A 144,179-nucleotide genomic window follows, 5' to 3' on the forward strand; every position below is an offset into this window, starting at 1 on the left:
TTAAACAAACAAGTCAAGAATTGGTTAAAAGAAATAAAAGAAATTTAAGGATTCTTAAAAGGAATTAAAAGAAATTTTTTAAAATCCAATTCACCCCCCCCCCCCCGGTCTCTTGAGACTACACCTTGATTTTCAAGGGCTTTGAGGCAACCAGAGATCTCACTGGAATAGTGGATGAGTAGGTAGCAAAAAGGAGTAAAGGATGGTGGTTTATAGTTAAAGGGTTGTGAAGGCATATATTTTTTCTTATGTACCTTCTTGGCGGGTATCGATGGGGTCGAATAAGTCAACTTGGATCTTTAGAAGGAATAGTCTAGGTAGTAATGTAGTATTGGTGATAAGCTTGAGGGACATCCATTGGGTGAATGTTTCTCTCTTGATAATTCCTAATCTAATTTCTCTTCTATTGTTGGACATGTCATGTTGTCATCTTGCATAGAAGGTTACGTATGGAAGCCGTGAGGGATTTTCTTATGACACGCATCAGTTAGAGATTTATGTTTTGGTTTAGGACAGGGGCACTGATTCTGTTTCTCCCTAAAAAAAATGGTAGGAGAAAAACAAAGGAGATGTGGGGGTACAAAGTACAGGCCAATATTTCAGGAGGGAAGTAAGGGCAATGGCTTATTTCCAAGCATAAACTCAATTTTCAAGGCTCAAAGATAAAAGGAAGCTATCAACAAGTGGTAGAGTCATTACCAGGCTAATCGTGCATAAGTGCATAAAGGGAACACATGTTTGTGCTTTCATCATCAATCACCATCTACTTAACTCTTGTAGCATTTCAACTTATTTAAAATGTTGCTAGAATTGACACAGAGTTATCCAGAGCAACAAACGTGATTACTTAAGATAGAGCACCATGAAATTGACTAAAATGGGTCCAAGTATGACCCAGATTGAGTAAATGGGTGTGGTAGGCTTGTCAAGGCTTGGGTCCTTAACTACCAAAAATAATATTCATAAAACCTAACTATCCCAAGTTCAGTAGAAAATGGGTAAATCGGGTATCGATCCATGGAGACTTAAATCGCAGTTATCAAACCACTTCCAGATTAGTTTATTATAGCCTTGTTATGAAAAGGAAGTAAAAGGTGGTATTTTTCAATGGGTGAAATTTAACCAACTACTAGAAAGCAAGTAAATCTATATTAACTCTACTCCTACAAAATAGTGTTTAGACATGAGTATAGCTTAGGATGTTGTTCTGTTTACTCCAAGTTCAGTGATTTTACCATACTAAACTAACTGGAACCCGGCTAAACAATCTAAGGAGTTGTTCAAGGGTATAGAGCAGCAAGGGTGCACCAGCCGTCTAGAACACGATCAAGAAACAGAGTATACTCTAGCATAACGATCATGAGAACCTCTATAGGAGACTGTAGCCTAATACATGTACCTGACTGAAGCAATAGAGGTGCTAATCTTGTCACTAAACATCATCACAATCTAAACCATAAATGAAAATAGTAAAGGAAAGCTGTAAATGAAAGCATGTAAAAGGATCATCCCTTTGCATTCATCATGTCTGGCACTAACACTAGGAATTATAAAATAAGATCTTAATATACACGGTTGTTGTATGAACGCCGCCGATTGTCACGGGCCATTGGCCACTCCACACACGAACCGAAACTACTCTACTCCTGTTCTAACTTTGCTCTCAATGACTTCCTAGGTTTGTCACTAACCTAAGAGAGGCCAAAGAGGAACCCAGAACTTGTGTTCGTAGCGAATAGTTATAGGCTCTAGGGTCTTCAAGGTTTGTTTTACAAGTTAGGAAAGTTTGCAGCAAATCTCGCACAGCAGATTGTCGCTGTCAACCAACTCGCTCCTCTGGCATTCTTGTGCGCACCCTAGTCGAATCTCACGGGAAGTCAGGGATTTGAATCTTCAATGTCTTCAACTTTGTCGCACCTCAGGTACTTTATGGTTGAGTTGATGGTCGAGATTTTCAGTATCTCGATCCTATGGAAATCTCAGTATCTCGACATTGTCGCCCCGGAAGGTCACTTGGTCGAACACTTCATCGAGACTCTCGATGTTTCTGAATTTGAGTTCTATCTTAGTAACTTGATGTGGTCGCTCCAAGGTTTCACTTGGTCATGCACTTGGTCAAACCTTGCAACATTCTGATCTTAGTCTGAACCTTGGAGTTTACAATGGAAGATTAAGTCACCCCTATGGTTTGCTAGTCGCACCACATAGTTGAGCTTCATTTTCTTGTCTATTTATGATATGAAACTTCTGGAGCTTGGTTGAATGTATTAATTTGAGCTTTGAATCCTCTAAATCCTCCTTGGCTTCTTGTAATGCCTAACTCCATAGTTTTAACCTATTTTTCCTGAAAAGACAAACAAACCTTGCATAGTTCTGAACAATGATAACTCTAGGTAAATACATAATAAAATGAGGATAAACAAAGGTAAATAAGGATCTAGAATAATGTATTTTAGGGACTCATCACAAGCCCCAACTTACACTTTGCTAGTCCTCGAGCAAAGCAAAATCTAAGAAAACTACCAAATCCTACCTATATTGTCTTTCACGGGAAATACGATTGCATTTACCGTATGCAACAAGGCTTTAAACCCCTAGGTTGATCCTAGTGGACAAGTTCTAATCTCGTGAGGGTTTCCAAGGTGATACCCACAAACACCAGTGCAGTAAACAAAATATAAGAACATGTGCAACATAATCATACCATTTTACATATAGAGATGTAACCTTATTACATACAGATTCCTTCATACACAACTCCATTATACACACACTCTGCAACATTTCAATCATGCAAAACTCAACACAACACAGCTATCTCAAGACACCACTCACAAGGAATCAACCCATGATTATAATTCACAGTTAATATTAGCATGTAAATCCAAGTATAGATAGGCCACGTCACAGGGCATGTGTAAAGGATGTGATTTTTCTCACTCAGAATGCTCAAAAGCACAGACAGAACAGTCATCTTGACTCAGCCTCACTGGTTTATTCCCTCAAAATTCACTCCAGAGAATGGGTTCACTCTCATATATGAGGAAGAGTGTCATGATCAAACGTCCCACATATTTGAAGAACTAACGCTAGAAGTGTGGAGTGAACTAGTCTTATAAGAAAGGAATCCATCCCTTATTGAGGTGTCGGGTCATTCACCCTAGCATCTTCTCACTCACTCACCACATTTAATCAAGACCAACCTAGAGGAATTGATTCCCGGACTTGTGTGAATTCAGCAAATGCATTGCTCGGAAGATCCTTTATACATGCAGATTCATAGTATGTGTCCTCAACTTGACCTTTTTATCTTTTCTCAAAGCAGGTGTATATTTTTGTTTTCATTTTTCTCTACTCAGGTTTCTCTTTCTTTTTCATTTTCCTTCTTTGCATGGTCAGATGAAAAAATCATCACCTTTTATAATGTCTTCATGTTTCCAATAAGAACGTAGTTCGAACAGGAGTCCATGGAAAAAGTTAGTCTCTAGGGGGGCTTAACCTTTATGTCTTAAGTTACAAGACCTAGATTTATATCTCCCCACTTGATGTCACCTCTAGTCTAGCAAATACAAGAGCAAAGACTAGTTGTCAAAAGAAATCTAGCAAAAGAAGGAAAGTTGAGTTTTATAAACTCAGAGTTTGACGTCAAAAACTCGAGCAATAAATGAATGGCTCAATAGTACCTCACAAGGTGTCATAGTCGCCACAGTTATTCTCTCAATGCTCTCAATGAACCCTAAGTGTTACAAGTCATGTATAAGTGTGTTTTTAGCCCCGTGAAGTACCATGTAAATACTAGAGTTTACATTGCAGTATTAACCTGAACAAACCACTAGTCAATGACCTAGAGTAATATCAAGTTGTTGGCCACGTTTTGTGATCTTTACACAACTGATTTACTACATTGTTAATGACCATAATGAAATCATATAACTGAAAAGCATATGCATGTAACACTGGGTTATATAGGTGTATATAGAAGGTGTAAAATATGTTAGCATGGTTCACTGGAATTTATTTTCAAAAATTTTAAAATTGTGTCATTTTTGTGCATGAATATGCCATCCAGTGTGCCACCCCTACCCCCAACTTAGAACTTCAGTGTCCTCACTGAAGTGTAGAAAGAAAAATAGAACCCGAGCATGGGATAGGACAATGCATGGAGGTAGTAAAAACAAACAGTGTACCTACAAAAAATAATAACCAGAATAGCATGCATGCAAAAATACATTATAGCACAACAAACACGTAGTAGCCAAAAGCACCATGTATATTTCATTAATGCAAAAGGTAGTACAATCAGGTGACAACATTACAAACAGTTGGACTGCCAAACCCAAACATGGTGTTAGGAGGGAAAAGAAAAGGAAAGACAGGAAAAACAAGGCAAGGTGTGCCACAGAAGCACAAACAAGTAGTATGAACTGAAGCCTGGGTAGCCAGCCTTTGCCCTATATTAGTCCTCTCTGAAAAAGCTGCCAAAGTCATATTCAGAGTTGCCTCCTCCTAAATCACCAGATGTGTCAGATGGAGTACCATCCATTGATTGGTTGTCCTCGGATGCCTGTACACTCGAAGCAACCTCCTCCTCTACTGAAACATAAGTAGAGGAAACTTCGGCTAGCGATGACACTTGAATGGGTTCCTGAGAAGCAGGTTCAAGTGCCATTGGGGGAGTAGAGGAGGTTGATGGTGGAGAGACAATACTCAATCAGCTATAGCGCTATATGATGGGGGAGGTTGGATTTGTAGTGGAACTAGTAGCTGCGGTATGTCAACCGGTATGATGAGAGCAGAAGTCATAGTCAGGGCTGGTGGGGTGAGTGCTGATGGAAGTATAGGCAGAGAGGCAGGTGTTGTTCTACTAGTAGTTGCAAGAAGCTGAACGGGGGACTGAGCCACACCCGCTGTGGTAGCTAGTATAGAAGTCATCTTGTCCCTCTCGCCAGAGGATTCAATTTTGATCATGATTTCTGGGCTCACCAAGGTTTTGGCATTGTGAGCAGGAGATTGAAGAGTGGACGAGTGTCTAATCGGGGATGTTGCTAGAGATAGTGAACAAACTGAAGGAACAGAAGGAGCAAGAGGGCGGGCCGGAGTGACAGTCTAGTCTGCCACAGTAAAAAATGCAGGAAGGATAACAGATTCAACCACCTGCAGGGATATGAAACACAAGATCTCAAACAAAGCATGGAAACCCTGGTGCATCTCCCTCTGAGTATCTACCACCTCAAATCAAACAATACCTAGATCGTGACACAAACCGTCCAATTCCTTCCTAATTGTGGGCACATCATGGGATGGTTCTATTGGAGGGGTGCAGCTGTGGATGTGGAGCGTAGATCTATGACCCTCTTTTTCTTCTTAGGCGCTTGGAAAAGAGGGGGCACTGGTAATCGAGGGGGCTCATCTTTGATGTCATAAATGAATTGTAGAACCAATAGTTCTAACCATGGGGTGCCTTCAAAGGGGGCCCACTTATGCGCCTTTAAGCGTGTCATGGCTACCAAGCTCAAACTCTGGCCCCATGTCTTTTCCATAGTCACTTCGCCATGGTGAATATGTTTATCTGGATTTCCTAAATGGATTTTTTTTTCCTCATTAAAATAGCCATAATCAGCTGCATATAAGGAATGAGAGGTCACTTTCGTTTTTGCCTTGACTGGCTACGCCCATGTGGTGCTGCTAGCTTCTTTAGATGAGGGTTCTTCACATGATGCTCGTAGAAGAGAATCATTTCCTCAAAGATTACTTTGGGGATATTGATATTTATACCCCGATGCACAACATATAGGACTTATAAATGTACGTCATGTCACTCAGAATGATGACCAAAAGCGCAGATGTTGCACTGCAGAATGAGGTCAAGGAGTAGCAAATAGTCAGGCAGGCGGTTCCCTGTTGTACACATCCCTCACTAAGTAAAGGAACTATCATAATAGAGGCCATGAAACATATGGTGGATAATGTGGTGCACATCGAAGGAGTCAAGGGGTGCCTACGGGGTAGTGCCCAATTCATCATTGCCCCACTCTCGATCAATTAGGGTTGGTGTCAACTCGAATGAACTGCCTTGCACGGTGGTGAGCCATTCCCTCGTAGTAGGGTTATGTGCTATATTGGTATAAAATTCCCTCACCAATCAGGGATGACAAGTCATGGTAGGACGGGTCATATAATGGTCGAACCTTCTTGTCCGTACGGATTTTAACACAACATTTCTGGCGCTAGCAAGCACAAGTTTCCCCTAATTGGAATACGTACATGTTTTAGATCATAGTCATTGAGGGTCATCTTCTGGGTTCCTCGCCATCTCTTTTCTAGTGCCAACTGAGCCATATGGCCACTCACCATCGCTGAAGTGGGTGTCGTGTGATCGGATCCTGATGACAAAGGATCATCTCTTAGATGAAGGGGAGCACGACGTTGTGTGGCATGGGATGACTGAGTTTTTTTAGAGACATCCCTGGATACTAGGCAACGAGGCAATTTTTTTTTTTAATACCAAAGAATGAAGGGTAGAAAGTATGGCTCACCAAAAAACCCTAGAAGCGACGTAGAGCGGAAGGCTTCAAACAAGTATACACAACCAAGTTGAGAATCTCTTAAGTAGCCACCAAAATTCTGTCAGGGTCCAAGCCTGAGCGCCATGGGTCGAGTGGGTGCGATGCAAAACTGTTGTCAGAGTGGGAAGTTTAGGAGTGCATAATCGTGAGGGAATGAAAGGGCTTTTAACTATCATTGTCCTCGACCAAGTTACCCTAGAGTCCGCCTTAGTCGGTGTCCTAGTCTACCTTTTTAGCCCTTTTGACAACTTTAAGTTTTTTTTTAATTAAATTTACTATTATATGCACTGTAAGGAGTTCTTGTGAAAATAACTCACCCACAAGTCACCTCCTGGTAGCGTTATGTTTTCCATCTTCAACTAGACACATTGAGAATACCTACCGCCATTATCCTAACTCGATGACAAACATGTCATCTTCCACTTCTTCTTTGAATGATGTACCATTTACCCAAATGTTTCCTTTTAATCAGGAGATTGTATCATGAATTGATAAATCTATTCATATGGGTTATCCGTGTCAATTAGGTGATTGCTTTCAGGTTGAATTATATCCCCTAAAGGATTCCTTTATAAGATCAAGGGGGCAACATCCTCAACACATTCATCGATCATGTCCACGTCGATGTTGTGGATGTCTTCAGGTGGGTGTTAAGATGCATGGAATACATTCAGCTGGAGCTGCATGTTACCAAAGGAGACATCCATAATTCCTGTCCTACATTGAATAAATGCATTTTTGGTGGCCAAATAGGGTCTCCCTAACAGGACAGGTATCTAGTCTTTAGTTGGGTCCGAGGGTTCCATATCCAAAACTATGAAGTCAACAGGGTAGTATAACTCATCGATCTTAACTAAAAAATCCTCTATTACACCCTGGGGTTTTTTCACTGAACAATCAGCAAAGCTTAATGTTTTCAGGGTGGGCTTCAGTTCTCCTAGATTGAATTGCTTGAAAATTGAGTATGGTAGAAGGTTCACACTTGCTCCTAAATCCAAGAGGGCTCTGTCAATTATGTAATTACCAATTACACATGAGATGGTTGGGGCACTAAGGTCTTTTTAGCTTAGGAGGGAGGTGACCTAAAAGGATTGAGCTTGCATGCTCGATCATCTTAACTTGCTTGTTCATATGCACCCTTGATTTGCACTTTTGTGTGCATAGGTCCTTGATGAATTTGGCATATGCAGGGATTTGCTTAATGGCATCTAAGAGAGGGATGTTGACCTTAACTTACTTAAATGTGTCCATGACAGATTTAGTGGTGGTCTCCTTCTTAGATTTAAAGGGTGCATAGAGAGCTACAAGGTAAGGGGCTGCAGGAAGATAGTGGGGAAGTGTTTCATGTTGTAGCGAGGTAGATGCTTCAGTGTCTGTTTCTGACTCTTAAGAAAAAGGGGCGCTTACTTCTATAGGTTCAGCCCTCTTCTTTTCTTTACCTTTTTCTTGGTTTATTATCTCCCTATCCTTATTATTGATCTCCCTACCACTTCTAAGTGTGGTTATCGTCTAGACATGTACTTTATATGATGAAGGGTCTACTATAGTCTCACCTTCTATTATGTATTGACTTGGAGGCATTGTTTGAGGTTGGCTTGGTAACTCACCTTCATTTCTCCCACCAACTGATGTAGTGAGTTGGCCCATGGTGGCCTCCAACTTAGCTATGGATTTTGAGTGAGAACGGAGTAATTGCCGCTTCACGTGGTGATCTGCTTCAATGTTTTGTAAGGTTTTCAACACCATCTCTTAAAAGGAATCATGGTTGGTTTGTTGAAGAGATGGTCGTTGGAATAATGATGGCCCCTGCATTGCAATAGGAGGATTTTTAAAATTTGGATATGGTCAAGAGAGTGAAGCACTCGGGTTTTGTTGAGGTCTTTATGCTTGAACGCCTGGATCTTATGGCCTCCAGGGGAAGTTAGGGTGTTGGTTCCACCCGGAACCATAGGCATTCGAGTCAAAGTTTTTTTTTTCTGTTGGTTTTACCAATGGTGGGTGGCCCTTACTTCCTTATGCATAAGCTCAAGTTGGGAAGGCGCGTGTGGGCAATTATAGCATGTATGGGAAGGGTCAGAGCAGATTGCACATACCTCTGCACACGCCATTGTTCGCGGTTGTTATCGTAGAGAAAAAAAAATGATCAAGTTTCTAGGATATGGTGTGTAGAGTAGGGCTTAGGTCATGGCTTGTGGCCAGCTCATAAACTCCCTTAGGTTCAAAGCTTGATGGATTAGGTAGTCTACGGGTGGCAGCCATGTGCTGCTGAGAGTTTTTAGCTAGATTTTCAAAGAGAATCCAGGCCTTGTTCTCATGCTTAGTGAAGAAAGTACCTCCGCATGATGCATCAACCATAAACCTATCTCTCTTAGCTAACCCTTTGTAAAAATTTTGTACTAATTGCCATTTGGGGACCTGGTGATGTGGGCATTTACAGAGTAGGTCCCTAAAGTGCTCCCAAGTCTCGAAAAAGAGTTCCCCATCCATCTATTAGAAACTTGTGATGGCTCTTCGAAGCTGGTTAGTCTTCCTAATTGGGAAGTACTTTCTAAGAAATTCATGTTGCATGGTGCCTAGTTAGTCACTGCGTTCAATTCTAAGGACGTTAGCCAATATTTGGCCTTATCCTTTAGCGAGAATAGGAAAAACCTAAGATGGAGAGCATCATCAATGAAATTAGGGATGCGGACGGTGGAACAAATTTCCAAGAACTCATCTAGAAGCTGATAAGGATTTTCTATCCAGTTCCCATGAAAGTTGGGTAGCATCGCGATGATTGAAGTCTTTATCTCAAATTGTGCCACTTGAACATTCGAGAACTAGATGCAAGATGGAAATGTGTATACATTAGGTCCAAAATAGTCCCTAAGAGGTCGAAGGTGTTGCTCTCCCACAACAGGTAGGTGGGAAGCACAGGGTTCCAGGATTTGTTCAGCAGGAACTGAGGGGTTATCTTCGGCCATTGCTTTCAGTTCAGATGAATCAGCCTTCTCTGAATTAGAGATAGGTTTCCTAAAGGACCTATGGGATTTTTCAATCTCAAGATCTATGGGAATTATCTCGGGTTCCAAAGAACGCAAACCAAACATACACACATGAAAGCATATAGATTCAAACTTCAAAAATAGAAAAAAAAATAAAGAAAATAGAAATTAACAAAGAAAGTGAAAACAAAAGGAGAGCAAATCAAAATAACAAGGCAATAATACTCTAAAGAAAAAGTTGGCTTATAACCGTAGCCAAGTCCCCGACAATGGCGGCTAAATTTGGTAGACTCGCTAAGGTTTGGGTTCTTAACTACCAAAAATAATATTTATAAAACCTAACTATCCCAAGTTCAATAGAAAATGGGTAAGTTGGGTATCGATCCATGGAGACTTAAAGCGCAATTATCAAACCACTTCCATATTAGTTTATTATAGCCTTGTTATAAAAAAGAAGTAAAAGGTGGTATTTTTCAATGGGTGAAATCTAACCAACTACTAGAAAGCAATTAAATTAAATCAACTAAATCTATATTAACTCTACTCCTACAAAGCAACGTTTAGACATGAGTATAGTTTAGGATGTTGTTCTGCTTACTCCAAGTTTAGTGAGTTTATCATACTAAACTAACCAAAACCCGACTAAATAATTCAAGGAGCCGTTTGAGGGTATAGAGTAGCAAGGGTGCACCAGTCGTCTGGAGCACGATCGGGAATCGGAGTATACTCTAGCACAATGATCATGAGAACCTCTATAGGAGACTGCAGCTTAATACGTGTACTTGACTGAAGCAATAGAGGTGCTAATCTTGTCACTAAACATCATCACAATCTAAACCATAAATGAAAGCAATAGAGGAAAGCTGTAAATGAAAGCATGTAAAAAGATCATCCCTTTGCATTCATCGCATTTGTCACTAATGCTTGGAAGTACAAAAGAAGATCCTAATATATATGGTTATTGTATGAATGCCGCCAATTGTCACGGACCGTCAGACACTCCATACACGAACCGAAACTACTCTACTCCTATTCTAACTTGGCTCTTAATGACTTCCTAGGTGTGTCATTAACCTAAAGGAGGCCAAAGAGGAACCCAAAGCTTGTATTTGTAGCGAATACTTATAGGCTCTAGGGTTTACAAGGGTTGTTTAACAAGTTAGGAAAGTTTGCAACAAATATCGCCCAACAGATCATTGCTGTCAACCAACTCGCTCCTCTGGCATTCTTGTGCGTGCCCTAGTCGAATCTCGCGAGAAGTCAGGGATTTGAATCTTCAATGTCTTCGACTTCGTCACACCTTAGGGTCTTGATGGTCGAGTCTATGGTCGAGACTTGTAGTATCTCGATCCTCAGGAAATCTTAGTATCTCAACATAGTCACCCCGGAAGGTCTCTTGGTCGTATACTTCATAGAGACTCTCAGTATTTCTGAATTTTAGTTATGTCTCAGTATCTTGATGTGGTCGTTCCAAGGTGTCACTTGGTCGCACACTTGGTCGAACCTTGTAGCATTCTTATCTCAGTTTGAACCTTGGAGTTTGTAGTAAAAGGCTAAGTCGCCCTTGTGATTTGCTGGTCATGCCACATGCTCAAGTGTCATCTTCTTGTCTATCTATAATATGAAACTTCTAGAGCTTGGCTAAACGTCTGAATTCAAACTTTGAATCCTCCAAATCCTCCTTTGCATCTTGTAATGCCTAACTCCATGGTTTTAACCTATTTTTCCTAAAAAGACAAACAAACCTTACATAACTCTAAACAATGATAACTCTGGGTAAATACATAATAAAATGAGGATAAACCAAGGTAAATTAGGGTCTAAAATCATGTATTTTTGGGACTCATCACAGTATAACTGAATGAAGTGTTGAGTGTCGACTCAGTTTTAGGCTAAAACCAAACCAGTATATGAGCTCCTATATTCGTGGTAACCAGCTAGGTACTAGACTGGAGCTTTAGATGTGTTAGTAAATCATTCATTTCATACATTGCATGCATTAAACATCATATTTTACCTAGTATTTGATTACATGGTTGAGTCCCAATCCCTGGTATGTGTTAAGTCTGCCAGTGTTGGTCCTTCAAATTTTGTGTTAATCCCACCACCTTCTTGCCCTAGTATGTGTTTTTTGGCAGTGTTGGTCCTCTTAAATCAATGTGTTAATCCCACCATATTTTTATCCAATCCCTGGTATGTGTTAATTCTACCAACGTCAGTCCCCATAAATTGGTGTGTTTAAGTGTACGATCTTTCTATTTAATCCTTAGTATGTGTTGAGTTTGCCAATGTTGGTCCCCATAAATCGGTGAGTTAAATCCACCACCTTTCTATACAATCCCTTATATGTGTTGAGTTTGCTAGTGTTGGTCTTCCAAATTTGATGTGTTAATCCCACCACCTTCCTATCCAATCCCTAGTATGTGCTGAGTTTGGCGGTGTTGGTCCCCATAAATCGATATGTTAATCCCACCACCTTTCTCTTCAATCCCTGGTAAGTATTGAGTCTGCTAGTGTTGATCCTCCTAAATTGATGTGTGAAGTCTGCCACCTTTCTGTTCAATCCCTAGTACGTGTTAAGTCTAACAGTGCTGGCCCCCTTAAATCGATGTGTAAAGTCCACCACCTTTCTATCTGATCCCTGGTATGTGTTGAGTCTGCCAATGTTGGTCCACATAAACTAGTGTGCCAAGTCCCCCACCCTTATATCCAATATCTAGTATGTATTGAATCTACTAGCGTTGGTTTGCTCAAATCCTGTCACCTCACCTTTTTCCTTATTTTTTGGAATAATGACACACATTCACTTTTGCAAACTCATAAATTTTCTTTCTTACTAAAATTTTTCTATATAATGCCCAACTCAAAATTTTTGTCTCACCTCTTTATACATTTTTTACTATAGAATGCCAGAAGAAACTATCTTCCAATCAGCCTAACTAACAAACCTATAAAGAGGGACAACTGTAGACACCCTATTTGGCTTGATCATTAAATGGCAAAAGTCATGCTTCTTCTTTTTTTTTTTTAACTTTTTCAATTTCAATTTTAGCCATAACTAGGGTATATTTGTGATTTAAGTTTTGAAAAATGTAAGTGCCGCCTAAGGTATTTTCCTAGGCACAGTCTCCTATTTCACTCATCCTCACTATCGGGGCTCAAATATATAGACATCAAGCCATTTTTTTTTTTTTTCAATAATACATTTTTCATTAATACAATCAAAAATACAAAAAAAAAAAAAAAAAAGAAGATAAATACATGGAAAAAATAGATTAAAAAAAAAAAAGGAGGGGGCAGCCACAACATCCTTGGAGTTTCATTAGGCTAGCCTACCAAAGTCCTACACCTACATACACACAAAAGAAAGATCTAATTAGTTGTAACCCAATGGGAAGCCTAGTGTGGGCTTATTTTATTTTTTTGGGGACCCAAAATGGGCCTATGCTGAATTTAGGCACATGGCTTTCCTAGGCCAGCATCATGCCCATGCTGGGCTTGTTTTGAGAGTGGAGGCCCATGGTGGGCCTAGCCTAGTCTAAGGCCCAGCCTAGGGAGAAGTGTTTAAAAAAATAATAATACGTTAATTAATAATTTTTTTTTTTTTTGGATAGCCCACCGTAGCTTGACCCCATTCTCTCTCCTTTAAGCAATTTTTAATGGTTTTCCCACCAACTCCCCCTCTATAGTCGTAGAATGGAGTAGGCTCCCGAGAGCCTACTTCCTTTATTGGTCCTTATCCTTTCCCTCAATAATTGAAGAGCCAATCAAGGTCCATCCCTCCCTTCTCTTTCCTATAAATGGCAAGTCTCACAAAAGGGGAAGGGGACAAAAAATTGAATTTATATACGGAGTAGGAGAAACAAAGAGTGAAGATAGAGAAATTGAAAAAGGAGGTAGAACTCTACCAAGAAGAAAGGAAGGAGAAGCAAAGGCTTCCTAGAGCAAAAGAAGCGGCAAGGAGTTGCTGAGAAGGAGCAGAAGCTTTTAGGGTGAGGCTCTAGGGAGCTATTGGTGGAGAAAGAAAAAACAAAAATGGAAGGAGAAGTAGAAACAGAGAAGAAAGGAGGAGTTAGGGTCTAAAGGTAGGTGCCATATCCCTTGTTTCTGTCTTATTTTCTAGGCGTGCTTGAGTGAGTATTGGTTTAAATTTATTAGAGTATTTATTTTTTGCAAATTTTCTCAACATCCTACCCTGGTTTCTCTTTATAAGTTTGAGCCCAAAAACACTAAAATAAAGACCTTAACCCCCCTAAAATAAGAACCAAAATCCTAGGTTGGAGCTAAAAATTTTCAAAACAGAGCCTAAGGCCCTAAATAGAATAATCAAAAACCCTGCTAAATACCCCAAACGACCCGAATTTTAACCTGTAGACCTAAAAACCATGATCCAAAAACTTGGATCCAAATACCCATACACAAATACCCATACCTAAATATCTAGACCTGGTTCAACTTGACCCGGATCTGAGTCAACCGGCGAGTCCAATGACCCAAACCTAACCTGACAACCCCAACCAAGGTCAACCTTGACCTAGGTCAATTGACCACCTTAACCTATTTTGGACCCAGCCTTAAACCCACCTAAGACCCCTAGGCACAAATCCTAATTTATCTAAGCCTAACAACCCTCAACCCACCTACAACCTAAACCCAATACCACCCTAGAGCCAAAACACCCATGGGATTTTTGGTGTAATCCCAAGAGAGGCGGGTGAATTGGATATTTTAGAATTCCTAGGTCAAATTACGATAGCAATCAGTATTTCACATCCTAGGGTCTTTCTAATCAATTACAAATCTAGAAAATATATGAACGTCCAGATAATTTAAACAATTATAATAGTTCCAGTATTTCCCAAATACTCACAAATTAGTATTTATAAAACAAATTCAGTAATCTCAATAGATAAAGATAAGCAGGAAAATATAGAAAAATAAAGAGTATAGGGTAAGAGTGACACAGGGTCTTTCATTGAGATTCAGCCAATACTGCATTCATCCCCACCTCAAGCCAACCCACTTGAGGATTCACTAAATGCTCACTTAACCAGGTGGAGCGACGCCATTTACAACCTCTCCTTATAGGGCGAAGACTCCCTGGTTCACTTATCGGGTGGAACCAAACCTTGACACCTTACAAAATGGTGCCTTCCTAGCTCAATTACCCAAGTTGAGCTATACTGGTACACCTTACAGGACAGTGACCTCCTCCGATGAGACCACACACCGAGAATACAAACAATATGAAAGTTTTGTGTACAAATGTACTACTTCTACAATAAGCAAATGATGTACAAATTTAAACTTATATGCACTCTTGTATGATGGAAGTTTAAGCTCAATAGAGTTTATGTGATATCTCTCAAAAAATATATTTATGAAATAATGTGAGAGATGATGATAAATATGATTATTGATTCAAATATATAAAATTCACTATGTTTTTCAAAAATCTTAAGAACCCAAATAACGTCTCCAAAAGTATATTTCAAATATAAAGTGTAAGAGATATTAGAGATTAGCTTACCAAAAATATTTTTCAAATAAACATAGTGTAAGCCTTGGAATCTTGCAATGAATATGTAAAGACTCACAAGTTGTAAAAAAGTTCTCCCAAGAAATATTTATGAATCAAATAATATGGGAAGAACTCAACCTTACTCTCTAAAATATGATTTTCAAAGATGAACGAATGAGTGAGAGTGTAAGATTCGAAATGAATGTAAAATGCCCACAAGAAAGTGTCTTCAATCAATCTTCAAGTCGCAATAAATTTGCAAATGAAGAGAATGAATTTATGCTCTCTTTCTAGAATGATTTAGCAAAAAATATAAGAAAGAGAATCAAATAAGCTTGAATATGTGAGAGTGTATGAAATAATAGCACAACATATTTTCAGAGGATTTCTTAGCTAATCAAGGTGCTAACCAAGCTTTGGAATGGGCTATATATGGAGTTCCCGAAAATTATGACCGTTAGGGACACGATGAGAATTTTAGAAATGTTTAATTACGAAATTAGTGATGTTTAGCGCTGAGAAATTTGGCTAAGCCAAGAGGTTCAATCGACTGGTGAATGTGTTGATTGACTGACCCTCACAAAACCTCAATCTTCCTGAGAGGGTCGGTCAACTGGGTGAAGCATCGGTCGGCTGGACCTTACATATTTTTCAAATTTTTGTTAAGTTCAGTCAGTTGAGCAAGGAGTCGATTGGCTGAGCTAAAGGAGATTTCCAAACCTTCGTAGGTTTGGTCAGCTAGGGTGTTTTGGGAGAAAAATTGGCTGATCGACGGAGCCTATGTATTTTGGCCAAGAGGCTATGGTCGGATAACTGAGGTATTTATAATATATATGCATCGGTCGACTGAGTTTGAACAAAATTACAATTTTTTCCTCAAGGCATGGTCGGTCAATTGAACTAGTTAAAGCGTGAAGGGTTTGGTCGATCAAGGTCAGTGAAGACCTAAGGTTTTGCCCTAAAATTTACCTAAAAATTTTCAACCCTATGTGTATAAGTATGGCATTTTAGTTAAAGGGTTTTTTATGAAAAGTTTTGGGACCTAAGGTCAGTCTATGGTCTTTGTTGAGCTTTCAATCCCATCATGCATGATATGCATTATTACCAACCAAAATTAAATGCAATTACAATACAACATAAAAATGTCTTCATTCTTTTTGCTCTCCTGATTGCCATCTTGTAGTATGAGCTTTGAGATCCTCATGGCTTCCATTGTACCTCAACTCTACGTGCCTTCCAAGAGAATTATCTGATCAAGCACTAAATGCACAAGTAAGATACTTTGGATTTGTCATAATCAAAACAGGATAGGACTCATAAAGTCAACAATCTCCCCCTTTTTTATGATGACAAATACAAGAGCAAAATGGGTATAGCCCAAAAGGCTCCTCCTAAAAATATGCATAAATTAAAATTCTATAAGAGTTCAAGCATATCCACGAGAAAAGACATTTAAAACAATATGCATTTAAGTTTTTCATTGAAGCTCAGATACCAACAGTAAAGAGAAGATACACAGGAGAATATAGTATGAAGAGTTATGCTCAGTTAATTCTCCCTTGCAATCAGTTTTGCCCAAATTTACCCAATTTTGCTACAATATTTCTCCCCCTTTTGGCATTAGTAAAAAGGTTTAGTTAAAAGGATATATGCATTTAAACTAACCTTAATTAGAGAAACATAGCTATTTCAAAAAAGATTTTTCATTTTGAGCACAAAACAATGTACCAATTAGCATGCAATACCTTAGTCATTCATTAGCATGCATTCATCAATTCTGAAACAACCTTGTAGATGGCATTCCATACATGCATGCAAGCAATTCAGTATAATCCAGGTTAGTCCATGCTATAAGTAAATTATATCAAATGTCCATAAAAAGATATAAACATGTAATTCAATATGGATAACAATTGCATTCCTCGCATAAAGTTTATGAATATAAATACGTGTAAGAGTTCTAAATATTCAGAACCGTAGTATTATAAGTTAAGTTGCTCCCCCTCAATTTATGCACTCCATCATATCTCTAGGCAACTTCTCTACTATGCATTAGTCCTAATTCATGTCTGATTTGGATATACCTATCCTCCAGAAGTGGTTTTGTGAATATATCAGCCCATTTTTCAGTAGTGCACACGAATTCAAGCGCTACATCCCCCTTTTGCACATGTTCATGAATAAAATGATGTCTAATTTCTATGTGCTTAGTTCGTGAATGTGATATGGGGTTCTTTGAGATGTTGATTGCACTAGTATTATCACATTTTATGGGAACCATGTCATAGTGCAATCCATAGTCCATGAGTTGTTGTTTCATATAGAGTGTTTGAACACAACAACTCCCAGCTGCTATTTATTCAACCTCGGCTATGGATAGTACAACTGAGTTCTATTTCTTGGAGAACCAAGAAACCAAAGATTGTCCTAAGTAATGACAAGTCTCACTCGTGCTTTTTTGAATCTACTTAATACCAGCAAAGTCAGCATCATAATAACTGACAATCTCAAATGAGGTATGTTTTGGATACCATAATCCTAATTCAATGGTTCCAATAACGTATCTAAGTATCCTCTTGACTGCCAATAAATGAGACTCTTTAGGTGTAGCCTGAAATCTAGCACACATACAAACACTAAACATAATATCGGGTCTGCTCGCAATCAGGTATAACAGGCTACCAAATATGCCACGGTAAAGCTTGACATCTACTAGTATACCTTGCTCATCTTTGTCTAATTTTGTGGAAGATCTCATAGGTATTCCTAAAATTTCACCATCTTCCATGTTAAATTGCTTAAGCAGGCCTCTAACATATTTTGATTGGCATATATATGTTCCATGTTTGGCCTATTTTATCTGAAGTCCTAGGAAGAAATTAAGTTCATCAATCATGCTCATTTCAAACTCATTTTGCATTCATTTGGCAAACTCATTACACAACTCATCATTTGTAGCTCCAAATATGATGTCATCAACATATATCTGTACAAGGAGCATGTGATCATTTTTAACCTTTATAAAGAGTGTTGTGTCTATCTTTCCTCTAATAAACCCATTATCTAATAGAAAACCACTAAGACTCTCATACCAAGCTCTAGAAGCTTGCTTCAATCCATACAAGGCTTTTGTTAATCAATAAACATGGTCAGGGAATTGGTGTTTTTCAAATCTTGGAGTTTTTTTTATACATACCTGAAAGTTAAGGAGTCATCCCAAGAGGGGGGTGAATTGGGTTATTAAAATTTTCTTTTTATTTTTTTAATGAATTCTTAACTTCTTTTTTATTTAGCAATCACACAAAAACTTAGTTCTTTATTCAATCCACAACCATACAATTAACCAAAACTTAATTAACCAATCAATTTACCAAGCACAAGTTAAAGTATGAACTGCAGCACTATCAAGATTGATTCAATGGTAGATTTTGAATATGAATGCTTTGCGAAATTCAAAACTCAATGTGAAGATTGGGAATGTATGCTTGCTGATAAAAAGCCTTATACTAATGGATTTGATTCAAGCCCTGTAGATAATGAAATTGGTTTCTCAATTTGCTACACAATCAACACTCTTTCCAAAACTTAGACTTTAAATAAACCTTCAGTTAATAAGTTTTGGGTGTTGAATCAATCAACGTACTCCCTTACGGTTTCCGCAACTTGTATTGATCAACTAACATACTTCCTTTCGGTTTCCGCAAATTCCCAAAAACAAATTAAGCTTTAGTTTATTTAATATCTAATCCACGTAGTGTATATGATCAGAAATTAAAACACAACCACACAATTAATATATGCTGGAAATTAAAGAGAATAGGGAAAGAGAGTGATGCCACATTTTTTATGAGGTTCATCTTATCCCCGGCCTACGTCCTCGCCTTTGGCCAATACCTCCAAAGGATTCCACTATGTCGTTCCTTTGTGGGTGGAACAAACCTTACACACTTCTTCAATAGGGTAGAGCAACGCCTCTCGAAGTGATACCCCACACTCGATCACTCCTTCAATAGGCTAGAGCTACACCTCTCCAAGTGATACCACGCTCAATCACTCCTTCAATAGGCTAGAGCAGTGCCTCTCCAAGTGATACCCCACACTCGGTCAACGATCCAACAACCTGGAATCGTCAAGAAATAAAAGCTGCGTACAAGAACACTTTAACATAGAGCAAACTAGTACAAATTCAATCACTATGTACTTCAATAATTAAATATCAATATTAAATACAATTAAATATCAAGAGAAGAATTCACCAAGTTCCTTGAAGATAAGAATTAGCAACTCAGAACTTAGTAGTGTGATGACCAGCACTTCAAAAATTCAGTAATTTGATTGTGCAAAGAGTTGGTCAAGAGAGAGCAGTAAGATAGCAAGATGTGCTTTCAGCAATGCAACCGATTTTTTTCAATTCCTTTTTTCTTTCTATATTAATTTGATTTGCAAAACCATATATTTATAGGCTTAGAAAAGTGATTTCGTGTTTCCAAAGTTTACTTGGGGTATCTTCCAAGTTTTTAGAAAACTTGGGGCACAAGCAACCTTTATTTGAAATTTAAAACATTTAAAATTTCTAACCATTAACAGTGTTCAAACGACTAAACTATCGGATTCAGTCTTCTGATGTTCCTTAAAAAACTAAAAAATATAGTCTTGACACAGGGTCAGACGACTGAACTTCAGGTTCAGTCTTGTGAAGTCTCAGCTTAGACCACTGAACTGAGGGTTTAGTCTTCTGAGAATGTTCTGTCTGTTCTATGTTTCAACAAATAAATCTTCAGTTGACTGAACTAACTCTTTATTCTTCTGAAGAAATTCTTAAGATGTCTGAAGTAAAACTTCAATCGTCTGTGTTTGCATCTTTATATTTCTAAGGGTACACCTCAGTCGTCTGGGCAAACCAACTTCAAAATTTTCATTTTCGGTTTCAAAAATCCTTTTTGCTCTCTTGCTTTAATTTCTTATAAAACATTTTTCAGGTTTTGAAATAAGGTCTCTAAGTCCACAATTAACCCTAGAAGAGCTTTCAACATATTTCACAAAGATATTTAAATACGAAGTACTTATATAAAGACTTCTTATGACATTTTGACATTCTAAACACTTAAGTCTTCATACTTGTCTTTCTTTGAGCTCTCTTTCTTTGTCTTTCTTTAGCTTCATCTTGTCTTCAAGCTTTAATATACTTTAAGCTTTGAGCAAGTCCTCTTTTAACATCCATTCTTTGACTCTTAAAGCTTCATTTGTTCATCTTTCTTTTTCAAGTATAAGCTTTGAATGATCCTTATGAGCATTTGACTTTGTATTCACACACTTAAGTCCTGAAATATCATCACTTAACCAAATATGTTAAGTTCATCTTATTTTTTATCATCAAAACAAGATTTTAAACCTTGTAAGACCAATAATACCTCCTCATTGATGCAGCCATTCAGAAATACACTTTTAACATCCATTTGATATAACTTGAAGCTCTTAAAAGAAGCATACGCTAACAACATACAAATGGCTTCCATCCTAACTACAGGAACATATGTTTTCTCAAAATCTATACCTTCCTCCTGGTTATACCCTTGGGCTACTAGTCTGGCTTTGTTTCTTATTAAAATTCCTTTTTCATCCTTCTTGTTCCTATAGACCCATTTAGTTCCAATAATAGTATGATCGTCACGTCTAGGAACCAGGGTCCAAACTTTGTTCCTCTCAAATTGATTAAGCTCTTCCTGTATGAGCAATACCCATGATTCATCCTCAATGGCCTCATTGACATTCTTAGGCTCCTCCTGAGACAAGAATGAAAAGTGGCTACACAAGTTTCTAAGGTATGATCGGGTGGCTACACCTTGTGATGGTTTACCTATGATTTAATCTTTGGGGTGACTCTTTACAAATTTCCACTCTCTAGGTAGTTTATGTACCTCACTCTCTACCTGATTGTTCTCAGCATGCAATTCTTTAATTTCTGTGCTCTTTTCAACATAATTTTCAATGGATAAATTTTCTAGTCCCTTTCTTATTTCAATATCATCCTCATTAGACTTTTTAGAGAAGGGATTGGACTCATCAAACACTACATTGACGGACTCTATAACAGTTAATGTTCTCTTATTATAAACCCTGTGAGCTTTACTATCTAATGCATAAACTAGAAAGATTCCCTCATCAGATTTTGAATCAAATTTTCCTAGGTTCTCATTATCTCTTAGAACAAAACATTTACAGCCAAAAACGTGGAAGTAGGAAATATTAGGTCTATGGCCATTCCACAATTCGTGAGGGGTTTTGTTGAGAGTGGGTTTGATCAAAACTCTTTTCATTATGTAGCAAGCAGTGCTCACTACTTCGGCCCAAAAAAATTTGGTTAATTTATGTTCATTAAGCATTGTTTTTCCCATTTCATGTAAAAACCTATTCTTTCTCTCAACTACACCGTTCTGTTGTGGAGTCCTAAGTGCTGAGAACTTATGGGAAATACCATGATAATCACAAAATTCTTCCATGTCCCTATTTTTAAATTCCCCTCCTCTATCACTCCGAATATGTGAGATTTTATACCCTTTATCATTTTGAATTTTTCTACATAATCTAGCAAGATTTTCACATGCTTCATCTTTATATGCTAGGAATAATACCCATGTGAATCTAGAATAGTCAACAACAATTACAAAGGCATATGATTTTCCTCCTAAACTCTGAATCTGATTAGGAGCAAATAAATCTAAGTGCAACATTTGAAGTGGCCTTGTGGTGGAAATGACTTTCTTATTCTTAAAACTGGATTTAGTTTGTTTACCTAGTTGACATGCATCACATATCTTATCTCTCAAAAATTGTGTCTTAGGTAAACCTTTAACTGATTCATTTTTAACCAGTTTTGACAATAAACCCATGCTAGCATGCCATAGTCTTCTATACTAAAGCCAACTAGCCTCATTTATAGTAGAAAAACATTTCATATGTTAAGAGGCTAAGTTATCAAAGCTGGTAGTATAAACATTTTCATGACGTTTAGCAGAAAACAAAATTTTATTTTCAGAAAGGTTTTCTACTATGCATTTATCATGCTCAAAAGACACTCTGTATCCCTTATCACATAGCTGGCTTATGCTCAATAGATTATGCATTAAACCATGTACTAATAGAACATTATTAATGACTAGAGAAGGTTCCTTACCAACCTTACCTACCCCGATGATCTTGCCTTTTGCATTGTCCCTGAAGGTCACGAATCCTCCATCTTTTAGTGTGATGGACGCAAACTTGGCCTTATAGCCTATCATGTGTGTTAAGCAACTACTATCCATGTACCATTCATCTTTAGAGGAGGATGACATCAAGCACACCTCATGGTCACTGTGAGCCATCAAACACAAGTTTGAGACTTTAGTGTCATTGGACTCGGTATCTGAACCGCTGGTACTATGTCTATCCCAAGACGCACTGGCTTTCATTGCCCTTTTCTTCTTTTTTGAATCCTTTTTCAACAGTGGGCATTTTGGTCTAATATTGTCGCCTTTGTTATAATTGAAGCATATGGGAGGATCTGACGTTTCCTTTTTCCTGCTCAACTCTCCCATTTCAGATTTTGAGCTCCAAAACTTTTTGTATGATTTCCCGTTCTTCTTAAAGAACCTGCTAAATTTCTTGGTCAGCAATGCCATGTCCTCGTCTGGCTCCTCATCACTACCTTCACTGGAGCTATTGGTGGAAGCTCGTAGAGTTGTCACTTTCTTTGCTTTGTACTGCTCACCCATCCTCTCATTAATTGTCATTTTGTACGTGATGAGTGATCCAATAATCTTATCTAGTGTCATTGCCTTTAAATTTCTTCCTTTAGCTATAGTAGTAGCTTTTTCTTCCTAGACAGGTTGTAACGACCCAAAAATCTATACCATTTTTTTTCAATTAATTAAATTTTATTATATACTGAAACTTAATTTACTCTGATGCCCTTGGATTATCTACTATAACATCTCAGGACCCAAATGAGCACTAAGGAAACCATGTTCATTTTGCACACCTATGCAGCGGGAAAACATAAAACTGTACATCCATATTTCCAATACCAGAATTCAATAATTCCCCAAAATATACATACACAAAAACTCATCTCCCGGTAACATCCACCAAAAACCCTGGAGAACTCCCCAAAAACACATTTCCTTGAAAACACTTACCCCACAACAAGGGCAGTGCAACAATCCCTCTATCAGCGAGCCTGATCTGCTCATCTAGCTAGGTCACCTGAAAAATTTTAAATCACTAGGATGAGACAATGCTCAGTAAGAGGAAATATGATATTACTAGTGTATGGCGACTGAGTTCCATAAATAATATACTAATAAATATTTGAAACTGTAAAAGCTGGTAAAACAATATACTGTACAACTTGCATCTATTATAGTTTAAAATACAACTGTAATATTTGAGTTTTCTACTTTTCATACTTCTAGTATCATAATATATCTGCTGATATTCCGTAAATCTGTATACTTATACATAAGTGTGATATTTACCCTAGAAAACTGTACATCATGATTTAACCCCCCATGACAGAGTTGGGCGGCCCGTTGGCGAGACTTAACTCTGATTGGCCTACCAGGATAAGTCAACTATAACTCTACCAATCCTCAGCCCAGCCATTTGCAATCTCTCCAAGGCATGGTACTAGTATCTACCTCGCCAAGCCAGCCACCTCAACCCAGTCTTCTGGGGAGCCTGCAATCTCTCCAGGCACGATTAATAGAAATCTTCCATACACTATCTGAGATGTGTGGTTGCACTCTAATCTATAATAGCAACAGTATCATGCTCAGCTGATATTTGAACTAATTCATCAGGATCTGATACTGTATAATACTATTTTCTATATATACATCTTACTGTTTTCTCATGATTCCAAAATAACCATAAAATCGAAAACTGTTATGAAAATACATATATGAACTACAATAACTATAATATCTTATATGTAATATCTAAACTGTATAAACTGTATATCATAATGTTATGGCTTTAAAATTTTGGAAATCATGGTAATCTATAAATGCTATAAAATATTTGTCTATATATACACTGTAATTCATAATTCTGTACAATCTAATATAACATACTTCTAGATAAATATTGTAAATCATAGTAATATGAATTCTATAGGATCTCTGTACTGATCTAATAATGTCTCATGCCACACAACTAAATAAATAAATATTCCACTTTTTGAAATTATATCTTCTAATATACAAATAATTTGCATGCTGGATAATAATCTGAAAAACATATAATTTACTAATAAACATTCTAAAATTCCTAATATAGCATATTTCCCTTACCTATCCGACTGGGAGGCTTACCTCCAATTCAACCATCACACCCTCGACACACCAACCTCAAAATCCTATAATTACATATATACAAATTTCCCAGTAAAACACTGAATTTCCTATAAAATCATCATACTCTTATTTCCTGAATCTACCTATTCGTAAATTCCTAAACTATAATTTACCTTGGTTCTTGGAAAAATAACCGCTGAGGTCCTCAACCCATGCCTGCAGGGTCCCAAAAACACCCTAACCCTAAAATCATAACCCCCTAATTTTACTCCATAAAACACCAGCATATTCTCATACAATACAAAATCTGAACTCAGATAAACCTAGTAATACTGAAAATACCAAAATAATCTACTCACCCTGAAATTGAGATGGTACCCAAACTTCTCAAATCAACATTTTGCTCCGACTAGGTTGTAGAGAATATCCCCAGGATCATTATGGTAGCTTCTGATCATCAAACCGAGGAGAAACGGAGCTGGAAATCTAAAAAGAAGTGAAAGAAACCGAATTCTAGAGAGAAAGAGAGAGAGAGAAAGAGAGAGAGAGAGAGAGAGAGAGAGAGAGAGAGAAGTTGATTTTTCCTTCAAACATCTATTTTTTACGCTTATATAGATGGCTAACCACGTGGCTTCATCGGCGAGCCACGTCACCTCGTTGACGAGGCCTAAAAGGGAGTTCATCAATGAACTCATAATTTTCGTCGACGAACTTCAGGCCCTGAAATTGCCCCTCTCGGTATATTTTCATCGACGAACACTGAGACTTGTCCACGAATCCTACAGGGATTTCATCGACGAACTAGGGCATTCGTCAACGAACCCTATTTTATCCCTTTTAATTTTTCCTTCTCTCTATTATTATTATTTATTATAATTTCTGGGTCTTCACACAGGTGATAGACCCCTAAAAACTTTCTTGGTCATTTCATATGTGTGGCTAGTCTTACCAAGGGCATGAAATGAGTTAGCGAAATGTGTAAATTGAGTGTACATGCTTTGTATGGATTCACTGGAGGTCATCCAAAATGCCTCATATTCACTAGTTAACATGTCGATGCAACTATCTTTTACATCTCTAGTGCCCTCATATGTAACCTCTAGTTTTTCCCATATTTCCTTAGTTGTTTGACATGCCATGACTCTATTAAATTCATTTACGTCTAATACACAATATAAGGCTTTCATGGCAGTGGCATTAATCTGAACTCCTTTCATATCATCATCAGTAAATTCTTCTTCAGTCTTAGTTACTCTTTTTTCTTCTATAGTTTTCATAGGGATAAAATCTCCTTTAGAGACAACCCTCCACACCTTCCAGTCAAGATTTTGAAGAAAAATGTGCATCCTTTGTTTCCATAAGGTGTAATTAACACCAATGAAAATCGTAGGACGTGTGGACGATTGTCCCTCACCAAATGGGGTTACACCAACATGAGTCATTGTGATCTTTTGCAAAAACGATTGAGTCTAATGCAATGAGACTCTGATACCAAATGTGATTTTTGGTGTAATCCCAAGAGGGGGGTGAATTGGATATTTTAGAATTCTTAGGTCAAATTACAATAGCAATCAGTATTTCACGACCTAGGGTTTTTTAATCAATTACAAATCTAGCAGATATATGAACATCTAGATAATTTAAACAATTATAACAGTTCCAGTATTTTCCAAACAATCACAAATCAGTATTTATAAAACAAATGCAATAATCTTAACAAAAAAAGATAAGCAGCCAAACACGGAAAAATAAAGAGTATAGGCTAAGAGTGACATAGGGTGTTTATCGAGGTTCGGTAAATACTGTCTATGTCCCTACCTCAAGCCAACCCACTCGAAGATTCACTAAATGCTTACTTAACCAGGCAGAGCGACGCCTTTTACAACCTCTCCTTACAAGGTGGAGACTCCTTGGTTCACTTATTAGGCAGAACCAAACCTTGACACCTTACAAGACTGTGCCTTCCTAGTTCAATTACCCATGCTAAGCCAAACTGGTACACCTTACAGGATGGTGACCTCCTCTTCCGACAATACCACTCACCAGGAATACAAACAATATGAAAGTTTTGTGTACAAATGTAGTGCTTCTACAATAAGCAAATGATGTACCAATTTAATCTTATATGCACTCTTGTATGATGGAAGTTTAAGATCAATAGAATTTATGTGATATTTATCAAAAATGTATTTATGAAATAATGTGAGAGTTGATGATAAATATGATCTTTGATTCAAATATATAATATTCACTAAGTGTGTTTTTCAAAGATCTTAAAAACCCAAATAATATCTCCAAAAGTATTTTTCAAATATAAAGTGTAAGAGATATTGGAGATTAGCTTACGAAAAATATTTTTCCAATAAACACAATGTAAGCCTTGGAATCTTGCAATGAATATGCAAAGACTCACAAGCTGTAAAAGAGTTCTCCCAAGAAATATTTATGAATCAAATGATATGGGAAGAACTCAAACTTACTCTCTAAAAATTGATTTTTCAAAGATGAATGAGTGAGTGAGTGTGAGCTTCAAAATGAATGTAAAATGCCCACAAGAAAGTGTATTCAATCAATCTTCATGTTGCAATAAATTTGCAAATGAAGAAAATGAATTTATGCACTCTTTCTAGAATGATTTAGCAAAAAATATGAGAAAGAGAATCAAATAAGCTTGAATATGTGAGGATATGAAATAATAGCACAATATGTTTTCAAAGGATTTCTTAGCTAATCAAGGTGCTAATCAAGCTTTGGAATGGGCTATATATAAAGTTCCAAATATTAAGATTGTTACATGGTGGGAATTTTAGAAATGTTTAATTACAAAATTAGTGATGTTTAGCATTGAGAAATTTGGCCAACCCGAGAAGTTTGGCCGACTGGGAAATGCGTTGGTGAACTGACCTTCATAAAACCTCAATCTTCCTGAGAGGCTCAGTCGGCTGGGTGGAGCATCAATCGACTGGCCCTTGCATATTTTTTAAATTTTTGTTAAGTTCGGTTGGCTGAGCAAGGAGCTAGACGGCTGAGCTAAAGGCGATTTCCAAACCTTCGTAGGTTCGGTCGGCTAAGGCGTTTCGGGAGAGAAATTGGCCAATCAACTGATCATATGTATTTTGGCCAAGAGGCTATGGTCGGTCGACTGAGGTGTTTATAACGTCTATGGGTCAGTCAACTAACTTTGAACAAAATTACAATTTTTCCCTCAAGGCATGTTCGGTTGACTGAGCTAGTTAAAGCGTGAAGGGTTTGGTTGACCGAGGTCAGTGAAGACCTAAGAATTTGCCCTAAAATTTACCTTAATATTTTCAACCCTATGCGTATAAGTATGGCATTTTAGTTAAAGGGTTTTTCATGAAAAGTTTTAGGACCTAAGGTCAGTCCATGGTCTTTGTTAAGCGTTCAATCCCATGATGCATGATATGCATTATTACAGACCAAAATTAAATGCAATTATAATGCAACATAAAAATTTCTTCATTTTTTTTGCTCTCCTGATTGTCATCATGTAGTATGAGCTTTGATATCCTTATGGCTTCCATTATACCTCAACTCTACGTGTCTTTCTAAGAGAATTATCTGTTCAAGCACTAGATGCACAAGTGAGATACTTTGATTTTTCATAATCAAAACGGTACAGGACTCACAAAGTCAACAACCCATGGCCCAATTGGGCTTGACTCGTTAGGCCAACCCAATCCTAGACCTAAATCCCCATAAGGCCTAATTAGGCTTGACTTAGCCCAAAACCCCTTAACCAAACCTTGGCCCAGTCTCATCCAATTAACTAGGCCCAAATAAATTGACCATCCTAATTTAAAGACCTAAGCCCATAACCCTAGCCCAAGCCTAACCTAGCCTAACCAACTAGATCCAACTCCTAGCCTAAACAACCAAATGCAAACCCAATTGGGCCTCAAATTTGACCCAACCCAAACCTAACCTAAACCTAAGCCCAATCCAGGCCCTACCCTAACCCTGGCCCAACTTAACCTAACCCTAACCCTAACCCTAACTTAACCCGAGCCTAAATATAACCTAACTTAACTTGGGTTAATTCCCAAGTTAAATAGCCCCTAACCCCCCCCCCCCCCTCGGCCCCCAGTTTGGATCTTAAGAAAATATAAGCAGAAACAATAAAATCCCAAAAATCATAAAAGAAAATAAAATGAAAAGAGATAAGAGAGGAGAGTTGCCTAAGAGACAATCTGTGCTTAGACCCATGGTTAAGCTCTTTGTCTTCATTGTTTCTTGCCTAAACCTACGAAAAGAGAGGAGAAAGGAGATTAGAGAAAGATAAGGGATGAAATAGAAAGATCAGAGAGAGAGAGAGAGAGAGTAGAGAAATAGGAGATCAAAAAGGAGTGGGAGAGCTAACTTGAGGACTCGTAATGGTGAGAGAAGGCTGAGAGCTGAGAGAAAGAGAGACAAAGATATCTAAGAAGGCTAAGAGTTAAGATGTGTATGTGTGTGTGTGTGTGTGTGTGTGTGTGTGCGCGAGAGAGAGAGAGAGAGAGAGAGAGAGAGAGAGAGAGAGAGAGAGATTAGACCAAAGAAAGAAAGAAGGGAGGTAAGAGAGAAAGAGAGAGAAGAGATAAGGGCTAAGAGAGAGTGAGAAGAAGAGAGAGAGAGAGAAACTATATTAGAGATCGAGGGAGTAAGAAAGCTAAAAGAAATATCGAGATAGGTGAAAGAAAAAGAGAAAGAGAGAGAAACAGAAGGGGAGGATAGAGAGAGAGTCTAAAGAGTTTGGGATATAGGAGAAAGAAAAAAAAGGGAAAAAAGAAAGAAAAAGAAAAAAACAAAAATATATATTAAGTTTTCAACAACAAAAAAATTTGTAGTGGGACACATGTCACCAATGGGGTGCTAACACATGTCACAACCACGTTCGTGCATTCTAGGCAACATCACCTAAAGACATAAAGCAATCTCGGCCGTCCATTGTGTGTTTTCTCTGGATGGTCGAGTCGCTGCCACATTAGCAATCCTCACCCTATCCCCCAAGCCAGTGGTATCTTGCCACATGGTGGTTGACGTCACTCCACCACGTTTCATCCCAAAAATAATAATAATAATAATAATAATAATAATAATAATAATAATAATAATAATAAATTGAGCCATTTGCATGCTGCCACGTGTCACCACGGATGGAGACACGTGACAACCCCATCAATTTTCATGGCTCTTTTCCTCTCCCTAAACCAAGTCAACCTGAGCATGGCACATTGACCTAGTCAAACTAGTCGAATCGATTTCACCTGGTTCAACTTCCCCTTGAACCGCTTTTTTTTTTAAATAATAATAATAATAATTTAATAAAATCCTTCTTCAATTCATTTTAATTCAAAAAATCAAAACAAATTGTAGAAAAAAAAAACTCTTGAGTTATTTTTTACTCAAAAAGCCAAAAGATAAATATTTTTAAGAATCCCAAAAATAAATAAAATTGAGAAAAATCCTTAAAACATCTTGAAAATTTGCAGAAAAAATTTTTTAAAAATGAATAAAAAAAAAAACTTCAGAAAAATTCTTAGGCCCATTTTTGTTCAAATGTTGGTAATTTAATTGCTTACTTTGTGTCATTTGTTGCATATTTTTGCATGAATGTGTGCCTACCCTTTCCTTTGTGTGTGTGTGTGTGTATCCCTACATGTGCATGTATATCCCTATAAGGAGGAACATGATGAATTGAGGTTATGTAATATTCAATTATCACCTAATGGTGAGGAATCTAACAGAATCACTTCGAGTTTTAACAATAGTGATTCTATTAGACCCCTTAGTTATGCGCATTTTTTTGCATGCCTTTGTGATTTTCATGCTTTGAATAAATACCTACTCTATTGATTGCATGTGTTATTAAAATAAAATTTCATAATAAATCTTCCTTTAAACTTGGGGGTTATGTTTTCGCATGCCCTCAAGAAATCGGAGGTGTGGCGTTTTTGTCTCTCATAAGGCCTCTCAATATTTAAAGGTCTGGTAACTCAATAAGCAATTAATCCTCATTAGGATCATTGGGAGGTTGTGTCTTCGCACGCCTTTAGAGATCCCGAGATAAGAGTAGCTTTTGTTTTTCGCAGTGTTTCCCAATATATTTTGGATTGGAAATTGAAATAAAAATGAAGAATATGAATCTTGATGAGTTAATTTCAAGGGTAATTTAAAGCTAATCAAGTGCCATTCATCCAATGGGTGTAAAGGGGTGCTAATACCATCCCTTTACATAATAGTACTCCCGAACCCGACCTAATGACATGGACCATTAACTATCGATTTCCTTAGACATAGGAATAGCTTAGAGACAAATGAACTCGTAGTATCTTAAATAGGTGTTCTAACCTCACCTACAGTAAGAATAGATTAGTGGTGATTCTATTGGACTATATTGCGACCCATTTCTCACTGCATACATTCTCTTTTTTATATATATAATTTCAAGTTTGTCATTCGGTCGTGGCAATTCGGAGATTCAACCCCCATATTTCGAGAGTTGACCCTTCTGGGATGTCATGACACACACACATACACACAATGTTAGTTATTCAAATATCCTATCACAGAAAGACATACCATTAGTAATTTGAATTTTATAGATTTTTTAAAATTGTACAACACCTTACAAATGTATAACAACATCACATAATATAGTACTACCACATAGTGCGCCTTAAACATCATGCAAACTTTCTCCAAGTATCACCATTTATTTTCAATAATTTCAACGAAAATGAACAAACCACATCGACAATCAAATAATTGGACAACAATAATACAATTAATTATGTACATAAATATACACACACAAACATGCACACACAGCAAATATGCACACATAAACACACACACATATGTACATACATCATATGCATATTTACACTTTTTTAGGGTTGGGTCAACACTACCAACTATGCACCGGTACACCAATATCAAAACATATAAATGTTGACTAATATGGGTAATATTGAACTTGCTAAAATGAAATGGTTGAATAACTAATAAAAAAATGAAATTATTCAGGAATGTATATTGAATGCAGAGATTACACATTGAATTTCTGGTATTCGATCCTTTAAAAAAAGAGTCTGTGATTGTTCCAAAAGATATGAAATAAAAGATACAATAGAGTTAGATGCTCATTACAGTTCCGAATAATACATAAGTCAAACAAATCTCATCCCAAGAATCAATCATAATTATTTTAAGATTCAACCATACAAAACTACTTTTCACGCCACATTGAAATTTAGCCCACATTATTTAACTAAAACATAGTTTGAATTAATTAGTTTCAAGAAATCTATTTCCATAAAAATATTTTCATAAAAAATATCATAATTTTAGGAATATGATTTAAATACACAGGCACACACAAAGTTCCAAATGTCTAAGGTGAGAATTTAAGAAAAAACCCTACCTCAGGTTGTGACACTTGACTCAATAATTTTGGTTTGGAAAACTCTAAGGACCCAAAAGCAGATGGGAAAATGAAAACAAAATTTGAAATATATCCTTCTCTAGCATGGAAACAAATCTTACCCTTTCTGACTTTTCTTTTACAACTTTGACTCAATTTCACCCTAATAAGTTTTCATATTTACAGTCAGCCTTGAATCTTATTTCTACTATGCATATGTCTTTTACATGAAATTTTTTATGAATAGTAGAGGGGAAAATATACTTACATCCCTTAAACTATACTATTGACTACAAATACCTCCTTAAACTGTTACTCCTTACATTATTTTTATGGCTGTAAAAAATTGCTTTCATTAATAAAAAAATAATTAAATCTAATGGATTATTATAATGCATATGACACGTGAATGGTTAATAATTGTTTTAGACAAAATTACTTTTGTAAGCCTAAGGAATATTTATTATTAATAAGTTTTACTCAGTGCATGTGCAAAAAAATGCCCACAAGGAAAACAAAGACAAGAATTTATTTTGAGTTTACACAATAAAAAAAAAAGGAAAAAATATATATTAAAAACATAGAAAATAATTGAATTATAAAAATAAAAAAAAGGGATAAAAACTTGAGGAATTAAATAACTAACCGTATCAGATAAAAATTATTATATCTGCATAACATGGTAGTATAGTATACAATATAAAATAGCATATACTATATATTACAATTTTTATATATTGACGTAATATATCTTATGAAATTACATTGTACTATCTAAAAAAATCATAAAAGAAATATTTTTAAAAATTAATAAAATAAATATTTTTTTAATTTATTTGTATAATTTAATACATTTTATACATAGTGAATATAAATGCTATTTAAAACTTCATAACAATTATGGCAGTCCTATGGTACTATTGCTATCAAATTAGATGGAGTGGAATTAAAATAAGAGTATAAAAGTTTTTTTATTATTATTTCAGTTAACGGATTTTAATACCCTTATCTTTTGATAGTTTAGGAAGCGTAAATATTGTTTTTAAAAGTTTAAGAAGCATTTGTAATGAATTATATAGTTTAGGGGGTGTAGCATATTTTTCTCAATAATAAATAAGGCAGATCCATATATAGTGGGGAATATAATAAGAGTTTGTTTTTAAAATTAAATTAATTTTTTATCTACTTTCTTTTATAGGTTGGATGCGTCCAAAATAGAGTTTCGTAATTAATTTTCATAGAATAAGATAACATTTAAGATATCTCTATAGAATTTAAATTTTGCATAAAAACAATACCCATGCCTCTGTGTCATCAAATCTTTGAATAAGATGTTTAAATTTTATTTTTTGTTCTGTTTTGTTTTTTGCTTTTTTTTCTTTGTTTTTTATAATTTTACCTTCAACTCATTCAATCGAACGAAAAATTAAAAATTTTTTTACTTTTAGATTTGTTGTTTGAAATAATAGTTTCACAATCTCATATTTTTAGACTGACATTTGCTATATGTTTACCCTCTAATTTTTATGATTGATGAGTATGAGCTTTTTAATTTTGTAATTTCTTGATCCATATATGTGTATAATGGGCAGCAAAGCAATTTTAAAAACAAGGATGTTATCAAATATAATATTATACCTACAATATTGAGTAATAAGCCATTTTCTTATTATTGAGTTGTCAACCAGTACATACTGAACAGCAAATAAATTATTCAGCAATATTTTTTTCTTGCAATAATATAGAAAATTAAAAAATGTTAAATAATCATGTAACTAAAACATTTAACTATATCTTTTTAATTGTCATAAATCACTTTTCATTTGATTTATCATTTTTCAAAATTTATTCAGCTAATTGATTAAATATGTCAAACTCACAATGCAATCATTAGCTACTAAATTTAAAAAAAAAATTGGCAAAAGATACCTCGACTGATGTTTGACAAAAAAACGGGTACGAGATTTCAAAAATGTCACAGATCTTCCCTAAAGTTTCAAAAATGTCATAAACCTCCCCTGAATTTTGTCAAAAGGATAAAAATCTCTCCTAAAAAACTTAACTTTTTTTGTAAAAATATAAGAGAATGTTTGTATCTTTCTTACAAACCTCAAGCGAAGCCCTTGAAATTCTTAAACCTCAGGGAAGGTCTCTGAAATTTTTAAAACCACAAGGGAGGTCATTATTTTTTCACGAAACTTTAGGGGATGTCAATGTCTTTTATCTTTAAAAAATTAAATCATTTTAAAAAGTAAACACGACCATAAAAATGGTTTTAGCGATCATTTTGAACTTAAAACATCACACTTTCAAGTGCTCTTAATCATACCAAATTTCATCTAAATGCAACAAAAAGGCAAATCCCTTCTAGGCACCAGCAGGGCTTGGAAATCATTGAAATCTTGTAGGAGAATTCTCAGTTTTCCTTACAACACTCTCAATTGGCTATGAGCTACCAACTCCATAAATAACAAATTTTGAAATCACAATATTAATTCCCAATCTTAGTTTGGAGAAAGACCATAACTCATATCTAATTCATCTAAATGGAAGTTAATGACAATCCCTATTGGACAATCATTGGTAGACGCAACAAATAATCCCCCATATTTGTGCCGTAAATACTGCAATAATTTAAACAAAATGTTACTATTTGGTCAACAATTTATTTTGTGAGCTAGTAATTAGGACTGTGTTGGACTATATAATTTAATACTCATATCCACCCATCCCAAGAGTAAAAATATTCCAAATAATTTAGTATTCTCACAAGAAAAATGCAGAACCATTCTAGCATCTCAGAACTTGAAATCATTGAAATCTCTCATAAGAAATTCTCAATATTGACGACACTCTTACTTGACCATGAGTGACCAATTGCATCAATAACAAATTTTGAAAACACAAATATATTAATTTCCAATTCTAGTTTGGAGAAAGACCATAATTCATACCTAATTCATCTAAATAAAAGTTATTTCATTAATGACAACTATTCGACGATCATTCATAGGGGATATACCGTAAGTATTGCAACAATCTAGAAATAAAATTTTACCATTCTGTCAACAATTTATTTTGTGAGATAATAATTAAGATTGAGTTTGACTATGATTTAATATTCATCCCCCAATCCCAGAAGTAATATATTTTACTTAATTTAGTATTTTCACAACCGACATCTATGATAATGCAACCCTAAGAGAGAATTATATAATACGGGTTCAGACCTTCAAAGTAACAATGTCTCTTAAACCTAAAGAGCAAAGCTGCAATCGGGATCACAACTCGTAACTGTCGTAAAAAGTCTAAAGACGACATTATTTACCCTTAATAGTATGCGTGTGTATACATATTTCTCAATTGATTTCACTAGCTTGATTCCTTTTTGAAGAAAATATAAATATTGTAATATATATCCAAATTAAATTCAATGTATGAGATAGACTTCCCCCCCAACCAACACCACCTCCAACCTTCTAGGGTTGGGGAAATCAAATTAATACAAATATTTCTGTTATTTTCCCCCGTCATTGTCTGATGTGTTTAATTACAAAACTACTATTATTTAAACCCGACAACGATTAGCAAGAAAATCACATCCTTCATAGACTTCAAACCCTGACTGGTCTAGTTCTTCTTCTTTAAAGCAAGCACACCGTTTACTCACTTTCCCAGTCAAAGCAATATCGAGAGGTCTCTGAACTAACCTTGGGTAGCCAGTATCGCACCAAACCTGATTAGAACGAGGAAATATACAGTTCAATGAAATGAAATGGCGGCAGTTCTCATGCTTCTTTTTTTTTTTATACATCCTAACATGCATCCCTATGGATGCAAGTTTTTTAAAACAACTGGGAAAAAATGAAGAAGAAGAAGAAGCTTGAGAATACAACACTCGTGGAAATATAGAAAGCTAAAATAGCAAGTCTAGAATGAATTTAAAAGGAAACTGACTGATACAGGCAGAGGCAAAGGGTTAAGAATAGACTGTCAGTCTCTTAGTGTCAATAGAAGTCACGACTCAAAACATTGTTCACGAGTACGGAAAACGCATACCTCTCCCCCCTCTTCCTGACTCCACCTTGAACTGCAACTGGGTATTTTAGCTTCTTCTTCCTTCTGTTTCTCCAAAAGTTGTGTGCCTCTAGCAGCCTTTGCTTCAACTCCTTTCAAATATTTTGTCGGATTGCCTTCACTATCATAGTAATGACCCACCAGCTTACCAACAAATCTGACCATATGTGAGGACCAAGTAAATATCAAGCATTGTGCATGTTTCTTTAAAAATAGTATCAATAATAATTTTATATCAAAAGGACAGTATCTTGTGTTTTTTGTCTGCGACCGCTTGTCTTGTGTACATGGGATGGGTCACCATCATGTACATTATAGTAGAGCATAGGTTTGTGCATTGAGTGTGTTAATCAATACTTGAGTTTAATCACAATCCAATTCAGGATGCATTGAATTTCTTTTCTCCATAAAACAGAGCATTGCCTACCCATTACCTCAAAATTTCTCATGGGTTTTAGAAGCACTTGGCTGCAAATGGATTGAATCCAACTGCTTGTTCTTTCTTTGCTAGAAGCCTTGAACTATGTAAAAAGGCACTTGAACCAAATGGCTTGGTAACGTTCAAGGCACTGTAGTACTCTTTATGATACATTGGAACTACACTGTAGTAAAAGTAGCATTTCACTGTGCTGTAGAACAATATTATTTTAGGGTAATTTTTTTCTTTTCTATTGATCCTAGTTTAGGAAATATTTTGAGCCTTTATACTAAGTAACATCTGGGATTTTTGGGATTTTCTTTTGGAGTTTAGCAAGTCCTCGCATGTTTTGTACAGGCTTTTTTTTGCAATTTTAATGAAGCATTGTGATAATGCTGCTAAAAGTTATTTGCGTTTTACTGGTTGTGAACATGACCTGGAACAATTTCATCTACTCCCAGTATTCCCTCAAAAATCCTAATAAGTCAATTTCCACAGCTTTTGATATTTTTCATGCATTAGAGAGAGAGAGAGAGAGACAGAGAGAGAGAGAGAGAGATCACAGTTATATTCAACAGTATATCCCTCCAAAGAAAATTTTAAAATATTTTCTTTTCAGTTATTTCATCCATATAATTTTGTAAATTTGATGAAAGTAGAGAGGTTTGTCACTTGGTTCCTAAAGTGCACTATGCCCTAGGTTCAACAGAAGAGAGATTCAGTGGAATTGAGAATCACCTGAGCTAAATGTACAGACACACAGGGCATAGCACCTGCTAGCGCCCACTGCAGCTTTGCATTGGAAATGAAGGAGCTTGATTTGATCCCTTCTAAAAAAAAATGCTGGACAAAGAGACTAGACTCTCTGATGAGACTAAAGCAGCACACTGACTTTTCTAATACAGCTGTGGTGCATCTTAATTACAACTGAAACCCTATCTCTGAGGGAGCTTCATTAAGCAGCCTAACAAGTGATGAATGGAAATTAAAAATAACCACTAGTAGAGTTAAGTTTGGTTCAAAGAATGAAATAAGGTGGGAATGAAATAGTTGTATACAGATAATAATTAACAAGAAAGCCACTATGCAAAAGTTTCTCAAACCCTGTCAAACAAGGAATAGGATATGAACATTCCTATGGTGAAATTTGGAAATAATCATTCCTTGTCCATTTTCCATGTTATAGGTTAATAATATTTTTTTAAAAATAAGAAAAGAAAATTATATTAAAATAAGAGAATATACAATACAGAAGACAAGAAATCCACCCATATCTTACGAAATACAAAAGAAAAGCAATACAGTGAACAATTAATGCAGCAAAGACGTCCAATGACCGAATTAAGACCAAAGTAACTCCTAGAAAAGCACCAGCCAGAGATGCCCAAAGCAAAACAAAGCAGACCAATCTATCCCAAAGCAAATGAAGAGGGAGAGCCTTGTCCCAAACGAAAATCCTCAAGTTACTTCTCAGCCAAATGCACCATACTAGCAAGTAAATTTCAACACATTAAAATCCTACAATACTTCCTATGCATGAAATCTCAAAATGTCAAAATAAACAACTCCACCTCAGTACTAGGGCATACCCAGCGTTCCCCGTCAATATAAAAAGGAGAATCCACAACCACAAAACATAAAGACAATGCAGAAAAAGATGCACAATGGTCTCACTTTTCTACAGCCCATACACACATATCAGGTGACAAAGCCTTATTAGCCCTCCTTTTCTGCAAACAATCATTTGTGTGTGTACAATTCAAAATCACGCAAAACAGAAGACTGGACTTAAAAAGAAACCTTGGCCATGCAGCAAACACAAGCCTCGAGTTTCAAGGAAACACTGTCTTCCAAATAAATTTATTCAATAAGTGAGGACTATCATTCGGGTAGAACAAGATAGGAATAGAAGGATTTGTAGGAAAAAGGAGCCAGGACTATAAAAAGACCATAATCTTCTATCCAGGAAAGAGAGAAATCAACAAGAATCAAAGATGGAGCTTGTTAAACTTAATTTACATTGTTGGCCCACAATCTAACAGCTTGAGATAGGCAAGCTGGTAATCTAACATGGTATCAGAGCCAGTTACCATGAGGTCATGGGCTCTAGTCTTGCTGCCCGTGTTTATGTGTGATGTTTAAAATTTTATTATATTCCCTATAAGCATGGGAAACATTCCCACCCAACTCAACATCCCAACCATTCCTGAGGAGCTCATATTCACTTTTGATTACCTTATGCCAAATAGATTCAGTTTTTAAAGGAAAACACCATAATCATTATCCCCCTAAAGAAATACTCGTGTAGAATAAGCTCCCAAGCCTCAATCCTCCCATAGATGCAGGCTTCTTCACAACCTCCCAAGTCCCAACATACTAAATGATCTTTTCAACCCTCCCCCACTCTTGATCAAAGAGAATATTTAATGAACTTCTCTAACCTATCAGCCACTCTAATCAATTCTAAAGACTGCCAAAAAATAAATAAGAATACTGTATAGATGCCAAAACTAAAGCAGTATGACCACCTGAGAAAAATAACTAGGCTTCCACCCATCTAGCCTCTTGGCCACTTGCTCTACAACAGAATCCAAAAACAAGTAGCTCAAGGATAACCTCCAGAAGGAAGACCTAAGTATGTTGTAGGCTTTCTTGCACTCTACGGAAAGCTAGTGAAGCAAGATGTCCAGTGAACTCAAATTCAAGCCAACCAAACTAGAGTTGTACAAATTGCTCTTGAACCCAGAAACAACCTCAAAAATATGTAAAAATGTTAAAACATTCTTAAAACCCCTAACCCATCTTTCAAAAATAGAATAGTATACCCATCAAACTAAAAATGGGGATACCAACCTCCTTTCTACCCATACTAATCCATTTCAAAATCACCCAATAAGTCCCACACCCAGAGAACATCCTACTCAAGACGTCAACCACTAGTGTGAACAAGGGTACAAATGATCACCTTGACTCGCAAAACCCTCAAAGCTGAGAACCAAGCTCTGGGTTGAGCATTCACAATCACTAAAAACGGTAGAGGAAAAAAAACCCCTATTTCATTGCCTCTGCCTACCTCCAAATCCCTTCTTACTTTAGACCCTATGCAAAAGACCCCAACTTACTTCATCGTAAACCATCTCAACATCTAGCTTGAGAACTATCCCTGCCCAATCCTCACATCCTACTTCATTCCCCAGCAAGGCAGCATCTAAAATGGTCACACAATCATTGGGATGAAATTTTCATTAAAATCATTCTTATCACCAAACTAAGTGGCTTACAATTCCTAACCTGTAAAGACCGATCCTTTTAGGGCAAGAGGAATAAAGGTGGAATTAACACTCTTACATACAACCCCATTAAAATAAAACTCATTGACCACCATCAGAAAATCATCTTTCACATTATCCATGTAAATGAGAAAATGCCCCAATAAAATAATCTAGGCAAGCACTAAAGCCACTTCATAACACACTTCCTTCACCTCTTATTCGATAAGTCCTCTCTAAATAGGACTTTGGTCCTCAAAACTAGGGCTCTAATTGAGTTCATTAATCAAGTGTCAATCATTGGCCTTAACTCATTCTCTTTGGAAAACACTAGCCTATGAAAGTTATGACGAGTCAATCTCATACCTTCCATCAAAACATAGTAGGTTCCAACTTGATACAATTTGACTCTTAACACTATGAAAATGACCACGGAGTGCTCAAACAAGGACCTCTTGATTCAAGTTTGAACCCACTCAGTATTGAAAAAGAATCTATGGAGCTACTTGCCTACTTCCCAAAACAAATCAAAGTGAACTCGGCATTAGATAAGGATTACCTGCAAACCATAGTCTTGAATAAACTCCTCAAAACACCACAAGCTAACAAAGATTTTACAGCCCCCTAAATTCTCTTGAGAAGCCTTTGAGACATTGAATTCACACCCCCCCTCTTTCCCAAACACCACCACAAACCACAGAGCCCACAAACTCATCAAAACACCATTTTCTAGCACACTCTAAAGCCACCTAGTCTCTTGAGAAGTCCTTGAGAAATTAAAATCAACCCACACCCCCCCCCCCCTCCAAAAAAAAAAAACCACCACCACAAACCACACAAGCCATAAACTCATCAAAACTCACATGCTCGTGGATATTCTAGAGCCCCTAGCTCCACCTGAGACACCTTTGAAACATTTAAATCCCCCCCCCCCCCCCCCTTTTTTTCCCAACACCAGCATAAACCACGCAACTCAATCAAATCTCCAAGCTCATCCTAAAGAATGGCCTAAATCAAGGACAATTCAAACCATACAATGGAATAATGTTTTAAAAGGCAAAGGTGTCAACCGTGAGGTGAGGCGTTATGGCCCTTAAAAGGCAAGAAGTAAGCCTTAACCCATTGAGACACAAGCTATTTGAGAATTTTATTTTTGGCTAAAAATATGCAAATAAATTACATATACTTTTAATAACAAATAAAATTAATCAACTATGATTTGTAAATTACGTGTTGACATTCAAAAAAAACTAGCCTGAATTCATTAAGTAAATTATGCCAAAATATAGCTATACCATTAAAAAGTCTAAATTGATTTCAACATCTTAGATGCACCTCTCAATTATTCTGGAATGGTTGCGATTAGAGATTTAGAAATCAACTCATATTATGACATTCATTGCATATAAACATGTAGTTAAAATTTCTAGCCAAATCGAACTTGAGATTCACACACCCAAATGCACAAGCCTCAACAACAAAAGGCACAAAAGGCATGCTTTTGTACAAATGTGTAAGCCTTAACATGCAATGTGTTGGCCATTTTGGGATTTGGTATTGTAGACCGAACTTCAAGGTTCTTTAGGCATCCCTTGTGTTGAGGTGAACCACAATTGATCCTTTTAAAACATTGTATGGAAGTAAACTACCACTCCCCTCAGCCTCTAATGTCTAAAAAACTTACATAAAAAAAAAAAAAAAAAATTTAAAAAAAACCACCTCAAATGTGAACCATGCATACCAAACAATTAAAATACATCATGACAATCCAAGGACGACATCTAAGCCCAATTCTTGAACAAACGGCCCAAATACGCCTAATAAAACAACCATCCACCAACTCCAATTTCATTTCCTAAAGGAAGACAATATCTGGCTTACATCCTACTAAAATCTCCCACAAAGCCTTCTTCATAATTCTATCCTATAAGTCCCTCACATTGATCTCAAAATCCTCATAGGAAATCTAAAAGCCCCCTCTTCTCTATCTTTACCCCCATCATAGTCTATAGATGATTCAAGTGTTTTCAATTCCATATTTTTTCCTTCAATTTCTTCCTACTATCCCCTCTCAAGGACACTAACACCTTCAACTCCTTCCCAACCCATTGAAGACCCACATCTTTAAGAAAAGAATATACCTAGTGTTGTTCCCACCTAGAGGTTCAATGATAACATTCCCTTTATCAATAGAATCCCTATGGCAAATAGGGAAAACACTACCAACTATGACCTCCTTCGTTATGGATAAGATCCCTTAATTGTTATCATTCCCTAGACACAACCCAAAAATTATTCTCCAAATTATCAAGTACCTCAAACCTATAATTGAATCACTCTACCATCCAAATTCACCTAGACCAACCACAATTTGCTCCAAGAGCACCCTGTACCCTATTCACATAGTTACTAATATCAAGCTAGTTACTAATATCAAGCATCAATGAGCTCCCTCATCACTTTCTTTGCTTTTTTGAATGGTATCACCAGAAGCGCTTCTGCTTGCATAACCATTTGGTTCATGCTAGAACGCTTCCTTAGCGACTAAGCCATATGAATTGAGGCTTAAAACCTCCTTCATTTCTGCAAGAAAAGTCACAAGCAGGACAGGTAGATGATGTCAATAAGAAGCAGAGAAAGATGAGAGATATAGGGGAAGAAAGTAACTGAGAAGAAATAAGGGAAGGGGGAAAAGAAGAAGTCATCTGATGGAGGGAGAGACCTCCTCCTGAGAGAGTAAACGCAAGATTTTTTTTTTCTAATATAGAAAAAAGAAGAAATTTAATAAAATGTGAAAGAAGGTATAATAAGGAGCATAAGAAATCCTCTTTTGCAGAAAAAAGGAAAAAGAAAAAATTATTGCAATCAAAATAAAACTACTATAAATCTTGTCATAAATCAGAAAAACACACCCACCCAAAACCAATCAGCTGCAACAGCCCAATGTGATGTCAAATAATGAATCCAATCCCATAGCACAGAATAAGTCATCTTCTTCCTTGTAAGATATGAGCATTCTATTCCAACCAAATACCCCACAAGACGGCAAAAAACCCACACCTCCATTAGGCTCTTGGAAAGTTTCAAAATTTATCCAGTCAACTCTCCTTGATTATAGGAGAAATTTCTATAATTATGTAAATAATCTTAGGAGATATTCTAGGATATATTCTTAGGAGATATTCTAGGAGATTTGTTAGCAATTGTCATTCCTTCCTTTTTTCTATTCTTTCCTTTATTATTCTTTCCTTTTAGATCATCCTTGTAGTCTATAAGACATTCAGATTGTACCTAATTTTACAATAATAAGAAATACTATTTTCAATACTTCTCCACTTCTAGATGGTATCAGAGCCTGGTTTTCTTTTCCTTTCGGCAGTCATAGCCTCTAAAACCTAGGCCTCACTGCCTTAACTCTGTTCAGCCTCCATTATGTCTGAAATTTCCGAAACTTCCACCATGGCCAAACCTGAACCTGTGGTCAATACAAAAATTGAAACCAAGGTAGCCCATACCGAACCCCATTCAGTCCAAATCACAAATATCTGTATCAATGAAGCCAACTTCTTGATATGGTCTCAGTCCGTTCGAATGTATATCCGCGAAAGAGGTAAGATTGGGTAACTTGCTGGTGAAACCAAGGCCCCTGACAAAGCATACCCATCATATGCTATATGGGATGCTGAAAATTCCATGATTATGGCTTGGCTTGTGAATGCAATGGATGAAGATAGTAGTGCTAATTACATGTGTTATCCTACTGCAAAAGAACTCGAGGATAATGTTAGTCAGATGTATTCTGACCTTGGAAATTATTCCCAGATTTATGAATTGCAGCAAAAAATTGGCAAGACCAAACAAGGGGAAGATAGTGTGACTAACAAGGGGAAGATAGTGTGACTAAGTATTTCAATGTCCTTAAGGGACTGTGGCAGGACTTGGATCTATTCAATGATTATGAATGGAAGAGCCCTGACGATTGTAACTACAACAAGAAGATGGTGGAAAATGCAAGAATTTTTAAATTCTTGGCTGGACTCAATGATGAGTTTGATGAGGTCAGGGGGAGGATTCTTAGTAGACAGCCTCTGCCTCCAATCGAAGAGGTATTTTCTCAAGTGAGACGTGAAGATTGTCGCCGGAATGTTATGCTAAATAAAAAAGGGGCTGATGGAACAGTTGAGAACTCGGCTTTGGTTGCTGCTAATCCTACTGTTTTGGTTGCTTCTAATGCCTCTGTACAGCGGTCATATCCCAATCAAAAATCTCAAGTATGGTGTGACTATTGTAATAAGTCTCGCCATACCCGAGAAACCTACTGGAAACAACATGGAAAACCAGCCAATTGGAAGAGCAAAAAACCTGAACCTGGAAACAACCAAGTGATTCCTAGAGCAAATGAAACCCAGACCAATGTTCTAAGTTCAGAGCAGATGGATCAGCTTCTTCAACTACTGAAATCCAATCTAATATCCGGTACTTCTATTGGTTCCTTGGCCAAAACAGGTAATATGTCGAGTGCCTATTCCAGCTCTTTGGCCTTTGCACCATGGATTATTGATTCAGGTGCATCCGACCATATGACTAGTATATCTCAATTGTTTCAATCTTATTATTCTAGTCCGGTTAATAAAAAGGTTAGGATTGCAGATGGGAGTCTTTCATCCATTACAGGAGCAGGTTCAATTAGAATTTACGGGAAAATAGAATTAAAATCTATCATTCATGTTCCTAAACTTACTTGCAATCTTCTATCTATTAGTAGATTATCCCATGATTCTAATAGTCGTATCATATTCTTTGATTCTCACTGTGAATTTCAAGACGAGAACTTGGGGGCGATGATTGGCAGTGCTAGGATGATCGATGGCCTTTATTATTTTGATGATACCCTATTCAGCAATAAACAAGCTCAGGGCTTGAGTGGTAGTACTAGTTCAATCCCTATGCGTGATCAAATAATGCTTTGGCATCTTAGATTAGGGCATCCTAGTTTTTCTTATTTAAAATATTTGTTGCCTAATCTGTTTAAAATTTTGAATTGTACTTCTCTTCATTGTGACGTGTGTCATTTATCAAAAAATCATCGAGTTCCTTATATTTCAAAAGGCTACCGTGCATCAAAACCTTTTTATTTGATTCATAGTGATGTTTGGGGTCCCTCTAAGGTTACTACCTTATCCGGAAAAAAATGGTTTGTGACTTTTATAGATGATCATACTCGGATTTGTTGGCTATGTTTGATGAATGGAAAATCTGAAGTTGAAATATTATTCAAGAATTTTTATACCATGATCGAAAACCAATTTAACACAAAAATAAGCATACTTCGCATGGATAATGGTACTAAATATTTCAACCAAGTTATGGAAAATTTTTTGAAAGAAAGAGGGATTCAACATCACTCCACTTGTCATGACACCCACAACAAAATGGCATCGCTGAAAGAAAAAATCGTCATTTACTTGAGGTTGCACGAGCTATAATGTTTTCAATGCATATTCCAAAATATTGGTGGGGGGGTGCTATTCTAATGGCTTGTTACCTTATTAATAGAATGCCTACCCATGTGCTGCAATATATCACTCCTTTGGCATTCCTAAAAAAATCCTTTCCTGATAATAGGATAATTTCTTATCTACCTCAAAGTATTTGGATGCACTATTTTTGTTCATATTCCAACTCGCCTTAGATCTAAACTTGATCCTAGGGCTGAAAAATGTGTGTTTCTTGGATATGCTCCCAATAAGAGAGGGTATAAATGTTTGAATCCAAAAACAAAAACAAAAAAAATTCACATCAGTATGGATGTCATTTTTTATGAAAATCAATCTTACTTTAACCAAACTTATCTTTAGGGGGAGAAAGAGAGTAGTGAAGATCATTTTTGTCAAACTTCTATACCAATGCCTAATGTTTTCCTTGACATTGACATCCCTATACAAAACATTCAAGGAACTGAAATTTAAATAGTGAAAAAAATAGAAATCCCAATCTGCCTGTACAAAGCATAAGATAATCACAAATAGGGGGAGAATTGCTACGGAATAATCCCTCCTTTGAGCTTCGTGTTTATAATAGAAGCAGGTATCGTTCTAATATTAAGGATCATCCCAGAATTTCAAAGCAGAATCAATCATCACCTCAAAAAACTGGTCATTTGGAAATCCCAGGTAATCCTTCTACTACACTTCCAGTTGATCAATCTACTGACCTTGATGTACCTATAGCCATTAGGAAAAGAGTTAGAACATGTACCACACACCCCATTGCCAAATATTTATCATACCATAGACTCTCTCATAATCATAAGGCCTTTACATCCAATATTTCTCACCTATTTGTTCCAAGGACCATTCGGGAAGCTATGGATCATCCGGATAGGAAGTTAGCAGTTCTTGAAGAGATGAATGCACTATGGAACAACAGTACTTGGGAAATTGTTGATTTTCCAAAGGTGAAGAAAATTGTAGGTTGCAAATGGGTGTTTACAGTTAAAAGCAAGGTTGACGACAATATAGAGAGATATAAGGCAAGACTCATTGCAAAATGGTTTACACAAACATACGAAATTGACTATCAAGACACTTTTGCTCCAGTGGCCAAGATAAACTCAATCCGAGTGTTACTCTCCTTAGCTGTACATTCTAACTGGCCCTTACATCAGTAAAAATGTAAAGAATGCCTTTTTAAATGGAGATCTAGAGGATGAAGTGTTGATGGAATTACCACTAGGTTTTGAAGGTAATCTTGGCAGAGATAAGGTGTGTAAATTGAAAAAAATCATTGTATGGGCTCAAGCAATCTGTGAGAGCTTGATTTGAACGCTTTGGGAAGGCTGTAAAGGGTCATGGTTATAGTAAAGGTCAAGCCTATCACACCATGTTCTATAAGCACTCAAGTGAAGGGAAGGTTGCTATTCTAATTGTCTATGTTGATGATATTATTTTGACAGGTAATGACAGCAAGGAACTTGAGAAATTAAAACAAATGCTTGCTAATGAATTTGAGATTAAAGACTTGGGTGACTTGAAGTATTTTCTCGGTATGGAATTTGCAAGGTCAAGAAAAGGTATTTTTGTTTCACAAAGAAAGTATGTGCTCAACTTGCTTGGAGAAACAGGTTTACTAGGGTGTAAAGCAGCTGAGACCTATAGAGCCTAATCTTAAACTACAACCCGCGAAGCCTGAGGAAGTAACCAATAGATACCAGTACCAAAGATTGGTTGGAAAGCTACTTTATCTATCACATACACGTCCTAGCATAGCTTTAGCTGTCAGTATGGTATGCCAATTCATGCACTCACTAGGGCCTGACCACTTTGATGCAGTTTATAGAATCCTGAGATATTTAAAGGGAACTCCAAGAAAAGTCTATTGTTTGAAGACCATAGACACACAAGTCGAGGTATACACTGATGCAGATTAGGCTTGGAGTATAACCGATCAAAGATCAACTTCTGGTTATTTTGCCTTTGTTGGTGGAAATTTGGTTACATGGTGAAGCAAAAAAACAAAATGTGGTAGCTAGGAGTAGTGCAGAGGCAGAATTTAGAGCAGTTGCTCATGGAGTTTGTGAAGTATTGTGGATTAAAAAATTATTGGAAGAATTGAAAGTCACTAATCTGCTACCTATGAGACTGTATTGCGATAACAAATTTGCCATAGCCATTGCTCACAATCCAGTGCTTCATGAGAGAACAAAACATGTTGAGGTCGACAAGCATTTTATAAAGGAGAAGTTGGACAGTGGACTGATTTGTTTACTCTATATCTCTACTACTGACCAAGTAGCAAATATACTTGCAAAAGGACAACCAAAGAAGCAATTTGTAAATTTCATCGGCAAGCTTGCTATGGAATACATCTTCAAACTAGCTTGAGGGGGAGTGTTGGAAAGTTTCGAAATTTATCCAGTCAACTCTCCTTGATTATAGGAGAAATTTCTGTAATTATCTAAATAAACATAGGAGATATTCTAGAATATACTCTTAGGAGATATTCTAGGAGATTTGTTAGAAATTGTCATTCCTTCCTTTTTTCTATTCTTTCCTTTTAGTTTATCCTTGTAGTCTACAAGACATTCAGATTGTACCTAATTTTACAATAATAAGAAATACTATTTTCAATTCTTCTCCACTTCTAGACAAAGGCATCTATACCTCTCCCAAATCTAGTAAAGGAAATTGCCAAACAAATCCTCCACCAATTCTAGACAAACCCAACTCATTGCAAACAAGCCAAACAAATTATTCCAAACCCCTCCAAGTGAATAAACAATGCAAAAAAAAAAAAAAACCTAAGATGTTGATTTTGAAATGTCAAATAATACGCATCCGGAGAAATGCCCATAGAAAGCCTCCTACTCTACACCAATTGTCAATGTTGACTTTGTTAAGAACCACCAATCAAATAAAAGTTTTAATCTTAAAGGGGAGTTTGGCATACTAAATACTACAATTAACTGGAAAAGACATGTTTTTGGAAATCAAACACTCAAAAATTGAACATTAACCCCAGAGTAATTTAAATATCAAAATAAATCCCCAAAATAACTTAAATATTCGAAACAATCCAACATTAGCTAAAATTACTAAGCTATCCAAATTTTCCAAGAAAAATACAAATATGTAATTACTAAATCTTCAAGTAGAATATGATCTCCTAGAATTATCCATAGGCAAAACTCCATAAAAACTTCCCGATTAGAGAAAACTCAAAGTCAAGTTACAAAATGCCATGGTAGCAACCACTCAATTTTGGAACAACTTCAACCAAGGAGAAAAATGAAGAACTAGAATGAACTTTATCACAACCTCAATTAACATAGAAAAGAAGCAGATAAGTCCTCCAACTAAAGATTCATCACTTAAAAGCTTCAAATCATCTATCTCATGGCTTAAATGAGACAAAACCAACAGCAACAATGTTAAGAACTCAAACCGGCAAAATGAAGTCACTAGCAATAGCAAGCATGAAGGCTCTAACCAAGGTCTTAAATTTCGATTTCAACTCAAATTTCGAAGCTCCAAAAGAACGGAAATTTCAATTTCGATGTCAATTTCAATTTTGATTTGAAAAAATAACGGAAACTAGTAGTTAAGCATGAAATTCTTTGTGAAACCTTAGAAATGGTTAACAAATATAATAATATAAGTTTTAAGACTAATATATTACAAATTAAATACATCTATGTTTTGTATAGGGTGGAAAAGTTGTAAAATAGTATGTGTATCAAACATGTTTATAAGATAATGTACATTAAATAGATTCAGTTAATGCAAATGAAATTCATAATTTATTTAAATATTATTTATTATACAAATATTGATAATTTAGACATGAATGGTTAAATAAAATATTACTATAAGTTTATTTTTTCATAAAATTTCAAAAGTACTTGTGGTAACCTTTTGTTTCAATAAAATAAATTAAAAGAGAAATTTCACTTCACTCTTGAATCTCTCGTTTGAATTTCAACGAAATTTCATTGTATAATTAAAATTTCGACAAATTTCGCTAAAATTTCGAGGTTTCGATAAATTTCGGATGATTTGTTGAGATATCGATGGAAATTATGCAAGATGGAAATCAACTGCCATTTCGATTTCAAAGGTGACGGAAATCGAAAATTTTGATAATTTCGTGGAAATTTAAGATCATGGCTCTAACATTCTTTGATGAAATAACAAATCCATTAAAGAAGAAATTATGCTAACATCCAAACTGAGAGGCAAATCAAGAAAATATGCATTTGGTCCAATTCATTTGGTTTAAGGACATGTGGAGGGAAGAAGTAGATGATGGATGCACATATTCAATGGATGGAGTCTCAAGGGGATTCTCAATAATAACCAAGGAATCTTCAATAAATTCTAGACCAACCAATTTTTGCGCATTCCTTGGACTAGAAGTGGCCATTGAAGTTCATAAATTGAGTCATTGACAAGCATATCAGTCTCTATAGTTGGCAATTCATCTTGAATTTCATTGCAAGTCTTAGAATCTAAGCCTAGGGACAAGTCAAATTTTGGCCTAGAGGTAACATCAACTATGTATAGGGTCAACATCAACTATGTATAGGGTCACTAAAGACAAAAAACTATATGTTGGAAGGACTATGGTTCACTTCTTGAAAAGAAGACTCCTAACTCATGTCTATTAAATGTTTGGAAACTTTGCACTAACAATATGCAAATCATTAATGTGACATTCAATTACATCATAATTCACATAAGGGCGTAATATAGTGGGGTACTCTCTTTGAACAGGTTAAGTCCCCTCATCAACATTTTGGACAAGATTATGGCTATCAGTTGTCGCTTGACCACTTAGAACTTGCTCTAGTCTAATGAAATTTCCCAACATGAGACTTAGCCTCCGTTTGGGAGTACTTAAAAAGAATTGCTTATAGCACTTATCGCTAAAAATAAGCACTTTTTACAAAAAAAGTGTGTTTGGCTTACACTGTAACAATTATTTTTACAAAGAGTGCTTTTCTAGAACCACTTTCTTAAGAACGTTTTAAGTGAATTTTGAGTAGCAATAGGAGATAACTTTTTGACCACTTATAAGTGGCATTTGGCTTTGTAAATATAATGAATTTTTAGATGCAAATTTGTGACTTAAAAATTATATTAGAAAATAGTCATATTAGAAAATAGTCTTATAATATTTTATTATGTATTACAACAACAACAACAAAACCAAGCCTTAGTCCCACTAAGTGGGGTCGGCTATATGAATCCTTTTGCGCCAATTTATGCGATTATGAACAATTTCTTTTGATAGATTCAAGGATATTAAATCCTTAGTCACTATCTCCTCTCAAGTTATTTTAGGTCTACCCCTACCTCTTCTACTGCCCCCCCCCCCCCAACAATAACTAAGTCACTCTTCCTCACACGTGCACTATCTGGCCTACATTGCAAGTGTCATACCATCTGAGTCATCCCTCCCTTATCTTATCTTCTATAGGAGCTACACTTAATTTACCACGAATATGTTCATTCCTTAATTTATCTTTCAATGTTATACCACTCATCCATCTAAGCTTTCTCATCTCGGCAACTTTTACTTTTTGGACATTATGTTTCTTCATCGCCCAAAATTCCAATCCATATAGCATAGCTGGTCTTATAGCTGTCCTATAAAACTTCCCTTTCAATTTTAATGGCATTCTACGATCACATAGCACACTTGAAGCACTTCTTCATTTTACCCAACCTACTTTAACTCTATACATTACATCATCTTCAATTTCTCCTTCAGCTTGCATAATAGATCCAAGGTATCGAAATCTACAAGTGCTATTTATTTCTTTATCATCAAATTTAACTTTTTCTCCAATATTCCTCCTATCATTACTAAAATTACATTTCATATATTTTGTTTTATTTCTACTTATCCTAAAGCCTCTAGATTCCAAAACTTCTCTCCATAATTCTAACTCAGCCTCTACTCCGTCCCTAGTTTCGTCAATTAATACAATATCATCTGCAAACAACATATACCATGGAACCTCCTTTTGAATACTCCTAGTCAATTGGTCCATCACTAAAGCAAAAAGATAAGGACTCAAAGCAGATCCTTGATGTACACCCATGGTAATTGAAAATTCTCTAGTTTCTCCATCTGTAGTCGTTACACTAGTCATTACTCCATCACACATATCCTTAATGACATCAGTATACCTACAACATTCACCCTTTTTTTCTAAAACCCACCATAGAACTTTCCTGGGTATCTTATCATATGCTTTCTCAAGGTCAATAAATATCATATATTCATATGCAAGTCCCTCTTCTTTTCCCTAAACTTTTCCATTAATCTTCTTAAAAGATAAATAGCTTCAGTGGTAGATTTCCCAGGCATAAAACCAAATTGATTTTCTGAGATCTTCGTTTCTAACCTTAATCTTTGTTCAACTACCCTTTCCCATAGTTTCATCGTATGACTCATAAGTTTAATTCCACGATAGTTATTACAATTTTGAATATCTTCTTTATTTTTGTATATAGGTATTAAAGTATTTTTCCTCCATTCATCTGGCATTTTCTTAATTTTTATAATTGTATTAAATAAATTAGTTAACCATATAATTCCGTTATCACCCAAGCATTTCCAAACTTCAATTGGAATGTTATCTGGTCCTATAGCTTTCCCATTTTTCATCTTCTTTAGTATAAACTTAACTTCGTTAACCCTAATTTTGTGAATAAATCTTATATTTTTAGTCTTTTCCTCATTTGACAATTCTAAGTTTAAGCCTTCTATTTGGTTTTCGTTAAACAACTTACTAAAGTAACTTCGCCATCTTTCTTTAGTATCTTCGTCCTTAACCAAGACAATATCATCCTCACTTTTTATACATTTTATTATGTATTATATATTAATTATTGATGAAACATAATTCGATTCTAGAGTGAAGAAGAAGAACCATCTATTAATTCAAATTAACATTAAATAATTTTAAAAAATGTTAATTTAATTAATAATATTATTTTAACATAAATTAATATGATAATCATATGTTATTTTACTTAATAAAAATACTTTAATTAAAATAATAATTAACATAATTATTAATTAAATTTTTATTTAGAAAATATTACTATTTTTAATTGAAACATATTAGAAATATAATAATATATTGTTTTATCATGTATTATAACATACTATATTAATGAAATATAATTCAATTCTATAATGAATATAACGAACCATCAATGAATTTAAATTAGCATTAAATAAGTTTAAAATATTAATTATATTATTAATACTATTTTTAACATAAATTAATATAATAAATGATAACCATATATTATAAATATACATTTAATGACAAGATTATTGTTAATTAAGATAATAGTACTATAAAATCTTACTTAATAGGAAACATTTAAATTTTAATTAAAAATAATTAAAATGGTCATTAATTAAATTGTTAATTAGAAAATATTTATATTTTTAATTTATAAAATCTATTTAAAATAATCATATATTATTTTATTTTATTATATATTAGAATATATTAACTATTGATGAAATATAACAACATAAATTCATGTAGCACCTATAAAAAAAGTGAGTATCCAAATACCACTTATTTTAAATACAACCAAACACCACTTATGACTTTCAACACTTTTTCAGCTCAACATTTTTTATCAACACCTATTAAATTTAGCACTTTTTTCTTAAAAACACTTCTCCATAAGCGGTTCCAAATGATTCCTAATTGCTTTTGTCATTGGATAAATGGAGGATTCTCTCAGCTTCTAAAGTAATGTCATAAACCTCAGGCAAAGAAATGGGAATTTTAGGGTTAGCAAGGAATTTGCTCCTAATTTTGTGGCTTAACCTTTTTAAGAACAGGGTGACAATTTTTGCATCCTCAACCATATCATACTAAACATAAGATTATTAAATTTAGCAAAATATTCAAACATACTAGAAGACAATTGTTCAATGTTATACAACTGATTTATTGTCTCCAATAACAAGCACAAACATATTTCTTTTTCAAGAAGTATTCCAGTTTAGAACAAGTGGAAATAGGTGGTGCTCCAAAATACTCTCTTCCAATCTTTTGTCAATATTCTGTAGCCAATGCACTTACAGTCAGAAAATCCATACCAATCAAAATAGTTCTCCTAGTCAAATAACCAACCTAAGAAATAGAGAAGTTCTGCACAAGAATCAAAACCAAATCCAAAAGGGTACCTAGGTTCATTCACATGTTGAGTATTGCCAGCTACTCTATAACCAAATGTGTTGAAGTGGTTCATTTCTTCCTTTTCTTTTCCCCTTGAATATATATGCAATGATAGGAAGGGAGAAAAAAGAAACAAAATCAAGATTTGATACAAAAGAGTAAGGCAATGATTTTTTATTTTTTATTTTGTGGAATTTTTTATTTATGATAACAAGGACGGGGAATACATTGGACTTTGTGCAAATTGACAAGCTCACCAAGTAGACAAAAAACATTAAATTAATTTTCAAGGGAGTACAAAGAATGCACACACACCAATGTCCACGTAACCTTACCAAGGGTTTACAAGCACACTTCAAACTCTAGGTGAGCTATTCTATAATTTCTAAGATGTTCACCCAATTTTGCACAGCAAACAGCCTTCTTGCAGAAAATTCCAAAAACATCACATTAGGAACCTGAAAAGATGATGGCAGGAACAAAATCTCTTATGAATTTTTAAAATATTGTAGTAAATAGTAAATCTCCCATAGGAAACTCCTAAATATCATGGGGAAACCTGAAATGATGCTGGTAGGACCAATTTATCTTCTGAGTTCTGAAAGTATCGCAGCAAACATTCAAATTTTCACCGAACAGATGCACTTCTTCAGCTTTCTTTGTAGTCTCACGCTAACAGTCTAAGCAAACGGTAGCTTGCTCGTAATATAAATGCAGTTTGGCTAAGTTTCTTCAAAATCTCACACTAACAGTCAAAATATAGCAGCAACAAACAGTTTCTTGCAGTACAAATGAAGCTTCAGTTTCTTCAAAACCTCATGGGAAAGCCTCAATTTTCTCACAATTCTGTTCTATTATCTTCAGTATTCCTTGTTACAGCCTAAAACCTCTCAAGGCACAGACAATACATCTTTTCTATGGTCATGGTAACCTGCTCACTGGAACTTACAACATGACTGGGATTGTGATGATGGGAAGAGATTGCAGTGGGAGGAGGCTTCGAGTGATGCTCGAATGGCTGCAACAATGCAGGCTTTGCGAAAGTGGAAAGGATTTAAGTGAGGCAAAGGGCTTCAAAGATGGTTGTTGGCAGATTCGATTGTGTTTCTGACAACATGGAGTTCCAGCAAAAGTTCAGAGTTCATACAAAAGACTCCTTTCTGGTGATGAAACTTCTTGTCAGGTGCAACTTTGAAGAAGGAACAACAGCAGTTCTCTTCTTCTTCTTTTTTTTCTTTTTGTTTTTTCAAAAATGTTCCTGGGATGCTGTCTGGAGTTGAGAACTGGCAGCGACAATTTTATTTTAGTTTGTTTCTCCTGTTGTCCTCTGTTTGCATTCTTTGCAGCTGCAGCAATTCATTTTCTTTTTTTCCTTTTTTTTTCATTGAATGGCTTAGCAGATTTTGGCTATTGGCTGATGGGGAAAAGGATTAGGGTTTTGATTTCTGAGGCGTGGCTGAAGGGCAGATGGTTGGATTGAAATGAGGAATGAACTGGTAGATGATGTGGCCTGGGATGAAAATGGGCAGGACAAAAATAGAGGCTAATGTAGTGGTGGTGATAGAGACATTCGTAACCGGAAGAGAGTATGCTCAGTTTGTTGGGATATTATTAGAGGGTATTTAATGAAGATATTCAAAGAATTATTTTTTAATGAGATTTTGGTAAAAGCATTAACTCAACATTTATCACTTTGGTGCCTCAGAAGAGTATGTCTATTAAAATTGAAGATTTTAAGCCTATCAGTTTTGTGACTAGTGCATATAAGATCATTGCTATGGTTTTAGCTGAGAGGCTGAGTTTTGTAATAGGTGATACCATTTCGGAGGCTCAAAGAGATTTGTGGGGAATAGGCAGATTTTGGATGCTATTTTTAGTAGCAAATGAGGTTGCTGAGGATGCTCATATAAGGAGAAATAAAGGGGTGGTTTTTATTGTAGACTTTTAAAAGGCTTATGATCGAGTAAGTTGGAGCTTCCTTGAGAATATTTTTTTTTTAGAAAGGGGTTTGGTTGAAGATGGCAATCTGGGATGAGGGAGTGTTTATCTAATGCTTCTTTTTCTGTTATGATTAATGAAGCCTGAATCTTGGTTCAAGACTTCAAGTGGGATTAGGCAAGGAGATCCTCTTCTCATTTTTTGTTTGTTCTTGTGATAGATGTTCTGAGTAGATTGGTTCAAAGAACTGTAGACAGAGATCCTGTGAGGGATTGGGGTGGGAAGTGAGGTGTGGTTTCTCATCTTCAGCTTGCTGATGATACTATTTTCTTTTTAAAAGATCATAGGGAGTCTCTCTTAAATGTGCTTAGTATTTTGCAATAGTTTGAGAGGGTTTCAAGTTTGAAAATTAATTTGGGAAAGAGTGGGTTAGCTTTTTAATTTGGATTATCTCTGGATCTTTGGGATTGTCCTCTTTAGTTAGGTGTGATATTCTGGATTGGTCTCTAATTTATTTAGGTGCTCCTCGAGGTGGTAGTCCTAGATTGATTAGGTTATGAGATCCTATGGTGGAGAAGGTGTCTAAGAGGTTGGATGGGTGGAAGGGTGCTTTGTTTTCTTTAGGTGGACCCATCACAATCATTCATGCTTGTATTGCTAGTATTCCTCTTTATTTCTTTTCTATCATTGGAACACCTATGAGGTAGCTAGTAGTATGATTGTTGAGAAGACTATGAGAGATTCTATTTGGTCCGGGGTGCGGGAGAATAAAAAACAATTGATTAGTTGGGAGGTTGTCTATAGGTCCAAAAAGGAGCGGGGTTTAGGTCTTGGTAAGTTGGTGTCTAAGAACAATGCTTTAATGGGTAGGTGGTGTTGGTGTTTCCCTTAAGAGTCGTCTTCCCTTTGGCACAAAGTTATTAAGAGTAAACTTAGTTTGCAGGATAATGAATGGGACGCAAACTTAGGGTTGAAATGTCCTTGTGGAAGTCCTTGGAAGGGTATTTCACAGTTATATCCTATTTTTATTCCTTTTACAAATTTTATTATTGGTAATGGGTGTTGTGTTTGTTTTTGGGAAGATGGGTGGGGTTCTTCACTTTACACATCTTTTACCCATTTGTTAGATTATCTGCACAATGAATATATTTATTCATTATTTATTTCTAATGGGGCTAGTTTCTATTGGGGTTTCCATTTTTGTAGGGATCTTAATGATAGGAGGTTTTGGGGGTTGCCTCCTTATTAAGTCTGTCGGATGGTAGGCTCCTTTTTGAAATTGCTCCTGGATTCTTGATTCTTCTGGGGAGTATTCTTGTAATTCTTTCTTTGAGCATTTAACCAAAAATAATTTGTCTTTACCAATCATAGATCCATTTGAAAGGCTAAATTCCCATATAAAGATTAAGGCTTTTATCTGATTGGTTCTTAATAGAGTTAACACTGACAATCTATTGCAGAGTAGGAAGCCTTTCAAGGCTCTATCTCCAGATGCATGTTCTCTTTGTTTTCAAAATTCAGAATCTGCTTCTCACCTATTCCCTCATTGTTCTTTTTCTTGGAGGGCGTGGAATAATCTTTTTGGGTTATTTGGAGAGAGTTGGGTGTGTCCGGAGACGATGGAGTGTTTGTTAGCTATCTATTTTACATGTATTGGAAGGGTTAAAGATGCCACAGTGCTTATGGAGGTGCGCAATTTTTGCAGTTTTGTGGGGGATTTGGTTGGAAAGGAGCAAGGTCTTAAATTTCGATTTCGACTCAAATTTCGAAGCTCCAAAAGTATGGAAATTTCGAAATTTTGATGGAAATTTCAATTTCGATGTCGATTTCGATTTTGATTTGAAAAAATAACGGAAACTAGTAGTAAAGCATGGAATTCTTTGTAAAACTTTAGAAATGGTTATCAAACATAAAAATATAAATTTTAAGACTAATATATTACAAATTAAATACATCTATGTTTTGTATGAGGTGGAAAAGTTGTAAAATAGTACGTGTATCAAACATGTTTGTAAGATAATGTACATTAAACATATTCAATTAATGCAAATAAAATTCATAAATCATTTAAATATTATTTATTATATAAATATTGATAATTTAGACATGAATGGTTAAATAAAATATCACTATAAGTTATTTTTTTCATATAATTTCAAACGCACTTGTGATAACCTTTTGTTTCAATAAAATAAATAAAATAAATTAAAAGAAAAACTTTACTTCACTCTCGAGGTTTCAATAAATTTCGACAAATTTCGCTAAACTTTCGAGGTTTCGATAAATTTCGGATGATTCATTGAGATTTCAAAGGAAATTATGCAAGACGGAAATCGACTGCCATTTCAATTTCAAGAATCGAGGGTGACGGAAATCGGAAATTTCAACAGTTTCGTGGAAATTTAAGACCATGGAAAGGAGTGGCCTAATCTTTACCGGGAAGAGGATGTCTTAGATTATGTTGGGATAGAATTAAGTACCTGGCTTCCTTGTGGTTTTTGCAGCTGGATGTTTCAAAGGAGTTTCATTTTTAGACCTACAGTGTGATTGGTTGCTTAGCTGTTTAGAAATTTGTTTTTTTCTCGTTTCTCTTAAGGAGGATTTCTTATGCTCCTTCTTCTACTACTTAATAGAATCTTCTTTTTCTATCAGAAAAAAAAAAAAAAAAAAAGGGAGGAGATAAAAGGAGGAAGAAAACAGAAGTCATGAGATGGAGAGAGAAAACAGCCATTCAGAGAGAGAGAGAGAGAGAGAGAATAAAAGTGATTTCATTTTTTAATCATTCATAATTAAATAATCCTTTACATCATTAGCCCATATTTATAGGGTAAGGCAACCAAGAAAGCCTAAAGACAAAAAGTCAAGAATTACAAAATAATCTCAAACTACTCAAAAATTACAAAAATAACCCGAAATAATTAAATATCAAAATAAAACCTCAAAAAAATTAAAAAATCCAAAACAACCCTAAATTAACCAAAATTCCTATGATATCCAATTTTTCCAAACAAAAACAAATCCCTATTTCCTAAATCTTCAAGTAGAATATGATGGCCTAGAATTACCCAATAGGCAATATTCTCCATCACCCAACCTTGCTCAAAAGCCAAACTGGCCTAAAGAGGTGAGAATAAGGCCCATTGCACCAAGCCCACTTGATCCAAGTCCATCTCCCTTAAATTTGAAATCAGGTCGGTCCTTATTCAAAGGCCGCGAATCATCCTCCATATAGGCCAACAATCTCAAGATTCCATTTTATGAAAACATCTGTAGCAGAAATGGCTGGCTTTTGGAATGGGACTCCAATAATTACAATGAAATTAAATTTATTGAGAATCTAGTTATGGATTTTGAGACTAGAGAAGAACAAAGAAGAGATACAAGGAGGCCAAGTTAAATGTAGCCTCAGGCTGGTAGTTAAGAAATTTCTTTCCATGATCTTATGTTCATTAATTAAGGATAGCTGATTATTATGTTTAACTTACGTGTAACTTCTGAAGTAGAACTCCCGCCATTCAACAATGCTCTTCACCTGAAAACACAAAATAATATAACAATACAACATGAAACTCTTAGCAGTTTACTCACTACCAACATAATGCATTCAATAAAAAATTCACAGCCATTGGGAATACTGTTGGTAAAGATTTCATTCGAGCAGTGAAAGAATTTTTTGATACTGGAAAATTATTGAAACAAATAAACCACACAGCCATTGCTTTGATTCCCAAATCTTCCCATGCATCATCTGTTGGGGATTATAGACCCATAGCCTGCTGCAATGTTGTATACAACGTAATAGCTAAGGTTATTGCTTCAAGAATCAAACCTTGCCTTGATGAGATTATATGCCCAGCTCAATCAGCATTTGTTCAACACAGAAGCATGGTTGAAAATATCTACCTGGTACAAGAGCTCGTTAGAAAATATGCAAGGAAGAGGATCTCCCAAAGATGTATGCTAAAGATTGATTTGAGAAAAGCCTATGACTCTCTGTCTTGGAGCTTTTTGAGACAGATGCTGGTAAATCTAAATTTTCCAGATCTAATGATCACGTGGATCATGGAATGCGTTTCTACGACCTCCTACTCCATCTCATTAAATGGAAGGTACCATGGATTCTTCAAAGGTAGAAAGGGACTTCGTCAGGGGGATCCTCTTTCCCCACTGCTTTTTGTGATATGCCTTGAATACTTATCAAGAATGTTGAGGATGCTTGAGTATAATTCAGATTTTAAATACCATCCCAAATGTGAAGCCCTGAAAATTTCTCACCAGGCCTTTGCAGATGATCTTATACTCTTCTCACGAGGGGACTGCAAATCAGTTCAAATCCTCATGGACTGTGTTAAAGAATTCTCGGCTTGCTCAGGGCTAGTAGCGAACCCCCTTAAGTCTAATTCATACCATGCCGGAGTTAAGGAGGATGTGCTAGAAGGGATTTTGCAGATTACTGGGTTCAGTATAGGGGACTTTCCTTTTCGATACTTGGGTATGCCACTTACAGCTTCCAGATTGAATTCCAGCCAATACTCCCCTTTGATCAACAAAATTGCAAACCTGTTTAAAAGCTGGCCTGGAAATACTTTATCTTATGGAGGTAAACTGGAGATTATTAATTTTGTAATCCAGGGAATAGAATGCTTCTGGCTTGTGATTTTCCCCATTCCAAATAATGTTCTGGAACACATCGTAAAGCTGTGCAGAGCTTTCCTTTGAGGTGGAAGAAAGAAGCCACTAGTGGCATGGAAGGAGGTATGCTTACCAAAAGATGAAGGGGGCCTAGGGGTCGTTGATCTAAAAGCTTGGAACATGACACTTCTTTCAAAAACTTTGTGGAATGTTCAAGCGAAAAAGGACTCCCCGTGGTCTAGATGGGTTCATCATGTGTACGTGAGAGGTGCTAATCTGTGGGAATCTTCTTCTAAGCATGATGATTCCCCACTGTTTAAGAAAATGATAATTATCAAGAACCAGATTTTGATGAAATGTGGCAATCAACCTGACACAGCGGAAAGACGGGTAGAAGGGTGAGAACTTGAGCACAAAAGCTCTGCACAGTGCTATAAATTCTGGAGACATAAACCAAATAAGGTGCCCTGGTACAACGTGGTATGGAAGAGTGGGAACACACCCAAACATGACTTCACCTTGTCGCTTGGTATTAAAGGTAAACTTCCCCACATGCGACAACCTAGCTGGGTTTGAGTGATCTAAAATGTGTATTCTGTAAGGAGAAGGACGAGAAAATTGATCATATATTTTTCAAATGCAAATACTCCTCTTGTGTATGGGATTAGATCAGGAGTTGGCTAGGAATATCAAGGAATATGACGTCCTTAAAAGCGGTTGTAAAATGGTTACACAAGGAAGCAAAAGGAAATGGAGTAAAGCCAGTTGGGAGTAAAATTGCGTTGGCTACAACTATTTACTTCCTTTGGTACTTTAGGAATAGAAAGAGGTTTGAAGAAAAATCCATTACTCCAGCAGAGCTGATTGGGGTAATACAGAGTCGCACCTTCAGAGTGGTTTTTGATAAACTTGGAATACATTCCATGTAAATCTCTATGTGATTAGACATTTTGGATTTGCAGTTTGTAGTGTAAAGCATTTGACTGTGGAGTTTTTTGCTAGGATATAATTTCATTTTTTATGTAATGCCATGCATTTGGGATGGGGTTAAATTGTCCCCTATGCCTGGGAATGCCCAGTGTACTTGTAAATATACACTTTGATCAATTCATTCACCTTTACGATCAAAAAAAAAAAAAAAATCGCAGCCAATCCTTAGAGTTGGAATAAAAGCTGGATCTTTGTCAGTAAAAAATAATTTGATAAGAAAAATGTAAAATGTACACTAAGTACATCAAAACAGGCAAGTCATGCTAAACAAAATCTTAAAAATAAGAAAAAGGAAACAGGGGAGCACAAGCTACACATCACACAGCAGCATGATCCATTGGCAGCACAATCAGAACAGTGCAATGTTGCCTTTCTTGCAAATAGTTCGATCCAATACATTAAGCACTTGTGGTAATTGCAATAAGTAGAATTTTGAAAGTAAAAAGGATCATAAGTGGGTTGTCTCATCTCAAGTGGTTGAGAGTACAACACTCAAGGTTAAGCAAAAATAGCAATGCTGACCTGAGTACTAGATAAACCACGCAATGAATCAGTCAGCCCATCTCCTGTACTACATACAAAACAAATCACACTATGTTTTAAAAAATGAATAAGATCAACTCAAATACAAATCAATATAATGAAAATCAATAAAACCTAAGCTCATAATGAAAAGAGTTTTTTCAATATGGTTTTTGGGCAAAACCAAATTTGCAAAACCAAATGGAATTTAGTTTCCAAATTTGTAAGCCAATCTTGAACCAAATAAAAGCATAACTTCAATTATATGATTCATTTCACTTATTTAGCCAGGTTATCAACTTTACAATTGGTGGGAGACGGACTCTTTACAATGGTAGCAAACCTACCTCCACTTGTCAAATGGAACTTGTTAGAAAATAATACGTTAATCCAGTAATTACTTTGTGTGAGTGGGGGTACTTTTGTTCTGCAGACTTTTTATTATGATTAATATAAGAGGCCAGATCCAGAACTGTACGTAAGGCTCCAGAAAAACTGCTGCCTCTTCTTCTTTTGCTTTCTTCTTTTCTTCACTTCTTCTCTTCTTCTCTGCTATATCTTAGCTTTAAAACAAGGTATCAGAACATTAATCTACTCTATATCTTATTTATCAGAGCTTTTTCTTTGGACACTCTGTTTTTAGTTTTTTATTGTTGGAAAGTTTCAAATCTGTTTAGTCAACTTTCCTATTTTTTCTAAGAGAATCTCGACTGTAAATGTGTGAATATCCTAAAATATTTAGTTTCCTTAGAAGTTAGCATCTTTGGTTCTTTCCTTCTTCATTCTTTCCTTCTATTCTTCTGCTGTACATCTATTTATACAGACCTGTACCTATGTTACGATTAATGAGAATTATTTCCACAAGAAGCTATCTCATTCTAGATGGTATCAGAGCTAGGTCCGACTCTTGACCTTGTGTAAACCCTAGTTTCCCTTGGCGGCTCCAATCTGACCCTAATCTCTATAGGGTTTTCTTCCTTGTTCAACTCTACCCTAATATGTTCTGTTGTTGTAGCCGTGGATGAAACTTCAAACAAAGCTAAATCCGAAACCAAACCTACCCATTCTGAACCTTACTCTGTCCAAATTACCAATATACGATTGAATGAGGCCAGCTTCCTGCGGCGGTCACAATCTGTCAGAATGTATATTCGTGGAAGAGGCTTAGGGTACTTGACTGGTGAAGTTAAGGAGCCCGAGAAGACAGACCCATCTTATGCTATATGGGATGCTGAAAATTCCATGGTCATGCCATGGCTCGTGAATGCTATGGATGAAGAGATTAGTGCTAATTACATGTGCTATTCTACTGCAAAAGAACTCTGGGACAATGTGAGTCAAATGTACTCTAACCTTGGGAATTACTCTCAGATTTATGAACTGCAGCACAAGATCAGCAACACTTATCAAGGAGACAGCAGTGTAACAAGGTATTTCAATGTTCTTAAGGGCCTATGGCTAGATATGGATTTATTCAATGATTATGAATGGAAAAAACCTGCTCATTGCAATCACAATAAGAATATGGTGGAGAATGCAAGAATTTTTTAATTCTTGGCTGGACTTAATGATGAGTTTGATGAAGGGGAAGAATCCTAGGGAGACAGCCTCTACCCCCACTCGGGGAAGTATTTTCTGAAGTACGACGAGAAGATTGTCGAAGGAGTGTGATGATGAAGAAAAAGGAGGATGAGACTGGAAAATTCTGCTCTACTTGCTGCCAATAATCCTGCTCCTCATGCTGCTGATAACACAGATTTGGCTACTGCTAATATTTTTGCACAACGGCCTTACTCTAATCAAAGGAGGTAGGAAGATAAGCCTCGAGTATGGTGTGACTATTGCAATAAGCCACGCTACACTCGAGAAAATTGCTGGAAACTCCATGGAAAGCCAGCAAACTGGAAGAGCAACAAATCTGGACCCTCTGGTAGCAATCATGCAGTCCCTAAAGCCAATGAAGCTAATTTCCTAAGTGCTGAGCAGGTGGATCATCTTCTTCAACTGCTGAAATCTACTTCTGCCTCTAGTCTTCCTACTGGTTCGTTGGCCCAAACAGGTGATAACTCTAGTGCCTACCCTTGTTGGTTAAATCTTGCACCATGGATTATTGATTCTGGCGCATCTGATCACATGACCAGTGCCTCAAAATTGTTTCAATCTTATTCTCATTGTTCTGGTAATAAAAAGATTAGAATTGCAGATGGAAGTTTTTCATCCATTGTTGGAACAGGTTTTGTCCAAATCTCTGAAAAAATAGAACTCAAATCTGTCCTCCACATCCCTAAACTTGCTTATAACCTGCTGTCCGTTAGTAAAACTCTCGCGGGATTCTAATTGTTGTGTCATTTTCTTTGATTCCCATTGTGAATTTTAGGACCAACTCTCAGGGAGGATGATTGGAAGTGCTAGGATGATTGATGGACTCTACTACTTTGATGAGACTTTATTCAACAATAAACAAGCTCAGGGTTTGAGTAGTAGTACTAGTTCTGTTTCTGTACGTGAACAAATAATGCTTTGGCATCTTAGACTAGGACATCCTAGTTTTCTCTATTTAAGACATTTGTTTCCTAGCTTATTTAAAAAACTGGATTGCAATTCTCTTCATTGTGATGTTTGCCATATGTCCAAAAGTCAGCAAAGCACCTATCAATCAAAAGCTTATCATTCTTCCAAACCTTTTTATTTAATTCATAGTGATGTTTGGGGTCCCTCAAAAATCACTACTACTTCCAGTAAGAAATGGTTTGTTACGTTTATTGATGATCATACACGTTTGTGTTGGGTGTACTTACTGAGTGACAAATCTGAGGTTGAAAAAATTTTCCAGGATTTTTATAATATGGTTGAAACCCAATTCCAAACGAAAATCAGTATCCTTAAAACTAATAATGGTACTGAATATTTTAAAAAATGTTTAGGAACGTTTCTTTCAACAAAGAGTATTCAACATCAATCTACTTGTCGTGACACCCCACAACAAAATGGCATTGCTGAGAGAAAAAAATGTCATTTGTTAGAGGTTGCACGGGCCCTAATGTTTTCAATGCAAGTTCCTAAATATCTATGGGGTGATGCTATTTTAACTGCATGTTATCTTATTAATAGGATGCCTACTCGAGTGCTAAAATACATCACTCCCTCAGATTGCCTAAAAAAATTGTTTCCTACATGTCGGATAACATCAAACCTGCCACTAAAAGTGATTGGATGCACTGTTTTTGTTCATATACATACCAATCTTCGATCCAAGCTTGATCCTAGGGCAGAAAAATGTGTTTTCCTTGGATATGCTCCTAATAAAAAAGAGTACAAATGTTTTAACCCTCTGACCAGAAAAAATTCATATTAGTATGGATGTTGTTTTTATTGAAAACTAGCCCTTTTTTTGCCATAACTATCTTCAAGGGGAGAAAAAGGAAACTGAAGATGAGTTCTAGAAAACCTCTAAGCCTCTTCCAAATGTTTTCCTTGACATTGACATCCACTCTTTAAAGGGTCAGGAAACCAATACTTTAACTGGCGAAAATAATGGAAATCCTAGTCTACCTATACAAGGCATACCTGATTCACAAACAAGGGGAGAAGTATTATCAAATATTCCCTCATCTGAGCTTCATGTTTATACCAGAAGAAGAAATCATCAGAATAATAGAGCTCTTTCTTCAAATCCAAAGCGAGGCCAATCATCATCACCTACACAAGTTGGTCCTCCTTCACATACTCTAGGTACTTTTTCTTCTTTAGATCCTTGTTTTGATAATTCTCCTGATCTTGACCTGCCCATTGCCCTTAGGAAAGGAGTTAGAACCTGTACCACACATCCTATTTCCAACCATCTATCCTATCATAGATTCTCCGATTCTCATAAGGCCTTTACTTCGAATGTTTCTCATCTGTTTATTCCAGAACCATTCAGGAAGCACCAGATCACCCAGAATGGAGATTGGCAATTCAAGAAGAGATGGATGCACTAATTGCTAACAGTACTTGGGAAATTGGTGACCTACCGAAGGGGAAGAAGACTGTTGGTTTATAGTAAAATTAAAGGCTAATGAGAGTTTAGAAAGGTACAAAGCAAGACTTGTGACAAAGGGGTTCACTCGAACATATGGAATTGACAACCAAGAAACATTTGCTCCTGTAGCCAAGATGAACTCAATCCATGTGTTGCTCTCTCTAGCAGCTCATTCTAACTGGCCCTTATATCAACTAGATGTGAAGAATGTCTTCTTAAATGGAGACTTAGAGAAAGTCTTTATGGATCTACCGGCCAGATTTGAAGGGAAAGGTGGCAAAGGCAAGGTGTCCAGATTGAGGAAATCATTGTACGGACTCAAACAATCTCCTAGAGCTTGGTTTGAACGCTTTGGGAAGGTAGTAAAGAGTCATGGCTACAACCAAGGTCAAGTCGATCATACTGTGTTCTATAGACACACGAGTGAAGGTAAATTGGCTATCCTTATTGTCTATGTAGATGATATAATTCTGACTAGGTGATGATAGCAATGAGCTAGAGAGGTTAAAGAAGATCCTTGCTCAGGAATTTGAGATCGAAGACTTAGGAAACTTGAAGTATTTTCTTGGTATGGAATTTGCAAGGTCAAAGAAAGGAATTTTTGTTTCCCAACGCAAGTATGTGCTTGATTTACTTGGAGAAATAGGTCTACTAGGGTGCAAAGTAGCAAAAACACCTATAGAGATGAACATAAAACTCCAACCAGCTAAGGTTGAAGAAGTGATCAACAGAGAGCAATACCAAAGATTGGTTGGGAAACTCCTTTATCTCTCTCATACACATCCTGACATAGCCTTTGCAACAAGCGTGGTAAGTCAATTTATGCACTCACCAGGACCCGAGCATTTTGATGTCGTGTACAGGATTCCAAGTTACCTGAAAAGGACTCCAGGTAAAGGTTTAGTATTTGGAGGACATGGGAATTTACAGGTTGAAGTATACACTGATGCAGATTGGGCTGGAAGTATCACTGATAGAAGATCAACTTCTGGCTATTGCACCTTTGTTGGAGGGAACCTAGTAACATGGCACAGCAAAAAACAAAATGTGGTGGCAAGGAGTAGGCAGAGGCAGAATTTAGGGCTGTTGCTCATGGAATTTGTGAAGCACTATGGATCCAAAGATTGCTGGAAGAATTAAAGATTACTAATTCACTAGCAATGAAACTGTATTGTGAAAATAAAGCTGCAATAGCTATCGCTCACAATCCAGTTCTTCATGATAGAACTAAACATGTGGAGGTAGACAAGCATCTTATCAAGGAGAAAATAGATGAGGGAATAATCTAGGCCATATATCTCAACAACTGAGCAAGTAGCAGACATACTGACAAAGGGACTGCCGAAGAAACAGTTTGAAAACTTCTTTAGCAATCTGGCCATGGAAGATATCTTCAAGCCAGCTTGAGGGGGAGTGTTGCAAAGTTTCAAATCTGTTTAGTCAACTTTCCTATTTTTTCTAAGAGAATCTCGGCTGTAAATGTGTGAATATCCTAGAATATTTAGCTTCCTTAGAAGTTAGCATCTTTGGTTCTTTCCTTCTTGGTTCTTTCCTTCTATTCTTCTGCTGCACATCTATTTATAAAGACCTGTGCCTATATTACGATTAACGAGAATTATTTCCACAAGAAGCTATCTCATTCTAGATTTACCTTTCCCTAAATCAGTTCTCTAATCTGATTTTCTAGTTGGTTTGAGAGTCATTTCGGGACCCTTTCTCATCATGGTTTGTCTGTTCAGCATCCTTGGTAGAATGCTGTGTATTTGTGGTGGTTTGCTGATGTGAAGCAGTTATGCTCTGTTCCAGGTATACTGCTGGTGTAGTTCTGCTGTTCTAGCTGGACTTAACACAATGAAGCTCTTTTAATTCTGCAAGTACGTGCTTGCTTGCTTGCTTGCAATCTTGTATTAGTTGACAGTGGTTTTGACTGGTGTCCAATGACTCTGCACATGCTTCTATCTGCTATCAGCAAGTTTCGGTTGGTGTTCAATGACTCTGCACTTGCCTCTAGTTGTTGCCTGCAATAATTCTTGCAGCCGCTGTGCTGTCATTTTGTTTATTAAGTGAGTGTGGTGCTTGTAGTGACCTGCCTTCTACTGTGTAGTTAAGTAATTCCTAATAGTGTAACTTCATTCTTGTGGCAAGAACTACCTCTTGGAGTTCTGAAGTGCTGGTTTGCACTTGTGTGTGCTGCCTGATTCTCTATAGTTGCTGTGTTATTCACTCCCGATTTTAGTGTGCACTTATTGTAGAAATAGGGGGTGGTTTTGATGGCCTCTACAGAGAAAGCTTCTGCTGATACTGTTAATGTACAGATCACAGCCATCAAAATTGATTGGATCTTCCAACCACCTGCTGTGGTCTCAGGCAGTACCTTTGTATATTAAAGCCAAAGGGACATCAAAGTATATGTTGCATTCTCCTCCATCTCCAGATTACAAGGATTATGAAGATTGGATGAAAGAGAATGACAGATTGCTTGTGTGGTTCTGGAATAGCATGTAGCCACGAATTGCTGCAAACTAAGGCTGTGTGGGATTATCTTCATCTTCTCTTAAGATAAAATTCAAACTCATTTTTTGACTTATATGAGAAGTTCTTCAAATATGACCCACAACCTAGGTCCATTAGTGAGTACTATAGCACTTAGAAGGGCATGTGGGAGAAACACAACATCTATCAACCAGTTAAATCCAACTTTGAGATGATTAAGAGACAAAGTTTTGGCTGCCAGGTTTCAGTCTGGGATGATTTTTGAGCTTCAACCTGTCCATGATCAGATTCTTGCCAATGAATTCATACCATCCATGAGTGAAGCACATGCTAGAATCCAACAGATCACCAAAGATGGCTCTCAATCTTATCCACAAGCTTCTTCACGTGATAGTTCAGCCATGTTTAGCACTGCTTCCAACCATGGCAAGGGAAGAATGAAGGCAGAAGCAGTGTCTCAGGATGCAGACCCCCTCATGCCAATTCTTGCATTTCCACACATTGTTGCAAGGAAAACCACATTATTGACCTTTTTAGAGAGCTCCACAGGAAATCAACTTGGGCCAACAAGTCTCTTGCTGAGGGTGATTCCACTGTTGAAAGTTCAAGTGCACCTATTCACTCCATTGGGGCGTTGACTACATTATCCACCATGTCCTGAAAGGTGTCTAACAATCTTGTGTGCATGGTTCAACAACTCCAAACTCATTCTTCTGCATGTAATGCTATTGTGGTCCGTTCACGTAGAACCGGGCTTCTTGCCTCTTCATCCTGGGTTATTGATTTTGGTGCCTCCTCCCATATGATATGGTAGTTCTCATTTTGAGTATACTGCGTGTTAGTTGGGAAACCATGCTAAGACATCTTTTCAGTCTAGAATCCAGTCTTGTAAATCATTATTTTCTCTTATTCATTCAAACATTTGGGGTTCGTATAGAGTCAAGAATTTGATAGGTCATCAATATTTAGCGTCCTTTGTGAATGATTTTTCACATATGACCGGGACTTTTGTTAAAAGATAGGTCTGAATTTTTTAATGTGTTTACTCAATTCTACCAATAAAAACTCAGGTTGGTCCTTGTTCGCCAAACATCTCACCCTTTTTCTCTCAAAGGATCAAAGTCTTGAAGCCTCTTCTTTGCACAACTCGCAATGATGCTTGAAACCAATCTCCCTCACCGACTACCCTTGCTGCTTCCCTTTGTTGTCTCTCTTCGCCATCAACAATGGAGGGTCTTTACTCGTGCTTCAGCCTGAACAAGAGATCCCTTTCGACCTTGACTTCCCGAACATACGACCTTGACTTCCCGAACATACGACCTTGACTTCTCGCTTGCTCAATATGGACCCTCCTCTCACTCGACCTCGACTCCTCTCTTGCTCGACCTCGCTTCCACTCTCGCTCGACTTGGATTTCCATCTCACTCTCTTCTCACTCAACCCCAACTTCTCTCTTGCTCGACCCAGACTCCCCTCTCACTTGAGCAGTCCTTTACTTTTCCTTTTGCCGCAAATCATCCTCGTTCAACCATGACTTCCCTCACACTCAAGCAGGCTTCTCCCTCCCACAAGCCCTAGTCGAGCAGTCCTCTGTTCATCTAGTCCTAAGCCCTCCTCTTCAACTTTTCTCTCTCTGTTCCTCAATCTTGCAAGCTCTCTCCTGGTTTGCTGGCTTCTTTGGCTTGGTTTCTATTTGTTGCCTATCTTGTCGTGATACCGAGGGACGGGAAGCGCACTGTGGTGATCGAAAGAAAGCCTTTCGACTGGTCTTAGAAGGGAGAAATTCCAATTTGCTTAGAATCACATAATACTGCAAGGGAAGAAGGATCTCCATCTTTCTAGAGTTGGTTGAATTCAAATGGTTTCTTAAATTTTGGGAAGAATTATGGGCTCTGAAAAAAATCTGTATCCCAAGTGAATTGTTGGTTTTGTCAACCAAGGAACAAGGATAGAACCTTCACTTTGAAGTTGAACTCAAGTAAGTATAGGAACTACCTAGCCCTTTTAGGGATCAACTGCGGTGGTTGGAGAACCCTTGCATTTCTAGAGGGGTTTGAATCCAAGGGATGGACGAAGATCTCCTCCTTGGCAAGTGAGTGGGGCTAGCATCTCCAGTCTTTCACCTGGAAGAAAAGAAGCCAAAGACCTCCCCTATGGATTTGAACCCATTTCTCAACACTATAGATCTCGTGTGCCCTTGCCCTCATTGTAGCAAGCCTTTGAGTTAAGTGGTTGCTTGACGAGTAAACGCTTGCAATCCTTTGTACGTGTTGTGGGGTAGAAGAGCAGTGTTGCAGGTGTCTCTTTAGATTTCTTCAAGCTTGATAAAGGCAGTCCCAAAACCTTTGTCTCGTTTGAGGATGTCAATGTGGGCCTTAACTCAGGCCTTGGAGCTACAGATAACGGGACTTTTTTCTAGCCTTGCAATCCAAATTGACTGCTCAAAGTCCAATTCCAACTCTTTTTCTCCCTTTAGGCTTCATGATGGTCCTTTGGAAGTTGCCAAAAAGCTAGTCCACTTTGGGAAATCTATCCCCCTACAAGATTTCCTTTCATAGAGAGCTACAACTTAGGAGGAGATGGTTTTGGAAAGGGAACCTCCTAATTCTTCAAATGACACTGGAAAACTAGTCCTTGTCCTATCCCTAGTACTGGCTATGACACTCTGGATGCCAATCCCAATTTCGAGGATTTGGTTGATAGGCCCAATTTTGAAACTTTGAATGACTTTGCCTTAGATAATGCTTAGAAACAAGCATCTGTTTGGGTCCTTTGGAAGCTGAAATGGGTAAGCAAAACCATAGTCGTGTCCTTCAAAGGGTTTGAGGATAGAGCTTTACTGTTGTTCAGCGATATTGAAAGAAGAGAAAAGAGGAATTGGAAAGCAATCACAAAAAACCTATGGGAAGTATCAAAATGTTGGAAACCAATAAGGAAGTAACGTGCAGGAAATGCACAGTGAATTATGGAAAAACAGGAAGATGCTTAAAAATGGACGAGGCAGGCAGCAGTCAAAGCCTTTTTGTTAAATCATGTTAGGAAAAATAATTTCCTAGAACGTGAGGGGTCTCAATGACAAAGTTAAGAGGAGCGTAATCAAGTCCTTTCTAAAGGATTGGAGAGGTGACGTGGTGTGCTTGCAAAAGACTAAGGTAGAGACGATGGAGCAACTCTTGATCAATGAACTTTGGGGCCAAGAAGCCTATGATTGGATATCCCTTGGAGTAGTACGTAGTTTAGAGGATCTTCTAATATTGTAGAAGCCTAGTGTTGTGGAACCATTGGACCACTTCATAAACTCCTTCTCAGTCTCTTGTTTGCTCAAAAGCACGAACAATAACTTTCAATGGATTTTCACAGGGGTGTATGGCCCAAGTGAAGGACCCCTAGGTCTCTTTTTTGGAATGAGCTCTTTGTGATATAAGGGGTAGAGGGATGCTCCTTGGATTATTGGAGGCGATGATTATATAACCGCATAAAAGAAGTGGGGGTAACCTTAAAACCAATATCATGAGAGAATCCCTTGACTTTATCAATGTCAACGCCCTTACTGATCTCCCTTTAATTGGTGGCAACTTCACTTTGTCCAACTCTAAGGAGCAGCCCTTCTTTTTAAGGATTGATAGGTTCCTAATTTCAATTGAATTGGAACTTCATTTTCCTCATGTGATCCATAGTATTCTTCCTGTGTCCTTCTCAGCCCATCTCCCCATCTCCCTTGACGCGAGGAGAGTTAAATGGGGGCCAACCCCCTTTCGCTTTCAGAACATGTTGTTAAAGCATGATTGTTTTGGGAAGTTAGTGAAAACTTGGTGGTCTTCTATTCTAGTCACGGCGAAGGCTAGTTCTGTGCTTGCCTCAAAGCTGAAAAGACTAAAAGAAAAGCTTAAAATTTGGAATAGAAACACCTTTGGGAATGTCCAAGTGAAGAAGATTTTTATCCTTAATGGCATCAAAGAGATTGATGAGCAAGAATTAATCCAAGGCCTTAATGATGATCAAAGAGCCAAAGAAGGAATTGTACAAGGTTACTAATCTTGAAGAGATATCTTGGAGGCAGAAATCCAGAGCTCTATGGCTCAAAGAGGGGGACCATAATACAAAATTCTTTCATTGGACAGCAAATGCTCACCATAGAAGTAACACCCTTCCCAGCATTGAAATTGGGGAAGTCACCTTAACCAGGAAAGACAACTTTAGAAAAGGTATTTGTAATTTTTATAAAGACCTCTACACCAAATCTAAGTCTTGGAGACCTACAGTGGATGGCATCAATTTCAAATCCCTTAGTTCCTCCATTGCAAAGTGGCTTGAGAGACCACTTGAAGAAGCAGAAGTACTCCAAGCTATTAAAAATTGCAATGGAGATCTGCCTGGGCCTGATGGTTTCTCGTTGGCTTTATTTCAAGCTAACTAAAACATCCTCAAACATGACTTGTTAAACATGTTCAAGGAGTTCCATATATCAGGAAAATCCATCGGTTGCATTAATAACACCTTTGTAACTCTTGTTCCAAAGAAAGCTAGGGCTGCTAGCATCAAAGATTTCTACTCCATTAGCTTGGTGGGAAGCATTTATAAAATCATTGCCAAAGCACTTGCTAAAAGGTTCAAAAAAGTAATACCGGAAGTCATTGGTCAGTATCAACATGCTTTTGTTAATGAAGTAGTGGCTGTCCATCTGAAGGAAGGAAAAATGGGAATAGTGTGCAAACTGGATATGGAGAAGAATTCAATCATATCAACTGGAATTTCCTTCTTTATCTCCTTAAGAAAATGGGCTTCGGTGAGCTTTGGTGTAGTTGGATTGCTTAATGTATCAAAACCCCAAGCTTGGATTGCTGGTATTACTGCATTAATGTTAGATGTTTCAAATTAATATATATATATATAATAAATGTTATATAACAATCGTCGGTTTTATTTTAATTAAGTATATGTTAAATTTAATATGTTAATTTGAATGCTTTTAAAATATTAACTACTTATGATGCTGAAAGTTATGCTTAATTTACCTATACAAACTGTGATCCAACTTCATTTCAAGATATGTTTTTCTTTTTCAAAACAACACTATCTTCTATTCTTTCTTGAGATTTAAATTATGTTGGATAACTAAATGGCACTATATCTCCCACAGTTTTGGTGTTTGTGAGTGCACACAAAACCAAGCCAGCTGAATAATCCTGAAGGTCATGTGCGTAGTGACGATATGAACCAAGAAATGTTCTCTGTGGGCGCGAAATCGGCTTTAAGGATAGTGGTCCTTCCACACCCCAACATCTGACAAGTATTCATATTTTTATTTAATATTAATTTTATTAGTATATATTTTTCATTCTATTATATTTCCAACATAGTGTAGAAGTAGACTAAGTCTATCTCAATGAAAATATATCTTTGCAAAGTGAGACTAGTTTGTTGGGAGTTAAACCATTTGATACTCCTGTGGATCCTAACATAAAGTTTTCTAGGGATTTCAAATTGAATTTTGAAGACAAATGTCGATATGGACAATTGGTTGCCAAGCTAATCTACTTGATCGTCACTAGACATATCTTTTGCAATGGGGGTGATGAGCACGGTCTTAAATAACAGTAAATGTCCGCATAACAATAATAATTGCAGTGTTATGTTCATGGCTGTCACAAGCTTTACATAACAGGTAATGGTCACGCATCCATGAAGTTATTTTTTGCATTAAAAACTTCTTGAAAACATATAGGTTCACATGTTTTGATCCCAAAATCCTTGTACCAATGCTTTAAATGGTTTCTGGTAAATTTTAATCTTTAAATATAACATATACTACAAGTATTAGATGTCATGTTGGTCCCTTAGTTGCTATTAGAGAGAAGAAGCATCAATTTGCTAATTTTCACAACTTTATTGATTATAAGTAAAATTCAAACTAAAAAATCATAAATATAAAGCAATATAAAATATAGAATGCTATCTTTTGTACTCTTTTAGTCTTTAATGGAAATTTTGTTCTCCAAAAAATAAAATATAGAATGTTCATATGTTAAACAATAACAAAAATGCATACAATAAAATATATTTTAGTCTCTAAACTAGGTGTAAGAAAAACAGGGAAAAAATTAAAATTGAAAGAACTTAGAATACAAACATATGTAATTTAATGAGAGAAAAATTTGGGTTTATTTTCATGTAGTTATTGAAAAAATGCATACTAAATGTCAAGGAAAATAAACCCAAAAACAATTTTCTTAAAAAAAAAAATTCACCACTTAGATAAACCAACATAAAATTGGATTTCTAAGCTTCAATAAAGGGAAAAGAAAGGGGCAAGTGCCAAGAAAAAAAACCTCGAAAACCAATTTTAGTCATTCATGGCCAGTCTCGAATGTAAAAGCCCGTAATGGCTTGTAATTGCCTATAACATTCTATAACGGATTGTGAATTAGAGAGCCTCTGAGATATCACCCTGTAGAAGCCACCAATACCACTACATAACATTTATAACGGCCCTTACGCACTGATATTAAAACTATGGTGGTGAGTCAGTTTATGGAAAATCCCAAACAACTACATTGGAATGTGTTGAATAATTGGGTAAAATGGAAGATCTAACCTCAATGATAGATCTCTCAACTCTCTCCCTCTATTTATAATATATGCCAGGTACAAAACCAATGACCAAATACCCTTACTAACTCACACTCACTAAGATAACTCTTAACAAATACAAATAATGCCAAATGACCAAATAACCATTAACACTCCCCCTCAAGTTGGAGCATATATATCATATGCTCCTAGCTTGTTACAAATGAATTTTACACGAGCGCCTAAGGCTTTAGTGAACAAATCGGCAAGCTGAAAATCAAACTTCACATGGATGGTCTTAATGATCTTCTGTACAAGTTTCTCCAAAACAAAGTGGCAATCAAATTCATTGTGCTTTATCCACTCTTGAAAGACCAGGTTGGAGGCAATATGAGTTAGCAGCTTGATTATCATACATCAACTCCATAGGCTCAGAATGAAGAAAACTTAGTTCTTTCAACATGTTCTTCAACCAAACAAGTTCACATATAGTGTGAGTCATAGCCCTATACTAACTTAGCACTCGATTTGGCCACCACAATTTGTTTCTTACTCTTCCAAGAAACCAAATAACCACCAACAAAGATACAGTACCTGGTTGTGGATCATCGGTTGGAAGGCAACCCGGCCTAACTTGCACTTGTATATCCCTGAATATGGTGTGACCCTGATCCTGGTATAAGAGACCTCTCCTTGGTGCGCCTTTGAGATATCTCAAAATGCGAATTATTGCATCCCAATGAATTTGTCTCAAAAAATTGAGAAACTAACTCACAACACTTATTGCAAAATATATCTGATCAAGTGACTATGAGATAATTCAACTTTCTAATAAGTCTTTGATACCGCCTGGGTTAGGCAACAAATCACTCATACCTGGTACTTATTGTGGGATCTATGAGTGCATCAACAGGTTTGGATCCCAACAACCCAATTTGATCTAAAAGATAAAGAACATACTTTCCCTTCGACAAAACCGTTCCCATACGAAATCTTAATATTTCAATACCCAAAAAGTACTTCATTGGTCCCAAATCCTTGGTCTAAAACTCACTCTGTAGGAAAATCTTGGGATCTTGGATGCCTTAATCATCATCTCCAAAGTCATAAGGTAGGGAGTATGACGATAAAATATTAAATGATCTACTGCACACCGTTGGAAGCCAAACTCAAGTATGACAAATCAACTAAAACATGCTCTCGAAGACTGTTTTAAACCATAAAATGATTTCTTGAGTTGACACACTAAGCTCGAATCCCTCCTGAGCAACAAACCCAAGCAGTTGCTCCATATAGACCTCCTCCTGAAGATCACTATGTAGGAAAGCATTATTCACATCTAACTAATGTAGAGGCCGCCAATGACAAGTAGTGGCTAAGGAGATGAACAAACATACTGAAGCAAGTTTAGGGATTGAAGAGAATGTGTTTAAATAATCCAAGCCATACACTTAAGTATACCCTTTAGCAACAAGGCGGGCCTTTAGTAAAACCATGGAACCATCTGAATTGACCTTCACAGTATACACCTAGCAACAACCAACCACAAACTTATCAAGAAGTAGAGGTACCAACTCTCAAGTATCACTATCCTGTAAGCTATGCATCTCTTCAATCATTGTATTCCTCCACCCATAATGGGGCAGGGATTCAACAATAGATTTGGGAAGAGAAAAAGAAGACAAAGTACTAACAAAACAGCAATATGAGGTTGACAAGAAATCATAACAAACAAAATTAGAGACTGGATGTTTGGTACAACTATGTTTACCTTTTCAAACAACAATGGAAGGATCAGCATCTTAGTAAAGGCGTAGAAGTAAAGCTAGAGGAGGCTTTCCTTTGAGTCGCCATGTGTAAACCTACAAATTGGGATGATCCAAGCGATGGGAAGGACTCAAACTGGATGAAGATGTTGGAGGATTGCCACAGATATTAGGTTAGGATCTGGAAGGCAAGGCAGAGGAAAGGACTCATTAAGATCAACAAAATTCAAGGAATCAGAGTAGCATAGTGTAGACCCAAAAAATGTGACATCAATAGAGACAAAGAATCAATGCAAAGTAGGGCTATAACATCAATATCCCTTATAAGTATAGGAATACCCCAGAAAAATACATTTGATAGCACAAGGATAGAGGATGGCATTTTATTAATGAGAGAACAAGTAGTGAGCATGGCATCACTCCAAAAAACTCTGGGGACATTCATTTGATACTATAGGGTACGAGTGACTTTGAGAATATATATGTCTTTCCGTTCTACAACTCCATTTTGTCGTGCACTGTGGGTACAAGATGATTGATGGATAATACCAGATCGAAACTTGGCTCCAATACCGTGTTGAATAATTTGGTCAAATGGAAGACCTAACCTCAATGATAGGCCTCTCCCTATATGCAAAATATATGTCAAGTATAATGCCAATGACCATAATACCCTTATTAACATAACTCTAACACATATTAATAATGCTAAATGACCAAATAACCATTAACATGATGCTATTTGAGGGATTTTGCAGTACCTCAAAGGCTCTCCCGACAAAGGTTTGATATATATAAATGCAATAAAAAACTAAGACGTAATGGGATACTTTGATGCAAATTGGGCCAGCTCTATTGATGATCGAAGGTCTACTACTATATAGTCACAGAGGTAATTACCTGGAGCAACAAGAAACAAACTACTATAGAAAGATCTAGTGTCGAGGACGAGTATCAAGCCATGGCTTATACTCTGAGTGAGCATTTGTGGCTAAAGTCTATTATGTAAGAGATGGGATTTTTCGTGATGAAACCAATGGATGTGCTTTGTTATAATCAAGCATCCATTTATATCACTAGCAATTCAATATTTCATTAAAGGACAAAGCACATTGAAGTTGGCTATCATTTTGTGAGAGATGTTGCATTGAAAAAGGTCATAAGGACTCCTTTCGTCAAATCTATGGATCAGTTAGGAGATGTTTTTACAAAGCCTTTATTTGAGCATGCCTTGTCTAATTGTTCTAACAAGCTGGGGTTGGGTGATATTTATACACCTCCAACTTCGGAGGGAGTGTTAGAGATGAGTATGCTATTTCAGTAATAGGTTGTGTGAGTGGGGATATTTTTATCCTCAAGACTTATTGTAGAATCATTAGATATCCGTCAGCCTTTATTAGAGATTGATCTTTAGGAGATTTACAGCTAACAAATCAATTGATTTGTTAGCTATTTTTGGTTCCATGATCCGAGGGGATTTGGGTAGCATGTTACCCGATTTTGTAGATAGTCTTTCCTATTTTACTGCTTTCCATTTTAAATGGGATATTCTATTTTCAGTAGGTTGTAAATATCCCTAGTAATTAGATGAGAATTATCATCTATTTAAAGGGAATGAAATCTTTTTCATAAGTTAGTGGAATATTCAGTTTTCTTTTCCACAATTCAACATAGTATTAGAGCATCCTCTCAACCCTAATCTTCCCATATGACCAAATACGGTATGGCCACCGAGAGACGCAAATCCACCTCTTCAGTCTCCGACGTCACCACCAATCAAGAAGCCATGGTCTCAGGCAGTAGCAGCCTCATGCCCATTACAGGAAACAAACTTAATGAAAATAACTATCTCCAATGGTCTCGGATGATTATCTCACAGGAGTTACAGCCCAACCAAGGAAGGATGATGCGAAGTTCAAAACATGGAAATCGGAAAATAACATGATCATGTCATGGCTCATTAATTCCATGACAAATGACATTGGAGAAAATTTTCTTCCCTAAGGAACAACAAAGGAGATTTGGGAAGCTACCAAGGAAACATTTTCTAACAATAGGAATACATCTAAATTATTCGAGGAGGAAAATGTTCTCCATGCCTTACGCCAAGAAGATTTGACAATGACCCAATACTTCAACACCCTCAACCGCTACTGGCAACAGCTGGACTTATTCGAAGAGCACTATTGAAGCTGTCCCGAAGATGGAATCAGGTACATACAAATTGTTGAAAAGAAAGGAATATACAAATTTTTTATTGGATTAAATAAAAATCTTGATGAAGTACGAGGAAGAATCCTAGGATCCAAACCACTGCCAAACATCCGAGAAGCGTTTTCAGAAGTTTGCCGAGAGGAGAGTTGAAAGAAGATAAAGATGGGCCTTCAAGATTCTGCAACAAACCTGGAGAGTTCAGCCCTTGCGGTTCAAGGAAATCCATTTAACAGCGGTGACTGTAGACCGAAGAAACGGAGGCCATGGTGTGACCATTGTCGACGTCCTAAGGACACTTGCTGGAAAATCCATGGTAAAGCCGCAGATTGGAAAGCTTCCTGCTTTGCCAACGACAGAGAAGGACGGGGAAATTTTGTCTTGGTAGATGAAAAACCAACACCACCCGAGCCCAGTCTCTTCAATAAGAAGCAACTAGAATTATTGCAGAAAATGTTCAACCAATCTTCACCAGCGCCTACCAACGTCTTAAATTTCAATTTCGGCTCAAATTTCAAAGCTCTAAAAGTACAGAAATTTTAACGAAAAAATTTGATTTCGATGTCAATTTCTATTTCGATTTGAAAAAATAATGGAAATAAGTAGTAAAGCATGGAATTCTTTTTTAAAGCTTTAGAAATGATTAATAGACATGATAATGTAAGTTTTTGGACTAATATATTATTAGTAAATACATCTATGTTGTGTTTGAGGTGGAGAAGTTGTAATATAATATGTGCATCAAACATATTTGTAAGATAATGTCCATTAAACATATTTAGTGAATCAATTAATACAAATAAAATTCATAAATCATTTAAATATTATTTATTATACAAATAATGATAATTTAGACATGAATGGTTAAATAAAATGTTGTTGTAAGTTTACTTTTTCATAAAATTTCAAAAGCACTTGTAATAATCTTTTTTTTAGATAAAAATAAATAAAATAAATCAAGGGAGAAATTTCACTTCACTCCTAAATCTCTCATTTGCATTCCGAGAAATTTCATTGCATGTTCAACTTTCGACAAGTTTCGCTAAAATTTTGAGATTTCGATAAATTTCAAATGATTTGTTGAGATTTCGACAGAAATTATGCAAGATGGTAATTGACTGCCATTTCGATTTCGTGGGTGACGGAAATCGGAAATTTCAACAATTTTGTGGTAATTTAAGACCACGGCCCCTACTACTGTGGTTGGTACCGTTTCTTTGGCACACAAAGGTAATTTTTTAAGTACTCTTAATGTTAAAAAGGAGAAGCTAGGTCCATGGAGTATAGACTTAGGAGTATCGAACCATGTGACTGGAGATGGAAAAAATTTTCTACTTATAGTCCCTATTATGAAAATTTAACAGTCAGGATAGCAGATGGTTCACTCTCAAAGGTGGCTGGTACAGGTTCAATTAAAATTTCAGAGAAGCTTACACTCAACTCAGTTCTATTAGTGCCAAATTTGGATTGCAATTTACTGTCTATTAGTAAACTCACTCGGGTTCTCAATTTTGTTACTAAATTTTTCCCAAATATGTGTGAATTTCAAGTCTTGGATTTGAGGAAGACAATTGGCAGTGCTAAAATGTGTTTGAGGCTCTATCTTCTCGAGGTTAATGATCCTCTTCAAGGAACAACTCACAAATCCGATTGTTTAGTGTCTAGAAGTCAAAAGTTATTTTTCTGTCATTCGTTCTAATAATGATAGTGCAATTATGTTGTGGCATTATAGGTTAGGACATCCAAATTTCTTGTATCGCAAGAAACTCTTTTCTTCATTATTCAATAATAAAAATCCAAATGATTTTCAGAATGAGATTTGTCAATTTTCAAAACATGTTTGCAACTCTCATCCCAATCGACCCTACAAAGCATCCCAACCCTTTTCAATGATTCATAGTGATGTGTGGAGGCCATCTAGATCACAAATATTACTGGATCTCGCTGGTTTATATCTTTAATAGATGATCACACTGGACTTACTTGGATATTCCTCATGAAAGAAAAGTCAAAGGCAGGTCAGATTTTCAAAAAATTTAACACCATGATCCAAACACAATTCCAAGCAAAAATACAGATTGTGAAAACTGATAATGCCAAATAATATTTCAAATCCATTCTTGATGATTATCTCTTGAGTCAAATACACCAAAGTTCCTGTGTTGACACTCCTCAGCAAAATGGAATTGCCGAAATAAAAAACCGGCACCTACTAGATGTTACCTACTCCCTCATGTTCTCTACACATGTACTAAAACACTTTTGGATTGAAGCCATTCTCACAGCAGCCTACCTCATAAACCAGATGCCCTCTCACGTTCTCAAATTCCAAAACTCCCTGTCAAACTCTACTTCAATCCTTTCCCAATACTCGACTCATCTCCACTATTCCCTTCAAAGTATTCAGGTGCCCAGCTTTTGTTCATGTTCATAGTCAACACCTGGGTAAACTTGATCCTAGAGCCCTTAAGTGCATTTTTCTCAGGTACTCTCCAAACCAAAAGGGTTATATATGCTATTCACCAACTACTAAAAGATATTATCACTCCATGGATGTCACCTTTTTTTTAACAACAACCATATTACCCCAAATCTGAAATTCAGGTGGAGATTACACAAGAATTCTAGCTTTGGGATGTTGAGATTTATCTCACCCTTCTTCTGATTCTGACCCTTCTCACCTATCACAAATTTCTGAATCTATTCCAACTACTGACCCAATTTCTCCTCCGCATTCCTTTTTAGAATCTCTCGTGAAACATCAGCATCTGGACATTATTCAACCAACAAAAAATGATGAGTTGATTACCTATTCACGGAGGAGAAGGAACCAAAAGGAGATAGAACAACAAGCATCCCTTGCGCAAATCCAAGAGCCTGATTTGAGCCCTAGATCAAGTGAAAATCCACCATGTAACTCTAATCCCAAGACTTCCCATAATGAGTTAACTAATGATGATAGTGATTGTCCTATTGCTATGAGAAAAGGTGTGAGATCATGCACAAAACATCCAATATACACCTTTGTGTCATATCAGGGGCTGTCATCGAATTTTAGATCTTTTGTTACCAACCTCAACAAAATCTAGGTTCCTAATAACATACAAGAGGCTCTTGGTACACCTGAATGGAAGTCTATTGTCTGGGAAGAAATCAGTGCACTAAAGAAGAATGGAACATGGGAGATCACAGAATTACCAACTGGAAAACGTCCAATAGGTTACAAATGGATATTCACTGTGAAATACAATGAAGATGGAAGTGTTAACCGATTCAAAGCTTGGCTGGTAGCAAAGGGATTCACTCAGTTATATGGAATCGACTACGAAGACACATTTGCCCCTGTAGCCAAGTTAAATACTGTGCGGGTCCTCTTATCTGTGGCAGCAAATTTAGATTGGCCTCTTCACCAACTAGATGTCAAGAATGCCTTCCTCAATGGAGACCTAGCTGAAGAAGTCTACATGGAAATTCCTCTTAGATTCGAGACACAAGCTACACACAATTAAGTCTGCAAACTCAGAAGATCTTTATATAGGCTCAAGCAATCCTCAAGAGCCTGGTTCGAGAGATTCACAAAGGTAGTCAGGAGGTATGGCTATTCTCAACGTCAATCAAATCATACACTATTTGTTAAATACTCTCCTGAAGAAAAAATTTCTATCCTCATTGTATATGTGGATGACATCATTCTAACTGGAGATTGTGAGGAGGAAATGAGTAGTCTCAAAAGTCTTTTAGCTAAAGAATTTGAAATCAAGGACCTTGGGAATCTCACATACTTCCTAGGCATGGAAGTGGCATGGTCAAGGAAGGGAATATTTGTCTCCCAAAGGAAATATGTTCTAGATCTTTTGAAAGAGACTGGGATGCTCGGATGCAAGCCAGCAGATACTCCTATGGATTCAACAACCAAACTAGGAGCCAACGAAGACAGTGCACCAGTGGATAAAGGCAAATATCAAAGACTAGTTGGAAAACTTATATATTTGTCTCACACCTGACCTAATATTGGCTTCTTTGTCAGTATGGTGAGTCAATTCATGAACAATCCCAATGAAAAACATATGGAGGCAGTTTATAGAATCCTACGATATCTGAAGCTAACACCAGGTAAAGGATTATTTTTTTAGAAGAATCAAAGAGGAGATATTTAAGTATTCAGTGATGCAGATTGGGTAGGATCAATACATGATCAAAGGTCAACTTCTAGGTACTGCACATATGTGTGGGGAAACCTAGTTACATGGCGAAGTAAGAACAATCAGTTGTGTCAAGAAGCAGTGCAGAAGCTGAATTCAAGGCAATTGCACACGACATCTGTGAAGGAATATGGCTAAGAAGGCTTCTAAAGGATTTAAAGATTTCGGGTGAAGAACCCATGAAGATGTTCTCTGACAATCAGTCTGCCATCAACATTGCAAAGAACCCAGTACATCATGATAGAACAAAACACGTGGAGATTGATCAACATTTCATAAAAGAAAAAATAGAGGAAGGAATAATCAAGATGTTGTATGTGCCTACATGTCTCCAAACAGCCGATATCCTTACCAAGGCTTTGCCAAGAAAGAATTTTGATGATTTGAGTTCCAAGCTGGGCCTAATCAATATTTACAGCCCAACTTGAGGGGGAGTGTGGAATTATTAGATATCTATCAGCCTTTATTAGAGGCTGATCTTTAGGAGATTTACAGCTAACAAATCAGTTCATTTGTTAGCTATTTTTGGTTCCACGATCCTAGGGTATTTGGGTAGCATGTTACCCAAGATAGTCTTTCCTATTTTACTGATTTCCATTCTAAATAGGATATTTTATTTTCAGTAGGTTGTAAATCTCCCTAGTAATTAGATGAGAATTATCATCTATTTAAAGGGAATGTAATCTTTTTCATAAGTTAAAGGAATATTCAGTTTTCTTTTCCACCTGTCAACACTAATTAACATTATTATTAATATATAAGAGGCCGGACCTGGAGTAATACGTAAGGTTCCAAGAAAACTGCCGCCTCTCCTTTTGATATATTCTTTTCTTTTCTTCTCTACTCTATCTCTAGCCTTACAACAGAACTGATGTAGAAAATCTCACAATTCCATGGGACTCTTTGAAAAGTCCCCATATTGGAAGCATTGAGAAGGAATGGGAGGCTTGCTCCATCATAAAAGGAACTTAAGGTTGAATCATCAACAAGAGAACGTAGAAAGCATAGATGCAAAAATTTAGAGTCAAAGAGATCAAGCAAAATGCCACTGGAAAACATGAAATTTTTGGCATTGCAAATGACTGATTTGAGTCATTTTTTATCGCTTGCTTAAATGAAATTGGATGAAACATATTAAATGAGCTAGTTCCAGTTCCAAAATCACTTCTAGACCAAAGAACTTGCTTCCAAAAGCTTGAAATTTTTGGCATAGCAAAAGACCATTTCTTTTGATCCAAGCATAAAGGGCGTCCCAAGGCCATAAGGCTCCCCACTTCGCAAGGGTAAGGGGAGGGTTGTCACAGCGTACGCAGCCTTACCCCTACTTTTTTGTTGAGAGAATGAGTCCATGCTAATAAAAAAAGACAGGACTATTTGGAGTTGCCTACTAGGAAGCAGACCTTGAACAAGCTAGGGTGAACAATATGAAGACAAAAGTGTACCAATCCAATTTATTTACAATAGCCTAATCAAATGCATGCAGAGTATGAATTTGCTACAAAATGGATATCAAATGACCTCCAATGTGATGTTAGGATGGGCAATCCTCACTATTTAACTTTTGGCACAAAAATAGCAAGGTTTTGCAGGTTGATGAATTAAATTTAGAAAAAAGTGATCTGAAATTTGAGGATCATAAAATGTTCCCAGCTAGAACTAACACATAATTTGTGCAAGTAAAAACACTTGGCTGACTTCAAGCCTCATCATAAATGCACATTGAAATCTAAGCTGTACCAAACCTTGAAATATGGACATTTTTATGCATAAAATACATATATAAAAATAATCAACTGCCTTAATTACCGTCGAATTGGTCAAAAAGATAAAGTTCACCCCTCCAGATAGTTGACTCTAGTCATCTGGGCCCAACCCAATTTTAAAGTTATGTGGGTTTTCCTAAATACAAGGGCCTAATTTAAAATAAGATTTTGTTAGGCTTATTAAATGATTAGGCCCAATGGAACTTTTAACTATTAAGCCCATGCCCAATATAGTGGAAACATGTATGTCCATGCCATATGAAGTCCTACGGCTTTACAAACCCTTTGCCCTATCCTCTATAAAGGACCCCTTGCTCTTATATGGAGAAAACTTAAAGAGACTGCACAAAATATTTGAGCAAAAAAGAAAGCTCTCAAGGTTTACTTTTTTTTCGAAGAGATATCAATACCAAAAGGCTTGAACATTCTGGGCAGCATTGTTCCACTTCAAATATAATCGGCGATGCTGCTCCATATGTCAATCAATGCCCATATTTGGCGTGGTCAATCAAGCCACCCACAAGGATCATTCCCACATCTCCTAAAAACTGTTGTTCAAGTGGCACTACAATTTATTCATTTGAGACCAAGCCATCTCAACACTCAAACTCTCAATCGAAGTTTTTCAATGAAATAGACTCAAAAGATTCATTCCTTTTGTTGAGAGTATCCACATAGCGATTTGTACACATATTTTTATTTTTTAAAAAAATTGAATTTTCAGTATACGATTTCTTTCACTTTGGATTTCAGGCTCGAAATTTTTGCGTAAATGAACATGGACAAAAACTTAAATCCAAAGTGATCCCTCTTCATTTCTTCATGTCATTATTTTAATCAAATCGGAATATATGGCGATTCTAAGTTTCAAGTGAAAACAAGAAATTAGAAATTCCAGGGTACAAGTTAATTAACTACATGGAACATACATTAAGCCACAACTTTCCCCAAAGTTTAGGTCATTATGGTGCATTTTTTTTCACACGCTGAGACAAGATAGGCCTTGCTAAGCTCTAGTAGACCATGTCTGGAAGAGATAAAATAAGCAAGGGGAATCCTTATTCCATGCACATAGGCAAGTGTTGGCTGTTCCAAACCCCCCCCCCCCCCCCACCCAAAAAACCCCCAAAACACAAGTGGAACCGAAACACCATTGAGCAAAGGCTAAATCATTTGGAAGGTATAAAAACCAAAATATACATTATATTATATATATATATATATATATTACATTTATGCCCTTATCCTGCCTCCTATAGATTACAGGGCCAAGCTTGAGAGAGGAGGATAAGTATCATAGCCAGTCTTAGTGGAATTCAGTTCTGTGAAACCCAATCCCACAAAAAATGCACCCTTAGCCAACAAGCCTACAATTTATATCAGGCAAAAACTCCCATCATGCAGCCTTATTGCATATACCAAGACATTTAAAAAGATAACACAGGTAACAAATAACTCATAGGCGTGTTTGGACCCAATAACAAAGTTCTGATGCAATAATAGAGCAACCACTTGGCCAGATCGCCAAGAATGTATACCAGTCAAGCAAACCTTAAGCTTTAAAAAAGGGTAAAACACAATGCATTTTACCTGTAAAGTTTCCAGAAACAAATGCACGAGAGGCATCCCTAAAATTATCAAAAATTTGAAAGGAAAAAGCAATTAGTCGATAATTAAAACTATAAAGTATAAAAGAAACATGTTGACACAAAGTATACATACCCTTCATTAAGAAAGAGGAAAGTACAAAGAGGAATGATAAATCCTCTCACACGAAGGAAATTGAAAATAGGAGCTAGCTAATACAAAACAATAATTAAAAAAAAAAAGAACTAAGCCCAAAGGCCAACCAATCACGCTGAACAACAGAAAAGGCCATACTACCAAAACACCCTGTAGGTAAGAGATCAAGAAAACAATCTTGTCCCAAATCAGATCTACAGATGAAGCATGATCACAGAAATCCAAGCACTCCTCTTCAGCCAGATTACTCATATAACCCCAAAACCTTTGCCCTCTTTTTCCTCCCAAAGATAACAAAATCAATCAACAAGCCTCCAAAGACTGAATACAAATACAACTCTCTCCAAAAAATGAAAAATGCTTACTCCATAAGCACCAAGCCACAGAGAAATTAAAGAAATAAATGAGCATGATAATCACAACTTGTCAACTAGCATAACACGTAACATGCGCACAAGGAAGAGGGTTCATGTTTGGTCAAAGCTGCAACAGATTGGTGGTGCTAAGTGCTAACTCTATTAAGAATGGCAATGCCTTTACCAATGAATGAATTTTAGCTCCACGAATGATTAGGAATAAATGGAGAGATTGGTTTAGATGAGAGGAAAATGATTTATATGAAAAAAAAAAAAAAGACATAATTATGAAAACATCAAACTCTAAAGTCCCCAGCATGAGAATTCTGCTAAATCCTCAGCATGGGAATTCTTAAAAGAATCCAACAAGCCTAGGACATAGAACAGCTCTTTGGTCTCCCTATTATTTAGGTTTCAATGAAATTTAAAATCCCAGGAAAATGCAGTGTCAAATAATGAGAAAAGAGGAAATAAATGTATCAGGACACAAAATTAGATGTAAGATAGAAGGAAAGCTAACTGAAAAATATAAATCTCTTAACCAGAGATCAGTCCAAAACTGAACCCTACAGCTATTTCCCACTTTATATTTGATATGAGGAAAAAAAGAAAGAAGATACTTGTGAAATGAATTTTTATGGGCTTTCATGAGTAAACTCTAGTTATCTAATATTAGCATCCCATTTGTTCTCCTGCAGAGCGAATTCAATTTTAGTAACCCTATAACATAGACAGTCTGTTTACAAAGGGAAAAGCCATAACCATTTACACACTGAAGATATGTACATAATTAGACACCAACTTACAAGACCAAGGCACACCCCCCCCCCCCTCCCGACCCTCTCCAATCTATAACCAACTCACAGGATGGTCCCTCCTATCTGTTAGAATACCACTTTACTTAAAAGCTTAAGCTATTAGGTTGTGGGCCAACAATGCATATCAAGCTTTAACACTCCCCCGCACGTGCAGCCCGACAGCACGTAGAGGGATAAACACTCAATAAATTTTTAAATATCACAAAATAAATGCAGGCGATGAGATTAGAACCTAGGACCTCCTAGTAACCAACTCTGATACCATATTAGAATACCACTTTACCTAAAAGCTTAAGCTGTTAGGTTGTGGACCAACAATGTATATCAAGCTTTAACACTATCACCACGCCTTAACTAAAGGAAATCTCACATAATCCTCTCTAGTGATTAGCAACCCCCACCAAAATCTTAAACAAGGATAAAAAAGAATCAAAGAGAGAAAGGTTTGGTTTAAAATAGTGCGGCTTCCCAAGGAGAAAAACATACCCTTCCATTCATCTACATTTAGAGATCTTCGTAATGACTAGATCTGAAAGCCGAAGGATTCCCACCTAAAGGAATTCCTAAATAAGTCAAAAGCCACTGCAAAATCACACAACCTACAAGAACAGCTGCCTAGAAGCCAACTCCGGAATGAGATTAGTAACAGCTAGGCCACACTTAACCAAATTAATCTGTTTTTCATAAACAAAGAAATGTATTGAAGGAAGAAAGGAGTACAATTGTGAATATGAAAAAAGAAAAAACCAGGGAGGGAAAGATGTCCTCCGATTACAAAAGGAAAGCAGCTAGACAAAAGAAAGTGAATACAAAAGACAAATCAATAAAGCAACAGCAGCCAATCCTGGTTCATGTATTCCAAAGAAACATGTCGAAAGAATCTATTTGCCTTGCACCAAAGAGGTTCCAAGAAGACCATCATGCTCCAAAGCATATTACTGAAGGTGGCAACAGCCTTAAAGATTCTACTATGAGTTGTAGTTACTGAAAAAACAAAAAAAAATTATGACCTGTACTCAAATGAACATGTCAAAGACCATTGGATTCCTTCTTTACACCCAAAAAAAAAGGGGGTTGGGTGGCAAATTCCTCGGTAACTAAAATCCCTCTCTCCACCTGTTCAATTCCATCCACCATTGTCGCGGCAGGAAAGCCCTCTCTCACCATCGCAGGCTTTGCAGCCCACTTCTCTCACCAACATAGGCAATGCAGTCCACCCTCTTCCCTCACCCATTGCAAGCTTCACGGCCCACTTTTCTCAGATCACATGTTTTGCAGAGCAGAAAGCTGTCTTCTCTCATTATTGCAAGCTTCACAACAGTTTGTGGCAGCAATTTAATTTTACCATCTCTCTGACGGTTCTATCATTCAATGTTCAAGCACAGCTCAAACTCAAATTTTGAAAAAATTTGGCAATCTTTCTTACTATTTGTTCCAAAATTTTTAAATTTTTCATAATTTTTAATTGAAAATAGTTAACAAATCTGGGTTGCCGATTTTAGCAATTTGGATCCCAACCCCCATCCATATAGCACACCATCAATCCTAAAATTGGCATATGCAATTCAGATTGCAGTTTAGCAGGGGCCAAGGGGAAAATGAGCAAAGTAAATATGCTTAGAATCAAGGTGCTCCCCACAAATTTTCTTCAGCAATTCTCCCTCTTGACCAAGGAGGTCCACTTCATGTGTTAGAAATAAGTTGCTCCTAGCTCCCCATAGATTTTCTCGGGCATTCTCTGTCTTGAATGACAAGCTTCACCTCAAGTGTGAGAACCAAGGTGCCCCCCTCGGTTTTTCTTGAGCATTCTCCCCCTTAACCAAGGAGGTCCACCTTGGGTATTAGAACAGGTGCTCCCCTTAGATTTTCTTGGGCATTCTCCCTTTTAACTAAGGAGGTTCACCTTAGATGAATTTAGGTGCTACCCTTGGTTTTCCATAGGCATTTCCCCTTTTCATCAATCAACCTTGGGTGTTTGAACAAAGACGTCTCCTTAGACTTTCTTTTGCTTTCTCTCTCTTGAGGAAGGAGGTCGACCCTGAGTTTTAGAATTGCAGTACTTCCCTTCAAGTTTTCTTCAGCACTCTCCCTTTTATCCGAGGAGGTCCACTCTCCCAAGGTTATCTCTCTCTCTCTCTCTCTCTCTCTCTCTTCATCCTTCTATCTTCAAGAGACTCTCCTGGAGTCTTCAGTGGAAAGAGTGGCTCAAGTTTCTCTCCATTTTTCAGAGGATTTTTCTTTTATATCTTCCCACTTGTTCTTTATTGATCTTGCTTTTTTTACCACTTCAATCCATCTAGTCAAAGGAGAAACTCTAATTTACTATTTGAGGGTTGTTTGATCCATTTCCCCTTGACTTCTTGTCTTCATTAGTTAATAGCCTCATGGATCTCCCTGCCTTCAAGCCAGATTCCTGAAGGGGAGTCCCACACTTCACTCAACTAGTACTGAGGAGGAGGTGGGTTCATTAGCCAGGGAAGACCTCGCCTTCCTAAAATTTAACCATTCCACAATGCTTAACTCTCCATTTAAGTTCCTTATTTAATATCTTAGGCACTACCTCCACAGAGTGCTCTTTCTTCTCTTTGAGTAAATTGCTCATTTCTGCACCCATCGAAGTATCCTTCTTATGAGCATAGACCTTAGTACCCTTAGATTTGTTAAATTTAATTCCTGAAACAATAAGTTTCTCCCAAAGCCACCACTTACTCCATAAACCTCAACATCCCTTGCCACTTGCCCCTCTGCAAAACCAAGAGCATCGTCTAATCTGATACTATTGATTTTATCATTTTTGTCACCAAAGGGCTGTTTCAAGACCAAGCTAATGTCATCCTGGACTTGCTCCCCATCTTGATCTGCTCCACAGGATTCATTGAGAGCTGGGGATAGGCTAAAAAAAAAAAGGACATCCCACTGCACAAAGCTCCTGCACTTGCAGGTTTCGAGAAGGGGGAGGACCACGATGAGTCTATAGTACGCAGCCTGAGCTTGCATTTTTGCAAAAGGCTGTTTCCACACACTCAAACTTGTGACCTCCAGAACACAGTGGCGATTCTACCACTGCGCCAAGGCTCCCCTTCAAAGCTAGAGATAGGCTATGGACTTCATTAACAAATAGGAGAGGGTCTATTTTCCTTGTATTCTATTTCACAGAATTAGGCCAGTCTACTAACATGGTCCAACTGGGACTCAAGAGTTGAGCCAATCTTCTCTATCCTTAAAAAAAGGTCTTGATTAAGGGCCTAACCATTTTGCAAAGAACCCAAATGAGACACATCAACCTTAGAGAAAGCTGGGGCAGTAATAAGTTTTGGTTTTGTTTATGTTTTTTATTCACTTTTTCTTCTTGTTTTAGTTGTTAGAGAGAGCTCATACATTAAAAATAATTATTTTTTTATTAAACGCCATAAAGTTCAAATTTTTATTGTTTTTTATTTATTCATTTCCTTAAAACCATAAAGTTCAATTTTTCACTATTTTTTTTCTCAGTTCCTCTCCTTTTTTTTAGTTAAAGAAAGCATACATGTGAATTTTTTAACGTTAAACATCTAAACTTACACCATAAACATAAAGTTCCACTTAAAAAAAAATTTATGTCGATCCTTATTTTATTTTTTTAGTATATTTTGAACTCTTAGTCTTAGTGCTTTAGGTGTGAGTCACTTTACAATGTAACACACATGTATAATAATTTGATACTTGATAGAGGCGGAATGGTTAGATCATGGTGTGTATTGTTTATATGGCTAGTTTTCCCTTTTATATCAATATATCTTCAAGTTAAATATTCTCAATTCATGAAATTGAGATTTCGATTCATGATTTCAATCTCGATTTGACAACTATTGTAATATGTAGTAAGTATGGGCTTCAATAAAATGGATAGATGCTAAAACTGAAGTGAATGTTAGCCATACTAGCCCTTGGAAATTTATTCACCGGTTCTGCATTTGATCTTTCCACAAGTTAAATGGAATTCAGTTTTGGGAAGATATTGGGAAAGCTCCTATAGTTCAAGCTTTTCTTGCATATATAGTCTGCCTAATGCACTCATTGTTAATTTCCTTCTTACGCAAGGGAATTTTTTACCTTCTTCAAATTTTCATTATATTCATGTCTTGAATGACAGAGAGACCAATGATCTTATTCTTTTGATGAGTGCTTGATTCTTATGATATCTTTCAATGGGGACAGATGCTAGATCTTGGGTTTAGGATTCTACTGTGCATTTCTGTTGCAATCACTTTTTATTCATCTTATAACATGTTGCTAATATGTTCTCCTTTCTATTAGGCTCCTTCATTTGGTAATCTAAGATTCCCTCCAAAATCAAGAACTTTATGTCCTTGAGAGCATTAATACAAAGAATTTCCTTCAAAGAAGGCCTGAAATGCTTTATCTTTGAATGCATGTGTGCTTTGTTATCAGAGTAAGAAGAATGATTCTCATTCATTTTTGCTCTTTCTATTAGGAGATTTGGAATAAGTTGTTTGGTAATTGTGGGGAAGTGTGGCTTTGTCTTCCATCTCTTTCTCTATCTCATCTCCTTTATAGTTTTGGCCAAAGGAAGGGGAGGAAGGTGTGATAGAGAAATGTGTTGTTTGCAGTGATTGGTGTACTTGATTGGAATGTAATGCCATTATTTTCAGGGGTTCTTCTCTTTTTGTTGCTTATCTATGGAGTAGGGTAGTGTTTTTTCCATCACTATGGGCTACAAGGAGTGGTTTATATTGAGGCATTTCTTTGACTATTCACAAGGGGACTGATGCACTTATCGTATTGATCATATAGTTTTTTTTTTTTTTCCCTTTTTTTTTCTTGCTTTTCTTTTCAATAGAGGACATTTTACTCTCTTTATTGCATATTCTTTTCTCTTTTCTAATGCAACACTTTATTTATCAAAAAATATACATGTTAGATTACCACTTTACCTAAAAGCTTAGGTTGTTAGGTTGTGACCTAACAATGTATATCAAGCTTTTAACACTCCCCCGAACATGCAACACACACTAAATAACATCCATTACAAGGAATACAAATTTTTAAATACCACATAATGAACAGGGGCAAAAAGATTTTAGATCCCTAGTCTTGCTCTGATACCACGTTAGATTACCACTTAAAAGCTTAAGTTGTTAGGTTGTGGACTAACAATGTATAACAAGCTTTAACAATACATTTTTTTTATAGAAAATTTTAAAAATATGTATATCCAGTAAAGTTTTCAAGTACTAAGAAAGAACAATTATTAGCTTTGTCCCTGATTTTAGCTTCTTCACCATAAGAGATGTTGACAACAACTCATTTAGACTACCCAGTGGTAAAGGGAAGAGGGCAGGTGTTGTTCGCGGGGGAAGGAATGGCCTTCCCTAACTTCAAAAATTTTTAATTGGCCCCTTAAATTTTTTAAGTAACGTCACTAGGCCCCCTAAAGAAAAATTTTCCATTGGCGACTGAGCACATCGATAAAACAATTAAAAAGAAACAGCCTGTAGATAAAAAATAATAATAATAAGTGACAATTTTTTTTTAAATACAAAAACAAAACTCTATGAATAATGGAGAAACTCCACGAAAGGAAGATTAATGATTCAGATAAATCATTTAATGGGAAATGCTTCAAATAAGTCCAACGAGTAACGAATAATCCTTTTATACAAAAAAAAGTAACTATCATGCCCTTTTTTGATGAATCATATAGTCCAGTGATTTCATCAACGAATAAAATTATCAAATGAATTGTAATTACAATTGAAACGATTGAAAAAGAGATATGAGTTAATATATGTTCAGTATTCTTAATTGTCTAATGTAGGGTACTTTTAGCAACATTATAAAGAAGGGTAAAATCTATTCACACTCTTTGAATTTTATAAATGACCCAATCACTAAAATGTAAATACCTAGATTATAGGACCTTTAAGTTCATGGATATCTTGCGATCAAAATATCTATTTTTCCATTTTCTCTTCACATTTGATAAAACATTTATAATTTTCACTTGAAATATTACATTTTGTAATTTATTTTGTGCATAAGCAAGTGACTGGCTCAGTTAAAAAAAAAGGTGTCTCCAGGCCATAAGGCTCCCTGCTTTGCTAGGGTTGGGGAGGATCGTCACAGTGTACGCAGCCTTACCGCAGCTTTTATGCAAAGAGGTTGTTTCCTTGGGCTCAAACCAGTGACCAATCGATCACAAAGGAGCAACCTTACTGTTGATCCAAGGTCCGTACTCACAAGACAAAAAAACAAAACAACAGCACATGACTTGTTCAGTTACCATTACCATTTGACTGGTTCAGTTTTTCTTATAAATAAATTTAAAAAAAAAAAACCAAAAAAAAGAAAAAAAAACAAAATAACAGCACATGACTTGTGTGCAAGTGTTTCTTTGCAAGCATGTGTTTATACATGTAACATGAGCGCTTGTGCATTTCTGTGACAGACATAAGTATCAAGCAACTAGCCTAGCCAAACTTGAGTCAAGTAATACTTGGGTAGGTTAGGATATGCTTTACCAAGGTTACGCATTTATATTTTTAAAATCTATTTCAAATTACTTTAAATTAAAATGAAATATATGTGTAAAATTCACATTTATAAGTACATACATACATAAAAACATACAAATATGAATATTTGGTCTTGGCCGACCTAGATTCAGTCTTGTACCTAACCAAGGCCCACTGAAGCCCATGCTCTAGAGTCTAGTCTAATCTGTGTTCATGTTTGCATATGCATGCATGCATTTAATATTTTTAGTAGCTTAAGCATTTTTTTAGTATTTTCTAAATATAAATGAGCCTTGGTAAAGTATATTTTAGCTTAATCTGAACATTGCCTGACTCGTCTAAATTCAAGTCTATCACAGTGATGTGCAAGTACTAATGCTTGCTCACACGCACGTGCGCAGTCTTGCACATGTGCACATGTGCACTTGCATGCACACACACCAGCCCACAAGTTATGAGCTCACACCAAAAGTAAATTACAAAATATAACATGAGAATTGAAAAATTTATAAATTTACTGTCCTATGTGGGGAAAAAAAAAAGACATTTCAATAAGAATTAGACCATGAAATGAAATTAACTAACAACAAAGGGTTCCTATCACTAAATTTTATAAAGTAAGAGATGACTAGGAATTTTCAAAAACACAAAGGGTGCAAATTCATTTTTAGAAACCTAGCAAGTGTGAGTGTGAATGGATTTTACCCTATAAAGAATCACACTATGATTCACAGAACCATACGTAACCATAAAAGGTAAAATTCTTCTTGATTTATTTAATATCACGTTTGTGCATAAAGTATATATATAAGTTAGAGACCACATCAAAAATTAAGTATAAGCCAAGCTTGTTGTCAATGTACATGGCATAAGAAACATGACATTAGGATGGAATCAAGCAGAACAAACCTTCCAGCAAAATGATTGTAACCTCCTTCCCTGCCGTAATGTGATTTTCCTTTTGTCACATCAAACACGGCTCTGATTTTTATTCACAACAAAAGGAGTACATTAAGATTTAATGTTTTGCTATGTCCACAGTGCAAAAGAAAATATATACTTAATAAATGGATTTTTGATTGTCAAGAGGCCTTGTGGGGAAACGGAATAGGGAGGGAAAAAAAGGGGAATTTGAGGCCTATTCTGTATTTATTTATTTTTTCAGAAATTATTTTTGGGTTTTGGAAACCATTGTCGTTTCTGCATATTAAAAATTAATAATAAATTAAATGCAGAAGGCTTTTGTTCTCAAGTCGCTATAAATTACTAGTGCACCCCATCCAAGAAAAGTCAAATTAAAGGGAAAATACACACACACCCGCAACATTTTAGTATTTCTTGAAAATGGCGGGCTTCCAGGAAAATTTTTTAAAAAACATTTGCCAGAATACCTTTTCTCCATATTTAAAGGAGAAAGGGAAAAAAAAAATAGAAAATGATGTCAAACAGCCACCCCAACACTATTAAGATTCCAAATTTTTATTTTGTTTTACTGGCAATCAAAGCAGTTCAAGGGCGGGAGAAAGGGACTGTGTGTGTGAGTACCCGAGAATTCCTAAAAGAATGGGTAAGTTATCATCAGTGCCGTTGTGCAGAGCCAGTTCTTCAACAGTAAACAATCTCTATAAAATCCAAGTAAATGCTGAGGATTACTAAACAAATCACAAATCGAATGACCCAATTAGAAAAATAAACGTTTAGAGTCCCTCCCGGATGCTGAGAAAGCCAAGGAAACTAATTATAAAGTTCTTTCACAGTTGCCAGAGTTTCTCAGCAAGCAAGCAAAGGGTACTTTTCTGTCACAACAAGAAAAGCCAGAGAAAGGGAAAGAGAACCTGTTGAGGCTGAAACCTGAAGGGAAATCTGACGAAGAGAGCGACAAGAATGACTGAAATCGCAATCCCTATAAAGGGCGACACTACCAAGATCTTTGCCGCCATCTCTCTTTCCCTCCCTCACTTCAGTTAAACCAATATTGCCTCCAGTTCGTTCTTGGTTCCAGCCGTCTCTCCCCAACCTGGATGCCACCGTACGAAATTGGACAGGCGGCGGACTGTCCAAATGTTTCCTAAGGAGTTGCATTCGTGGATTCAACCAACGATTCCACCCATTATCACATCGAGTTTTTTTCCGTTTATTCTTTTTAAAAAATATGTATATTAAATAATACACTATTCGGAATTCTAACGTAATCTCATTGCTTGAGGTAACGAGATTTGCCACATGTCACATCCAAGATAAACATAGACAAATCTCAATATTTTGAGTAGTGATATTTGTTTGTCACACATCTAAACCAGATTGGGGCTGACATTTAAATCTCGCTAATTCGTCTAACGACTCCAAGTAGCGAGATTTTTTGTGCATAAGGAATTTTTGGTTTTACCGTTTTTTATTTATTTATTATAATAATGATTAATTAAATTATTAGAGGAAAGAATCATTTATTAATTTAAATTTTCATATAGAATAAATTATATTTTATAATTTAATTAAAAATATTATTTTTATCATAAATTAATATAACAGTCATACATTGTAAATATACACTAATTATATTTAATTAAATAGAGAAATCTTCTATTATTTCATTGAGTAGGAAATATTTATATATTAATTTAAAATAATTATTTTTGAAATTATTAATCAATTAGAGAGACTAATTAATTGTAAACAGCAACCTGAGTTTAGGCCCTATTTAGAAAATGAAAAATGAGGGGGAAAAGTAAAAGAAATATAAGAGAATTTAATTTTTCATAATTCATATCAAGAAAATTGAGGAAAAAAAAAAAGTATAACAAAAGAATGCATAAAAATATAATTTTAGAAAAGATCAACATTTGAGTTTTCTGAATTATTAATCATATAAAATAAGTTATCATTTTTTAATCATATATGATGTGAAGAAAAAAAAAACAAATGAACATACTTTTTCTCAAATTTTTTTTCTGTGATTTTCTTTTTTTTTTAATATAAAATCTTTCATTGAAATGAATCTTAAAACATACCCTTATGCTAGAGATTAACGAGCTCAATTCGAAAAAGGAAAACCCGATTCCATAGTAAATGACAATTACTTTGGCTGATTTGATAGTCAAATAGGCACCAGAGAGCCTTTTGAAATGCTCCTTCAGCAACCTCTTAGGGAGGGAATCTTCGTGCAAGCAATTTCACCACGTTTTTCTACCAAAAAAAACTCCACCAAGAAATGAACCACAATACACATTGATTCGCATTGCAGAACAAGTCTACCAAGTTCCCCAAAATAATAAAACAAAAACAGTAGAGCCAATGCAAATACCGATCAGAATAGAAATCAGAACCACAAAATCCTCCCAACACAATGAAAAAGCAAAGATCAAACCTCAAATGAAATCGGCAGATGAAGAAATGAAATTACCGACAAAAGAAAAAGAGTGGGAAGTGATGCAGAGGCCTTCAAGGAGAGATTGGGAAGTAAGATTGAATTCAAGAATGGTGAAGATGGGCTTGTCTGTTGCCTTATTTATAGTTGGGCTTTGTCAGTGTTATGGGGAGGGTACCTATCCGAAACTCCTTTGACAGAGTTCGATCTATGACCATGGTCGCGGCCTCGACAAGCCGCTCCCTGTTCTTCGAATATGCCCAAAAGGTTTCGGCATTTTGTTTGAATTCAAGCTCTATTGAATCACTTTAATCTTGTATGCCATGGAAATGGCTTCCAGTCCTCGAACTGTAGAAGAGATCTTCAAGGATTTCCGCGGTAAACGATCTGGTCTTGTTCATGCCTTAACCTATGATGTTGATGATTGTTATGGCCTCTGTGATCCAGATAAGGAGAACTTGTGTCTGTATGTACAGCCAAATAAAACTTGGGAAGTTACTTTTCTGACAGAGAAAGTTCCACTTCCTAAACCTGTGTCTATTTAGGGACAGGGTTAGCAAGTCTCAGTTAAACCAAGTTTTGAATATTGAGCTTGATCAAATTATAGAGGTGTTTGTGCTTATCCAAGTCCTTTTTTTACACTTGTTACCCACACTATTTCCTTGGATTAATTTGAAATAAATATGTGATCATAAATATTCTTTAACAATGTTTCATATGTGTAGGCATTAGGCTAACAAAGATAGCCTTCTGGTTTGAAATTTGACTTCGTTTGGTACATGCTTGAGCATGCATGTTGAGTTTAGTGTGGGGGGGGGGGGGGGAGAGAGAGATATAGGGTTCAAATTTTAGAAACAAAATTCAGCCCTCTGACTATTGTCAACCTTCATGTATGCAGTTGCACTGATATGCTATGCTCATTTGGCAGAAACTTTCATTCACAATTCATGAAGTTTGACGTCATCTTCTTTTTTTCTTTTGTGGTAAGTATGCAGTTCTTGACCTACTTTGCAAGCATGAATTGTTGTCACATAAACCATGGTATATGTCCAATGAGTTAGTGTATATTTATAACGTATGACTATTATATTGAGTTATTTAGTTGTCATTGACCCAATATTCTATAATATGAATAATAGTAATCTGAGTAATGGAACTCAAAATTTGATATACATTTAGCGTAGTGTGGGTGTCCAATATGTTCACAACGTTACATTCACCAGTTTGATACACATCCAACATATTAAATTACTATAAAAATTTCAGCAGAGTCCTTTTTAAAAATTGAGTATATCCATCAATGCACATGTTCAAAGAAAATATTTATCCAACACAATTGATACCAGTATGTTCACAACGTTACATTCACCACTTTCATACACATCCAACGTATCAAATTACTATAAAAAATTTGGCAGTGTCCACTTTAAAAATTGAGTGTATCCATCCATGCACTTGTTCAAAGAAAACATTTATCCAACACAATTGATACCAGTATGTTCACAACGTTACATTCACCACTTTTATACACTCCAACGTATCAAATTACTATAAAAAATTCGGCAGAGTCCCCTTTAAAAATTGAGCATATCCATCCATGCACCTGTTCAAAAAAAACATTTATCCAACACAATTGATACCAGTATGTTCACAACGTTACATTCACCGGACCCATACATATCCTACATATCAAATTACTATAAAAATTTTGGCAAGGTCCCCTTTAAAAATTGAGCATATCCATCCATGTACTTATTAAAAAAAACATTTATCCAACACAATTGATACCATTATGTTCACAACGTTACATTCACCAGTTTCATACACATCCAACCTATCAAATTACTATAAAAATTTTGGAAAAAACCCTTTTAAAAATTGAGCATATCCATCCATGCACCTGTTCAAAGAAAACATTTATCCAGCACAATTCATAACCAAATTTCATTCACATATACATCTTGTGGAAAATGAATAAATATTTTTAATTATAGATAAATAATACAACGATGCTCTTTACAATTGAAAAAAGAAAAAAAAAATATAATAGATGCTTGCCACTTAAAATAATACGATGATCTATACAAATGAAATAATGAACAAATACATGATGTACAAATGCAAGAATGAACAAATACATGTTGTACAAGTGAAATAATACGACGATGATCTCCTACTCGGTGCCGCTAGGAGGTTATCTCTGGTGCCGGGGTGGCTACTGTCTGCCCTCTCCTGGCCGCTCCTCCGCGTCTGGCATCCGGGCTCATCGATGTACTCCATGTCCATCATCTCCACCAATCGGTTCTGCATCATCTACATCCATGAGAAGTTGACGGGGAGCTAACTCGTATGAAGTCTCTAGATGAGTCCGAGGTGGCAAAGCAGGTGCATCCACCTCCTCCGCATTGAGAGGGTCGTCTAACAAGTATGACATCGACAGGGTCACAGCAGAGTCAGACGGGGCGTCTACCTGTCTACTAGACGAGCCTACCATATCGGTGGCTTTCACTGGGGCATATGATGCGGACAAGACAAACACGAACTCCTCCTATACAATGGGTGACGAGGATGCTAGACTAGATAGACGACTGGAGAAAGGTGCTTGACCTCCTCATAGTGGAGCTAGTCGACCTCCTCGTGGTGCTAGGGCTCATTGTGGTATAGGGATCCGTCACCCGTCCCCGTGGACAATGTCCAAACCTGCTCTCACTAAAATCTGGACATCGGGCTCGGAAGAGAGTATGTCGAGCTGGTGTAGTACGTTTACCTGTAGCATATGAAAAAAAGTGGTTACTACATTGACATCATAATGTAGATGGTAAAAACTTACGTGTGCTTTAGAGTATTTTTAACAGGTTCATGTAGACCGCCACGGTACTGTTCACGAAGCTTCTTGTGATGGACCTATACCACGTATAATATGGATCCATCAAACCTTCTGCCTCCACCCCCTGTACAGTTGAAGGTCGTGACTCGATGTCCGATCGCCTTCAATTTCCTTCTTTCCATGGCTAGCAATATATGCGGAGTAAATGCATTCCCTCTAGATATTGCATTACGAGTAGCCTTTTGTCGATTATTAAAATAATGTGCAATGCGATAAAATGTTAGTTGCACAAGGGTTGTTATTGGAAGGCTATGAGCGCCTTTCAAGATGGCGTTGAAACATTCCATAAGGTTAATGGTCATGTTCCCATACCTTCTTCCACCGACATGGCACTGAGTCCACATATAAGGATGGATCTGATCGAAAAATGACTTCGTTGGTTCTCCACCCTCATCGAATATCCTTTCCATCCAGATATCAAATTTTCTCACCTGATGCTCTCTTCCTGCTCGATCAGTCATACGCTTAAGATTGACACTCCATACTTTTGTATTAAAGTTATTGACCACGTATCGAAGGCAGAATCGGTGGCGGGCACGTGGTGGTTGCCAATTAGGATTGCGCTGCACAACAGTGAGAATTCCTGAATGCCGATCTGATATAAGGCAAATGTCGTCCCTATCGGTAATGGAACGAAAACAACATAAAAACCAATTCTATGTGTCTAGGCTTTCCTCTTGGATAATAGCAAATGTAAGGGGAAATATTTGCCCATTTGCATCCGGGCATGTCGCAATTAGGAGTTTGCCCTTGTACTTACCGTACAAGTGTGTCCCGTCAACATATATGACGGGAGGGTAGTGACAAAAACCCTGAATAGATACTACAAAGGACCAAAATATGGATACAAAGGTTGCAGTGTTCTCACTTCCTAGAATAGGAGTCCACCTACACATAACTATAGTCCCACAATTGTACGCACACATCGCTTCCATCCACTTTGGCAACGTTTGGTACGACTTCTCCCAATCACCGAATACTTGGGCAATTGCCTTCTGTTTGCCTAACCAAACCTTCTTGTACGAGATCAAATAGCTGAAGTGTGGATCTATGAACTCCTTCAATGTGGCAATCGACGTCGACTCATCTCCCCTTATCATATTCACTATCTCCCTAGCAATGAGCGACGAAGTGATTTGGTTATGGTCCTGCGAGAGAAGTTCGTTCAGATACGTGTGTGGTGAAGAATCACTATTTCATCCGATACATTGCACACAATCTCCATCCGAAATCATGCTCCTTACACCTAGCAACCCATAACTCTAGGGTAGATCGCACAACGTGGAAGTTATGGTGGGTTCGAGCATGATACATTCGCACTGCCGCGATTAACTAATCCTTCAGCCCAAAGAGCATCCCCCTACTCAGCTTATAGGATTCATCCCAACGAGTCACACGTATAGGAAGCTCATCCACCGCAGTTAAATCTGCAGCATCTACGTTAATATGACCGTACATCGGAGGCTCGTCCATGAACTGGGCATCGAACGTGGCACCATCCGTTTCACGGGGGGTGGGTTCACATCATCGAGGAACTCATTTAACCCTTCACCCGTTTCCTTCCTGTACGTGTCTTAATCTTGAAGATTAACATCGTTCGTAATGTTCATTCCCTCGTCCAATGTGTCCCCACGGATACGTGTCGAGGATAGGTTTTTCATACGTCGGCAGCTCGAATGACGATCCTGGATATTCGTTCAAATCCACAATAGGCATACCGCTGACCTCCGCACTTGTATCGATACGAAATGTTTGTTGGGTGTCTTCCTCCACTTCATCCAAATGCTCGGCAGGCGCCTCTAGCTACCTAGTCGCGGTTACATCCATTTGAGAAATGGTTTCGACATATAATTACACAGTTAAATATGTCAGACCTACGTAGTGTGCATCCAACACAATGCGCAGATCATCCATTAGATATGGAAACAGTCTCATAGAAGACTATATTATTCAACCCTTGCAAAGGTTATCTTGCGGTCACCCGCAATGCATATTGATCTGGATCAATATCCAAATATTTGTATATCTTCGTATACAATTTATTTAATTTACACCTATGGTCAATTCAAATTGGTCGAACTAGCGGAGTACTATAACTAACACCATCTGCTCTGGTTATAAAGTCCCCCCCATATACAACAATACCGTCATCGGAGCACTGTTTGAGCTTCCTGCCATTTAGATCAGCACTCGAGAAAGAAAAAAGACCTACGTAAAACAAAATTGTATGTATAAGTGATATGCGTTACTTATAGTAATTAACAATTAATTTCAAAAACATTTTTGCATGCATTTAATTGTTTTCATCTTAGTACATGGGAACTTTTATAGGAAAAGTTCTAACGAAATTTCGGGTATCCGTTATGATATTGAAACCGATAATGAGTATGAAAATATGCAAATGATTATGCAATGGTTTTGCCAGTAATGACCATAGTTTCGTTAAACTAGAAGTTAGGCTTCCAACGTCAGGTTATGAGTATCCGCTATGATATTGAAATCGATAATGAGTATGAAAATATGTTCCTATATATTCATGAGCATGCAATCTTACCTATATGTTTCACTCATAATTTCAAAAACATTTTTGCATGCATTTAATTGTTTTCATCTTAGTACATGGTTACTTTTTTGGGAAGGAAAAGTTCTATTGAAATTTCGGCAGCATACCGTCTATAATTTGAACATTTGTCCATTTTTACCATGTCGCTGAAACGTTTGCAAGCAATGTAATAATTGAGTCTGAGCAAGCGAGAACCTATAATATCTACCAGCATGCAATTCACATCACTGCATCAGCCATGCAGGAGACATTCAAATCAAATTGTCACTTGATTTACAAATCAAATTGCAATAAACTATAAGTGACAAAAAAAAAAAGTTATATAGCATCACTACATTTTGTTGCTAATCCACATTTGTATCAGTAAATAATGTTAAATTTACATGTTTAGATAACGATACATTATATACTTTACACTTTTTTTTTATTGTTTGATAACTTAACACTATTATGTGTATTAAATTTTGTTAAAGCATTATTTCAATTTTTTTGTTAAAACATTAAATTTGTAAGTCATTTTTAATTTTTACTTAATGCATCATTTTAACAATTATTTATTTAATTTATTTTTAATATTACTTAATATATAGTGTTTTTCTTATGCATTTTTTTTACAAATTTAAAATAAATATACCCATTTACGATTATATTGATCTTACGTTTATTTTTTTACATTTATTCATTTTGTATATGCTAATTATAATGTTATTCTCATTTTTGAAATATATATTTTCACTGTATATACACAATTAATTTTAATTCAATATATTTTTTTGTAATGTATTTTCAGGTCATATTATTGATAAATTAACATCATATTGAGCCTCAATTGCATTTCCATTTCTTCATTTACATTTTATCAATGTTCAAATATTTAATTTTATGCTATTTTTATTATCATATATTCATCAATCACATTTGTTTATTAAATTGCAGAGTTCTTCATATTATTTATAATATTATTACATTTCATTGAATATTATTACTTAATTGCATCACATTGTTACACTTACATACGCACTCATTCAACATATTTATTTTATCTATTCGTATTTATTGACTGATTTTCTACATTCTAAATAGTTATTTTTAGTATAATTTTTATTTCTTTACTTTCACACTAATTCAAGTACGTATTCATTTTTTTTTCACAATTATTACATTACTAATTATTCATGTGATATGTTCATTCAAATATCTTTGTGGTTGATCAATTTAACATCGTTTCATAATTTAACAACAGTATCATAAGCATATTTATGCTTTCATTTCTAAAATAATTTTTATTAGCATTTATAAAACTATATTATCTTCACCACTTAATTATTATTATTTTTTCTCATTATTAAGTTTAGGTAATCAATATTTGATAATTTTTTTATACATTACACAACACAATGCAATATAAATTGAATTGAATTTATCAAAGTATATTATCGCTGAAAATATGTGTGTGTGTGTGTGTGTATACCAAATGTGATTTGAATCAAATAACCCATCACAAATAACAAATGATCTATGATTTGTAAGTATAATTTTTTTTACCAAATGTGATTTCATAGCATAATAACTGAAATTATTTTTAAAATTATAATGACAAAAGAATTAAATATTTAATAACTAAACATACAAGTATAAATTTATTGTAAAAACATTCCTTCTATTTTAAATATTTCTTGATACATTAAGCGGTGTAAGATTGAACTATTAAAGATATGCAAATGCACACAAATGTTATAGTGTGATTTTCTAGGTATATATAAACATAGCTTGCAGACAGTAGCCCTGGGTTTTTTTTTTTTTGTTTCTTTTTTGGTAATATAATAAAATATAAAAAATTAAATAAATGTCTTACCTCAATGGGTTCCAGATGCAACTTCCAAATAAGAAATCAAAACCAAAATAGTAAACTTTGAATCTTGAATAGAGAAGTGCTTCAAGTAAATTTAAATAATCAATGAAAATAATTGGGATTTTGGATAAAAAAAACATACCCCATTCCTACGAGTTTTATACGTTACTCGATCGAACTCAAACGCCAACGGTCACTTGCTCCACCAACGGCAACCCGCTAGCCTCTGCCGTCCTCCTCCTAGCAGAAGCCTGCTCTTAGCAACGTTTATGAGTGAGTGAAGAGAAGGAGAAAGGCCTGTGTGAATAGTCAAGGCAAATCTCGCTAGACGAAGTAGTGAGATTTGCAACGCAAAAGACAACGAACGACTGTTCCATTTCCCAGGCAAATCCCGCTACTTTGTCTAGTGAGATTTGCCTCGACACACATTAACACCTGAGTGTCTGACCCCTTTAAATCTCACTATCTCAAGTAGCGAGATTACATCAGAGTCATTCTGGGAAATACTTCCCAGAATAGGGTATTATTTAATATATATATTTTTTAAAAAAAGAATAAATCGAGAAAAAACTCTTATCACATCCCTACTACTAAGAAGTAAGAAGAGCATTCTCTTTTTTTTTTGGCCTAGTTTTTAAGATTTTTAAAATTTTTTCTATAATTATCTATAAATATTTTTAAAAATCTCTATATTTATTTATAAATAGTTTTAAAATATTCATAACTACTTTAAAATAATATTTTCTTTAAATTAATAGTCTTCTGTTGCGGGGTAAAAATAGTTGGGATGCCCCTTTGACTCCCGTTGACCTAAAAGAGGAAGAAAATAAAGGCTTGGAGGACCCGGGGTGTACTCCGGGGGGTCACTCCGATGCCTAAGTAAGAGGAATACTTTTAGAGAGGCTGAATGCAACAGTATAATTATGTTCAATGACTTACCTTTGCCTTTTCTCCAAATCCCTTCTTATGGCTCGAGTTGACCGCCGGTTGGCTCGCATTTATTGTACGGAGGCGTGAATCGCTCTCCAGCAATAAATGTGTGCACCTATTACTCGGTTATTAAGGGCGTTGGCGTGGATCTCTCCTCCTCTTTATTGGGTTGGAGCTAATCGCTCGTCAGAATGTCAAACCTGGAGAAAGTGCGAGATTGGTGTTGACCTGCCTTCATTAGCTAGATTATTATGGGCATATCAGTTGTCCCCCCCTTCATTTCAAATTTTTGGATAGAATTTTGAATAATGGTTTTGTCTGCATCTTTCCCCTTAGAGGGTTTAATGTTTCATCGTGTTCCTCTCTCTTGCTTGCTCTTTTTTTTTTTTAGGCAGAATAGTTGAGCAGCTCGCACCGAACTGTCTTGCCGAGCTGCTCGTGCCGAGTTGTTTTGTCGAGATATCTTATCGAGCTGTTTGGGGCCGAGCTGTTTTGCCAAGCTGCACTTGCTGAGGTGTTTTTGCCGAGCTCCTTATGCCGAGCTATCTCGTCCGAGCTCTTTGAAGAGCTACTCGGGCCGAGTTGTTTTTGCAATACTTTTTGTCTGAGCTTTTCGAGAGTTGTTCGGGCTGAGCTGTTTTTGCCGAGCTGTTTGTGCCGAGCTGCTTCGTCCAAGCTCTTTGAAGAGTTGTTCGGGCCGAACTCTTTGTGCCGAGCTGCTTCGTCCTAGCCCTTTGAAGAGTTGCTTGGGTCGAACTGTTTGTGCAAAGCTTTTTGTCTGAGTTTTTCGAGAGTTGCTCGAGCCGAGCTGTTTTTGCTGAGCTGTCCGACCGAGCTGTTTGTGCCGAGCTGCTTCGTCCGAGCTGTTGCACGGAGGAAAATTGACCAAGCTGTCCAACCTTTTTCCTAGAGTGAATTTTTTCGATCTGTCCCATGGAGGGAATTTGGCCGAGTTGTCCGACCTGCAACATGAGAGTAAATATGCCAACCTGTTCGACCTGCTTTATGAAGGGGATTTGGTCGAACCCTCCCTAGAGGGAGATTGGCTGAGCTGCCCAACTTCACGAAGGGATTTTGCCCGATCTGTCCCATGGAGGGAAATTGGCCGAGCTATCCGACCTGGGCGGCTGTTTTGGCCTTACGAGTCGTGCTCGTCGTTTGAGTCTAAAAGCCTGATGAGTCGTGCTCATCTGCTGGGCTATTTTGACCTTACGAGTCGTGCTCGCCAGTTTGGCCCTTTAGGCTTATGAGTCGTGCTCATTTACTGGGCCGTGCTGGCCTTACGAGTCGTGCTCACTAGTTTGGCCCTTTAGCCTTATGAGTCGTGCTCGTCGTTTGAGTCTATAAGCCTGATAAGTCGTGCTCATCTGCTGGGCTGTTTTGGCCTTACGAGTCGTGCTCGCCAGTTTGGCCTATAAGCCTGATGAGACGTGCTCATTTGCTGGGCCGTTTTTGGAGCCAGGCTTGGCAGAATCGCCTCCGTCCCAAGTGTGTCATGCTTAGTGAGTCGTGCTCCTTTATTAAGTGTTTAGTCATTTTCTTGAGGCATCGTCGCATCCTTCTTTTCCTGCAAAAGTGATAAATGCATATTTTTAGTGCACCCTACCTTAGGAAACGTGTCAGATGGAACGTTCTCATTTATGGTCCCTTTTCTGACGTTGTGTTCGAAGCGATGTAGTCTTTTCAAGGCTCCTTTCGTCCTTGGGAAGTCACGCTATACCTATGTCAGAGATCTCCTATCGGTAATGGGATTTTCTACGTCTTTTTTCCCCTCGAGACGCAATCCTTTTTTGGAGATGAGAGATTTGGAAATTCCCGCCTCAGGGATTCGTGCCCTCCTCTCTTTATAAAGGCCAAGAGACTCCTTCATTCTGCACATTTCTTCTAAGTAAAGGGCTCCTTCGTTCTTTTCTCTTCTTCAGTCCCCCAGTTCTCCCATCTGCCGTTAGGTATGCTTCCCCTCCCTACTATGTGTTTGTTTTGTTGTTCTTCATGTTCTTAGCTGTTCTTGCGTTAACTTTGTGTGTTTGATCTTTTTTATAAGACAACCTTGTTGTTTGTGTGCGGAATTTTACTGTTTTGATCTGCTTGGGCATCTTTTTCTCCTTTGTTTTTGTTGGGTGCTTGCTCGTTTAATCCGTTGGTGAGGTATTGTCTTATTCACGCTTTGTTTCCCCTCATGGAGTCTCTTCACAGCCTATGAGGGTTCTTACTACTATGAGAAATGCCTGTTGTGGTCTTACTCCTTCTGACCTACAGAATGTTCATTACTTCTTTGCTGTACCCCAGGGTATTACTGTTAGGTTACTCTCTGCTTCCGAGTCCGCCCTTGAACCAGGTTCCGGAGAGCTCTGCCTCTATACGGATTATTTAGATTCGGGTCTCAGGCTTCCTTTTTCCCCCTTTGTCTCTAGTGTATTACGTTTCTACCGGATAGCGCCTTCCCAACTTGTTCCGAATTCCTATCTCTCGCTCACCTGTTTTGCCATCCTTCTGCTCCGCCTCGGCCACCAGCCAACAGTTCCTCTCTTCAGGAGTTGTTTCCAGATGCAAACACATTCCGTAGAGAAGGAGTTGTACTATTTAAACTCTCTACCAGGCTATAAACTCTTTTCGCCGGGCAGCTCTTCCATATATAATTGGAAGTCTCGTTACTTCTTTGCTTTGGGGGAGCTGAACTACAAGGGCTCTTTGGTCTGGTCTTCTCCTCTTGATGGTAACGTGGTCTCACCCTTCTCCTCCTTCTTCTGCAGGGTTACCACTAGGTTATCTGCTGACTCAACTTTTTCCTTTCATCCCTTTTCCTTTGTAGTTCGGGTGCGCCACCTTCTTCCAAGGCTTTCACCCGACGAGCAGGCCATCCTGAAAGAGCTTCGAACCCTTGAGAAGCAGGGTATTGTCCCTCATGAGGAGCTGCTCCAAGAGCACGTCCTCGTTCAGTGGGGGATCAGCCCCGTTTCTTCAAGTCTCTCTTCGCCTCTAATTTCTATATGTATGTATTCATACATTATCTCTATTGTTAGCGCTAACTCTTTTTTTTTTCTACCCTTGCAGATATGGACTTCAGCAGATATAAATCTCTCATGGGGGAGGCCAGAAAGCAAAGGGTGAGCAGGAGTAGGAAGAAGAGAAGGGAAATCGAGGGGGAATCTTCCCAAAGGCATGCACCTGCTACAGGTGACTCAGGTATCCATCAAGAAGAGATCAACGCTGCTCCTCCTCCGATCCCTCAGCCTCTTACTGAAGCGATATTTCACGAGCCAACCCGTTCTGCATCTGCTCTTCGTCGGGTGGTGCATGCTGAGGACTTTGTGCAAGCCCAGTGTACTCTTCCTGACGCTCTCTCCGCGAAGATCCGCCACACCTCATACCAGGTATCTATTCTTTAATTGGCTTTGTTCTTCTTGCCTTATACATAGTCTTGTTAACTGTGTTCCGTACTTTGTATTCTTCCACAGCTGGCGACGATGACCCTAGCCCAAGAGGAGAAGGTTGCCGAGATGTATTGGCAGACCCTCGATGCCCGGGAAAAATATGTTGTTGCTCATAACGAACTACGTGAAGCCGAGGTCCGTGAGCGGGCTCTGCAAGCTGAGGTCAAGCACCTTCGTAGGGAGGAACTACCTGCCCGAGAAGCTGCTACTGCTGCTACAGCTTGCCGAACTGCAGTAAAGGAGTACAAAGACTCTAACCAGTTCGTCATTGATACTTCCAGAGCATACAAAGTGGATTCAGGAGGTGCCGGGATCAAGTCAAGACCAAACATCCTGAGCTTCCGCTCGACGGTGTGAGCTCTTATGGTTATGGCAACGAGAGTCCTGAGTCCGTGGAAGAACTGGAGGAGGATGAGGAAGGGGAGGAGGAGGAGTTGGAGAGGGAAGTAAAGCCAACTAGTTTGTAGGAACCAAACTTGTAATATGAATTTTTCAAACTTTATTGATATAGTACAGCTATTGTAACTGGTACTTTTATTATTGCAACGTAAGAAGCACTTTTTATGAATAGTACTTTTTCAATATATCCGAGTTCCATGTGTTCTTAATTTCTTTCCCCCCTACATCTTCCAACTTGTATGTCCCTGGTTTTATCTTTGTTGTGACCCTGTATGGGCCCTCCCAGTTGGGCTTTAACTTGTGCCACCCTGACTCAGACGGGTTGTTTAGCCTCTTCCTCAGTACCAAGTCTCATGGCTGGAAATTCCGTACCTTGACGCGATTGTTGTAGTACTTTGCTACCCTTTGCTGGTACGCTGCAACTCTTAAACTCGCCTGATCCTGTCTCTCTTCCAACAGGTCTATTTCTGACCTGAGTTCCTTATTGTTGGTCTGCTCGTTGAAGTATTGCCTTCGCCAAGAGGGTATCCCTACTTCTGCTGGGATGACCGCCTCTGCGCCAAAGACAAGCATGAAAGGGGTTTCCCTTGTTGCTGCTCTTTTGGTGGTGTGGTACGCCCATATAAGGGAAGGGAGTTCCTCTACCCATCTACCCTGCATGGACTCGAGTCGCGTCTTCAGTCCGTTCAGTATCGTCTGATTCATGTTCTCTACCTGTCCCTTGCTCTGGGGGTGTGCCACTGACGCAAAGAGGAGCTTAATAGAGAGGTCCGAACAGAACTTTTTGAAGTGGTCGTTGTCTAACTGCCTCCTGTGGTCTGTAACTATCGCCCAGGGGAAGCCATAACTGCAAACCACTGATGTCCACACGAAGCGTGTAATGTTCCGCTCTATTATGGTGGCTAGAGGTTCAGCCTCTACCAACTTAGTGAAATAATCTATTGCCACTAATAAAAAATTTCTTTGACCTGTCGCCTGCGGTAGAGGTCCAAGGATGTCTATTCCCCATTATGCGAAGGGGCAGGGACTGGTTAAAGGGGAGAGTAGATTAGAGGGTACGTGTGGTATAGCTGCACATCGTTGACATCTGTCGCATTTCTTGACGAGCTCAACCGCATCTTTCTTCATTGTAGGCTAGTAAAAACCCTGCCGCATGGCTTTGGGGCTAGGGCCCTACTGGCAAGATGGTTTCCACACACTCCTTTGTGGATTTCTCTTAGCACATATGTCCTTTCTTCACCGGTTAGACAACGAAGGTAGGGCAGTGTTAGAGATCGTTTGTACAGCTCCCGACCTATCAGCGTATACCTTGCTGCTTTCCTTCTCGCTCTCCGAGCTTCCTTGTTGTCTTTTGGTAAGGATCCGTCCTGGAGAAATAGGAACAAAGGCGCCCTCCAATCATTCTTGTTGATTTCGGGCTCTACTGAGTTAACTTCGTCTTCCTGGTATAAGGGTTTCCCTATTCGCTCCAGATAAATAGTGTCTTTCCACTCCGCACCGGTCGCTGAGGCCAATTTCGCGAGTGCGTCGGCCTTTTTGTTTTCTGCCCTTGGTACGTGTTCTATATCGAACCGAACAAATGCTTTCTCGTATTCTTGGGTCTTAACGAGATATTTCTTCATTCTTGGATCCATAGCTTCAAATTCTCCTTTCAACTGCTCTACCACCAGCTGAGAATCACTCAACACCTTGATCTGTGCCACCCCTAGTACTTCTGCCAAGCGCAGGCCTACTAGCAAAACTTCATACTCCGCATCGTTGTTGGTTGCTGTGAACTCAAGCTTCAGTGCGAAAAGTGTTTCACTGCCATCTGGGGCTGAAAGGATGAATCCAGCTCCCCCTCTAGCAGCGTTAGATGACCCATCAACATGTAGTGTCCATACGTCTTGCTTAGTGGGCGAGTCGGAGAACCTTTCTGCTATGAAATCAACGAGTACCTGGGCCTTGATAGTGGGCCTTGGTTGATATTGTATGTCAAACACACTTAACTCGATTGACCATTTCGTCATCCTTCCCGAACTCTCCGGTCGTTGTAGAATTTGTCTCATCGGTAGGTTTGTTAACACAATCACCTTGTGGGCCTGAAAGTAGGGCCTCAATTTTTGCGCTGCACATACGATGGAGAACGCAACTTTTTCCGTCTTGTAGTAGTTCTTTTCGGCTCCGCTGAGCACCTTACTAGTGTAATAAATGGGCTGATGCTTCCTGCCTTCTTCCCGAACCAGGACAGAGCTGACGGCACTTTCTGTGGATGCTATATACAGGTAGAGATCTTCCCCATTCTTTGCTTTCGTTAAAAGAGGAGGGGATCCGAGGTATTGCTTGAGCAGTTCAAAGGCTTTGGCCTGATCCTCGCCTCATTCGAATCCTCCCTTCTTCCGTAATGCTTTGAAGAAAGGTAAGCCTTTGTCCCCTGAGCAGGAGACAAACCTGCTGAGGGAGGCTATCCTCCCTGTCAAAACTTAGATCTCCTTTTTTGTCCGTGGGGCCTCCATCTCCAGCAGTGCTCTTATTTTATCTGGGTTTACTTCTATACCTCTACGAGTCACCATAAAGCCCTGGAATTTTCCTGCAGAAACATCGAACACACACTTCGATGGGTTCAGCTTCATGTGGTACCGTCGAAGGAGTTCGAATGTTTCCCTCAAGTCTTTGCAATGTTGCCCCGCTACCAAGCTTTTCACCAGCATGTCGTCCACGTACGCCTCCATTGTTTTTCTGAGCTGGTCCTTAAAAATTATGTTCACCAATCTCTGATATGTGGCTCCTGCATTTTTTAGCCCGAAAGGGCATCATGCGATAACAGTACAGACCCCTTTCGGTGATAAAAGATGTTTTTTCTTCATCTGCTCGACTCATGGGGATTTGGTTATATCCCGAGTAGGCATCCATGAAGCTAAGGAGCTTGTGCCCTGAGGTTGAATCCACCAGCTGGTCGATTCGGGGAAGAGGGAAGCTGTTTTTTGGGCACGCCTTATTCAAATCAGTGAAGTCTATGCAAGTGCGCCATTTTCCGTTCAGCTTTTTTACTAGAACCACGTTGCTCAACCACTCCGGGTAGTCTACCTCCCTGACGAAGTTGGCTTGTACCAGCTTCGTCACTTCTTCATCGATTAATCTGATCCATTCTATTACAAAGCTCCTCTTTTTCTGCTTCACAGGTCTATGGTTGGGATCGACCTGCAGCCTGTGCTTTATGACTGCAGGATCGATGTCGGGCATGTCTACAGCCGACCATGCGAACAAATCAGTGAATTCGTTCAACAATTCGGTCAACTCCGCTTTCAAGGTTTCGGGCAGGTGATTCCCGATCTGTATACTCCTCTCCTGGTGGCCCTTTAGTGGTAAGTGCTTGATATCTTCAACTACTGTACTAATATGAGGATACTCTCCTTTTACTTCTAGATCTTCCACCATTAAAGCTTCCCTAGCCTCCATCTTCCCTTTCAGGGCCATTACATAGCAACTCCGAGCAGTGGCCTGATCTCCTTTTGCAAACCTTATCCCTTGTGGTGTAGGTAATTTTATTTTAAGATGGTACGTTGATGTTATAGCCCGAACTGCGTTAAGGAAAGGGTGACCTAAGATGACATTGTATACCAAAGGTCTATCGACCACCAGGAATTCTGTCAACGTCGTTACCTGCTGTGGGGTCGTCCCTATTGTGACTGGTAACATGATTGTACCCAAGGGGTGAACAGTGTCTCCTTCGAATCCTACCAAGGGGGTCGAGACCTGCTTGAGTCGTTCCTTGCCGATCTTCATTCCCACCAGGACCGACCAGAACATGATGTTGGCCGAGCTACCATTGTCTATCAATATGCGTCTGACCATGTAATTGGCTACAAGTAGGGAGAGCACTAGAGCGTCATCATGTGGTTGTTGCACTCCTTCTTCGTCTTCGCTGTCGAAGATTATGACGTCATCTTTTCTGTTTCGTTTGCTACTGGTTTCTCCCTTCTCCATCGTCAGCACCTGTTTAGCATATCTTTTGCGTGCACTCCCACTATCTCCTCCACTAGCGGATCCTCCGAAGATCACCACAATTTCCCCAATAACCTGCTCTTCCTTCTCTTTTGTGCCATGCCTTCTCTTCTCGAGTGATTCCCTTTGTGGATTTTCTTTCTTTATAAACTTTGACAGATGTCCCCTTCTTATTAGGACTTCGATTTCTTTCTTCAATTGAATGCATTCTTCTGTGTCGTGGCCGTGATCCCTATGGAATGCGCAGAACTTGGACATGTCCCGCTTATGTAAAGGCGTTCGCATAGGTTCAGACCACGAGATGTAGTCCTTCTTTTTGATCTGCATCAGTAACTCTGAGCGCGGTACATTTAGGGGTGTGTAGGTGGAGAACTTGTTGTGCTGTCTTCTCATCTTCTGACCTGCGTGCAGCGCACTAGTCTCGTGTCTTTTTACGGATTTATAGGGATCTCCTCTTTCCTTGCTACTGTTTTTCCTTTTCCGCTCCAGGCGACTTCCTCTCGTATCCATCATCTCCTCTAGATTGATGTACTTCTGCGCTCAGATCATCAGTTCCCCCATGTCTACTGGCGACTTTTTCCCCAGCGAGTATAAGAAGCTTCCAGGCTAGAGAGCCGTTGTCAGGGCTGCTAATGCCACCCCCATGTCTAAGTTGCGAATCTCTAAAGTTGCCGTGTTGAAGCGATGCATAAAATCTTTTAGAGTCTCCTACTCTCCTTGTGCCATACTCATGAGATGGCCAGTTGTTTTAGCAACTCTCCTGCTACTAAGGAAGTGGCTGGTGAAGAGTTGTTCCATGTCTGAGAAGGAACCGATGGATCCGGGACGCAATGTGCGGTACCAATCTCTGGCAGTACCCTTAGGGTGGTTGCAAAAGCTCGACACATGATTGCGTTTGGAGCTCCTTACAACTGCATCAACATTTAAAATTATCTAGGTGATCAATTGGGTCAGATAAGCCTTCGTACTTGTCAAAAGTTGGCATCTTGAATCTACTTGGCAATGGAGCCTCCATGATTTCTTTATTGAATGGGGGCTCCGACGACCTAAGGGATGCTTCCCCATAGTGGGGTTTGGTTCTGCCCTCTTTCATCATCTTCTCTATATGATCTATCTTTTTGATTCTTTCTTCAAGCTCTTTGGATCTTTGTTGGTTGACGTCCACGCTATTTGCATCTTCTACCTTCTTGTTGGGTTGGGTCTTCTCCACTGGTTTGTTAGCTTTCTTGTCTGCGCTAGGATTCTCTTGCGGTTGGGGGAGGACGTGCCCTTCTTGACTCTTTTGTTGTAAGAGTTGGTTGAGCATGTCCTTCATTTCCTTCAGGAAAGCGAGGAACTCTTCCCTACTGACACCCGATGACTCTGCGGGCGTGGATTGGATGGATGGGGATGGTTCTTTTGTAGCGGGGATGGAGGTAGAATTGTGTGAGGTCGGCATTGCTGGAATGTTGAAAGTCGAGAGCAAGATTGTATCGCCTCCTAAAAGTAGGTTCCCATAGACGGCGCCAACTGTTGCGGGGTAAAAATAACTGGGATGCTCCTTCGACTCCCGTTGACCTGAAAGAGGAAGAAAATAAAGGCTTGGAGGACCCGGGGTGTACTCCGGGGGGTCACTCTGATGCCTAAGTAAGAGGAATACTTTTAGAGAAGCTGAATGCAATAGTATAATTATGTTCTATGACTTACCTTTACCTTTTCTCCAAATCCCTTCTTATAGGGGCTCAAGTATATCGCCGGTTGGCTCGCATTTATTGTACGGAGGCGTGAATCGCTCTCCAGCAATAAATGTGTGCACCTATTACTCAGTTATTAAGGGCGTTGGCGTGGATCTCTCCTCCTCTTTATTGGGTCAAAGCTAATCACTCGTCAAAATGTCAAACCCGGAGAAAGTGCGAGATTGGTGTTGACCTGCCTTCATTAGCTAGATTATTATGGGCATATCATCTTCTATTAATTTCATAATATTAACATATAAACATATTAGTTTTTGAGAAAATATTTATTTATTAATTTAATTTATTGTATAGATAATTAATAATTATTACTCAAAAGTTGCGGAGTATGTACATCACATGCACGCAATTTGTTATGATGTGCCCAAAAAAATATTATAGTTTAGCATAAAAGAGGAGAAGGGAAATGTGTTTTTCTTTTGTAAAATTTGAGAGGAATCGAAGGAGTGTCATGGAAAGACAATTAAAGAAGAAAACCTCGAGATATTATAGGTAGTAGAAGATAATGAAAGTTATAAAGAATTTTTAAAATTTTTAAAGTAAAATATATTTTTTTAAATTTACTTTTACACCTATAATTTTTAGATATTTTAACTAAAAATAATTTTAAAAGTAAGAATATTTTAGAAATGATGAATAAATGAAAAAAGAATGAAAAGGGTTCCTTTAGTTAATATTAGAGATAATTATTTACGTAATTATATATAGTATATATAATTAAATTCTAATCATGGGCATGCACTATATAAAATTTTATATTTATTTTGAAAAAAAAATATAAAGAAAATAACTAATAGTTAAAGAATATTGTCAACATGTCCCAAAGGCTCACATTTGTCGAGATGAATCTTCAAAATGCCTCAAAACAAATGGCAAGCTCAAACTATGAAATTGGTATTTAGGGATGAGATATGAGTCAAAAGTATGTCAATGGAATCATCATTAACCTATTTTGTCCTATATGAAGTTAAACACCTATTTAGTTACTACCAATTAATTTGGTTAGCTAGCTATCCTTAAAGTCCAAATAATCGGCAATCAAAAGTTTACGTACGGAAGTCCAATTATCATTACTATTTATGCAAGGAAAAGCATCCCCTCTATGAATGGTACTTACTAAACTTCATGCACTCACCAATCCATCATCATTACTCTTCATTTTATTAAGATTACCTTACCACTGGATATTGTTTCATCTTGCATTCCCACGATATTCCGATTTATAATATAAGGCTTCCTTCATCTTAAGAAAACGGACTGCTATTGCGTCCTCCTATGAAATCCATCATCAAATTCTTTAATTAAGGTATATATTCTTCAAATTTCCAGTCATTAAATACATACAAAATTCAAATAGAAGTTCAAGAATAACTTCACCATAAATTCAACCATATCACATGCATAAAGACATCACATATCATTGAACTAATATCATGCAATTTGAACTAGTATGAACGTCTCTAACCAAATTAAATAGGAGCGTTTTTTTTCATGGAAGTTAACTGCATTCAAACCTAATTTTAATATATTACTCTCACAACTGGAGAATTTCATGCAAAATTAAAATCAAATTGCCCTCAAAGTTTATCATTTCTCATATTTTCGCTCTTCATATTCAAATTAATACGCAAGGTCCAAACACTTCAAAAACTTAAAAACCACACTAAAAATTATTCTATAAATTTTCTATATTTTACAAGAATTTTTTTACAAAGTAATAAAAATATGAGAAAATTCAATAAAATATCTAAGAAAGGACAAATAAAAAACTTTTAAAAGAAGGACCTAACCCTTAGGAATTAATCTTGTGGTAATTTCATGTAGCAAGCTCACTAAGAATTTAAAAGAAAACTAGTTTTTGAAATAAAAAGAGTTAAATAAAAGAAAATATAAAGTAAATGATAAATAAATAAATTGAGAAAAGGACTCTAAAGCAAAATGAAATTTTTTCTAGCTATCCCGTATTTTTTCACAATTTTTTGCAATTTAAACTTTTTTCTTATATTTTTTGTAAAATTAATATAAATTTAAATAATAATAAAAATAATAAAAAAGGGTGGATCGTTTGATTGGTCTTCATGGATTGGTCGACCACTCTACATGGATTGATTGACTGGTCTTCTACTTAAAACACATATGTTACTTCTTGTTGTTCCAATTGCCTTCTCCAATGACTCATCGAAGACCTAAAGTTTTCAAATCCCTTTTCTAGCATCTCTCAATGTCAAAATGGCGTGCCATCAACATCATTTGACTCCTCTTATCACGAAGATTCATCTCCGACCCTCAAAGTGGGCGAAAACCAACAAAAATATAGGACTCTTAAACATGACCAACTATCTCCAACAATCATGGTGACAACCAAATTTTCTATCTTTTTTTGGGGGGGGGGGGGGGGTTGCTTCTTCTAAACATAAATCTAGGCCTTTAGCTCTCCTTAGGCCATCTAGACTTTCAAGAAACTACCATGCAGCCCTGAAACCCATGAATTTTCTCAATATTTCTCTCTCTCTCTCTCTCTCTCTCCCCTTAGTTTTTAAGCTATTTTTTCACCCTCTCCGGTCCATAACAAACCCCATATGAATATGACTTGCAACAAAACCCTAAACTTAGATAAACAAGCTTGATTTGTCAAGAATGCACAATGCACCCAAACATGATAACAAGAGTTCTTTTTAGTCACCCTAAAAAATTAAACTTTTAACATGCTACAGTGTAGAAAATTTGAATCTTCAATTTTCATATGAAGAACACCATGAAAGCATGAATCTTAACATACATTAAAGGAATTATTGCAATTTAGACATTTATACATGTTCGACTCATGAAATCATGCAAAAATAAGAAGATTTGAAGCATACTTTGTTCTTTGATGCCTTCATTCTTCCAACCTATAAAGAATCCTTCTATTCTCCTTTAAGCTTGAATCACATATCTTCAACCTTCAAGCTTTACTCCCTTTATTTTTTTATTACTCCGTTTATTTTTCCTCTTACTCTCTTGCTCTTTTGCTCTTTCTTTTCTCTTCCATGGAGTGAACGTACGCTCCAATTTTGTATCTCAATGTGTGCTCCTATAGCAAGTGCTATACCTTCATTCTTATAGAGAAGCAAGGGAGCTTGTCCTAACCTATCAATTCCAAAAATGCCCTTTTAGAACATGAAAACCTCTTTATTGTCCTAAATGGGCTTTTGGCAAAAGGAATTAGTTCTTCTAAGAATAGAAGATTATAGTAACTCCTAAATTAAAGTTCAATTTAGCCTTAAAAAAGTGTAATTAAATGCCTAAATTTGGATTGCACAAAGAAAAGCCTAGAGCAGGGGTCTAGAAACCTCAATTAGTCTCTCTTATTCTCTAATTAGTTTAAATCCGGACAAAATTAGGTGTCTCCAAGTATGTATTTTACTTTATTTAAAAGAGCAATTATGATATATAAGGACATTTTAAGATAGTTGTGGGTTGTTATAGGGCTATTTTAGGTAGAGTTTTGAAATTCGAATTGTCTCTTACTTTTAAAGGGTTGGGTTATCTTTTTACACTTATATCCTGAATTATTAATTTTTTAAAAAAATAAAAATTTATATAAGGGTAAATTTGGCATTTGTGAAAAATAATGCCAAAGGGAATCCCCTTTATAGTATTAGAGACTAGAGACAATATCATAGCAAATTATGTATGTCACGCCCCGAACCCAGAAATGGGACCTGGGGGTGAATTCGAGTGACCTAACATGTCTCTGTATCAATTAAAACATACATGATATCACATACAAAAGAGGGTTCGACCCCGTGGGGTGAACGGATGCCCTATATACATACATATAAACGTTCATACTCATCAAAACACGCAGCGGAATATGGTCTTTTATACATAACCTGTAGTGACCCAAAGAATAATAGCATGTTAGTAATAATAAGAGGGAGAGAATAGAACCGGAATCAAAAGGAAGCCGTAGACTTCGGAGTGGTCGTCGACGACATTGCAATTTGGAGATTATATTAAATAATCATAAATTTAGAAAATTGCCAAGCTTCGTCGACAAACACAGGGCTTCGTCGAAGAGAAAATACCGAGGGAGGTTTTGGGGCGTTCTGAATTTCATCGACGAATACAGGGCTTCGTTGACGAATTTTATGAAAGACTCATCGACGAGGTGAAGTGTCTCGTCAATGAGGTAACGTGTCTCGTCGATGAATCTAGCAGTATAAAAGGAGGAAAACCGGGATTTTTATCAGTTCTCTCGCCGCTCTCTCTCTCTCTCCTACGACTCTCTCTCCCTTCTCTCTTCATTTCCGGCCCCACCAGTCACCGGATCGACGATCCGAAGCTACCACGACGCTCCTGGAGGAGTTCTCTACGCATCTACCAGAGCAGATCGTCGAGAAATCGGAGTTGAAAATCATCCCAAATTCAGGGTAAGACCTTTCAGTCTCCTTTTGGTCTTGTGGTAGTTATAGGAAATGATACAGGCAGAAAAATACTGATGTTTAGTTCTGGAAAATATTGGTTTCAGGGTGTTTTGTAGGAGACCCTGCGAGTATCGGGTTAGAGTACAGTATGGGCTTTTCAGAGTTAAGGTAAGGGATATATGCTATGTTAGGAAATTTCTAAATATTATGCAGTGTATTTATTTATGAAAATTATGTACTCAAGTATGGTGTGGCTTGAGAAATATGTATGTAGTATGGGAGTATGTTTTATGAATTGTAGTTTCATGATTTTATGTATTTTAGTGCTATGATTATGTGAATTACAGTACCATGATTTTACGGATTTTAACACCATGATTATACGAATTACGGATACAGTATTATGATTACGTAGTTCTAGTATTATGATTTACAGAATTTAAAGCATGTTATGATTTCTACTACCATAACGTTCAAAGTATACAGACAGAGCATTTACAGAATAAATAGACAGTTATTCAGAGATAGCATCGAGATGCTACAATTATAGTATGTACAAAACAGAAAGATAGCGTTATGGTAATTTTGAAAACATAATGAAAACAGTGAAAGAGTATATATATGAATACGTATATAGTATCAGACCCTATTGGACCATACAATTTATAGAGCACGGTACCGTAGCTACATGCAGTATACAATTTACAGAGTGCAACCCCCTATTCAGATAATAGGCTGTAGGTCAATCGTATCATGCCTTTGACGTGGACAGGCTCCCCATCAGATATGGGTATAGGTGGGTAGATCGACCGAGGGAGTATAGTGATCTACCTGGTCGGCTAGCCGGTGTAGATCCTGCCTACGGGCCGCACAACCCCATCATGAGGGGTTAAATCATGACATACAGATATCCACAGGGGAAAGTTACAGTTATTATTATGTATATTCTGATTTACACAGACAAGGGAATTACTTATGTATGTTAGAAGTATTTTGAATAGTAACTTAAATACAGATGTGTTAAATGACATGAAAATGATAATGAATATTATGATTTGTACTATATTTATAGATCCAGATATACATGATTACATGGAAACGGATTTTTATGATATGATGACTCATTTGCCACACACTAGTAATAGCATATATCGTCTTACTGAGCGTTGACTCATCCCAGTGTTGAAATATTTTTCAAGTGATCCAGGTAGGCGAGCAGACCAGGCTCGCAAGTAGAGGGGCGTCTGTAGTGCCCTGACAACAAAGTGAGTACAGTGGAGGGTTTTTGTATTTGCCCTAACTAGCTGAGGGCAATTTTGGGGATTTAGTCACACATGTATATATTCTTTTGGGAAACATGATAGCACTCTGGTATTATACAGTATGGTATATCATTATGTATGGAAATTTTTATTTGTATTATGCTTCTCACTGTTTAGGATAATGTTATGGTATCAGAGTATGATAATTATTACAGTGGAAAAAAAATCATGTTAATTAAGCAGGTCGTTACATAACTAGTATCATACCAGAGTCTATACAAGCTAAGATATACCTTCCCATATACAAAACATACCCCAGGTGTCTACAAAAACCATCCCGACAACCTGGATACCAAAACTCGTACCTAACAGGTACTAGCAGTAGCTAAAAACACCCCTCGCACCCCTCGCTTTCGGACGCTAGGATGCTAGTTTTGGCTACCTGAAGGACCTGAAAAAAAAACATTTATATATATATTCGGGGTGAGACACCTCTCAGTAAGAGAGAAAACAAGTTATATCAGTGTGTGGCATACTAGTGTCAGTTTACATACTTCATAACACTATATATACGATACAGTTTGAAACAATTCGTATAGTTTCATACATTTCCATACAGTTTCAGTATTTTCACAAAAACCATTCCAGTTCATACGATACCCAAAACATACATACATACATACATACATACGGTCAGTGTTGTCACACTAGTTCGCAACTACACAAGGTCACCTCGTCTCATAGCGATTACATTGCTACCTACGCAACTACGCTGCGACGATCAAGGCCCAATAGTGAATCCATTGCTTCATACGCAACTACACAAGGTCACCTAGTCTCATAGGGATTACATTACTACATATGCAACTATGAAGATCTACAACTGAGGCCCAATAGTGAATCCATTGCTACATACATAACTACACAAGGTCACCTAGTCTCACCCCGATTACATTGCCACATGTACAACTACGCTGCAATGACCTAGGCCCACTATGAATCCATTGCTACATACGGTGTAGATCACACCCACCGGTGACCAGCCGGAACATACTGGTGATATTTCACACCCCGGATATAGAGCCGGCCACTCTCGCCCACGGTAGTTAACCGATACATGGCTGTTTTACAAACTCCTGGAATCATTTTGGAACTCACGTTCCTATACATTTCAGTGTATGGTAATTAGCCGCCACATAGCTGTTTCACAAATATCTGGAACAAAATACATACATACAAACATACCACACTTATTTGGTTTACGGCAAATCATATTGTTTACAAATTCAAGTATACAGTTTATGCAAATATGGGATACGACCACCTCAATAATACAGTTTTAATATAACCAACAGTTTTTCAAACAAAGTACAAATGATACCCGAAATCCCCAATTTTCCCGAAAACTGTAACCCGAAAATCCCATGTTTTTACCCGATAGATTTCCCCAAATAAGTAGCCATAACGTACATACGATCATAGCCTACAAGCTTACCGATTCCGATTTCAAAAATGAACTAATATAAACAAAATTCCCTTACCTTAACCCGAAATCCAACTACGAACTCTACGGTCCTCAAAACTATGAACCAAGACTCCAAAACCTACAAACCACAGTACAGTACATGCTTACAATCCGTACCACTACACATATACCGAATTAGAAATGAAAACCAAGCCTTACCTCAATTTTAGCCTGAAACCCGAAAACGCTTGAATCGAGATCCCAATCCACTAGAAACGTAGAGAATCCCTCACTAATCCTCGCAGTAACTTTGGATTTGCGATTCCGGTGACCAACGGTGAGGCAATCGAGGAGAGAGAGAGAGAGCTTCAGATCCTAGACAGAGAGAGAGAGAGAGAGAGGATTTCCATAACTTAGCCAATAAGAAAACTAAAATATCCTTATAAAGATCTTTGACCCGAGGGGCTTCGTCGACAAATTGGTGTCTTCGTCGACAAAGTCTTTAGGGATTTTGTCGACGAAGCGGAAATTTCGTCGATGAATCCTAATATTTCCAACTTCTGCCTCTCAGCTTTTTCTCGTTGACGAGCCTCTGAATTTCGTCGATGAAAAGCGTTCAATCTTCGTCGATGAATTATGGCTTCATCGACGAAGTCTGCAAAATTTCCATTTTTACCCCTCTTTTACATAATAAACCCATATATCACGGTTCGGGTTCTTACAATGTATGTAAAGCAAACAAAGGACCCCTTTATAACTTTCAAAACCCCAATCCTAACCTTTTATGATTTTAAATTTAAAAATAAAATAAAATTAGAAGAACCAATCAAGACTTTTTTGAACAATTAAATAAATAACTAGTAAATAATACATTTATTATAATACCACACATTTGTTACACTCATTTCTCATACATTTTGAACATATTTATGGAACTTGGTTTAAAATGAAAAACATTAATTAAATGCATGGGGTGTACATAGATTAATTACATGTTCTATTTGAAAAATATTCTAAATAGGTCAATTTAATTTTTATATCATTCAAAATCACATGCATTTTAAGGAACACATCTTTAGTTGACATCATAATAACAACACATTGTTAATGATGATGTTGGTAACATTCTTGACAATGTTACAAATATGAACTCTGAATTTGATGTGTTGTTCTTTTGGATCTCAATATCAAGCTGGAGTGAGGATTATATGAGGAATAAGAGAACATTTCGTTGAATTTGTGATACAATGTTTGTAAAGTTTTAAGAAGACTAGCACTTTTCTTTCAATCATTTATATAAATATTAATTGATCAAAGTGAATAAATAAATTGAATAAGAAATAGTAAAGACAAATTACTTTAAAAAAATTATTATCTTTTAAATTGTAAATTTCATTAAAATTTAAGCTAAATTACAAAAATGATCAAGACATTCATTGTCCAAAATTTCAATATAGTTGCAAAAATAAAAAAAATCAAAGTTAAGTTGTTTGTTGACATTCTCTCTCTCCCTTTACTTTGAATTTTCACTAGTTTAAGCAATCCTTTCAGCCATCAAAATAACTTAAATTGCACAATTCACTCTTGAGCTTATTAGATTTTTTCTAACTCTCCTCTCTGGGCCCTCTCCAAAACATCCATTATATATGTATGTATAGAAAAACCCTCCTCTCTTCTTAAGAACCCTTTCCATACTGTGTTTCTTAATTCCATCTTTTGCGAATCAACTTTTCCTTGTTGCCTCATCCAGTTCTACAATGGGTGTGCACAAAATTTTCCTCTTTGTGGAGTTCTTATCATTAATCACATTTACCAGAAAAAGTGATTAGATAGGAAATTTGAGATGGACCATGGGTAGTAACATGTTTATCCCTTTTATTGTTCTTCTTATTGTTCCTTTTGCATCCTTTTGTATGATCATTGATGCTTTTTGCTAGCAACCATCCCATTAAAATCTTCTAGTGACAGATTACAGTTGAATCAAAAATATCAAATGAGCAAAATGTTCCATCTTTGTCATTGTTAAATAGGGAGATAATAAATAATGTTTTATCTGAGTCATTGGTAAACTCAAGGATTACCTAGTTAAAATATCAAGGTTTAAATTTTAGGGGATTTAGCTTTTTGTTTGAAATAATAACTTGAAATTTAAGTGAAAAATGGTAGAGTAACATATTCATTATTTTGGTGAACTAGTTGAGTGTTCAAATGACCACGAACACTATCATTTTGAAAAAAAAAAAAACATAATTAATTTTCATAAAAGTAATTGTGATGAATAGATGCCTTTTCTATTGCAAGAGACAACACTAGGCATTAAGTCCCTATGAAGTCGGTCAGAGTATCAATTGCAGGCATTGATGTTGATTTGCCTAAAATAATCCTAGACGAGGAACTGCATTTGACTATAATTAAGGAGAATTCATCTAATCCTAAGGTTACATTTGGAATGTGAAATGCTTATTTTTAGGAATAGATTAGTTACCACAAATTGCTTGTAGTTAATTATACACACACACACACACACACACACACACACACACACACACATATATATATAATGTATGTGATGTTGTTATAATAAAACAAATTACAATGTTAAACTTTTTATTAATCAGTTACAAGAAATAGAGGAGTAACTATTTCCAAATTTCACTTTAGGAATATCTGTTTCTTTCTTATAGCATGCCAAATGACATAATAAAGAACATACAAGAAGTAATTGTTACCTAATTATATTCCATATTATTTCAAAGAATAATTGTTCCATGAATCAAATGTAATGTAAATTTTTTGCCTATTATTGATGCCATCCAAAGGTATATGCAACCCTAGTAGACTCAATTATTCTTAAGGAGGTTTCTAATGGTGAATTACTACACAATAGTACCCTAAAGAATGAATCAATTGATCCAATTGAGAATATTATTGGAATTGAGAGAGAAAGAGATAGGTGGCAACCTAAAGAGTCAACCAAAGATGTTCTTAGAAATGGTCAATCTTTGCCAAGGCATTAGTTTGTTGTAGTTCTTGATGAGTTTTCGAGGTAGTTGTATGATTTCTATGGACACGTAACTCAAAAAGTAAATTCCATGAAATGGATGTCTTGTTGGGGGTAGATTCAAATCCTTCACTCAAAGTTGAGCCTCTTGGAAAGGATCTCTATAGATTCTTCCCATCCGGGGGGTGGAGATTCTGATTCTTTCACCTTAAGGTCCACTTGCCTTTTTTTTATTCTCTAATACACTTTTCATCCACCTAAACTCCATCACCAAATAACACACAAAAAATTAATATGCCCTAAAATCAAATGACACACATACATAAAACTCTAAAAATGCCTCACAAAATTACTCAAAAAAAACAAAAAAACTAGGATCTTCATTCAAAGAATGTAATGATTATTAGAGGGATTGTTGAACTATTAAGGTTTTGACAACTGTTTTCTAGTTGGATTTGGTATCATAGTAGTGTTGCATGCAATAGATGAGCGTTTACAACATCTTGTTATGCTCAATAGAGAGAAAAAGAGGCAAAACCTTGTTACAGATTTTAGAAAATGAATTTGTCTCCATAAATTTGTGTATGTGAAAAGGAAAGGAGGTTGTGGGTGTTTTTTCCCTCTTTAGCCATGACCCAATATTAATTTAACGATGATGATTTTAGGTTGTCACTATATTTTAAATGCCTTCAGCCGTGACAAAAATAGATTGTCCCTAAAGAAAAGGCTTCAACAACAACTTGTTTCTTCTAGACACAATTTTTTTATATTCGCGTGTCGATGGTAATTTTGACTGAATTCCCAAAAAGGTGATTGACAAGTCCTTTTTCGCTCCTTTTTTTCTTTTTTTCTTTGTTTTTTCTAGTTTTGATTGCACCAAGGGATCTGGTATAGTCCAAAATGAAAAGGTGAAGTTTGAAAGTGATTTTGACCTCATGCACATAAATCGAGACAAAAATTTTGTCATTCCAAGCATTTCTGCCATCTTTTTGCCAAATCTGTCTACATCGAGTGATTTTGAGTAGGTCAAAATGGTAAGAAGAGATACGGGTGGTTTTGACTTTAGGCATGCAAATCGAGGCAAAATTCGTGTGGTTTTGGACTTTTGAGGACTCTTTTGGCCGAATACAACTATATCGAATGATTTGGAATAGTCCAAAATGGTAAGAAAATGTATGACATTGATTCTGACTTTGAACATGCAAATCGAGGTGAAAGCCCTATTATATTATATTGGACTTTTTTAACCTTTTGTTGCAAAATCTAACTACATTGGGTGATTCAAAGCAATTCAAAGTGATAAGAAAAGGCCTAATAGTGATTTTGATTTCGGATGCACAAATTGAGGTAGAATCCTATCATTTCTGGGTTTTTTGGTCTTTTTATGCCAAATCTGAATGCATCATCCGAAGTAGTCCGAAATGGTAAAACAGTGTCTTTAAGTAATTTTACCCTTCATGTTGACTTTGGTGTATTCACAAGAGGGGGGTGAATTGGATATTTAAAATTTCTTCCTAGGTTAAACCATATTCCACAAGTAGTATTATACAAATCTAGGGTCTTTCTATGTAATAAAAAACCCAATCAAATATTCAAACAATAAACATAAACATATAGGTGCAGAAAGTAAATTTCGGAAAATAAAACTAATACCAGATATTTTATCGGGGTTCGGCCAATACTGCCTACGTCCTCGCCTCAGCTTGCAAGTCCGAGGATTTCCACTATTGCTCATTTAACGGATGGAGCGACACCGATTACAACTAGGTCAAACTCCTAGGGCTAACCTCAACCTTTACACACTCTCCTTGTGGGGCGGAGAAGACCCTAATACAACACCTTAACAGGATGATGCACCTAACTTTCCTAACCGGGTCTAAGCCAATCCGGGACTATTCATAGGGCTAGTCTCCCTCTTCCGATCATACGTCGAGAATAAAAAAGATAATCAAATGTGTACTAATAAATGCTTCTAATACAAGCTGATGTGTACAATATGAAGTTCAAGTACACTCACACATGATATGAAATATAAGCTCAAGTGAGTATGTGATTTTCTCAAAATACCTTATGCAATCTTTGAGTAAGATGTATATAATACATCACCTCAAAGATTCAAACCCTAATAAAAATGTTTTTCTCCCAAAAATATTTTTCAAATAAAGTACAGGAGAACTTAGGGTTTTGGCTCAAGAATAATTTTGCAAGCACATGCACGTGAGCCTTTGAATCTTGTAATGGATGTGCAAGATTCACAAGCAATGAAAATATTTCTCCACCAAAAATATTTATCAAAGAATAATGTGGAGGGACTTGAAGAACACTCTCAAAATATGATATGAAAGTGAATAAAATATGAGAGTTAAAAGATATTTGATTTGTAAAACAAAAGCTCAAATGAATGCTTAAAATAAATCTCTCTTGAAAGATTTTCAATAAAATAAGTATAGGAGAGTATAAAATCAAAAATATTTTCAAAGGATTTTTCAATCTAATCTCATATGTAAATTTGAGTAATAAAGGGGTATTTATAGAGTTGAGAGAAATTATAGCCATTGGGGACACGCTGGGTATTTTGGAAAAAGATTAAGTGAGTTTAATGAAAATTAACTCAATTTAGCCTCGGTAAAATTCGAGCAATCCGAGAGGTTCGGTCGACCGGGGTGCTTAGTTCGGTCGACCAAGTTGAATTTGATTTGGGAAGATGGTCGACTAATCAAAGGGGATTCTGAACCCTTCGAGGTTCGGTTAACCAGATATGAGTTCAATTGACCGAACTTGGGTGTTTGGTCGAACAGGTCAATTTTCTACTAAAGGTTCGGTCAACCAGGAGGTTGGGATCTCCCCACTTGTCATTTTGGTCGACTAGAGCGTTGCATCTCATTTTAAGGTCGGTCGACTGAAGGGTCAAACCGTTGACCCTAGGGAGGTTCGGTCGACCGAATGGTTCTGCGTATTGAATTTCGGTCGACTGAACAAGCCAATTTGAGCATCTCAGTCCTATACTCTTTATAATATTATCCCTAGTCACATGATAAATAATTCTAAGTCAATAGGAAACTTTTCATGCAGAATTATGAATCCTAAGGTCAGTCTAAGGCCTTTAAGAGATACCGTCAAACTACGGTCTTGTTTGAGTTTTATTCATATCATGCATGCAGATGCAAATATTATGGACCAAATAGAAAAACTAAATGCAATACAAATTAAATTTAAATATCTTCAATCTTCGTTGCTCTTGTGACTTCCTTGGAATACGCCAGCTGATGTACATGTCCTTCGAGTTTCTTCTGGCTTTCATTTTCAGTCTTCTTATGTGTGTGTTCTGAAATGTTACCCATTCAAACACTGGATACACACATAAGAAACTTGCGGTTTGTCATTATCAAAACCAGGGATCGGACTCAAAAAGTCAACACTTTGACATACAAATCGAGATGAAACTTTGTCATTCTAACTTTTTGGCTCTCTTTTTACCAAATTTGACTGCACTGGTGATTCGGGGTAGTTCGAAATAATAAAAAAAGGTCAAATTATAATTTTGACTTTTACACAAAAAGCAAGGCAAAATTCTTGCTTTTTTGCAATTTTTTGGCATTTTTGGACACTTGGAACTTTTGAGCATTTTTGGTGGACCCACATACCTTTTCTTTATTTTAATAAATTTATTTTTTTTTCAAAAAAGAATCAAATATTATAATATTTTAATATTAAAAATATTTCGATTTAAAAATTGAAAATTAAAATAATTTTTCAATAAATGAAAATTAGGAAAAAATAGGTTGGCGCATGGCTGCACGCACTAGCATGTGGGAGACTATGCACACGTGTGTGCAAGCACACACTGGCAACCCCTAAAATAGTGTCATTTTAATTCTCCAAAAATAAAATAAAATAAAATAAAATAAAAGGCAGGCAGACATGCATGTCCCTGCCCTTTAAATGGAACGACGTCGTTTCAAGGGGGTCTAAAAATAAAAATAAAAATAATAATAAGGGGAGTCAAAACAACACCGTTTGGACCCCCCCTTTCTAAATCATCTTCTTCGCAGCTCTAGTGACCGAACCCTTTTTCTCTTCTTCTCTCTTTTCTCTCTTCCCTTTCCTGTTGGCACATACATCCCCCCCCCCCCCCCCCACCCCCCCCCACGCACCCTTGACACTTCTTTGCCCCACTGTTTCCCTCTCCCGTCGCTATCACCCTCCCATCATTGTTTTATAGCCACACTGATGATGGTATGTATGCATATGTATGTGCATGTTGATTCATATGTGCATGTGTATATGCATATCCATATTGGTATGGTGCATGCATCCATCATGCATAATGAGATTAGATGTGTATGTTTGCATATGTAAACATGGATAATGGATAAATGTGTATATGTGTGTGCGTGTGCGTGCGTGCGTGCGCGTATGTATATTTATTTTAGTATATATATGTATAGTGTATATATTAATATGCATGTGTGTGTGGTATTTTGTATTAGTATGTGTATGTGTATCTGTATGTGTGTGTGTATATATATATATATATGTATATATATATATATTTATATAGATAGGTGTATTTATATTTTTATATTTTTATATATTTATATGGATATGTATAGGCATATATATACATATATATATATATATATATACATATATATATATAGGTGTATAATATGCATGTATTTACATTAATATATACATGTGTGTGCGCGAGCATGTACTTGGTACTTATGTATATGGTATATGTATACATGTATATGTAAATATATGTGCGCGCACACACACACACACACACACACATATATGTATATAAAAGCATATATGTGGTATACATGTTTGCATGCTAGTATGTATATGTGTGTGTGTGTGTGTGTGTGTGTTGTAAGGATGCATGTAGCATATGTATACATGTATTGATATGTATGTGTATTTTAAGTATGTGTGTGGTATATATATATGTATGTGTACATGTATGTATATGTGTACATGGATGGATATTCATATAGATTTAAGTGTATGCATCTAAATACATAAGAGTGCAATGTATATCTTTGTATGTGTGTATTTTATCTAGTCTCCATTGAAAATCCCCCCAAAAAAAAATAGAAAATGTAAAAAATCACAAAAAAGTTTGAGTTTAGTCTATTGGTTCCTACGGTTTGTTTCTAGCTAATGATGGGATGAAGGGGAGAATTATATTGTATAGCTTTCATCCTTTTTTCCCTAAGCATGATAGGAGTTTTAACATTTGAGGATCATATTATTTGAGAAGAATTATGATTTTGACCAATAAAATTAGACCAAATGAACCATGTTTTTGTTCATTTTGTGTCGAAATCTTCCTTTTTCTTAAAATTTTTTCAAAAAATAAAAAATATTGTGTTTTTTAGTGTTTGTCTCAATTAGTCAGCCCTGTGCTAATTGACCTGGTTTGTAATCGGTGTCGCTCCACCCTTAAGTGAGCCTTTAGTGGAATCCTCGGGTTTGCGACTTAGAGGCGGGGACGTAGGCACAGTTGGGCCGAACCCTGATAACATATCGTGTGTTTGTTTATATTTTCGCACTTTACATTTACCGCATGTGTATGTTATTATGTGAATGATGCGCTTGATTTAAGTTTCCATATACTATATTTATCGGCGTATTTGGAACTGCATAGAAAGGCCCTAGGTTGTAATATTTTGCTAACATCTAGTTCAACTTAGGAGAAAATTTTAAAATTTCAATTCACCCCCCCTCTTGGGAATATACCAATTCTAACAAATCACCTTCCCTACACACAAATGTACTCCCGAACTCTAAATCTGGTTTTCACAAACCTTTTTTAGGATTTTTATTTTTTTTCCCTGTGTTTTCAAAAAAAAAAAAAGGTGATGACGCCATGTTTTAACGATTTTTAACCCTTTTTGATCAAAACTATTTCTCATTTGGGGACTGCCATTCCCTCTTCATTGGCACCCCAGACAAAATCTAGCGTCGACAACTTAGCAACTTCAGTAGGGACACTTGGAGAGTTATGTCGCATGTATGTATTGTCTTCCTTTTGTTTGTGTTCATTTTGAATAATTATGTGACCTACTTTGTAGATAGCTTTATTTCATTAGTTTAATATCCTTGGTACTTCTTGTTTGACTTGTGATTTTTCCTATCTTATGGTGTAAGTATGTTATTGCTTTGCATTTTCAACATGTGCTTTCTTTTTTATAAATCAACTATTCCTTTACTTTGTAGAGTTATTTTATATTTATGCATTATTCATCTGCAATTTATCATTCATTTGCTTCCTACACACACTAAACACCAACATTGCACGAGTTATGTACCCAGACTTTCACCTATTAGGATTACGAGAGGCGAGAAGTAGTGAGACCCCCGTAGAGCATTATCCTCCGTATAAGCCTCATGAAAATATCCTTACTCATATTGAACCCTTTCCATTCAAAGCTTGTAATTGGTAAGGATTGAGGGCCTTATCGGCCTGTATTGGCGATAGTAAGAACATTTTGGAAACCTTTAGAACATCAAGTAGAGCCAAAACTCTACACTAGGATCCTTTACCCCTAACATCTATAGGATAGAGGACCATCCTTGTACATAATTGTTAGGACATCAGGGAGCATGCAATAAAGAGGTTGAGGGCATTATATCCTATTATTGCATGATAACTTTAAGTAGGGAAGTCTTGAGGGGTATCCCCAAATCTTCTTGTACTCATGAAACATCAAATTTTATATAATATTTATTAAATAGATAGTTTTTTTTTTTAATTTGAAATAAGCAACATAAAATAGTTTTTTTTTTTAATTTGAAATAACCAACATAAATATCAACAATCCCCCACATGGTTTAAATTAAAAAAATTGAAGAAATATAAAAATCAACGTTGGGAAATTATGAGATGTAATACATTAGGTGATAATACCTTTCAGTTTGAATTACACTTAGAGAGAATATGTTATGAGTTACAAAAACTTAGTGGATATTAAATTCTTGAACCAAATTCTTTTAGCATGATACTATAAATATATCACTCATATAACTCATATAACATCTTTAGATACAAAACTCTTGTGGGTTGATACGAATATACCATGCACCATACTTGGAACATAAGTGCTCTAGAAAGTTTTAGCCTAGTAAACTTTCATAGTACGTCCCCTATGGGGTAAAAGCTCCTATATGGGCTACGAAATTAAAAACGTGAGATATCGGGCAATCCAAGTGAACATAATGACATTGAAACCTTATTCATGTTTACATACTTTGTTTATTTGTGTGGTGATTAAGTATTAAAAATTGCATAATTAAGTGTTTAAATGTGTTTATTGGTTATTGCAAATTGGACTAAAAGTTTAGTAGTGCGTATGATTTTTGTAATTGAGCTTAATTGAACCATTAGTCCATTTTTGCCCTTAAGTTTATGAGTTGATGATTAATTGTTGCAAGGTATTTTTGAAATATGAAATACAACAATTAAATGGCCAAACACAATAGCTGGGGTTCTTGGCAAAAAAAAAAAAAAATGGCAGAGTGTTGTGTGTGAGGAGCATCTGGGACCACATGCAGTAGTGCATGTAGTAGGCTACAGCCCAGGAGTGCATGGGCAGTGCAATGCTGTGAGTGGGGGACATTGCTAGCAGGGGATGGCTACACATATAGAGTTGTGCGCAAGAAATGGGGCCTAGCAAAACAGCTTTTGGCCAACAGATGCTTGGGGGGGGGGGGGGAGGGTGAGAAAGCATGGCCGGGCCGAAAACAAAACAGCAAAGGGGGATAAAAACTAGGGTTGTGCGTGAAACAGTAGCTGGAGGGGCAGTAGAGTAGAAATACACAACAAAAAGATAATAGAAACACAACAAAAAGAGAGGCTCTCGGCTTGGGGAATTAGGCTGCAAGACCTCCTCCCTTTCTCTTCCTTTATTATTTTTCTTCTTCCTTTTTTTAGTGCTTGCTATAAATGGATTTTTGTGGGCTTAATTTACTCTAGAAAATGCAGATTTTAAATATGTTAGGTTAGATTTTAAGCTTGAGATTCAAGGAGTAACCCATGACTGTTTTGGATTGGATTTCCTCCTTTCCATGGAACTTTAATGTTTAACTTGTTGGGTTGTATTTCATTTTATTTTTAGAAAAGATTGAAGTTATCTATTATTGGTCTTGATTAATTGTATACGTAAAGGTACAATTGATGCTTGAACTAATAACAAGACTTTGTTGGTTTTCTTTCATTGATTAAATTTGTTATACAATTTGTTGACTATTTTGGTTTATATTGAAAATTGTGGGTTGATTGTTGTATTATCCGATCATAATCTCTTGGAAGGAGAAAATTGTTGAGAGAATAGGAAATTAGAGGTATATCCATTACCAAATCAGAAATGAGCGAAACTTGCGTCTCAAGTGTTTGATATTTTGCTTTTGTGAATATTGCATTAGAAATATATTTTTGAGTCTTGATAAAATTTCAATCTCATTTTAGCATCTTTTGAATCATTTAATTTTTTAGCAAACAAATAGTTCATGATTTTGCTTACTATTTTCATAAACATAAAAATTCAAGAAGAATTTTACATAGCATTTTAATTCATCATATTTCTCCTACATCATCATATTTCACAATAAACCTTCATAAATACTTTGATAATCATTGGTCCTCGTGGAATATGATCCTGGACTTATCTTTGATACAACTTGACACTTCTACACTTGGAAGCACTTTTGAGATGACGTCATGTGGTTAATGCTAATTCCTTACCACCTAGTAAATCTATTTCTTAAATTCAGGCTCTCTCAGGCCTCTCTGCATTTTGAAAATACCATCTTGTCCTTTTTCATCCTCCAAGTCAAGTCCCTAGTGTGGATCTACTAAGATGTCAATAGGGTGAGAAGTTTCATGTCAATGATCAACAATTTGAAGCATGCATTAGGGAAAGTAGTGGAAGAATTAGTGTTGTTAGGCAAAGGTAAGGCACCAATGAACTATACAGGTCCCTTTCCACTATTAGAGACACAATATGAATTTTTACCAAAAGGATGTGGAAACATTTTATCATTGTTGGGAATGATTCAAAGACATTTTAAATACACATCGTCAACATGGATATGAGAACTGGAGGGTAATTAGATTTTTCTATGAGGGGACCTTTTAAATGCACATTGTCACCATGGATATGAGAACTGGAGGGTCGTTAGTTTTTTCTATGAGGGGTTGCAACAAAAAATGAGGCAATTTGTAGAAACCATATGCAATGGTGAATTCTTCAACAAAGATCCCGAGGAAGCCTTTGATTATTTTGATTATTTGGCTAAAAATGCCTATTATTCGGATGTTTCTAACTTGTATGATAGATCCGAAAAGCAAAAATGTGTTAGTGAGGGTGGTAAATATCATTTGAAAGAAGCAAATGATTTAAATGCTAGACTTGCATTGATTTTTAAGAAGTTAGATTCCATTGAGCTTAAGAAAGTAAATAAGATGGCTTTATTACCATCATCTTATGAAATAATGTAACATATGTGAGGATCTAGGACATGCGACTAATGCATGCCCAACAATTCCTGATTTTAAGGAAGTTTTGCTTGATCAATCCAACCATGTGCATATGATTTCTAATAATTTTTTTGGACCTTATTCTAATACTTACAATGCAGGTTGGATAAGTCATCCAAATTTCAATTGGAAAAATGAGCAAGCTGGGCCATCTACACAGGGACAAACTGTAGCAACTCAGAGAAATTATAATATTTAAATGATAAAAGAGGAAAAAAAGGAAATTAAAAAGGGGGTACAACAGGTCTTCGCATTTGTCGACGACGTGATGTATTGGGCTCGTCGACGAGAAAATACCGAGAGGGGGTTTTGGGTGATTCTGAATTTCGTTGACGAGGGGAGAGTTCATTGACGAGTTGTCTTCATGACTTCGTCGATGAGGTGACGTGGCTCGTCGACGAGGGCCAGTGTATAATAGGCCAAATCTTCATTTTTGGCCGAAAACTTACATGCAAAATTTCCCTTCTCTCTCCTCTTCAGCTCCCACCCCCTCTCTCTTAATTTCTGGGTCCGTTTTTCACCGGTTTGACAATACAAAGCCACCACGACACTCTTGGGGAAGTTCTCTGCACATCTGCTAGAGTGGATCATAGGTGGGACAAGTTTGAAATTCATCCCAAATTTAGGGTAAGACTTTTATTTAGTATTTGACCTTCCCTGTAGTTGTAGGAAATGTAGTACGCGTAGAAATACTAAATTTTTGTTGTAGGAAATGTCATTTTCAGGGTATTGAATGGGAAACCCTGCAGGTGCAAGACTATTTATTTTAGGGGTTTTTTAGGACTCAAGTAAGGGGATAAATTAAGATAGTTATTTAATGAAAATATATGTATGTTATTATAGCATCTGATTTCATTAAAATAAATATATTTATATATGCTTTATGTTTGGGAAATACTACTGTAAAAGATGATATGTTTAAATATGTATGAAACTTATTTCGTGTGGCATGTGTAGAATTTATAATGAAATACTGTTTTCTGGAAATATGATAAAGATATTATTTTTATAATGAAAAATCAGCATATGGGACGAGAATTTTTACATGTATTATCGGCGTACAAGCCATGCTATGGATATGATTTACTGGCGTACGGGCCATGCTATGGATATGATTTGCCGACGTATGAGCCGTGCTATGGATATGTTTTGCCAGCGTATGGGCCGAACTATGGATATGTTTTTCCGGTGTACGTGCCGAGCTATGGTAAAAATATGAAATGCTGGCGTACGGGCTGATGATTTTCATAATGTATATATATATATATATATATATATATATATATATATATGTAAAATGATGTGATGATATTTATTTGACAATTAATAGTATGAAATATCCATATATCACAGTTTCATTATAGACTATATGTTATCAGAACCTGGCTGGCTTGGTCTAAGCTAGTACTTGCACGGTACCACTGCTATGTGTTCATGATCATCACGATATTGTGTTAACGCTGCTGTACGGAGTAGCATGAGGATGGATAGTCAATGTGGTTTTAAGAAGTGTGAGCACCCCTACTGTATGAACCAGGTCTGATAGACCCGTCGGACTTATAGATTGTACTTTTGACTTGGCAGTGGTCGGCCAACCATTGTCAGGTCTTGCCTTCGAGCCATACAATCCAGTCATGTGGTGGTAATACATGACAACAACTAGCTAACCTACTAGGGTTGTTTTGTATTATTACTATGGTATGAGATGAATTATGCATGTAGAAATCCTGTATGTTCTGTTATGCTATGATTAAATATGTTTTTCCCACAAATGATTAATACAGTTACTGAATATGTTTACATATATGATTCTATGTATAACACAAAATTACTCATGTTGTCGCACACTAGTATTAGTTTATTTCCCGTACTGAGAGGTGTCTCACCCCAAATTACATGAAATTTTTAGGAGCCTTTGATAAGAGAGCAGATAAAGTTCCGTTGGGATAGATTCGGCTGACCTGCCCTTTTTGAAGGCTAAGTATTTTGTTAGGGTTAGATGGTTGCGGTGAGAAGTGGCTCTAGAATTATTTTTGGGATGTATATATAAACACAATGGATGTAGTAACTCTGATATGAAATGAATGGTGTATGTTTATGATATTAAGATTTTATGTTCCTACTGCTTACGCTTTCGTATTGTGTTTTTGGTATATCCCTAGTACCCACGGGTTCAGGTTTATTATGACCTACTGAATTTGATATGTTGATATTGTATTTTATTATTTAAAAAGGAAAAAAAATATGTGGAAATTAAGCAAGTTGTTACACAAAGTCAGTATACTCCCTATGCAATAGCTGGCCAAGGCTTGGGACCCTTTCATTTTTCCAATCAGCTCCCTCCAATAGCTAACTGTTAGCCTACAATAGTTTATGCAAAGTCAGACCACGATCAACAACTAAAACTCCCAGACCATCAATGACATCAGAAGGACCCTTACTAAAGTAACCACTACTCTGAGTAACCAAGAGAAGAGAAAAATTCCCAGCTCAACCCCAACCCAATCCACAAGGGCAAAGTCAACCATATCAGAATATTGATGAAGAGGCCATGTGAAATCAGTGAAAGCCATTACAACTTTGAGGAAAGGTAAGGTTGTGGGTAGCCCTGCCCATAGTGCAGGAAGTTCAAGTAAAAAAACTAACCCTCCTCTAGTTAGTGGTGAGTCAAGCACTTCAGGTTCTAATAATGATGGGTGTCCCATACCTGCACCTTTTCCAAATCGTTTGCTTTCTTAGTATAAAGAAAAACATCATGCTGAAATCCTAGAAATTTTTAAACAAGTTAGGATTAACATTCCATTCTTGATGCTATTAAACAAATTCCTGCTTACGCTAAGTTTCTAAAGGATTTATGCACTGTGAAATGCAAACTAAATGTGCAGAAAAAGGCTTTCCTCACTGAGCAAGTTAGTGCAATTATTCAAAATCACACACCACCTAAGTACAAGGATGCTAGGTCACCTACTATTTCATGTGCCATTGGAAATTCTAAGATTGGTCAGGGGAATTAAAGGTCACTTCAATTTGCTACTTTATAGTGTGTATGAATAATTGGGGCTAGGGGAATTAAAGGTCACTTCAATCATTTTGCAGCTTGTCGATAGATCCATAAAAATTCCTAAGGGTATTGTTGATGACGTCTTGGTCCAAGTAGATAAATTTTATCACCTTGTGGATTTTGTGGTATTGGATATGAAGTTGTAATCCCACTCAAATTCTTCACCATCTGTGATTTTAGGAAGACCATTCCTAGAAACTTCTAATGCCATAATTAATTGTAGGAGTTGTGTTTTAAAGTTGAGTTTTGAGAATATGACTTTAGAACTGAATATCTTTAATTTGTGTAGGCAACCTCTTGAACTTGAAGATATTCAAGAAGTCAATGCATTGGAATCCCTAATTGCTAAAAATCCTTTGTTAAATTATGATTGTGATGAGCATTGGGAGGATTTAGAAGTCTCCCTTGATTTAATTGAGTTTACTAATCAATTTTATTTTCTTTGTATGGTAGGAAATTCAAAAGAGATATAGCGAGGGATCAAATTTGAGCCACTACTAGCACTACAAGCCTCGACACAACCCTCCAATGAAAAGACCCCATTGCTAGAATTAAAGCCACTGCCATCAGAACGAAAATATGCTTACCTTGGACTAGAAAAATCATTTTTAGTGGTGATTTTTGCACTATTGACCCCTAATCAAGAGAGTAAGTTGCTAGAAATTTTGGCACAAAACAAATAAGCCCTTGGCTAGTCCATTGCTGACATCAAAGGTATAAGTCCTCTTATTTGTACAGATAGATATATTTAGAAGAGGACTCAAAACCCTCTAAAGAGATGCAAAGGATACTAAACCCCGCAATGAAATAAGAGGTAAAAACGGAAGTCTTTTAATTTTTAGGTGTAGGCATGATCTATCCCATTGCTGACAGCAAATGGGTTAGTCCAATCCAAGTTGTTCCAAAAAAATCTGATATAACTATGGTGGAAAATAACAAAGGATAATTGGTGCCTACTAGAGAGACCACAGGCTAGAGGATGTGTGTAGACTATAGGAAATTAAATGCCACCTCTAGGAAGAACCATTTTCCTTTGCCTTTCCTTGACTAGATTTTAGAAAAAGTGGCAGGGCATGAATACTATTGTTTTTTAGACAGCTTCTCCGGCTACTATCAAATAGAAATAGCCCCTGAAAATCAAGAGAATACTACCTTCAATTGACCTTTTGGAACTTTTGCCTTCACGAGAATGCCATTTGGGCTATGCAATGCCCCAACCACATTTCAAAGGTGCATGTTAAGCATTTTCAACAACTTGATTGAGTACATTGTAGAGGTTTTCATGGATGACTTTTCAGTCTTTGGGAAAAAAAATTTTGATGCATGTTTGTCTAATTTACAAATTGTATTTAAAATATGTGAAGAAAAATAATTGTTATTAAATTGGGGAAAATGCCACTTCATGGTGCAACAAGGAATAGTTTTGGGGCATATTGTATCTTCTTGGGACATAGAGGTAGACAAAGTTAAAATAGATTTAATTTCAAATTTGTCTACGCCTAAAAATATGAAAGATGTTAGGTCTTTTTTAGGGCATGCTGGTTTATATAGAAGGTTCATAAGGAATTTTAGCTTTATCTCTGAGCCTCGTTGTCAACTTTTAATGCATGATGTCAAGTTTGAATGGACTAAAGAGTGTCAAAATTGCTTTTATCACCTGAAAACATTTCTCACCATTGCACCTATCATTTAGCCCCCTGACTAGTCACTTCCTTTTGAACATATATGCGATGCAAGTGATTTTGAATGCTGCCCAAAAGAATTATTCCACCACAGAAAAAGAATTACTAGCTATAGTCTTTGCATTGGATAAGTTATAATAGAATCGACATGCTCACAAGCAAGTATGAGGCCTTTATGATGAACTTGGATGAAACCATCACTAGTATGTACACTAGGTTCACCCATATAATAAACTCCCTCAATGCCTTAGGAAGGAATTACTCAACTTATGAAATGATTCGAAAAATTCTTAGAAGACTTCCATCAATTTGGGAACCTAAGGCTATTGCAATAACTCAAGGAAGAAATTTGAAAAACACCTCCCTAGAGGAATTAATAGGTTTTCTACTCACTTATGAGATGATAATAAATGAAAGAAGTGGAAAATCTAAAAACAATGAATCCATTGCATTTAAAGTGTAGTGACCCGAAGAATAATATTATTTTAATAATAAAGAGTGAGGAAAATGGAAACAGGAACAGAAGGAGGCAGTACACTTCGTCGATGACATTGCATTTTGGAGAATATAAAAACTTCAAGGAATTGCCAGGACTCGTCGATGAATACGGGGGTTCGTCAATGAGTGCATAAGGAAATTCGTCAACGAATACAGGGTTTCGTCGACGAAGGTCTTAGGACCTCGTCGACGAAAGCAAGATTTTGTCGACGAGAAAATACCGAACGCAAGATTTGGGCTACTCTGAATTTCATCGACGAAGGGTAAGGTTCGTTGACAAATTTACTAAAGGACTCGTCAACGAGGTGACGTGGCTCGTCGATGAATCCTGTAGTATAAATAGTGCTAAAACCCATTTTTCACATAATTTCAGCGCCATTTTTCTTCTCTCTCTCTCTCTCTCCTATGGACCCTCTCACTTCTCTCTTTGATTTTTGGCCCTAGCAGTCGTCAGATCGACGATATGAAGCCACCACGACGCTCCTAGCGAAATTCTCTGCAAGTCTGTCAGAGCGGATCGTTAGTGAAACAAAGTTAGATTTCATCCCAAATTCAGGGTAAGGTCTTTTAGTCCATTTTTGGCCTTATGTCAATTATAGGAAATGATGTAGGCGAAGAAATACTGATATTTTGTTTTGGAAAACGTTGTTTTCAGGGTGTTATGTAGGAGGCCCTACAGGTGTTAGGCCAGTATACCATAGGGGCCTTTTAGTAGTTAGGTAAGGGAAATATGCTATGTTAGGCATTTTTAAAATATTATACAGTATATTAAATTATGAAAATTATGTATTAAAGTATGGTGTGACTTGATAATATGAATATAGTACGAAGATATGTTTACGAATTCCAGTACCATGATTTTATGAATTTCAGTGCCATGATTATACGAATTCTAATACCATGATTATACGAATCTCAGCACCAGGATTATACGAATTTCAGTATTATGATTATGCAGTTTCAGTGTTACGATTATACAGTTCTCAATATTATGACGTATGAATTACAGTTACAGTTTATTCAGTATCATGGTTATTACGGTTATTTCAGAATCATGGTAGATCAGATAGTTGTATATGGAGATATATTATATAGTATCAGACCCTGTTGGACTATGTAGTTACAGAGCACGGTACCATTGCTACAGATATTATGTTATGTTATGAGTGCAACCACCTATTTAGATAATACGTGGTAGTAGGTTGATCACCTAGGCCCTTGACGTGGACAGGCTCCCCATCAGATATGGGTTGAGGTGGGAAGATCAAATTGATGGAGTATAGCGATTTACCCTGGTCGGCCTGCCAGTGTAGATCCCGCCTACGGGCCGCACAAGCCTGTCATGAGGGATTAAATCATGACACACAGTTATCCACAGGGAAAGTTTTCAGTTACTATTACGTATATATAAATTTACAAAAATAGGAAACATATTTATGTACACTAGAAGTATTTTGAATAGTAACCTACAATACTATTATGTTAAGCAACATGATAAGGGTTGTGGATTTTATTTCTTGTATAGTACTTTCATATTCAGTTATACATGATTATATGAAAATAGACTTTCACAATATTGTAGCTCATTTGCCACACACTAGTAATAGCATATTTCGTCTTACTGAGCGTTGACTCATTCCAGTGTTGAATCATTTTTCAGGTGATCCAGGTAGGCGAGCAAATCAGGCTCGCAGATAGAGGGGCCACAGCACTGCCCTATCAGTAGAGAGTGAGTATATTTTGGGAGTGTTTTTGTATAGCCCTCACCAGTTGAGGATATTTTGGAAACAGTGACATATGTGTATTTTGGGAAACCTGTTAGCACTCTGGTTTGGTATATAATTATATATGGATATGTTTATTTGATTTAGGCTTCTCGTTGCTTAGACTAATGCTTGGGTTTACCCAGTATGGTATCAGAGCATGTTAGATTATCATGGTATAAAAAAAAATCCAGTTTAGTAAGCAAGTCGTTACATAAAGTCTCAAGTGAAAGCTCAAGTGATGAAGATGAAGAAGAGATGGATGTAAATGAAATAGCTTTCATAACCAAGAAACTTGCAAAAGTCCTTATAAAGAAGAATTAATTTACAAGAAAAATTCGGAACTCAAAATCAAATTAAGAAGAAACTAATAAGAAAAAAACAAAGAAAGAACCTCCTACATGTTATAATTGCAAGAAAGTTGGACATGTAAAACTGGATTGTCCAGAGCTTAAGAGGAATTCTAAGAAGAAAAAGAAAAAGGCAATGAAGAACAAAGTTCCACATCCAAATCATTAAATGACTCATACAATGAATCTTGCTCATCTGATGAATCCAATGATGAGAGTATGCCATCTTATGAAGAATTACAAAGTGAACTATTCAAGGTTCATAAAATTCTAGTTAAAGTAACTAAACGATACACTTCATTGAAAAATAAGAATGAAGCTGTTATGAAAGAATTAGAAATTAAAAGTCTTGCTGAAAGAGAAAAGGATCTAAAAATCAAGAGATTAGAAAGTAAGAATGAAAAGATGATGAAAGAACTAGAAGATTTAAGATCTCAAGCTTCGATTGAAAAAGAAAAAGACCTAGTCATTGATGAACTTGAAAACAAAATAAATCAGATGACTAAAGAACTAGTAACGCTGCAAGCTAACTGCAAAGGAATTAAAAATTCAGAAATACTTTGCCTTGAAAATAAAATTGAGGATCAAAATAAAATAATTTACAACTTCACAAGAGGAAAAGAAAATCTTGATAAAATGATTGACGCACAAAGAATGTCCTTGAATAAAGAAGGCATAGGATTCAATGGAGTTGAGAATATAAGGAAAAAGAACCTCTACACGGGGTACTTTGCAAAACCCTCTAAAGATTATGCCAGCACCTCCTCAAATGCTTACACACATACCACATGTTTTCTATATAAGGAGAAAAGACACATTAAGTTTGAGTGTCCATTAAAAAGAAAGGGTACAAAAAGCAAACAAGTTCGGAGAATAAAAGAATCAATTCTTGGTAAACCATTCGGACCCAAGAAAGTATGGGTACCTAGATAGAAAGCCTAGTTCACAAACTAAGGACTCTAAAGATATTAGGATTAGTAATTCCCTTTTTAGAAATTAAGAAAGCTAAATCTATACTAAAATGAAAAGGGATGCCTCCATAGCCTACAAGATTCAAGATAACCAATTCAAATATAAGAAGAAATTTTCTCCTTGTTCAATATATGGAAAGCTACTTAATCCAATTTAATACAAGGATATTGAACTAGTTGAAATGTGAAATCTTAAAGAAGAGTTTATGAGCTTATTAATGACTATAATATTGAAACAAATGAATAAAAAAATGGCATTGTTGGCCACAAATCAAGAAAGCTTGGATTATACAAGGCTTAACTTAGAAAGTATTGAGATTTGAAAAGCCATATAAAATTTGGTATTCATATGCAAAAGAACTATCTGAAATCAAAATAAAGAAAATCTAAAGCAAATTGAGCTTATATGCGAACTCTACCAACGACATGAACTGAGTCCAACTACCCCAAAAATCTAAGACACATGCTCGGAGCATATCTTATAATATCTGTATCGTCCTCTCAGTCTGCCCATCTGACTGAGGATGGAATGTCGTGCTGAAAGATAGTTGAGACCCTAAAGCTTCCTGTAAGCTTCTCCAGAATGGTGACGTGAAACGCGGGTCTCAATCTGACACAATAGATACTAGAACCTCATGAGAACGAACTATCTCCTAGACATAAATCCCAGCTAAACAGCTGAGGGGATAGCTGATCTTGCTAGGGAGGAAATGGGTGGACTTAGTCAACCAGTCTACTATCACCCAAATCGCATTCTGGCCATGTGATGTCGACGGCAGCCCTGAGACAAAATCCATAGATATATGATCCCACTTCCACTCTAGGATAAATAATGGCTGCTTTCAGCCTTTACTGGCTAGCACGTCAAGCACTGGGCTACATACTCGGCAATCTCCCTCTTCATACCACTCCACCAGTAAAACTTTCGCAGATCCCTATACATTTTCGTACTTCCAGGATGAACTGTATACAAAGATCTGTAAGCCTCATCTAAAATAGTCCTGCTAATGTCAGTATTAGCAGGAACACACAGTCTGGAATAGAATTGCAAAGCTCCATCATCTGAAATGCAGAATTCCTCCCCCCGACCACTCTGCACTCTGTCCATCACTTTTGCTAATTCTGGATCTTCCTTCTGAGCAACTTTAATTCTTTCCTGTAGAGTAGGTTGTAC

General features: G+C 36.7%; 1 protein-coding gene and 1 non-coding gene across 4 annotated transcripts; one reads left to right on the plus strand and one right to left on the minus strand.

Moving 5' to 3' along the window:
* The first annotated feature begins 8,979 nt into the window (after nt 1-8,979).
* Nucleotides 8,980-9,085, plus strand: LOC131149966 (small nucleolar RNA R71). Its single transcript, XR_009135354.1, has one exon. It is a non-coding gene; the product is annotated as a small nucleolar RNA R71 (small nucleolar RNA).
* A 26,129-nt stretch (nt 9,086-35,214) lies between these two features.
* LOC131147826 (membrane-associated progesterone-binding protein 4) lies at nt 35,215-95,966 on the minus strand. 3 transcript variants are annotated; one of them, XM_058097427.1, is made up of 9 exons: nt 95,686-95,947; nt 95,396-95,472; nt 94,760-94,831; nt 86,009-86,046; nt 61,393-61,436; nt 58,734-58,780; nt 45,737-45,817; nt 35,889-36,063; nt 35,215-35,565 (listed from the first exon to the last, which is right to left on the minus strand). In XM_058097427.1, the coding sequence occupies exons 1-9, from the start codon at nt 95,788-95,790 to the stop codon at nt 35,398-35,400; spliced, it is 807 nt and encodes a 268-aa protein (XP_057953410.1). In that variant the 5' UTR covers nt 95,791-95,947; the 3' UTR covers nt 35,215-35,397. The 3 variants fall into 3 exon arrangements, with proteins under 3 accessions (XP_057953410.1, XP_057953411.1, XP_057953412.1); XM_058097428.1 differs by lacking the exon at nt 45,737-45,817 and having other exon boundaries at nt 95,686-95,966; XM_058097429.1 differs by lacking the exons at nt 45,737-45,817; nt 86,009-86,046 and having other exon boundaries at nt 61,393-61,441; nt 94,733-94,831; nt 95,686-95,945.
* Nucleotides 95,967-144,179: the final 48,213 nt, after the last annotated feature.

The sequence above is a fragment of the Malania oleifera genome, chromosome 2 (genome assembly GCF_029873635.1).
Source record: "Malania oleifera isolate guangnan ecotype guangnan chromosome 2, ASM2987363v1, whole genome shotgun sequence".
NCBI classification, from domain to species: domain Eukaryota; kingdom Viridiplantae; phylum Streptophyta; class Magnoliopsida; order Santalales; family Ximeniaceae; genus Malania; species Malania oleifera.

What these genes read in the sequence shown, in the direction of transcription:
- LOC131147826 (XM_058097427.1), bottom strand. Translation starts at nt 95,790, where the DNA reads ATGGCGGCAAAGATCTTGGTAGTGTCGCCCTTTATAGGGATTGCGATT. An exon ending in TCAGGTTTCAGCCTCAACAG is followed by an intron (nt 95,473 to 95,685) that starts GTTCTCTTTCCC and finishes TGGATTTTATAG; the next exon opens with AGATTGTTTACTGTTGAAGA. An exon ending in TGTTTCTGGAAACTTTACAG is followed by an intron (nt 61,437 to 86,008) that starts GTAAAATGCATT and finishes TATGTAGTACAG; the next exon opens with GAGATGGGCTGACTGATTCA.